This window comes from Macaca thibetana, chromosome 1, assembly GCF_024542745.1.
Source record: "Macaca thibetana thibetana isolate TM-01 chromosome 1, ASM2454274v1, whole genome shotgun sequence".
NCBI classification, from domain to species: Eukaryota; Metazoa; Chordata; class Mammalia; order Primates; family Cercopithecidae; genus Macaca; species Macaca thibetana.
In genome coordinates this window covers 124,439,449-124,583,627 of record NC_065578.1, presented here as the reverse complement: position 1 = coordinate 124,583,627, position 144,179 = coordinate 124,439,449, and the positions used below count along the sequence as shown (strand labels likewise).

At 43.0% G+C, this 144,179-nt stretch overlaps 5 protein-coding genes and 1 long non-coding RNA gene across 10 annotated transcripts in view; 4 read left to right on the top strand and 2 right to left on the bottom strand.

Moving 5' to 3' along the window:
- LOC126935387 (uncharacterized) overlaps positions 1-2,660 on the bottom strand; it is a 3,606-nt gene extending 946 nt beyond the window's left edge. Inside the window, exon 1 of the long non-coding RNA XR_007719239.1 lies at positions 2,364-2,660. This is a non-coding gene — a long non-coding RNA (uncharacterized LOC126935387). The remainder of the gene's footprint in view (positions 1-2,363) is intronic.
- A 2,514-nt stretch (positions 2,661-5,174) lies between these two features.
- Positions 5,175-10,082, top strand: TCHHL1 (trichohyalin like 1). Its single transcript, XM_050752933.1, has 3 exons — positions 5,175-5,219; positions 6,070-6,227; positions 6,692-10,082. The coding sequence occupies exons 2-3, from the start codon at positions 6,090-6,092 to the stop codon at positions 9,257-9,259; spliced, it is 2,706 nt and encodes a 901-aa protein (XP_050608890.1). The 5' UTR covers positions 5,175-5,219; positions 6,070-6,089; the 3' UTR covers positions 9,260-10,082.
- A 6,191-nt stretch (positions 10,083-16,273) lies between these two features.
- On the top strand, positions 16,274-17,838 carry LOC126934650 (high mobility group protein B3-like). Its single transcript, XM_050755400.1, is given in 2 exon segments — positions 16,274-16,770; positions 16,773-17,838. Coding segments are annotated over 2 exon segments (636 nt in total). The 5' UTR covers positions 16,274-16,347; the 3' UTR covers positions 16,986-17,838.
- A 36,745-nt stretch (positions 17,839-54,583) lies between these two features.
- S100A10 (S100 calcium binding protein A10) lies at positions 54,584-142,318 on the top strand. 4 transcript variants are annotated; one of them, XM_050756220.1, is made up of 4 exons: positions 54,584-54,587; positions 131,567-131,648; positions 138,864-139,016; positions 141,912-142,318. In XM_050756220.1, the coding sequence occupies exons 3-4, from the start codon at positions 138,885-138,887 to the stop codon at positions 142,071-142,073; spliced, it is 294 nt and encodes a 97-aa protein (XP_050612177.1). In that variant the 5' UTR covers positions 54,584-54,587; positions 131,567-131,648; positions 138,864-138,884; the 3' UTR covers positions 142,074-142,318. The 4 variants fall into 4 exon arrangements, with proteins under 4 accessions (XP_050612177.1, XP_050612185.1, XP_050612202.1 ...); XM_050756228.1 differs by lacking the exons at positions 54,584-54,587; positions 131,567-131,648 and adding an exon at positions 131,153-131,173; XM_050756245.1 differs by lacking the exon at positions 54,584-54,587 and having other exon boundaries at positions 131,455-131,648.
- Positions 54,722-59,311, top strand: S100A11 (S100 calcium binding protein A11). Its single transcript, XM_050755858.1, has 3 exons — positions 54,722-54,881; positions 58,013-58,165; positions 58,990-59,311. The coding sequence occupies exons 1-3, from the start codon at positions 54,879-54,881 to the stop codon at positions 59,149-59,151; spliced, it is 318 nt and encodes a 105-aa protein (XP_050611815.1). The 5' UTR covers positions 54,722-54,878; the 3' UTR covers positions 59,152-59,311.
- Positions 88,534-107,346, bottom strand: LOC126933992 (putative neuroblastoma breakpoint family member 7). Of its 2 annotated transcripts, XM_050754343.1 has the most exons (11): positions 106,981-107,346; positions 106,669-106,878; positions 105,176-105,278; positions 104,135-104,349; positions 102,376-102,448; positions 100,732-100,943; positions 99,444-99,495; positions 98,512-98,684; positions 93,608-93,844; positions 91,442-91,656; positions 88,534-90,219 (listed from the first exon to the last, which is right to left on the bottom strand). In XM_050754343.1, the coding sequence occupies exons 2-10, from the start codon at positions 106,841-106,843 to the stop codon at positions 91,451-91,453; spliced, it is 1,446 nt and encodes a 481-aa protein (XP_050610300.1). In that variant the 5' UTR covers positions 106,844-106,878; positions 106,981-107,346; the 3' UTR covers positions 88,534-90,219; positions 91,442-91,450. The 2 variants fall into 2 exon arrangements, with proteins under 2 accessions (XP_050610300.1, XP_050610290.1); XM_050754333.1 differs by lacking the exon at positions 106,981-107,346 and having other exon boundaries at positions 106,669-106,962.
- Positions 142,319-144,179: the final 1,861 nt, after the last annotated feature.

Below are 144,179 nucleotides of genomic sequence, written 5' to 3'. Positions count from 1 at the left end.
CTTTGATAAATGTATTTCCTTTTTTTTCCCATTTTATCTTTCCAAGTTTCTTATTACTTGAAAGTGGGATCTCTTAAGTTAATTATATATGTTTCTTCTTTTCTCCCACCTCTTACATTTCTTTCTCTTTTTGTTGTACATTCTAAACTGTATTGTCCAATAAGGTAGTCACTAGCCACATGTGGCTGCTTATATTTAACTTTTAATTAATAAATATTAACTAATATTAAAAATTTAGTTCCTCAGTCACACTAGTATCATTTCAAGTGCTTCGTAGCCATATATAGCTAGTGGCTACCATACTGGAAAGTGCAAATATATAAAGTTCTATTGGATAACACTATTGCAAAAGATTTTGTCAACTGTTTTTTTTTATTTTAGAAGTTACTTTGAATCTAAAAATATTTTTTTGTTCTCCAGTTGCCTCTTTTGCTTTTTGGTCTTGTCTCATTTTAAACTCTTTGGAATACATTAATTAGAATTGTTTTTATTTGTTTTTAAATTGATAAACCAAAGTGGTACAAAAAAGTATTGTACTTGGATGATGGACACCCTAAATACCCTAACTTGATCACTATATGAATTTTGTTATATGCATGTAACAAAATTTCACATGTACCCCATAAATCTGTACAAATGTTTTACAAAGAAGAAAAGAACTGTTTAAATGAAAATAATAAGAAAAGTTGCATATATTTATGATGTACAGTGTAATGTTTTTGTTTTGATACATGTATAGATTGTGAAATGATTGAATCAAGCTAATTAACACATCCATCACCTCACATGCTTATCTCATTTAAAATCTACTCTCTATGCAATATTCAAGTATACAATACATTATTATTAACTATAGTCATCATACTGTAAAATAGATCTCCAGACATAATTCTCCTGTCTAACAGAAACTTTGTATCTTTTGGCCAACATCTCCTTATTTGCCCTTTCCACACAGTCCCTGGTCACCACCATTTTACTCTCTGCATCTATGAGTTCAACTTATGAGATATGCAGTATTTATCTTTCTGTGCCTAGGTTATTTCACCAGGCATAATGTCCTTTAAGTTCATCAGTATTGTCATAAATGACAGTATTTCCTTCCTTTTAAAGGCTGAATAGTTATTCTATTGTGTGTGTGTGTGTGTGTGTGTATATATATATATATATCTCACATTTTCTTTATCTATTCATGCACTGATGGACACTTAGGTTGAGTCCATATCTTGGCTATTGTGAATAGTGTGCCACAGTGAACATGGGAGTGTGGATATCTCTTTGACATACTTATTACATTTCCTTAGGATATATAGCCAGAAGTAGAATGCTAGGGGTTAATATACAAAATATATAAGGAACTCAAATAACTCAATAGCAAGTAAACAATCCAATTTAAAAATGGGCAAAGGACCTGAATAGACATTTCTCAAAAGAAGATATACAAATAGCTAACAGGTTATTTGAAAAAAATGCTCAACATCACTAATCAGGTAATTGCAAATTAAAACCACAATAAGATATCACCTCACACCTTTTTAAATGGCTAGTATCAAAAAGACAAAAGACAACAAGTTTTGGCAAGGGCATGAAGAAAAGGGAACCCTCATACACGTTGGTAAAAATGTAAAGTGGTACCATCATTGTGGAAAACAGTATGGAAGCTCCTCAAAGAATTAAAAATATTAATTAGAGTTTTTTAATTTTTCTTTTGTTATCTGAATTACTTCTATTTCCTCTAGGGTCAGTTTTCTTAAGCATAATATTGTTCTTTCTCTTTCCAGCTGTTGACTTATTCATATGCTTAAATAGTCTTAGTTGCCCATTTATATCAATAAAAAGATCTGGTTTTTCCTGATTTGCATAAATAGGACCATTTTTACACTTAGTGGGAATTTTGTGGCAGGTTTGGGGAAAAAGTCTTTCAATTTGCAAGTAAGTGGCTATCAGGCTGCAAACTTCCCCTACCTCTAAATGTTATCATAAAGCAGGTTTTCCTGTAGCAACAATATTAATACTAGATGTCTTTCAGACAGTCTATTAGTTGGTCAACAAATACTGACAGAGCACCTACCACAGTCCAGGTACTCTCCTAACTTCTGAAGATAAAGTGGAAAATAAAGCACAGAGAGTCCTGCCCTCAAGGAACTTACACTTAGTATTTGTAAGAAGTTTGTCCAATTTCTTTAGGAAAGAGTCATGTGGAATTTTGCTAGAGAGATTAGAAAGTAGATGCCCATATATCTATGCTCTACACTATAAAGTGAGAGAGGGAGATGGGAATGACCACTAAGACAGAATCCCTTATACAAACCTTCAACTACTGTGCCTGTTTACAGCCCCACTTCTCATTCATACTTCCATCATACCTGCTAATTCTGAGTCCAGTGCTTTTCCAGGTTCAGATTTGCCTTCACCTCTGCCATGCCCTCATAATACATTCTGGGATGAGGCTTTCTCCACTTATTTCAGTCATGAACATTCTACCATCCACTTTCCATTTTCCATAAATTTATTGAAATCTCTTACTCAGTTATGATTCTCCTTTATTTCTGTTCATAATTTCGGTTTATTTTTTTCTTTTTGTATATTGATCCTTTTAGAAGATTTAGGGACTTTAGAATATACATTTTTTAGTTCATCATCATCTTGAACAAACTTCTGTTACTTCTATAAGTAAAAAAGATAATGAAAATATAAGTATAAGCTGCAGCCCTCTTTTTTTGCTTGCCAAATTTTCCAGTATTATAATCATTAAAAATTGTTTTATTAGCCATTTATTTTCAAAGTAGCCATCATAGGTTTTATCTAAAGCCCTCATTCAAGACTTCAGTTGTGACCTTTGAAGAATAATTGGCTCTTAAAGATAGTTCTATATTAATCAACATATTTTTGTTGTGTTCTTCTCCCTCAGCCTCTGATCCCGCCTCGCCACTTCCTTTCTATACTATCCCCATATAAAATTAGACAGGGCTGTTAGAGGGATCTGTTTTGAAGGAGAAGAAAGGGCAAACAAGATCTTCTCTTTGGTAATTGTTGAGTTGTTTGTGGCTTTTTGTACAGCAATCCAAATACTTTTTTTTAAGCACTGGACAGAAAGCAATCTCTTTCCTCCTGTGGCCATCCCTCTTAGTTACCATGCACCCAGAGTATGGGTATTAATTAAATGGTCTTGAGTAAGGACTAAAAAAGCAGGAATGCCTATAAAACAGTTACAGAGCCACTGTTTAGAGGCAAGGCAAGATCCAACTCTAACTTCCTAAATAGAAACTATAATATAAAACCATAGACATTTAAAATTGAAAGAGTTCTATACCCTTCACAGTAAGCCACTCCTGTCTTACGTCTTCCCATGGCAAGACTTCTCCCAAAACCTAGCCAACAGATCATGATTCAGCCTCTGTAGGAACACTTTATTGCTCTAGTAGTGGCCCAAGTCATTGTCAGACAACTCTGCTCCCTAGAAAGTTCTTAAGAGATAGAGTCTGCTTTTCAGAAAGTTTTAAGCATTGATTCCAGCTGTATTACCTGGCATTACACAAATAAGAAACTCAAGGTAATGAAAAAAACTATGGGTTCCGAGACATACTTTCTTGAGACATTTCATTTCTGAATCCTGGATCTGCCATTACCTAGTAAAGGTACACGTCCGTAGGTAAACTGCTTAACAGCTAAAAGCCTTAACTTTCTTATCTGTTAAAAGAGGATAATAACTACCTAAAAGGGTTGTGAGGATTAAGATAGCCCATGTAAAGCTCCTGACATGTCATAAGTGTTCAATAAACATTAATTCTTTTCTCTTCCACACCCATAAAAATCCTTCAAGTGTTTGAAGACAGTTATTATGTCTCCCATAAGTGTTTCTTTCCAATCCAGCCTTGAATATACCCAGTTCTTCATGAGACTGGCCCATGAGCTCCAGGGCAGGAAGATATAACTTACTCAACTCTAAACACTTCAGTTCCTGGCATAGTGTTGAGAAATAGTTGGTACTCAGGGGATATTAACCAATCAGAACTAAGATGACCTTCACATGCCAATTCCAATTCCCCGAAGTCTTCTCCCTTTGGTGGGATGCTGAGAAATTGTTTATAGGTGTAAATTATCAGTATGGATGTTTTTCTCCAAAATTTAGTTCCCTTGTATGTTCCTTGATAATCAGGAAATTCAGAATAAGGTTTTTGCTCAATAGTAATGCTTCCCTTAGCTTCAGCTTTCTCATATAATTACCCCCATTCCCACCCCATCTTTAACTTGGTCTGTGTCTTTTATATTTGTTTGCATTGATCTGTCTATTTCTTTCATCCCTGACAGGGAGGCAAGGGTGTTTTAAAACATACTCTATTTTTAAAAAATATTTAAGAAAACCATTGAATCTAATTCTTATTTTTATTAAATATTCTCTACCAAGAAGGATGCAGATTAGGAGACAAAATGTTTGCCAGTTCAGCATCTCAGACTTACTTCTGTTCTCAGCTTGATGATTTCAACATCTCCCTTTCCCCTTTACAGGGAGAACACAGTAATGTAGATTATTGGTTCCAAGTTCCTTGGATAGTAAAAGTGTCTTTAAAAAGCAAATATCAATCACATTTTTAAAATAGCACATCTTAGGTAAGCAAGGTTTTGCACATCAAGCAAGAGATTTTTTTTTTCTAACTCTGCCTCTGGGCAAGGAGAGCAGAGCATTGAAACCTCTGAATCAACTGTTGTCTCCACTTTTGTCACATGGCTAAATGGGGGCCTTTATTTTTAAACACATGATTGACACCCCTCTCTCAGGGTTGGGTCAAATACAGGCCATCCTGCAGGCAGACAGAGGAATCAGATGACTTATGAGGTCCCTGCCAGCACTATGATTTGTCAGACAGAAATATAATTATGTCCTTAGGTTAAAAAATGGGGGAGGGAAGCCAACACTACCTTGAAGAGCCTTCAAAACTATAATCTGCAAAAGTCAGTTAATGATTCAAGAAACCCCTTCCCCTTTCTTTTGATGCATCTGAAGCTAAGATTTAATTGAAACTGCCTAAAGAAGGAAATAAAATTAAGACAACTGACAACAGAGGAGGGGAGACTGAATTTGGTGGTGATGTCAGGTCATCAGACCCAGAGGGTGTCTCCTTCTTAACTGTGCAATTAGGACCTCAATAAAAGGTTCCAGCTACTGCTGTCAGATCACAGCCCGCTGCCCCACGTTCTACCTGCTCTTGTTTGTGAACTAGGTAAGTCCATCTGCTTGAGCGTACTTGGGATTTCATCTGCTGTTTTGCTTATATGTGAGATTGCAAGAGGATTTCAGAGGAAACACACTTTAAGTCTATGTCAACCCTTATTAATAATAATAAACTGGGAGTGCCAGCCACCTAAATGCATTCCTTGCTTATGGAACTTCTTTGATCATTTTCTTTTTCAAAAAAAATATAAATTGTTTGGACATCATAGGCATGAATATTATTCAACAAGGCACAGGATCAGATCTCTATTGCAATGAAAATGTAGAAGCATTTAAAGGATGGGAAATGAAGGGGTTGGGACATGAAATCCTGTCTTCTTGGTTAAAGCATGTTGTTACCACCTGCAAACATAGGGGTTAATTTTCTTGGTGTGACTTCTCTTTCCACTAGAAACTTTACTAACTTTCAAGGTTATACCCTCCTAACCAGAGGAGGCTAGACTGAGCCAAAGAGAGAGGAAAGCAGATAGACACTCTTGGATGAGGCTGGAAGAATGGGTCCAACTCTATTGGCTTCATTTCTGCATTTCAATCCTTATGCTTGAGTTCCCTTATCACCTTCCTTTTGCAATGAAGCTTTCTCTGAGCACATGAATGTTGCTGTTTACTGAAGGTTGGGGTGAATTGTCTCTTATAATACCTACCTATGCTGGATCTGATCTCACCACAATGTCTGGTACAAAACTAAATCACCCCTGGAGTTCAGATATAATATTTTAAGATACAGAATAGAGCAGGGGTTGCAGTGGAGATGGGGGAGGAACAAAAAGGATGATTTTGGTATCTCCTCCCTGAAGGACCCATCCTGGAAAATGAGCTTTGTTTATTCTTTCTCACAGCCTCTCCTGAGTTTGTAAAGATGCCTCGGCTCCTGAGAGATGTCCTCTGTGTAATTGAGACATTCCACAAATACGCCAGTGAGGACAGTAACGGGGCCACACTGACTGGCAGAGAGCTGAAACAACTCCTCCAGGGCGAGTTTGGGGACTTTTTTCAGGTGAGCTGCTCACAGAGCTGTGGAAATTCTTTCCCACTCACCCTTTCTTTATAATCCAAGCAAGATAAGCATATGTGATCCCCAACCATTTTACATCTAGCTAACAGTTCTCAGCACTCACTGTCTCTTGAACAACTATTTTCAGTCTCAATTCCCTACTCTGTTCAATTGCTTAGAGAAAAAAGAGGTTTTCATTACTGGGATTATTGCTTCTGCAAAGCCGACTTCTGAAAGGAGTCACAAACCATTATGCATCAAAATGCAACTCACAAGTGTTTTAAATGCTCTTTCCCGGGCATAGCTCTCTGATGAAAAATGGCATGCAGAATCAATAAATTCTTGCTATTCTGGGAAAGTTAACCAGTTACTGAGGAATGGGGTCAGAAAAACAGGATTCTTGGGAGACTCATAGGACACTGGACCACATACAGATAAGCTGACTTCTCACTGTGTTTTTCATGCAGCCATGTGTCCTTCATGCTGTGGAAAAAAATTCGAATCTTCTGAATATTGACAATAATGGCATCATCAGTTTTGATGAATTTGTTCTTGCAATCTTCAACTTGTTGAACCTCTGTTATCTTGACATACAATTGTTACTAAGTTCAGAACTAAGACAGGTGACTAAACCAGAGAAGGAGAAGCCAGATGATGTGGATCTTCAGGCAACCACCGGAGATGGTCAGTGGACAGCAGGAACTTCCCCAACTCAAGAAGAGAGGATGCTTCCTTCAGGAATGGCATCATTATCTCAGCTCATCCCTGAAGAAAGTGGAGCAGTTGGAAACAACAGAGTGGACCCATGGAGAGAAGCCAAGACTCACAACTTTCCAGGAGAAGCATCTGAATACAATGACCCTAAGAACCAACACCTGGAAGGAGATGAACAGATTCAGGAAGTGGCCCAAGATGTACAAACAACAGAAGACAATGAAGGCCAACTTAAGGCAAATAAGCCAATGGCAAGATCAAAACAGACCAGTAGTCCCACAAAGAGGAAGGGACAAGATAAGAAGATCTCCCAGGAGGGAGACGAACCAGTCAGAGAGCAAAGTGTCTCCAAGATAAGAGACCATTTTGGAGAACAAGAAGGAAACTTGGAACCCCAAAATTCGCCACCAGAAGAAGAAACACAAAGACCATCTGAAGATCAGGAAGTTAGAACAGAAAAGGAGAAATACTCTAATACACAAGAACCACCCCTGCAAGGAGAAGATGAACCCAGTTCAGAGCGTGCTGACCTGCCAGAACAAGCTGCTGCCAGGACACTATCTCAGACACAGAAATCAACTGATCCCGAGGATGTCTGTAGAACATTTGACACTCAAGATCCAGGAAAGGATGCTGACCAGACACCAGCTGAGACAACGAATTCGGGTGAACCTGAGGATTATGGCAGAACATCTGAGACCCAAGAAAAAGAAAGTGAAACAAAGGACCTGCCAGTCCAAGGTGGTAGCAGAAATGGTTCAGAAACACCTGACATGAGAGATGAAAGGAAAGAGAGGAGAGGCCCTGAGACCCATGAAACAGCAGGGCAGAAAGAACGTGACAGAAAAACTCAGCCACTAGTCCTGGAAACCCAAACACAGGATGGGCAGTATCAGGAATTCCAAGGATTATCAAAATCAAAAGATGCTAAAAAGGATTCTGAGACACAATATCTAAGCTCAGAAGGAGGAGATCAGACTCACCCTGAACTTGAAGGAACGGCAGTCTCAGGAGGAGAGGCAGAACACACAAAAGAAGGCACAACAGAAGCATTTGTGAACAGAAAAAACGCACCTGCAGCAGCAAGGACACTGGGGGCAAGAGAAAGCACACAAGACTTAGCACCACTTGAGAAGCAGTCTGCAGGAGAAAATAGTAGGGCCACCAAGACTCATGACAAACCAGTTGAGGAGGAGGATGGTTACCAGGGGGAGGACTCTGAGTCACCATTCACACAGAATGATGAGGGGTCTTCTGAAACTCCCAGTAGCCTGGCTTCAGAGGAAGATAACAGCAGCTCAGAGACAGGTGAACTGCCTATGCAAGGGGACTCCAAGAGTCAAGGGGACCCACATGGAGAGTCTGTGCAAGGAGGTCACAATAATAACCCAGATACCCAGAGGCAGGGAACACCTGGTGAGAAAAACAGAGCTCAGGAGGCAGTGGTGCCGGCAGTCAGAGGAGAGGATGTACAGCTCACAGACGACCAGGAACAGCCTTCCAGAGGAGAACACAAGTATCAAGGCCCAGGGACCAAAGGCCCAGGTGCAGCTGTGGAGCCCAGTGGACACCCAGAAGCACAGGAATCCACAGCAGGAGATAAAAACAGAAAGTCCCTGGAAATAGAGATCACAGGTGCCCTGGATGAAGACTTCACTGACCAGCTTTCCCTAATGCAGCTCCCTGGAAAGGAAGATAGCAGAAATGAATTAAAGGTCCAAGGCCCAAGTAGCAAAGAAGAGAAAGGTAGAGCAACAGAGGCCCAGAATACTATGTTAAAAAGTCTGGATGAGGACAATTCAGCCTCCCACAAGATACAACTTGAAACAAAGGAAACTGTAACATCTGAGGAGGAAGATGAAAGTCCCCAAGAGCTGGCAGGAGAAGGTGGTGACCAAACAAGTCCAGCCAAGAAAGAGGACAATTCTTCAGTCCCCTGGCCAAGTCTTGAAAAGCAGGTGCAGAGATACCAAGAGCCCTGTTCTGTGGAGAGGGGTGCCATCCATTCCAGTCCACTATACCAGTACCTACAGGAGAAGATACTGCAGCAAACAAACATAACCCAAGAGGACCATCAAAAGCAAGTTCAGATAGCCCAGGCATCAGGCCCAGAGCTTTGTAGTGTATCCCTCACCAGTGAGACCTCAGATTTTTCTGTCTTTTTCAACTACAGCCAAGCATCACAACCATATACCAGGGGACTTCCATTTGATGAGAGTCCTGCTGGTGCACCATCTCCCCAGGCCTTGGAAGATAAGCAAGATTACCCTCAGAGAGAGAGGCTGGTACCACAAAGGGAGGCAAGCACCACAAAGCAATGAATCATTATCATCTCAACATGCACCCGATTTCTCTCCCAATCACCCTCACTATTCATGTGTACACATTCAGATGCAGATTAACAATATTTTAAATTTTCTTCCTAAATTTCTACAAGAGCAAATAATAAAGTATTCAGCAGTGGGAGCCACCACTAAAGAAACATCTGAACAAATACAGTCAGTAAAACTCCTACCAAACGATGCTACTTCCAAGTGTCAAAATGGACTTTGTCATGAGACAATTTACCTCAATGTACCTGTCATTAAAAATAGAAAAATTCCTTCCATATCTTTAGCAGGTCCCAGTTTTTCCAACTGATTCATTGAATTTAAAATGGAGCAGTAGGAAATTATGAGACTCTGCAATGCTATCTCATAATCATAAAATATTAATTCATAGATATAGATTACTCTGCTTCATGACATTTCCTAGAAGTATTTCAAGTTCATCCTAAAATTTTATCCTTCAAAATAATTTTAGACAACACCATAACTTAATTATGATTTTGCAGCACTTGATTAAAGTAAATTTATGATTCTTTGCTCATGTTCAGGTGCAGCTGAATCTATTACCATGGATTCATTCATTCAACTACTCATCCAACAAATTTTTATTAAATCCCACTCCTTATGCAAACTTATCATAGCTTTTGGCTCAAATAAACAATCAGAATAATTATGAGAGAGAACACAAATCTAAAGTATGTTTGATTTTATAAGAAGCTCTTGTAACCAACCATCCAGTGAGTCTACTAAGTGTTTACCTATATGGTTTGATGAGGGCATTAAATTAAAATTGATAATTAAACAACCTGATGATCAATTTCTTTTGTTGGTTCATTTTTTTTTCCCCTTCATTCTCCATCTTGCCTTGGAGACACTGATCAAAAACAAAAACAATCTTATTTATTTGTGTTTTTTCAAAATACTATAATTAAAGTATGATGCTCTTCCAGCTTAGTCATAACCCAAGAAAGGAACAAAATTGTTATCATACAGTGTTTCCTGAAGCCGAAAAGCAGTCCAATACTCCATCTCCCATTGCATTCTGCCTTCTAGGTTCAGTATTCTTACACTTCAACCTTCACATTTTCCAGAGCCCAAAATCCAAGTATATACCCTCTCCCTCCAATATTTTCAGCTCTTTTCATTCTACACTCAAACATGAATTATATCCCTACCTGAAAATAATATTGTTTTAAATGAGCAAGAGACATGAGACAATTCATAAAAAAGAAAAATATATATATTTTTTCTTTTAGCTTGTCTATGCTCTAGTATATATACACACAAATACACATATACACTATACTAGAGCATAGACTTACTAAAGAAAAAAATTATATATATAATTTTTTAGCTTATAAAATTATATATATAATTTTTAGTTTATAAAATTATATACATAATTTTTTAGTTTATAATACTATATATAACTTTTTAGTTTATAAAACTATGTATATTTTTTAGTTTATGAAACTATATAATTTTTTAGTTTATAAAACTATACATAATTTTTTAGTTTATAAAATTATATATTTTCAGTTTATAAAATTATATAATTTTTATTTATATATAATTATATATAATTTTAGTATAAATATATATATACATACTAGAGCATAAACTCATCATCCCTTTTGGCAAGCAATGTGGCAATAGGTATCTGAGTCCATAAAAATGAAAAACTTCCTTATTAATAAATTCACAAAAGAAGCTATACAGATAGCCAATAAACATTTGAAATCCTCACTAGAATTGAAGAAAATGTGAATGACAAAACAGCTCCAGTGGCAATGGTGCTGGCAGTCAGAGGAAAGGATACACAACTCAGAGAAACAAGAACAGTCAAAAAGCAGAAACATTTACCTATATGGTTTGCTGAGGGCATTAAATAAATGGGCAGTAATCCCAGCAGTTTGGGAAGCCAAGGCAGGAGGATCACTTGAGCTCAGGAGTTTGAGACTAGCCTGGACAACATAGTGAGATCTAATCTCTACTAAAACAGAAAAAGAAATCAAAATTTTCTGTACAATAAGCATATTTTATTTTCTTAACTGAAAAAATTAAAAACTTAATAGCAATAATTTTTAAACATTCTCTTAGTATTCTAGCAATCAGCCCTAATAGAATGGTGGGCAGAAAGAATAACAGTTAGCTGAATATATATATATGTTTTTGCCATCATCCTTCAAGAAGTATTCCTTTGAAGGTGATGTTGCCCTCCATCCAATAAGCCTAAAGATTTCCAACTTCCACAGTTCTGGACAGTGGGCACTGATGACCGTCTTTCATGAAATACTCCCTTCAATGGTCTTTCCCCATCTCCCCAGGTAATTCCTCTCATCCAGTTCTCAAGACTGTGCAGCCTTTCCAAGGACTCTTCTTTTTATGAACTTTCTCCTCGTGAGAACCCATGCTTGGTCCAACTTACTATTATCTTTTTCACACTGAGTCTCAATTCACCTTGTTCAGACCTGATTGTGCACTTCAATCCAGTCTCTACAAATGCTCACAGATATGATGCCTTCTATTGTCAACGACTTCCAGACAAACTGGCTTGTCTTCTCAATTTCTTTCCTACTGCCATTCGCTCAATCTTCATTCTATCATGCTTCAAAGGCACAAACTTTGGAATCATCATTGGCCTTGTCTTATTCTTCACATCTCATCCACTCTGTTATCTCAATAGTTGTTCTTAAGTCTGTATTATAGATCCATCTTTCATTCTCCATTCCCTGTAGGACTTCATGTACCCTCCACCTAAAATAATATCTTTCCCCGCAACTTTTCCTGAATGACCAAATTCCATTTGTCTTATGGGATCTGATGCTGATGATACTTTATTCATTCATTCCAAATTTTCTTTAAAAAAAAAAAAAAATCCATGTTAGTGCCAGATATTAGGCGAAGTATTAGGGATACAGCAGTGTCCAAAACAAGTTAGCTCGTCATCTTGGAGCTTGTATTCTACTGAAGAAAGGGAGAGACAAACAACAACAAATAAACAAGACAATTCAAGGTAATAATGGAAGATAATGTGACAGAGAGGAGGCAGGGGAGTAGGGAGGCAGAGGCAGGCAGGACGCAGCTCCAGAGTACTGCTTGAACCCTTCCTGATGCTTCGGCCAGAGCAGATCTTATCCTTTTCTGAACTCCATAGTCTTTATTTGTGCTATTAAAAAAATCATTGTTTACTGAGTTATAATTATTTGTGTGCTTGTCTAAGCTCTCCTTTTAGACTATAAACTCCTTGATGGCAAGGCTCACAACTTACACATCTTGCTATTCTTCAGCAGCATGAAGTTTGGCGCCAGATGTAGTCTTTTTTTTTTTTTTTTTTTTTTTTTTTTTTTTTTTTTTGAGGTGGAGTTTCAGTCTTTTTCCCTAGGCTGGAGTACAATGGCACTATCTCAGCTCACTACAACCTCCGCCTCCTGGATTCAAGCGATTCTCCTGCCTCAGCCTCCCAAGTAGCTGGGATTACAGGTGCCTGCCACCACAGTTGGCTAATTTTTTTGTATTTTTAGTAGAGATGGGGTTTCACCGTGTTGGCCAGGATGGTCTCGATCTCTTGACCTCATGATCCACCCGCCTCAGCCTCCAAAAGTGCTGGGATTACAGGCGTGAGCCACCGCGCCCGGCCATGCCAGATGTATTCTACAGTTTCAATAAATGTTTGTTGAATACATAAGTGAGTGCCTATATCATTGCAACAGCCTCTTCTTAGCTGTCCCCCTGCTTCTTGTCCAGTCCCCATTCAATCACTTATGAATTTTGCAAAACACTGTTTGCACTTTTTCACCTCCCTCTGTTCAAGACCTCTCAGTGACACTTTATGCTTTCCTACATGCCACATCAAGTTTTAACTGATCAGAATCTCTATAATCTCTCTCTCTAATTACAATTTACCACTAGTTCCTGTAGAAATCTTTCAGAAGCCATAAATTGGTCATCTAATTGTCTTTTAACTTTTAACCCTCACCTTAATCATTTAAATTCTATCCTATTAAGTCTACAGGGACATTGTTGGGATTGAATTCACTCATTCATTCATTTTATTTGAACATATTTATTAAGCACTGGTCATGTGCCAGGCACCATGGGGTACACTGGACATGCCTGAGTGAATGGAACAGTCATGGTCCCTGCACTCATGTCCCTGCATAAGAGAGGTGGTCTTAAGACAGAAAAAAGTTCTGCAAAGGGCTATTCAAAGGCAAGTTGTTAGTAGTATTATTACTTCCAGCTCCGTGCCTCTGCTCTTGTGGTCACCCTCCCTGAAATGTTTTTTTAATTTCCTCTCTACTTCCTCAATTATACCTATCCTTCAAGCCTTAGACTAAATCTGACCACTAGAAATCTCACACTGATCTTTTAACTATTACATCATTCATAGCCTGCACCATACAGATTAATTCTTTAATATTACTAGCTAATATTACTCATAATTGTTCTCAGCATTATTTCCCCAAACAAGTAGATAAAAAGCCACTGAAGAGAAGGAATAATTTTTATACCCTAATACTCCAAGTGTCCTTGAGTAAATTACTTAACTTCTGTGACCTCAGTATCTGCCTGTATAAAATGTTATTATAATTCACAGTTATTGTAAAGAATTAAAAAGAAATAGAGCTAGTGTGCAGAAGTTACAAAGTATGCCTATAAGTCAATGAGTAAAAGGCAATCTCTTTTCTTAAAAAATAAAAAGGAAAAGACATAAAAGAAGATATTTTCAAAGCCAGTAAAAAAGATATTGGCTCAACCTCATCAGGTATCAGATAATTGCAAATTAAATCATGTTGAGAACCACTCATACCTATCAAATGTCTGAAATTTGCAAGTAATAATGTCAAGTGTGTGCAAAGATGTAGAGCAACTAGAACTCTCACACTAGTAGTAGGAAAATAATTGATATAGTAATCATTTAGGAGAACTGTAGGACAATCTCTCTAAAGCTAAACATATGCAAACTCCATAGCTAAGTAACTCCAGCCTAGGCAGATAACCCAACAGAAATGCACCAAAAGGCATATTGAAAAATATTCATTGCAGCATGGTTTGTTACACCCCAAAGGAGAAGACAATCCAAAGATCTATTAACTGAAAATGGACAACAACAAATTGTGCTATAATCATACAATGCACTATTATACAGCAATGAGACTGAAAGAATTAAAGCCATATGCCACAACATAGAAGAACTTCACAAACATAATGTTGACAAAATTAAGCCAGACACAAAGACCTTCATACTAAGTGGCTGCATTTACATAAAGCTCAAAAACAACAACCAAAAACAACACTAATCTATGGCATTAGAAGTCAGGATAATGGTACCACAAGGGAGGAGGGAGCGGGTAGAACATGGGGACTTTCAGGGTCTTGATTAATGTTCTATTTCTTGATTTGGGCAGTGGTTACATGGAGGTGTTTACTTTGTAATAATTCATCATTATACACTTATGACCTGAATATTCTTCAATAAGAAAATGTGTTTAAAAGGGGATAAGTGGAACAATATATATGAAAGTGCCCAGCAAACCACCTGGCATTAGTAGGTGCTCAATATGTATCTATTTACTATTTAACATTGAACCTGGAATAGTACCAAATATGAGAGACACTTTATTCATCTATTAACTTAACAATTGACCACCTACTAAACTATGTATACAGGGTATATGGTGAGTAACAAAACAGACAATTCATAATAGCTTTCACCAAGTCACATATTGAAGTCAGATCCTTAATTTTGTTATGTACATTGAATAAAACCCCCTCATTCATGTGCTCAATTTTTGCCAAAACTATAAGAAATACACATGTGAAACTCACCACTTCTTCGGCTGTCAAAATGCTGTTGAGAACTTTGTCCATTTTATCATGTGGTACCCACCTTTATAAAGTCCCCCATGAGATATTCTTTTTAGAATTCAGTTCTGAGAAATGCTCTCTTTTGCCACAAAAAAACTTAGTTATCTTACTTTCTGATTGTGAAGGCCATGTAACTGATGGTGTTTTCCTTTGAGAATTGCTGTCAGAAATCCCTGAACCAAGATTGAAGAGCAATAACAGCAATTGTGTTGACCCTCATGGTCAACAAATTTGAATTTTCCTTTTTCTTAGTTTTAATTTTCTACTTTTTTTATGTAACCACTTTACTGTGTATGATAAGCTGCTTCAAATCCATATGAAGAGGCTGTAAATAAATATACTGAAAAGGGAAAAATTAAGTCTCTCTCAAAGACTACTTCATAAGTAGTGGATAAAGACATACTTTGGTTTATATACAGTGATCTATGTTTCTAGTTGTACAACCACTTTTAATGCCAGGAATACGTTTGTCAGAATCTAGGTTAGGAAGGTGGAAGAAAGAGCCGCAGACATTCAGACAATGGTCAGAGATATCACATACTGCAAGGAGAACCCAGGATTTTACATAAGGACCCAAATGCAGCTTCCAATAGCCACACCCACTCTGTCCTTAGGGTCAATTTGACCTCATCAGGATTTGCTATCACTAATCAATCAGTCAATAAGCAGTTAATGACCACATTGGAACAATAAACAGATAAGCACTAATGGAATCCAGACCCATTTCAAGTGTTAAGTAGTTAAGAAGAAGAACAAAATTTGATCTCTACCCCCAAGTAGTTCACAACATAATTAAGACAAGACCTGCACGTGAAACAACTGGAGAGCGCACAGCTCAGGGCATGAATAAAGCTTCATCATCCAACTCCTGCCAAATGCCTCAGTGCAGGCCTGGCTGGTCATGGCACCTATAATCAGTGTAGAAACTTTTTTTAAGGGGGGTAAAATATGGTAGTTAGAGTTGTTTATTTGTTTTTCAACAAATATTTACTACATGACTACCACCTGGTAAGCAATTTCTAGGTGTTGGGAATAAAGCGGTGAACAAAGCAGAACAAGTCTCCACCCTCGTGTTTCTACATTCTAATGGGGAAAGTAGAAAATAAACAGAGAGAAGGCGGCTCTCGTGGAGGCAGCTAGTGCGAGGCTGGGGAGCGCTGAGCCGCGCATCGTGCCCTGCGCTGCCCAGACTAGCGAACAATACAGTCAGGATGGCTAAAGGTGACCCGAAGAAACCAAAGGGCAAGATGTCTGCTTATGCCTTCTTTGTGCAGACGTGCAGAGAAGAACATAAGAAGAAAAACCCAGAGGTCCCTGTCAATTTTGCAGAATTTTCCAAGAAGTGCTCTGAGAGGTGGAAGACGATGTCCGGGAAAGAGAAATCTAAATTTGATGAAATGGCAAAGGCAGATAAAGTGCGCTATGATCGGGAAATGAAGGATTATGGACCAGCTAAGGGAGGCAAGAAGAAGAAGGATCCTAATGCTCCCAAAAGGCCACCGTCTGGATTCTTCCTGTTCTGTTCAGAATTCCGTCCCAAGATCAAATCCACAAACCCCGGCATCTCTATTGGAGATGTGGCAAAAAAGCTGGGTGAGATGTGGAATAATTTAAATGACAGTGAAAAGCAGCCTTATACATCACTAAGGCAGCAAAGCTGAAGGAGAAGTATGAGAAGGATGTTGCTGACTATAAGTCAAAAGGAAAGTTTGATGGTGCAAAGGGTCCTGCTAAAGTTGCCCGGAAAAAGGTGGAAGAGGAAGATGAAGAAGAGGAGGAGGAAGAAGAGGAGGAGGAGGAGGAGGAGGAGGAGGAGGAGGAGGAGGAGGAGGAGGAGGAGGATGAATAAAGAAACTGTTTATCTGTCTCCTTGTGAATACTTAGAGTAGGGGAGCGCCGTAATTGACTCATCTCTTACTTGAGAAGTGTCTGTTGCCCTCATTAGGTTTAATTACAAAATTTGATCACGATCATATTGTAGTCTCTCAAAGTGCTCTAGAAATTGTCATTGGTTTACATGAAGTGGCCATGGGTGTCCGGAGCACCCTGAAACTGTATCAAAGTTGTACATATTTCCAAACATTTTTAAAATGAAAAGGCCCTCTTCGTGTTCTCCTCACTCTGTGCACTTTGCTGTGGGTGTGACAAGGCATTTAAAGATGCTTCTGGCTTTTGTTTTTTAATTTGTAAGGTGGTGTCAACTATGGTTATTGGCTAGAAATTCTGAGTTTTCAACTGTATATATCTATAGTTTGTAAAAAGAACAAAACAACCGAGACAAACTCTTGATGCTCCTTGCTCGGCGTTGAGGCTGTGGGGAAGATGCCTTTTGGAGGGGCTGTAGCTCAGGGCGTGCACTGTGAGGCTGGACCTGTTGACTCTGCAGGGGCATCCATTTAGCTTCAGGTTGTCTTGTTTCTGTATATAGTGACATAGCATTCTGCTGCCATCTTAGCTGTGGACAGAGAGGTCAGCTGGCATGAGAATTTTTTTTTTAAGTGCGGTAGTTTTTAAACTGTTTGTTTTTAAACAAACTGTAGAACTCTTCATTGTCAGCAAAGCAAAGAGCCACTGCATCAATGAAAGTTCAAGAACCTCCTGTACTTAAACATGATTTGCAACGTTCTGTTATTTTTTTTTGTATGTTTAGAATGCTGAAATGTTTTTGAAGTTAAATAAACAGTATTACATTTAAAAAAAAAAAGAAAATAAACAGAGAGACAAACAACTGTATACTAACTCATGTGGGATAAATGTTAGGGAGAGTAAAAAGCAGAGTAGGAAGGTAGGGAGGGAGTCGGGGAAGTGAGAGTGTTACTGTTTAAGAGAGGATGGTCAAATGACACCTGAACAGAGACCTGCAGAAGGTGAGGAAGGAAACCATGCACTTCAGAAAAGAGCACTTCAACAGAGGAAACAGCACGTACTAAGGCCCGGAAATGGGCATGCCTGGCACATTCAAGGAACAACAAGGAGGATGGTATGGTCGGAATGTTGTGAGCAATGATGATGACAGTGGGAGAAGAGGACGTCAGCGAAATGTGGACCCAACCAAGTCACCAGGGAAGGCTCCCAGGAGAAGGTGGAGTTTGGCTAGCAGGGATGGGCCTGGTTCCCCTCAGGCCAAAAGGAACAACATTAACAAAGGCATTGAGGCAGGCAAGAGGGTGTGGTGCCCAGAGAGCCAGGAGTACAGTCAATCCTATTCCAGATATGGGCAAACAGGAGAGAAGCCTGGATGGTGAGGAGGGCCTGTGATGGAGTCTCCTAAAAACAGCCATAAACCTTATTTCTTGAGAACTTGTCAAACCACTGAGATAGCAGTTGCAACCCCAGCACTGTCCTTTCCACAGGAACCCATCCTAGGCAACATTTTAAGGAAAGAAAGTAAAAATAGAAAGAAAAGAGAATTTGAAGAAAAGACGGAATTCTTCCATCACTATCGATATATGTCTGGGTGTATATGTCATCTGAAGGGGCCAGCAGGGTTCCTGACAACATTAGGATTGTCCAGAACCTCCACAAAATATCACATGTGTTTCTTCCTGACCTTCATAAACCACTGAAGGAGAAACCAGGGAATGTTTCAGAGCCAACTCTGAGGGTGGCTGATGACACACAACTGCCCCTGAAGGGACCCCCACGAATATGGACAGGAGTTTCTTTTAGGCCTATGTCTGGGCAAGTGGAGCATGAGGATAGGGATACCTGGAGGCTGAGACAGGGAGCCTGAGGCAGACAGGAAGACTCTCAGCAGCCGTGCTTCTTTGCTGAGCCCTTTAGATCAAGCTTAAAGCTCAGGCGTTTTTGTAAAGCCATGAGAATATTCTGGTTTCCACTGGGTGAGTTGAGGCGGTTTTGAAACACAGAATCTGAAACTTGCCCAGCTGAGTTACTAGCTCTACTTGAGTAAACTGCGGGACAATAATTTTTCTCAAACAAGGGTTTAGTTAACTGTTCCTCACCATTCCCCTCACTTCTCTATGATTCTATGCCAGGCCTGGGAGTGGTGTGGAATCAGATCAAGGAGCTCCTGTGGTTTCTGGTCTCAAGAAGCATACAATCTGGCCCAGGATATGAGGTTAAACTACAGGGGAAAACCATGTGGAGACTTGTGTGCCATGTCCACCTTGGTTTTCTCTACCTCTAAAGATGGAAAAGCTTGGAAAGAAAAACACCAAACTGATAATGGTCATTGCCTCTGAGAAAAGTAAAAGGGAATCAGGAGAGACGGTAGTAGTCAAAGAAGTCTTAGATGTCATCAAGTAATGTTTCAATTTTTTCAAGGATCAGGAATGTATATATTATTTTTGTGTAAATAAAAATTACTTTGAGATCTATAATTACTTCCATGTTTTAATCATAAACAAGAAAATCATACCCTATACTGATTTGGGTCTTAAAATCCTTAACAATCATAGTTTCAGAAAAAGGTCTTGATACATAAGGAAAGTCAGTTAAATGTTAACATTCTTTGGCCACTGGGTTTATTATCTTCTTCTAAGAAAGACACAAGGGATGAGAACTTTCTGCTTTTTTCCATTTTTTGATCAAGAAAAGTTTGACTGAGCTAACCAAGAACATGTCAAGGACCTGAGAGTCCCCTGCCATGCCCCAGTTCATTCAGTTACATCCCTTCCTAATTGCGAACATGTTTAGGGGAGCCTACATTCCTGTAATTACTGGCCCCAGTGTATTTTTAAAAGCCTCATTCAGATGGAACAAATTGTTTGCATTTGGTCATGCTGAACCTCATAATAAACACAATAACTGGGATTTGCACGGTGCTTTTCTTCAGATAAGCTTAAAACACATTACAATCCAGTGTTTCCCTGAGCCACATCATATCCTTGTGACACATCCAAGAAATGGTGACCACTAGATCCCACTGCTGAGGCTCAGAGAGATTTAGTAAGATGCCTGAGGTTGCCGAGCAGGCAAAGTCCAAATGTGCACTCAGGATAGCCACCCCCAGCAGCAACTCCTCCGATCACCACGCTTCTCCTACAGACAACTTGATGCCTTCAAATGACTCTGGCAGTCTCCTCTTATATGTAATCATGGCTGTGGACACTTTCCAGGAAACTCCTCTCAGGCAGTGTCAAGACAAACCTTGACACTGAGGCGCAAAGACTATGTCACCAGAAGAGTGTCACCACAGAAGTCATTCTGTCACCATTGGGCATGGACTCTGGGTCAGAAAATGTCCTGCTCGTACAGGCAGTGTGGGTGGTAAAGCATGGGCCCCGGCACCAAGCAGGCCTCTCCACTGTGTGACTGTGGCAGGCTATCTCCTGGTGTGGACACACAGTAAGCGTCGCTTTCCCTTCTCGTAGCAAGAACTGGATGTATTCATTTTCAGTCTACTTGGCTTTTATTTTCCCTGATAGAAACTAATAAATTTTTAGGTAAAAGAATGAAAGAAAAGATCAAACTGAATGGAGACTTCAAGTCTGGAACGAATGGGGTGGGAGTAGAGAGGGGGAAGAGACAGAGGTAAGAAAAGGCACATGAAGAAAGGGACAATGAGAAACAGAAAGAGATTGAAACGTTGAAAGGGGGGAAGACAAAAGGAAGACAGAAAAGAGAACAGAGACCACCAGAAAATGAGAAAGAGCGGAGAAAAGCAAGAAGGCCCGGGAATCAGATAAGCCAAACTCAGGAGAGAAGGGCAGCAGACCAGGTGTGTCAGCAATAGCAGCCCGGAGACCACAGGCAAAACCCAGAAGCTGCAGGTCTGGCTGCCAAAGACGATTTACCAAGAGGGTGGGGAGACATTTGCACAAGGATAATTCCTCTCAAAAGCAAGGCTTTTCAAAGCAAGAATTATAATTATCTCTATTACTCTTATTAATCACCCTGACGGCAACTAATGACCACAGGGAGCCCGTTCATCAGGCTCCTGCCCTTTAGACACACAGGGCAGTCAACTCCTCCAGGGTCACCCAGGGTGGGTGGCGTGCAAGCTGGGGAGAAAGACCTCCCTCCTCCTCCTGCAGTAGTCAGCCATGCCTGGGGCTGTCTGAATACGGGCATGAAAGGGTTTCCTACACAAATTCAAAAATAATGAAATATTATTGAGTCAAGTATCCGGAATACTTCCTCACAGAAACTATTTTGTTTTGTTTTGTTTTGTTTTGAATAAATAATACACTTTAGACACTCTAGAAAAAATAAACTCCCCAGGGCCATGGGGATGTTTAGGACAGAAACTGAAGAGATTTTATATTTTTATTACAGACATCAGGAAAAGCTAAAAATGTCTTTATTACATACAATTTTAGAAGTCATGGAGGAGACTTAAAAACAAACAAACCAAATTAGATGTAAACAGATTTAGAATCCAGGCTTGTGTTGCTTTGGGAAACAGCAGTAGCCTACGGCCTCAGTATCCCCACGCAGGAAAGGTGTCTCCTTGTGGAGCTCTTCTCAAAATCAGGGTGAGCAACAAAAAAAAAGGGGTTCCATGCTCCTCAGGAAATACATTTGCCTGTATTCACTTATCTGATTTGACAGCTCTTCAATCTGTTTGTCATATCCACAGGCTATTAAAGATGTCTCCAATACTGCTTACTTCATAGCCATTAACAAGATTATAGAACTAGCTATCTCAGAGAATCCTACAGAATGCCTGCAGTAAAGGTGGGTGGAGGGGGAGCGGTGGGAGGGAGAGCATCAGGAAGAGTAGCTAACGGGTGCTGGGCTTATTATCTTGGTGGTGGGTTGCTCTGTGCAACCAACCACCATGGCAGACGTTTACCTATGTAACAAACCTGCACATCCTGCACATGTACCTCAGAACTTAAAATAAAAATTGATAAATTTTTTAAAAGGTGAGTGGGAATTATTTTTAGTATCATAAAGGATTATGTTAGAGTGCATCCACCTATACATAATTTCTTCAGAAACAAAGAAACTATTTATAAGCTGGTGAAATTGAAAATGGTTTTTAATTTTCAAGAAGTGACGTTTCAACAGACCACCAACTCTGCAGCCCACAGATCCTCTCCTGTGTCCAACATTTGCTGCTATCACCACTGAATAAGAAAAGTTGTTATCTCTCGGCCGGGCACAGTGGCTCACGCCTGTAATCCCAGCACTTTGGGAGGCCGAGGTGGGCAGATCACGAGGTCAGGAGATCGAGACCATCCTGGCTAACACGTTGAAACCCCGTCTCTACTAAAAATACAAAAAAAGTAGCCAGGTGTGTGCCTGTAGTCCCAGCTACTGGGGAGGCTGAGTCAGGAGAATGGCGTGAACCCAGGAGGCGGAGCTTGCAGGGAGCCAAGATCGCGCCACTGCACTCCAGCCTGGGCAACAGAGCGAGACTCCGTCTCAAAAAAAAAAAAAAAGAAAAAAGTTGTTATCGCTCACACAGGGCAAACATCTTATGCTTTGACAGCTTTGACAGCAGATAGACACAGGGAGACGGGTCATGAGGCACAGAACCACCCGCCAAAGGAACAGGCCAGGTGAGGATTAAGACAGACCCACATTTGTGTTTTACATCACAGTATAGCAAGCATCTAATGCAACTGGGCACTTCAGCCTCAACATATCCAAATAAAATGTGCAATTGCAGACAGTGAAAGCGATCTTGTTCATGACTAAAATGGCTCAGGTTAAGAACTCACTTATTTTACTTGCAGGAGATGAGGCCACTCTTGGTTCACAAGGTTTTTCTTGAGAGTACTTCAGCACACTGTCAAGACATCCTGGTGGTACTGTGGCCCCACAGGGATGTGAGAAGTAGCTGTCCCTCAGGACCCAGGCTGTAGACACAGAACAAATGCAAAATAGGGGTGGCATTCAAGGAAATGCTGAGTTTAAAAGCCCCGCTGAGAGGGGAAACAGGTGGAAGGGGGTTTGGTTGGCAATCAGTCAGTCCATTATACACCAAGGGTGTTGTCTGCAAAAGATGGCAGGTTAAAAGCTGTTATTAAAATCCCTGTATAAGCACCAGGATCCCCAAGCCCAGTATTCCATAAGCTCTCAGGCCTGAGTCCTCCGTTTCTCTTGGCAATCTAGGTAAGTTCTTCAAAAAAATTCTATTTGTGTTTTTATAAATGTTTTCCTTTCTTAGTATTCTTATGTAGACAATCAGATTGCACAGGTATAGCTTTGGCTTTCTGGAAAATTCTATGAAATTTCTAACACTGACAAGTTGTAATCAGAATGACAGGAGCAATATCCTAGTGGACTTTGCCCATGTTTTAAAAATACTGCTCTATCATCTTCAAAAATGGCATCATCTAAGAGGAGCTCCTGTCTTAGTCCCTAGCCACTGCTATGTGTAAATTATGAGACTGTACTGAGATAACTGCATCTCCTCCTCCAAGCTTTGAATTCCTTGAGGAAATATTTCTTATTCATCTCCCAGAACACAACACAGCATTGGCACAAAGGAAATTAAGAAATACTTGCTGAGTCAGTTAATGCATTATTATTGCCATTGCAAAACTTTCTAGCTGCAAAGGATCCCAGAGATCAGGTGGCCAGTAGTTCTTGCGGCTGCAAAGGAATCAGTGGGGAGCTTTTTAAATGCAGAGTCTAGGACTCTACCCCAGACCTATTGGGCCACTCTCGCTGGAGGTGGGGCCTGGAGTCTTTATTTCTTTAAAGTTCCCCCTGATAACTCTACAGTACAGCGAAGTTTGGGAACCACAGACCTAATCCAACACCACTCAAATCAGGGTTCACTCATTTGTTTCTGCACCCATTCACCAGGTGTTTATTGAACTTCTACTATATTTGAAGCACTAGCATAAACAAAAAATAGATAAGACACGGTCCTGGCCCTCAAAAAACAATCTCTAAAGGAGTCAGATAAGAAACAATCCAATAAATCAGATCTTTACACTGTAATTTACCTCCAAGAGATGAAGAAAGAAGGGATGATAGAGATTCAGGAAAATTAAACAAGGTAGGTATTCCTTGGTGCATTCCAGGTGCACTCCAGTTGGCAAAACAAGATGCCTCCCTATCTTCTGAGGAGCAGCATCAGTATCATCGATGTTTTCCACAAGCACGCAGAGAGTGATGGAGACTGCTAGAGGCTGAACAAGACAAAACTCAAGACACTTCTCAGGCAAGAGTTTGGAATGGCCTTGGAGGTAAGAAGGACAGGGACTCACTCCTTGCACATTTACTCTGTTACTTGGAACTGTCTTCTTGGCTCCAGTGACACTACCCTCTCCTAGGTTTCCTCTTATGTCTCCAGCTGTCTCCTCTCAGTCATTTCAAGTTCCTCTTCCTCTGCCCATCACTTAAGGGTTGATATGTTCTGGAATTCTCTTCTCACTCTATGCATGTCTCCTGGGGATTTCATAGACTCTCACTGCCTCAACCACTGTATGCTGAAACCACTCTCTGTATGCTGAAACTTTCAGTCACCTCATCAACCATCTCTCTCTCCTGTGCTTCAGACCCGTGGAGAATCTCCATTAGATATGGCACAAGCATTTCAAATTCAACTTGTGCAAACCTCGTCTTCCTTTTACGTCCTATATCTAAACAAATACAGCAGCACTACCCATTCATTTGTCCAAGTCAAGAACTTGGGTGCTAGCCTTGACAGCTCCATCTATTTTACCTCTCACATCTAATTGCATCAGCCAGCCCTCCTGATTCTGACTTCTAAATAAATATCTCTCAGACCTGGCCACTTCTCTCCTCAACCACTGCCCCTGAAGTTTTCTAGGCCACCAGTATCTCTGACTTGAATTATTGCAATAACCTCCTAATTGGTCTCTTCCCCCTCTATTCTTGTCCTTCCCTATCAACATTATCCACAATCTATTACTTACATGCAGCCAAAGTGACCCTATTTAGGTGTTTGTCATACAGGCTCCCATTTCACCCCTGTGGCACTTATCACAGTGTGTTATAATTACTTGTTTACTTGTCTGTGAAGGCAGAGACCATGTCCTTTTGTGCTTTTATTTGTTTCTTTGGCATCTGGAATCATTCCTGTTATATATTTATTAATTCATTTATTCAACTGATATTTACTTAGCATCACATACATGCCAGATATCTCTGTAGGCTCTGGGAAGAGTAGCCCACAAAATAGACATGGTTCCTGCCTTCAAAAAACTTATAGACAATAAACCAAATAAACATAACAATGTATAGTTAAAAACACTATGGCTGGGCATGGTGGCTCATGCCTGTAATCCCAGCACTTTGGGACGCCAAAGCGGGCAGATCACTTGAGGTCAGGATTTGGAGACCAGCCTGGCCAACATGGTGAAACCCCATCTCTACTAAAAATACAAAAATCAGCCAGGCGTGGTGACACGTGCCTGTAGTCCCAGTTACTCTGGAGGCTGAGGTAGGAGAATCGCCTGAACCTGGGAGATGGAGGTTGCAGTGAGCCAAGATTGCACCACTGCATTCCAGCCTGGGCAACAGAGCGAGACTCCATCTGAAAAAATTAAAAAACAGAAAAAAAAACAAAACCAATAATAAGAGTTATGTTCTGTTGGGAAGTCAGAGGAGATTCTTTAAGGACATTACATTTAAGTCAAGACTTGAAAGATGTGTAGGAGTTGACTAGATGAAGAATAGGAAGTGTTCCAGGAAAAAAAGGAATACAAATAAAGTCCTTGAGTAAGGAAATAGCTTTTGTGCTCAAGGAACTAGAAGTTCAGTGTGGCTGGGCAGAAAGAATGTCAGGAGATGAAAGTGGAGAGCCAGGCAGGGACTAAATCAGACAGAGCTTTTTCAACCATGTTAAGTAATTTAGATACTTTCCCCAAATGCAATAGGAAGGCATTAAAGAGTTCTGAGCAGAGGAATAACTAAATCTAAATCACAAATTTTTAAATTCACTTAGTGTTTGGATGGGCAAATTTTTAAATTCACTTTGTATTTGGATGGGCAAAAGAAGAAGCAAAGAAACCACTTAGAACACTACTGCAGAGCCAGGCACAGTGGCTTGCACCTGTAATTCCAGCTACTTGGGAAGCTAGGGCAAAAGGATCACTTGAGCCCAGGAGTTTGAGACTATAGTGGGCTGTGATCATGCCACTGCACTCCAGTCTGGGTGACAGAGTAAGACCCTGACTCAAAAAAAAAAAAAAAAAAAAGGGCTACTGCAACAGTATTGGCAAAAGATGATGGTAGCTTGGATTGAGGGAGTCCAAACAATGGAGAAGGAAAGAAGTAGATGGGTTGATAATATATTCTGGAGGTAGAAACAAAAGGCTTTATTATGGACTGGACTGTAGGGGTAAATGAGAGGAAAGAATCAAATACAGCTATCAAGCTTCTGGCTTGACAAACTGGAAGGATGGTGGTGCCATTTACTGAGATGGGGTGGACTTGATGAGAAATAGACATAAGAAGAAAATCAAGAGTTGGACATGTTGCATTTATTCTACCTGTGATATATCACAGAAAAGATGTCACCAAAGCAGTTAGACATACATGTCTGGAACTCAGAAGAGAGATCTGGCTTGCACAAAGACAAAAATCTGATTATCATCTGCTAATTAATGGTATGAAGCTATGGGAATAGATGAGAATGTAAAAACATAGGATAGGAAAAGTGTCCTATACTAAACCCTGAGTAACTCCAACATTTAGAGGCTAAGTAGAAAAGGAGAAACAGCCGGGCGCGGTGGCTCAAGCCTGTAATCCCAGCACTTTGGGAGGCCGAGACGGGCGGATCACTAGGTCAGGAAATCGAGACAATCCTGGCTAACACGGTGAAACCCCGTCTCTACTAAAAAATACAAAAAACTAGCCGGGAGAAGTGGCGGGTGCCTCTAGTCCCAGCTACTCGGGAAGCTGACGCAGGAGAATGGCTAAACCCGGGAGGCGGAGTTTGCAGTGAGCTGAGATCCGGTCACTGCACTCCAGCCTGGGCGACAGAGCGAGACTCCGTCTCAAAAAAAAAAAAGAAAAGAAAAGAAAAGGAGAAACAAGGATAGAAAATGGAAACATGGGGCCAAAGATATAGAATGAAAACCAGGAGAGTGGGATGTCACGAAATACAAGATAAGAAAATGTTTCCAAAGGAAGGATTAGTCAGTTGTGTCAACTGAGGCTTAGAAGTCAAGTAAAGAAAAGATTGTGTCCACTGTATTTGGTAAAACGGAAACCACTTGGTATGGTGGTGAATATGGATGCCAGAATAGCACATAAAGAGTAAAGAATAAAGAGTAAAAAGTAATAAAGAGTAAAGAAGAGAATAAAGAGTAAAGAAGTGGAGAATAAAGAGTAAAGAAGTGGAGAATAAAGAGTAAAGAAGTGGAGAATAAAGAGTAAAGAAGTGGAGACATTTACAGATAACTCTTTCAAGAAGCTTGGCAATAAATGGTGAGAAGAGATATTGGGTGGTAGAAAGAAAGAGACATGAGATGTGAGAATGTGGTGCACAGGAAATTTTTTTCTTTTTTTTTTTTTTTTTTTTTTTTTTTTTGAGATGGAGTCTTGCTCTGTCACCCAGGCTGGAGTGTAGTGGCATGATCTCCGTTCACTGCAACTTCTGCCTCCCGGGTTCAAGCAATTCTCCTGCCTCAGCCTCCTGAGTAGCTGGAATTACAGGCACCTGCGGCCATGCCTGGTTAATTTTTTAGGAGATATGGGGTTTCACCATGTCGGCCAGGCTAGTCTTGAACTCCTGACCTCAGGTGATCTGCCCGCCTCCACAGCCTCCCAAAGTGCTAGGATTACAGGCCTGAATTGCTGCTCCCGGCCCACAGGAAATTCTTTAAAGTATGATAGCTAATAAAGCATACTCCTTCTCTGTCCAGAATGATCCAGTGGAGACTAAAGCATCAAAAAGTCAAGAGAAAGAGAAATTATCAGAAGTAACTCAGTCTTTTATAAAGTAAATGGCATGAACTCCAGGGCACAAACAGATGGATTTGCTTTGGATAGAAAGAGAAAAATTTCCTCTACTGCTTCAGGAAAGAGTACGCATTAAAGAAAGTTTGTTCCTTTGCTTGGATAAATGAGAGAGTTCTAGTTTGATGACTTAGATTTCATTATAAACCAGAGTCATCATTGAGAGTTGAGGGGAAAAAGGATGTGTTAGTGGTTAATAAATATGTAATAAAACAATGCTATATTTTATTCATACTAGGAATATACATTTCAGTTACTCTGATCTCAAAATATAAAAATATATATAATATTGCCATAGAAAATAATATCCAGTAAAATAGCTATAAAAAGAACTAGAAAACAGAACTCTTAAATGTCCCCTAAGGAATTTTCTTGGTAACAAAGAAAACATAAGAGAAGGAAAAAATAACAAATGATTCATAAACTACTTTCTTGATTTTTTTCCCACAGAAAACAAATAAGTCTGAGACAACAGAAAAAGTCCTCCAACAGCTGGATCAAGATGGTCACGAAACAGTTGATTTCAGTGAATTCATTTTGCTGGTGTTTACAGTGACAAAAGCCTATTATGCATGCATTAAAAATAAATAAATAAATAAATAAATAAATAACCCTTCTCTGTCCTGAATCAAAGGAAATGGAGAGAAGATCTGAAATGCAAGGACAACAAGCAAAAGGACTCAAAGGCAGACAACTAAATAATGAAAAATGTCAAGGGACAGATCAGAGCCCAGAGTCCCAGGATGTTTGGAGACACAAAGTGAGAGACCAAATCCTAACACCCAGTGATGATAAGAGTCATGGAGTCAGAGCTCATAACCAAGAATCACAGCATGTTAGAAGACATCAAGTGACAGACCTGAGCCCTGAACCACAAAATATTGGAAGACACGAGGTGACAGGCCAAGCCCAAATACCAAGCAATGATAGGAGGGGGCCGAGGGAGAAACCAGAGCCTAAGATACCAGGATGTTGGGAGATACCCAGTGAGAGACCAGATGCCAGCACCAAGGCATGACAGAAGGCATCAAATGAGAGACTGGAACCCAGCATCCCAGGACGTTCAAAGGCACCACATGAGAAACCAGATCCCAACACTGAGGGATAATGGGACTCACGGAATGAGAAATCAGACCTTAGAATCTCAGAATGTTGGAAGACACCAAGTCAGAGAGAAGATTACAACACTGGGACCTGAGGGGAGTCACAGACCTGAGTGGAACATTGCAGGATGTTCCACAATGTGAGGCAAAACACCTGGGCCCTGAAACCCAGGATGGTGAAAGGCTCCAAATGAGAGATTTGGTCCCAATAGCAAGGCATGACAGACGGCGTCAAGTGAGAGACCAGAGTGCAGAACCCCAGAATGTTGACAGACTTCAAATAAGACACATAAGCCCTAAACCTCAGGATTTGGGGCAACACCAAGTGAGAGACCTAAATTCTAAGATCTGTGATGTTAGAAGAAATCAAGTAAAAAACCAGGTCCCACCACTAAGGAATGATGGCAGTCTTCAAGTGAGAGATCAGAGGCAAGATTCCCAGGATGTACAGAGACACCAAGTGAGAAACCAAATCCCAACAGCAAATAGTGATGGGCAACGACAAGTGAGGGACCCAAGCCTAGAATCCCAGGACTCTGGGAGATACCAAGAGAGAGGTCATAAGTCAACACAAAGTGATTACAGAAGTGTTGAAGTGAGAGATAGGAGGCTAGAACTCCAAGGTTATCTAAGACAATCTGGTAGGGAGCAGATCTTAGAACCAAGAGTTGATAGCATCGCCAAGTAAGAATCCAGAACACAACACTAAGGGATACTGGGATGCATCAAGTGAGAGAAGACAAGATTCTAGTATCTCAGGATGTTGACAGCAAACAAGTGAGAAACCAGGATCCAGTTCCAAGCAATTATGGAAAACATCCAGTACAAGACCACAGACCGGAACCACAAGATCAGTCAGGGCAACAAGAGCAAGCTCTAAAGCCAAGAAATAATGAGATACAGCAAGTTTGTTATTAGACCACAGCACCAAGAAATGAAAAAAGAAGATACCCAATGAGAGAACTGAGTCCACAACAAGGTAATGAAGCACAACAAATTAGAAAACGAAGACCGGAGGTGAAAGATAGTGAGAGACAAGAGATGAGTGCTCAGACCTCAGCACCAATGGATGAAGAGAGACATCTAGTGAGAGAACTGAACTCATATACTCAAAATAGTGGAAGACAGCAAATTAGAGAGCAGAGACTATCTCCAAGAGAAGATGAAAGACTGGGAGTCAGTGATCAGACACCAATGCTACAGGAAAATGGGAAACACGAGATAAGGACTCAGACCGTAGTGACAAAGAATAATGAGAAATGCCAAGTGAGAGACCTGAGCCCAGAGCCCATGAATTATGAGAGACATCAAGTTAGGAAGCAGACACCAGAACCCAGAAATGATGGGAGACACCAAGTCAGAGATCTGAGCCCAGAACCCAGGAATGAAGGGAGATTTTATTTTAGGCAACAAAGATTAGCTCTAACTGAAAGTGAAAGACATCAAGTGACTGATGAAAGCCTAGAATCAAGGGATAACGAGAAAAGTCAAGTTAGAGAGCAGAGACCAGTTCCAAGGCCATATGAAAGATTCCAACATACAGACCAGATCTCCAGATCAAGGGATGAAAGAAGACAAATGAGAGACCTGAGCCCTGAGCCCAGAAATAATGGGGAACACCAAATTAGGGAGGAGAGACCAGAACCCAGGTATGATAGGAGGAGTAAAGGTAGAAAGCAGAGACCAGATCCAAGATGTGATGAGAGAAGTTAAGTTAGAGAGCAGAAACCAACTCCAAGGCAATATGAAAGGTTCCACCACAGAGACAAGATCTCCACACAAAGGGGTGATGAGAGAAGTCAAGAGGGAGACCTAAACCCTGAACCTGAGAATGATGGGAGATGTCATGTGAGAGACCTGGGCCAATAACTCAATAATGATGGGGAATACTACGTTCAACAGAAACAAGGTCCAACACAAAACCAGAGACACCAAGTGAGAGATAGAACCCCAGCACCAAGGAATGATGGGAGAAGTCAGATGAGAGACCTGAGCCCTGAACCCAGGAATGATGGAAACAGACCCAGGTTAGGGAACAGAGACCAGCTGCAGGAGAATATCGAGGATTCCAGCACAGGGACCTCATCCCCTCACCAAGGGAAAAGGAGAGATGCCAAATGAGAGACCTAAGTCCTGATCCCAGGAATGGTGTGAGATACCAGCTGAGAGACATGAGACCAGAACCCAGAAGTGATGACAGAAGTCCTGTTAGGGAGCAGAGACCAGCTGCAAGACAATATGAGAGATCCCAACATAGGATCCAGCAGCTCACACCAAGGGATGATGAGAGAAGCCAAGTGAGAGACCTGAATCCTGATCCCAGCAATGATGGGAAGCACCAAATTAAAGTGCAGAGACTAAATCCCAGGTATGATGGGAGAAGTCGGGTTAGAGAACAGAGATCAGCTCAAAGGCAAAATGAAAGATTCCAACACAGAGACCAGATCTCCACACCAAGGGATGATAAGACAAGCCAAGTGAGAGACCTGAGTCCTGAACCTGAGATTGATAGGAGATGCCATATGATAGACCTGAGCCTAGAACTTGGTGATGATGGGAAACACCACATTCAAAATCAAATACCAGCTCCAACAGAAAATCAGCAATGCCAAGTGAGATCTCAGATCTCAGCACCAAAGAATGATGGGAGAAAACAAGTGAGAGATCTGAGCCCTGGACTCAGGAATGATGGAGGACACCAAGTTAGAGAGCAGAGAACAACTACAGGAGAATATGAAGGATTCCAACATAGAGACCAGATCTTTGCACTAAGAGATGATGAGAGAAGACAAGTGGGAGATCTGAGCGTTGAGTCCAGGAATGATAGGAGATATCAAGTGAGAGACATGAGACCAGAACCCAGGCATGATTAAAGAAACCAAGAGAGAGATCTGAGTCTAGGCTCTAGGAATTATGGAAGACACCAGGTAACAGACATGAGACCAGAACCCAAGAATGATGAAAAGACAAGAGGTTAGAGAGCAAAAACCACCTTCTAAAAAGGATGAGGGTCATCTTAGGGGCAAAAATGAGAGAAACTCTGGAAAAGGCATATCTGTGAGAGAATTTGACCATGAAACAAAAGAGCAGCTAGGGAGAGAACAAGATCAAAAGTATTTTCCCAAGCAGGAGGAAGCTGAGCTTAGAGATTTAGATCCTTAAGAATTAGCATCCCCCAGAAAAAATTGGGCCAATAACTTGTGAGGTATACTTATTTCCCAAGAAGAAAGGTAACTGATTATGCTATTGTCTTCATGACCCATCTGAAACAACAAATACAGGAAATAGGCTCAATTATACAGGTTTGGAGATGTGTAAGAATCACAAGAATGGGGCAAGTTATTGCTGCTACCTAATTTGGGATCCAGAAGCAGAATATATATACCAGGATGAGGAAGGAAGATGGGAAGATTATGCTGATGACCAGCAGGATGATGTCTATCATATTTGGAAATCTGAAAAGCACACTAGATCCTCTGAGGATGAGTTCTAAAGTCACATCCAGATGCTGCAAAAAAATTTCACCTCCCCAGTTGGCTGAGCAGATTGTCTTAGGCATTCTTGGGTTTTCTTCCTCCATAAACCTTAGACTCTATCTATCATAGGTCCAATTCTTCAACTTTTGGTTTCTGGGACTCTAACAGTTTTTAGGAATGGCTTATGGTAAAAAGAAAAATTAAATGTTGTATAATATTCTTCAGTAATCTGTGAGTTTAATATCAATAAATTATAACTCTCTCCAGGCTCTTTTGAAAGACATTTCAGATTGTAAAGCCAAATTATAAACCTTATAAAAAGTACAAGAAATAGTTACTAAGCATTCATTTCCCCTTGGTCTTCTTCTAGTCTCAGATTGAAAACAGAGATAAAGCATCATTGTCATGGCCTCTAGAACAGGGCTTATCTTTCACTCATCAAACATATTTTTATCCATTCTTCAATAATATTCATACTCACGTTTACCTATTGGAGCCCACAAAAAGCAAAAACAGGTCCTGCTTTGTGCTTCTGTGAAAGATACCTCTAAAACAAAATCTCTGCAGTTAAAAGTCAAAGGAGGGACAAAATAGATTGCACAAATGCAAGCAAACAAATACAGCAGAGGTTGCAATATTAAGATCTAACCAATAAAATTCAACATAAAAGCAATAAGTGAATCCATTCTTATTGTCAAACAGTAAAATCCACCAGAAAGATAAAACTGTCATTCAATCATTCTACAGCTATTTATTGAGCAATTATTATGTGTCGGGCACTATCCTAGGTGTTGAGGATAAGCTACAAACAGGACGAAGCCTTCCCGCCATGGAGTTTACAGTTAGGGGAACAGTAATATGTCAAACATGCCCAACAATACGGGATCCAAATGAAAAGAAAATCAAGCTAGAAATACAAGGAGAGACTCACAGAAAAAATAAAAACAATAGAAGAGGGGACATATGTCTCCATCTTTAGCAGGAACATAGAAAATAAATAAGTTCATAGAAAATTTGTTGAAAATTGTTGTGAAGAACATGGGCTTTGTGGGCAAACCAACCCAGCTTGCATTTGTGGCTCCATCACACTCCTTTTATTTAGGTTGGGCATGAAATCATTTTAAATGCTAGTTTTCTCATCTGGAAAATGGAAGTGATAAAAATAATATTACCTACTGAGATAATGCATTAAATGCTTCATGCAATGCCTGCCATAAGATTACTATCAATATATGTTAGTATCTTTTTAAATATTTTTATGTAATATATATGAACTCTACCCACTTTACAAAACACACATTTTTAAGTAGCATGAAAGATTCTAAAAACTGATCATAACACAATTAAAACTTCAACAAATTCCAAAAAGCGTGCCGGGCATGGTGGCACATGCCTGCAATCCCAGCACTTTGGGAGGCTGAGGCAGGCAGATCACTTGAGGCCAGGAGTTTGAGACCAGCCTGGCCAACATGGTGAAACCCTGTACCTATTAGAAATACAAAAATTAGCCAAGATCACACGACTGCACTCCAGCCTAAGTGATGGAGCAAGACTTCATCTCAAAACAAACAACAACATTTTTTTAAATTCCAAAAGCACACATAACGCAATTAACATGCTTGATAATAATACAATAAAACTAGAAATTAATAATAGATGAATATATCAAAAATACTTGAAATTTTTAAAAGACTCCTAAATAACTCAAGTTAAAAAAGAAAGCAAAACTGCAAAAAAGACTACATTTTTAAAATAACAATTAAAAGTCACTAAATATTAAAGTCTATAGCTGCAGCCTTAAACACTTTATTTACTAAACAAGAGGGAGTAAATAAGGAATAAACTAAGTATTCAATTCAATAAGTTAGAAAACTAATACACAAAACAGACCTAAGAAAAGCAGGAAATTAGTCAGCTTTTTAAAAGAAGAAAATCTGGCTGAGCTCAGTGGCTCACACCTGTAATCCCAGCACTTTTGGAGGCTGAGGCAGGAGGATCACTTGAGGGCAAGAGTCTGAGACCAGCCTGGGCAACATGGCAAGACCCTGTCTCCATATAAATAAATAAGAAAAGAAGGAAACCTTGCCATTTGTGACAACATGGATAAAGTTAGAGAACATTACAAATACTGTATGATTCCACCTATCTGAAGTATCTAAAATAATCAAACTCATAGAGGCAGAGAATAGAATGATGGTTGCCAAGGGCTGGGAAGAGGAAACAATGAGGAATTATTTTCAATAGTTATAAAGTCTCTGTTATGCAAGATGAATAAATTATAGGGATCTAGGTACAATATAATACTTATAGTGAACAATACGGTATTGTACACTTTAAAATACATTAAAAGAACGTATCTCATGTTAAGTGTTTTTGCCAAAAATAAACCACAAAAGAACACAAAGAAATTTTTGGAGGTGATGGATATGTTCAGTGTGGTTGTGGTGATGGTAATCACGGTGTATGTATAGGTCCAAATTTATCAAGATGTATACATTAAATATGTGTGTTTTTTAATATACCAACTATACTTCAATAAAATTTGTTTAAAAGAAAAGCAGGAAAAAGAAGATTTTTTTTTAAGTAGAAATTCAAGAACTAGAAAGCAAGATATTGTGGCCAAGTGGTTAAGGCAATGGACTAAAAAATAGCCATGGAATCGATGAACAGGCCAAAGAACTCAAGACATTTAATAAACAATTAAAATAATTAACAAAGAAGAAAAGACTAGCTAGTTAGATAAGATTAGATAGATAGATAGATAGATAGATAGATAGATAGATAGATAGATAGATGATAGAAAGATACATAGATACATAGATGTCTATATATCTACAGATAGACACATAGATACCAAAAACATCTAGCTACAAGTACAGAAGAATAGACTTGTAACAATTATTCTTAGAAAGATAGAACACAAGGAAAGGAAAAAGTCTGGGGGGAAATGGATGATTTTTTTAGAAAAATTAATTCAAAAGAAGTGTAATCATAACCAATTTTAAAAAGTTGTCAAATAACTACCCTCTTACCCTTTAGGCAAGACAGTTTCACAGGTGAATGTTTTCAAATATTCACGGAACAAATCATTCCTACACTACTATTTAAACCATATCAAAGAATACAAATATCAGGAAAGATTTACGGTTTTTTTCCAAAGATAGCACAGCCCTTAACATCAAAATTCCAAAGCTCCCCAAAACTATAGATGAGTCCTACATGTAAGTATAGATGAAAACCCCCGAAAGAAATACCCAAGAGCAGTTTTTCTTTTCACTTGGATTCTATGAGGAAACACTCCGTGCTACCACATATGGTTCAATTCAGAAGATCCCAGTTCTCTAAGAGAAACCCATTCATGCAACTCATTCTGAACTCAGCAGAGGAGAAAGCCTGTACAATTAGCTCTATGGAGACATGGAATTTTAAAAATACATGTTATATGTTTTAATTTAAAATTATGAAAGCACCAGGTGTGGCTGCTCACACCTGTAATCCTAACACTTTGGGAGGCCAAAGCAGGCAGATGGCTTGAGCCCAGGAGTTCGAGAACAACCTGGGCAATATGGTGAAAACCCATCTCTACAAAAACTACAAAATTTAGCTGGGCATGGTGGCGCGAACCTGTAGTTCTAGCTACTCAGGAGGCTGAGGTGGGAAGATCACCCGAGCCTGGGAAGGTCAAGGCTGCAGTGAGCCATGGTTGCACCACTGCACTCTAGCCTGGGCAACAGAGTGAGACCCTGTCTCAAAAATAAATAAATAAAATTGTGAAAGGAGAACTCTATTTAAAATCAACAATGATAAAACATAGCACTAATTTTAAAATTAAGAAATTTCCTTCATTCCACAAATATCTATGCAGCACCTACCATGTGACAGACAATGGCAGGGCACAGGATACACAATGATGAAAGAAACAGCTTTGCAGCGACAGGCTAGTGAGGATTGCAATTAAGATTATAAACTATAAGAGTTATGCAGGAAAAGAGTGGGCACTATAAAACAGAAAAACAAGGAGAACAAAATTCAGACTGGAAAAGGGGATAAGAGAAAGCCTGCCTGAGGATGTAACATAAGAACAAGGATATGTTCTGTGTCCACAGGATTTTTCACTAATGCTGAAAAAACAGAAAAGAAAGAAATTAGGTACACAAATTAGAAAGGAAGAGGCAAAATGGTCATTGTTTAAGACACCGGTATTTCTACTGAGGACATCTAAGAGAATTGACTGAAAAGGTATGAGATCCAAAAAGTTTAGTAACATGCAGTTATAGAACAAACTTCCCTCAAAAAAGTAACTTTCTTATATACCCATAAAAACCTAATAATTAATATCAGGAAAAGATTCTGTTTATCACAATAGTAACAACAACAATATAATATGCACTTAGGAGTAATTAATGTGAAATATGCCTCTGATACAAACTGGTTTAAAGAACATAAAGGAAACTCCGATTATATGTTTCCTTGTTCTGTTCACAGAGCCATCTTCTTCTTGGATGGGAGAATTCACCGTTATAAGGATGTCAGTTATCCCCTTATTAGTCAATACCTTGAACAGGAACTGTATAGTAATGAAGTGTTTGGAACTGTATAAAAATGATTCTAAAATTTATCAGGAAGAATATACAGGCAAGAGTAGTCAGGACAATTTGGGGAAAGGTGTCAATAAAACGGCTCATCCTATTGTATATTAAAAGTATCCTAAGCTAAAGTCATTAACATACTGTGATAGCCGTGGTAATAGGAATGAGAGGAAAAGTCAGTGGAACAATTAAAAGGCCAGAAACATATCCAAGTCCAGCTGTGAGAATTTAGCATTTAATGAAGGAAATATTTCCAAATCTGGAGGCTCACTCTTTGCAGAAGCTTGGCTGGAAAAGAAGCGGGAGACCCGACATAGCTAAATAGAGTCAGGATAGGGGAAGTATGGCAGGCTGGCTTAGGGCCGTTTATTTGGTGAGAAAAATGCAATACAGAGCAGAAAGCGGAAGATAAGCAAAGGGGATCATTGATGAATGAAGACTGAGGAGCTAGGTGGGAGGGCGTGGGGTCCAGGGCCCTGGGGAGGAGCAGGTCCCCTCTGCAGTGGGAAAGGGAGTGCAAACGGCGAAGGTGCAGACAAGACTGCATAAATGTGCTGCACAGGGGCAGGGAAGAGCTGGAGGAGTCGGCGCCTAACAGCTCTGTCTTCCCTGTGGTAGAGCAAACAAGGCCATCTGCCGAGAGAGACGGAGCCGCGAGGAACATGCTGAATCCTGAGGAGAAAAACACCCGAGTAGCCCTGAGACTTGAAACCACACTGGGTGGCAGCTTTATTCCCTCCTCACCCAGCCCTCTCATGCCTCCACCTGAGGCCGAGCCCAGCTTCAGACTTTTTGAGTCCCCTCCAAGTTACATGTGTGACAACGGCGTAAAAGATATCAACCTGCATTGAACAAAACCCAACAATACGAATCTATTCTATGTCCGTCATTGCAATAAATAATCTTCTGTAGAAGCCGAGGGAATGACATTAAACCTCAACTCGTTGAAGGAGTTTCTGGGGGTTTGGGGTTGGTTTAGTTTGGTTTTTGAGACAGGGTCTTGCTATGTCGCCCAGGCTGGAGTGTAGTGATGCTATCTAGGCTCACTGCAGCCTCCACCAGGGCTCAAGCGTTTCTCACACCTCAGCCTCTCGAGTAGGTGGGACCACAGTCACCCACCACCACCCCTGGCCAGGAGTTTCTAAAACACCCTTCAGGTGCGATCTTGTTCTCTCCTGTATTCCAGAAGAGTTGCAAGCATTCGTTCTGTAGATATCGTTACTCTAGTGAATGAATCCTAACTTCTGTCCTTGTCCGTGCTATGCAAACATTTTCCCAGCCGCTCCACGAAATCTATCTTCACCAGGCCCAGCCAGCTCACCTGCAATGTAAAGTAGCCACTCAATTCCCCATTAGCGGCCATCCAGAAAGAACCCGGTCTTGGAGATGTGTGGCCCTCCGAACTTCTTGTCCATGGCTTGTGCGCCACCTGGTGGTGACTGCCTGCAATGTCTCATGTAGACCCAGCTTTAGGCAATAGCGAGTGAAGGAGACACCTCACTTCACTGCCCTGGCCTGGGCGGATAGTAAGGGGTTAAACCTTGTGTTCCTTCTTGGAATTTATTTTTTTTAATTGAGGCAGGGTCCCACTGCATTGGCCAGGCTGGTCTTGAGCTCCTAGGCTCAGGCGATCCTCTTGCCTTGGCCTCCTAAATTGTTGGGATTACAGATGTGAGCCACCACACCTAGCCCCTTCTTGGAATTTCAAATAGACAGCAGATTCTCTCCTTCTCATGCTCATCTGTAACTTAGATTTTAAGGCAAAGAGTGCTGCACAAGCCCTAAACTCAGTTCCTTTGGGGATACGGGGTGGTGTTCCTACTGCATTGTTAGATTGTAAAATTGTAAGAGGCATCATCAATTAAAAAGGAGCAATTGAGGGCAGGGGGTGACTATTACATTAAATGAGCACTTCAATTTTAAGACACGCCTGGATTTCAGAAATGTCAAAACATATGAATAAATGGGTATTAGAATATGGCTTTCGTCTGTGAAATCTGGATAGGAGTGCAGTGTCTAGTACACGTTTATTTCAGCATCAATTATTCTATATTATAGCTAGCTCTGGTAAGCAACTATTTCAAAAATCCCTACCCAGAGGAGTCCTCCTGCCAGCCATCCTGCTGAAAAAAACAAAAAGACCAAGATAGAAACTGTAAAAACAGGCTGGGCATAGTGCCTCACATTTGTAATCCCAACACTCTGAGAGGTTGAAGTGGGAGGATTACTTGAGCCCAGGAATTCAAGACCAGCTTGGGCAACATAGCAAGACCTCGTCTCTACAAATAATAATAATAATAAATTAGCTGGGCATGGTGGTGCACACCTGTAGTCTCAGCTAGTCAGGAGGCAGTGGAATCACTTGAGTCCAGGAGGTCAAGTTTTCAGTGAGCCATTATCGTGCCACTGCACTTCAGGCTGAGAAACAAAGTGAGACCCCCATCTCAAAAAAGCTATAAAAATAACTTGACCTTCCATTAATGGAGTTGTGCAGAGCTGACAGCTGGCAGTTCATTTGCTAGGGACCAGGATTGCAGACTGAGAATGGGCTACCATCTCCAGCCTGCAGTTTGCTGAGCGGGAACCCACGAGCCAAGAATGAATGCCCCTCCCCACCCCATCCCTGCCACAGGCACAGACTCAGGCATGTGCTTAAGAAAGGAGAAAATGTTATTAAAATAACAAACTGTCTCTTCTTACAGAGTAGGACTGCCCAGAAAAATGTCTTGACATGAGTTCAGGGTGGAGGGTGACACCTGGAGGACTCACACAAGCAGTGAAATATGACTGAGAAACTGCTAGTCATGGGAAGAGAGGAATCTGGGTTGGTGGACAGGGGAGGAAAAAAAATAAGGAGGAGTCCACAGCTGGCGGAAGGCTGTGTGAGGTGTGATATGACCCCACCCAAGACTCCCAAGTCTTTAACACACACACATACACACATATTTGCATGGTTTTTTTTTTTTTTTTTTTTTTTTTTTTTTTTGGCGGAAATCTAAGAGAAGAGGCTTAATTATCCATGTCAAGCAGGGAGATAGCCCACACTGGGAGGAGACAGCCATGAGAATGTGAACCCTGGGGACCCACTGAGCTCACCCAGAAGGACTTGGAACTTCTACTGGCATGGATTTAGTGTGGGGATGATTCATATTAATTTTATTTACTCTCGAGAATCAGAGAATCTCTGGATCACACTTGGGTAATATACAGCATGGGCTTTTGCAAACTCTTTGACTTGACGCCTTTAAGCCAAACTGACCGGCCCATTGATCAAGCACTCAACAGCACTGCTGACACTAATTGACAGATATGGGTGGGACCTTCCTCCCCGCTTCGATCCTATTCCAGTTCCTCCTGTCTGTTGGCCTTCAGTTTGATCTCCTTGTTCTAAACACATTCCCGCCTCTTCGATTTGGTATGGTATTTTCCCCAGCTCTGACTCCAGCAGTCCCCTATACCAACTTAAGCTCAACCCTCTGATCCATTCTCTAAAGGTCTAGTGTAGCTGAAACCACCTTACCCTGAGGGGGCTGCAACTCCCAAAACCCCCACAAAGTGGAGCAGGGAGTTGTGACCCTATAAAGTGCTATTCTATCAGTCATACCAAAGAGCCTCACCATGGGCTCTGGTGACCACCTCCCTCATAATCCCCTGTTGGTGAGTGAGAATTATTAACCTGCAGACTCTTGACCTCCTGAATCAGAATCTCTGAGTGTGGTGTCCAAGGACCTGAATTGTTAACAAGCTCTCAAGGTGACACTTGTGCACACTGAAGTTTGACAACCACTACCCTAAACAAGCATGATATTTTTCAGTGTTGACACTTGCACAGTGAGGTATGGGATGCTCTTGGTCAATTTAACACTCTGATAAAATAGATTCCAATTACACCATGAAACCATTAAAAATGACAAGGTAGAAGAATATTTAATGACAAGAAAAGGTATTTATAACAAATAGTTACGTTAAAATAATCAAGTCTTATCCCACTTTAGAGTAAAATATGAATGTTTATATGCACATAGAACACAAGTCAGGAAGAACATACCCTGGAAAATTAACCTGCATAATAAAATTGTGGGTGCTTTATTTTTTTTCTACCTACATTTTCTACATTTTGCAAAATGTACACAAGTACATGTGCATATTGTAATGTCCGTGGGAGCGAGACTTTGTACTGCTGTTGTTGTTGTTGTACTGCACTGTTGTTGTTGTTTTCAGTTTACTCACTTCATTTTTCCTTATATTACAATGTGTTGCTAAGGCTTCATGATCTCACCTAACAGTAAAAACCAAAATCTGTTCTCATGTTTGTGCAACAGGAAGAACTGCATCACATAATATTTTGCAAGAACCTGAATCATCCCATTTGGCTAAAAAGGTATGACATTATTCTTTATCTCTTATAATGTTTATTCACCAAAATTTACTTGATACAGTTTATAAGTTGATTAATGCTAAAGACAGGTGTGTGTTACAGGGTGATTAGAAAAAAATAGATGGCACAGACATAAAAGCATTCACTGGATTGGCCACTGTAATTAATGTTTGTAAATCCACAAATGAAATATTTTGCAATTATGGAACAAAGAAGGTGGTCATCATCTCTTTAACAAAATTATAAGCCATCAAAATTTTTTAAAGTATTGCATTTTAACAATGAAGATGCAAGAAGAACCAGAAGCAATGCTAAACTAGAACCTATTACAGATGTATTTGAAATCTGGAGTCAGCTATTTACAAAATGGATATGTGCCAGGTTCATGCATGACAGGTGATGAGCAGTTAACTGCATCAAAATACACACACACATACACACACACACACACACAAAAATAAGCAAATATGTGTGTAGCTTCAAATCTAGGAAATATGGAGTAAAAATTGGGGTTTGCTATAGCTAAATTCTTATTTCTTTTCCTTTTTTTTTTTTTTTTTTTTTTTTTGAGACAGAGTCTTACTCTGTCTCCCAGGCTGGAATGCAGTGGCGCGACTTCAGCTCACTGCAACCTCCTCCTTCCAAGTTCAAGCGATTCTCCTGCCTCTGCCTCCCGAGTAGCTGGGATTACGGACATGCACCACCATGCCTAACTAATTTTTGTATTTTTAGTAAGATGGGGTTTCACCACGTTAACCACCAGGCTGGTCTTGAACTCCTGACCTCAAGTGATATACCCGCTTCAGCCTCCCAAAGTGCTGGGATTACAGGCGTGAGCCACTGCACCCGGCCTATTATTTCTAACACAGTTTTGTTTGTTTGGTTTTTTACTATTCTTACAAGTTATTTATAAGATGAATCAAAAGATAGATGATAGATAAATAGACAGATAACAGATAGATAATTAAAAGCGTCCATTAGACCTAAATGGTAAAAGGTGATTATTTTTCCTGGTATTCTGAGGGTTAAGGCCTCACATGATTCCTGTAACTCTACAAGTTACTTGTTAGTTGAGTAAACCTGAAAGAGATTAAGAATTCGGTGGCCTTTGTGAGGCACTGCCCCACCCTGCCCACCAGGCTCTGCCGCTCCAAGGCAACTCCAGACACCTCCTCCCTCTCCCTGCCCCTAGCTGGTGAAGTCACCAGAACTGCCACCCTCTGGCATTGTGGGGCAATGAAAGTGGGTGGAGGGAATGAGGCACCACAACAGTATTTCCCTCTAGCAGCTTCTGGGACTGGGTTTTCTGGCATTTCTATCGCCCCCAAATATCTGTAACAGGCGGTGTTCATATCCCTAAATCAGAGTTCTGGCTGCTGATGTAGCAGGACTCAGACCCTGAAGCCAGCAGCCTCTAGGCACTCCACTCGCAGGCACAGCCCAGGGACCCACCCCCCGCCCTCCTGCATGATAAAGGAAGCAGCAACTCAGACATCAGGGTGGATGAGTCACTTCCTGGGCTGTGGCTCAGGGCCTCCACTCTGCTCCAGGCCTAAAACCCCCTTTCCGCACAGATCACAAAAACCACTCGTTTCCTGTCCACAGTTAGATTTCTTTACTGGCCAGCCTGGCTTGGAGGGAGGTGCAGAGCAGCCAGCCTTAGAGAGCTAAGGACTGAAGTCTCTACTTCAGGACTCCTCCCTACTCCCCGCACAGGCGACCAGATCCCGAGGCTGCAGGCAGAGTGTGCCTTTCTGCTGCCCAGCGCCCCCTCAGGCCCAGCAGCACATACTGTGATCCTCAACCTGCTTTGTTTCAAGCTTGCCGTTTAAAACGCAACTTGCTCTAGAAGGGCATTTATTTGCCTCTCTTCCTCTAGACAGCGCCCACCAAACCACAAGGAGAGGCCCTGAAAAGTAACTGGAAAGTCACAGACCGTTCTGGCAAGCGGAGTTGATGAGAAACAGGTAATTCCTGCTCATGGGGCTGACTGCTTTTGTGCTTTGGCTCCCAATCAAGAGGTGACTAAACACAGAGGGGAATTTTACCAGGCCCCAGAGACTCGGATTGGAGCGAGAGATCTCCATGGGCTCAGCTGGGAAATGAGGCACAAGGAGCCAGCCCCGGAACAGAGACCCCTCCAGAGGTGACGGCTCCAGAACCGCCTCTTGACACAACATTCGATGCCCTGGCTTTGATGTTTTGTGTCTCAGCCGACTTGCTGACTCACCAACTTGGGAGGTAACTTGCTTTCCCTATCAAAAAGTACTAACCCTGTGTCCAAGTGTTCTCATTAATAAAAAGAAAAATAAATAAATAAATAAATAAAATTTATTCTTTTTAAAAAAAAAAAAAGTACAAACCTTGAGGGGCAATTTCGCAACAGCTATCAACATTTTCAGTGTTCATAATCTGGACATCATTGATTCTGCCTACTTTCAGGGGTTTTTCCTCAGATATGCCCAGACATACACATGATTTCTGGAACATTAATTAGAGAAAAAAATTGATACCATCTGATTGTCTTTCATCAAGAACCCACTATTTGGCTGGGTGCAATGGCTCACACCTGTAATCCCAGCACTTTAAGAGGCCAAGGCGGGCAGATCACTTGAGCTCAGGAATTTGAGACCAGCCTGGGCAACATGGGGAAATCCTGTCTCTACTAAAAATACAAAAAATTAGCCAGGTATTGTGGCACACACCTGTGGTCTCAGCTACTCCTAGGCTGAGATGGGAGGATCACGTGAGCCTAGGAGGCAGAGGTTGCAGTGAGCCAAGATTGTGCCACTGCACTCCAGCCTAGGTGACAGAGTGAGACTCTACCTCAAAAAAAAAAAGAACCCACTGTTAGATATTTGATAGTCCATCTGTATTATAGAATATTATGTAGTCATTAAGAAGGGAGAGGCCGGGCACGGTGGCTCAGGCCTGTAATTCCAGCACTTTGGGAGGCTGAGGTGGACAAATCACAAGGCCAGGAGATCGAGACCATCCTGGCCAACATGGTGAAACCTTGTCTCTATTAAAAATGCAAAGAAAATAAGCTGGGCATGGTGGCACACGCCTGTAGTCCAAGCTACTCAGGAGGCTGAGGCAGGAGAATCACTTGAACCCAGGAGGTGAAGGTTGCAGTGAGCCAAGATCACGCCACTACACTCCAGCGTGATACTCCAGAGGGATACTCCGTCTCAGAAGGAGAAAGAGGTGCAGGAGGAGGAAAGATATTCACTGGTGTACAGATCATTCCGTGAAAACAAAGCAAGTGGCAGATGAATGTATACAGTGTGACTCCATACATGTAAATCAAACAAAACAACAATCTCTTAACAACAGAGACACTTTCTGAGAAATTTTGTCATCGTGCAAACATCATAGAGTGTACTTATACAAACTTAAATGGTATAGCCTACTACACACCCAGGCTATATAGTATAGTCTGTGGCTCCTAGGCTCCAAACCTGTGCAGCAAGTAACTGTACTGAATACTGCAGGCAATTATAACACAATGGTAGGTATTTGTGTATCTAAACATAGAAAGGCACAGTAAAAATATGGTATAAAATATTTAAAATGCTACACCTGGCATCACATGGCATCAACTGGACTAGCTCTAGTGAGGCTAGAGGATCCACTTCCAAGACAGCTCTCTCATGTGGCTGTCACTTTGGTACTGGCTCTTGATTCCCCTCTACTTGAGCTTCCTCGCAGCATGGCGGATGGGTTCCATGAGTGAGTGTCCGAAGGGAGAACCAGGGAGACATCATCTCACCTTTTAACATCAAGTCTGAGAAATCATGTAGCATTCTATCTGAAACAGTCACAAGCCTACCTAGGTTCAAGGGAAAAAAACATAGAACCTACCTCTTGATGGAAAGAGTGTGAAGGTCACTTTGTAAGAGCATGTGGGAGGCAGATATTGTTTTGCCCATTTCGGGAAAATACAATCTACCAAGCTCCTCAATATCAATTCCACCCCCAAACAATTCATCTTAGCTAATTAAGGTAATTTCATCCCTTTGGCCAACAATTGGTTCAGGGCTAGGCAGGACTGAACAGTTTTGGACAGTGAGACTCAAGAGAAACTTGCTTAGGGTTTTTGAGAAAAAGAAGTAAGTTTCTCCCACTTGAACAAGGAAATACATGCTCCTTATGTGCCGCCTGCTTCTGGTAGCCATCCTATGATTACGAGGGAAATGTGGATCACAGGATAAAAAGACTGAAGAGCCTCGTCCCTGATGACATCACTAAGATGCTGAATCAATCAGCCCTGGTGACTGCTCTGCCCTGGGACCTACTTTTACGGAGAAAATAAATAATAATTTTATGAATACTTAACCCTATTTGAGTCAAGTTTCTATCCCTTTTATCCAAAATCTCCTTAACTTACCCAGTTTCTTCCTAACATTCTGAACATTGCTGAGCTAACCTGCCCATCCCCAGGCCTTCCAAGAGCAGGAGGTGAGATATGGGAGCTAGGGAAAGGTGAAACTAGAGGAAGTCTTATCGCACAAAAATGATAAACCATCTAAAAAGACCACAAGAACCTTTAAATTCTTCGTTTGTCACATAAAAGTCCTCATGCCTGGTACTAACCGATCATGTCCTTGCCCTATACCCGAAGTATGAATAAGAAGAAGGTCTTTGAATGCCCTCTAGAAGGTGGGTGGTGCCACTAACAAAAGGTAGGATGGAGATGCTGGAGCCTGTCGTTAAGGAGCTGACAGTTTAACAGAAAAAAAAAAAAAGGCTATAATTCAAGATTCACTATATAATTCAAGATTCACATCACAAGAAAAGTGCAGATACAGTGCTACATATCAATGAAAGATACCAATGAAGAGACAGATTTTTTTAGTTGGAAAAGATGAAAGCCCCAAGATAAGGTGCTTTTTGAGTTGAGTCTTCATATGGCTAGAATTTGGATATAAGAAGATGGGGAGAACATTCCAGATGGAAGGAAGGAATCACAAGAATAAAAATCAATATATGGGAAACAGATTCCTAAAGGATGGAAGATATTCAAAATGTGACCCAGCACTGGCCAATTAGAACAGTGACCAGTCTGCAGGGCTGAAGAAAGTCCTAGAGACCCTCTGTCAAACCATGCATTAACCCTTAATGTTACTTGGTTATGGGAATTGGGTGGACCAGGAGAGGGACTGGGGTAGCTGGGGCTTCAGGCGGGTGGCACTCAGGGGTCCAAGCAAGAGGCTATTTAGCAAGTGATAGAGAAGAATTTCAATATTTTAACAACCAGTGTGTGGCACCAGTTCTTCCTAGTGAGAACCGGCTAGAAAATCAACCCTGCCTACAGGAAACAGTGAAAAGTTCCACTTCACTAGAGTTCACACTGAATGAAGGGAAATCATGAAAAAATAGCTGGAATTAGGCCACAAAGGAGTTTGAATTCCAAGATGAAGAATTTGGACAAAAAAATTAAGCAATACAGATCCACTGAGAATATTTTGATGACACATTCAGATCAGAATGGATTGAACGTGGATCTGACATGGTGTGGCTTCCTCAGAGTAGAAATTTAGCGTATATGTGACAATTTGCTGTGGGTCGTTGTGAAAGAGAAAATTCCTCAGGTCTCCCTAACTACAGTGAAGGCCTAAAAAAACTGTAAGGGAATACTTTAATGACTTCCAACCATCAGCATGAAAGATATCTAGAAGAAAATGAAGAGAAATGTAAATGTGTGCAGACAGTGGCAGAAAGCAAATGGTTAACTCCCACCAGCAATCACAGGGACTCGGCTGTTCCAAGATGCCATCCCACAGAACACCTGAGAGAGCAGAGGGCCAGGAATTAGAGCAGAGGCAGCAGGAAGTGAGAGGCACTTGAAGGGACAACAGTAATGACCCTCCACATTTGCAAAGTGCAGTTTACAAGGACACTTTCTTTTAACGCACAGGGCAATACTCTGAGTAGTAATTAACATTTGTATAACACTAAACCATTGAAAGAGCCCTTTTATATTCATTATTTCCTTCATTCTCCCCATCTTACACCTGAGAAAACTGAAGCCATTAGAAAACTGGAACTCAAACTCATGTCTTTAGATTCCTTGTCCAGCATTTCCATTTACGCTAGTGTGGCCTCAAGGACTCTGGGGACTTAATCTTACAAATGTGGCCTCAGTGCTTCAGGCAGCAGCTGTAGGTTGTAAGAGAAACCTAAGTATCTACCCTTACAGTTCTCCAAGGGGTAAACCTTCTATCCCAGGACCTAAATAGAAAGAGCCTCACCCTAGAGACTGGGTGCACACCTCCTGGTGCAGAGGGCTCAAGCAGTTTCTGGAAGGATCCCATCCCATCCCTATTTTGTTCATCAAATTAGATCTGGGAATCCTTAAAGGCAAGAATCACGACTTTTTGAAATCTTCATATCCTCAGACCAGTTTATGGTACTTAACAAATATTTGTTGAATAAAAATGAATATATAAGTGAATATACATACAATACCCTTGGAAATATCTTGAGATTCCCCCTCTGCCCAGAAAAACAATACAAAGAGCCAAACAATTCTTGAAGCAACAAGTTATTTAATATTAAGTCATAAGTTTTTATTTTGTTTTGTTTTTCCAGACAGGGTTTCCCTCTGTTGCCCGGGTGCGGTGGCACAATCAAAGCTCACTGCAGCATCGACCTCCACTGCTCAAGTGATCCTCCCACCTCAGCCTCCCGAGGAGCTGGGACTGCAGGCACACTCCACCACATCTGGCTAATTTTTTAATTTTTGTAGAGATGAGGCCTTGCCATGTTGCCCAGGCTAGTCTTGAACTACGGGGCTTAAGCGATGTGTCCACCTCAGCCTCCCAAAGTGCTGGGATTACAGGCATGAGCCACCGCACCCAGCTCCTCACAGTTTGTTAACCTCCTTCATGTCCACTCCACTTAAACTGGAGTCAGTTTAGCACTCATCATGCTTAGATTTTGTCATCATTTATAAGGGCTCTGCCTACAACATGTTAAACTCACTGAAAAAGTAGATTATACCAATAACTTCTCACACCCCAGCTCTCTCCATCCCTCTTTTCCACTTACCTTGCTCCTTGATTTTGTGGAGACTTCCCACCACCCACCTTCTGTGTCCTTGCTCCTTCCTTCTTTGTCCTGCATGCAGTGCCAATCAAGTGAATTCCTTTCTCACCCATGCCCTCACCTCCTTCACCCCTTTATCCTTTGTTTACACCCATACGCACACCCCTAATCCTAAATTCATTCCATAGCCCATTCTCTTGAATCTGATGACTAAACTTCGAAGCACACCTGGAAGAAGCCATACAGCCACACAATCACACAACCATGTGGATTGAAGTCACCACAAAATGATGGCTCCCTAAGCTTTCACACCACTCAGCCATTTTGGGTCAGCTCCTCTTTCCATTTCCTCTGAGACCACAGGACCTCCTCCAGTCCCCTACTCAATGCCTATGCCTTCCGTGCCCTCTACCCAATGCCTATGTTCACAGATGCCTTACTTCCTGCCTCATAGCATCAAAAAGGGCATGGGAAAGGACACCCCTGTGCAGCCCAAACCTACAAGCTATCTACAGCCTCCCTCCCACTCTTCTCCTTCTCCACCTCTGTGCAGTAATTCCAGTCACCCACGGCTCCTCTGGGGTCTTGCTTTATTGTTCACATTCTTTCAATCTGGAATCTTTGACTTCTCATTCTGATAACTTCTTCTCCACAGCTTGTAAACCTATATACTTTTAAATCTACCCTTAATCCTAGATCCCCTCTGGCTGCCACTTTCTCCTTTTCTTCATATTCAATTTGATCAAATGAGTAATCCATACCCCCATGTCTACTCTTTATCTCTCTTCCTCAGTCCACTGCTATCTGTCTTTCTTCCTACCACCTCTCTAAAACTGCTCCGGCAAAAGTCTCCAAGGATATGATTGCCAATCAGGTGAACATATCTCAGCCTCCACCATACTCTGCCTCGCTGAAGTCTTTCACCTTATTGACCACTCCCTGTATATTGGAAGTCTCTCTTTATGGACTTTGATGACACCAGAGAAGCCTCCTCCTGCTTCCCTGATCATCTCTCCTCTTTCTTCTATGTTGGATCATTTTCCTCCACTTGCTCTATAAATATTGTTTATTCACCTAGGTTGAGCTTGTCAAGCAGCATCTGAACAGAGACTTCATCTGTCTTGTTAACCACTACAGCCTCCATGCTTAGATAGCTCTGCACGCATGAAGATTCTTCTTATATATCTGCTCAATGAATGAGGGAATGTTGGAATTACTGGAGTGAACAGGGCACCACCTCTGCCCTCAAGCAGCTTGGAGTCCAGTGAGGAAGATGATTAAGTAAACATAAAATAACAGTAGAGTATGATACGAATTATGATACAACGAGCTATGGGAGAACATAAGATAGACACTGGACATGCTTAATTCCTCTAGAATCGAATTGTCCCACTTACCTCAGACTCAATTTGATCAATATCAAACCATCATCTTCCCTTAAGCCCCTCAAAATGTTATTCAGTTTATGTTCTCTATCTTGGGGATGGTACCACTACCACAGGGCTATCAAGCTAGAGTCCTAGGATTCACCCTTGATGCCTCCTTCTCTCTAATGCTCCATAGCTCAACAGTGGCCAAGTTAGGTTGGTTTTGCCTTTTCAGTATTTGGCAATTCCTTCTCCCCATCTCCATGGCCATCTCACCTTGGTTATTGCAACTGTTATGCCCAGACCGTTTGTTCCCCAAAGAAGACCACCAGAGTCCAGTGTCAAAGCCAAGCGGCAAGGATCTTTACTACAAGTTCGAACTTGGTCCCTCCATTCCACAGTATACAAGAGGGCCCTGAACAATGTGAGCGTTTGCTTTTTATAGCCCGAAAGTTGCAGGGGAACAAAGAAATTCTTTTGGCTCCCGCGCTTTCAGTAACCTTGAACGGCTGTCCCCTTATCGGAGACTTTCCAGGTGGTGTTTGTACTGGGCTCAGGGAGTTGGAGAGATATATGGTGGTATGTGGTGGGATGGGAGGATGGGATGTGTTTGTACTAGGCTCAGGGAGTTTTGAGCCCGGGGCTGAGGAATGTGCCCAGCTCCTTTCACAACAATATTCTAATATTCTTTGCCTCTAGTCTTTCTTCTTTCTAGAACATGTTTTCTACACTTCCAAAAGTGAAGGGGGATCACATCACTGTCCTGCTTAAAAATCTTCAGTGTTCCCTGATACATAACCCTCAGGTTACAATCCAAACTTCCAAGTATATCTCCTAATGAGCTGACCCTTATCTCTCCCATCTCACATCCCACAGCTTCTGCCTCACATTTAGCATCACCCCACACCCTAAAGTCTGGTTCTACTGAACCACCTGCAAGTACTAAGAACATGAACAATGTTTCATCCCAAACCTTAATTCTACACAAGCCACTATGTAAAACTTCCTCTGAAGACAGTGCTGTAAGTCCTAAGCATTTTACATGAATTAACTCTTAATCCTCACAACAACTACTATTCTCTCCATTTTACAGATGAGGAAACTGAGACACAGAGCCAACATATAACTTGCTAGATTTCATATCACTAATATGTTGTGACAGCAACATATTAGTGACTGGAATTTAAACCCCAGTCTCGTGGCAGTCTGTGGCTGTAAATACTGTGCTATGCTGCCTGAGTTCACCTATTTTCACTACCATGTTCATCCACCTGGTGAATCCTTATTTACCCTTCAATACCCACCTCAAGCAGCACTTTTCTAGGACACTTTCCTTGTACTCCCGGAGTTAACCTGTCATTTCTTTCCTGGCATTGTCATTGAATCTTTGTCACACCCTTGCTATTGGGTTTGTCACATTTTACTGTGTCCATTTCAGAATGAACCCAATGCTACACAGAGATCAAATTGCACATAAGAATTACCTTGAGGCATGGAAGTTCCTACCTTTATTTCCTGAGCAGCCCTTTTACTCATCTGTATATCATTTTTGTCTCTTGCTGTCAGTTTACCAGCTCTCACTCATCCTCAGCTCCTTGCCGGCTCCAGCCCTTCAGTTCGATTCATTGTTTGCCTACTTTGTCAAATCTACCTTGCCTGCTACCTTTCCTGAACTCTCCCTCCTTTGACTGGTAACCTAGAAATGAATCCCTTTCAGCATGACCCTGGGGAGCAGCTGTCAGGCAGGCAGCCCTAACTCGGTGGGGCTGATCCCCCAACCTGGCTCTGGACAAGTCATACTTATTTGGTTTAGCATTTTTTCTTTTCTTTTCTTTTTCTTTTCTTTTTTTTTTTTTTTTTTTGAAACGGAGTCTCTCTCTGTCGCCCAGGCGCTGGAGTGCAGTGGTGCTATCTCAGCTCACTGCAAGTTCTGCCTCCCGGGTTCACGCCATTCTCCTGCCTCAGCCTCCCGATTAGCTGGGACTACAGGCGCCCGCCACCACGCCCGGCTAATTTTTTGTATTTTTTAGTAGAGACGGGTTTTCACCCTGTTAGCCAGAATGGTCTCAATCTCCTGACCTCGTGATCCTCCCGCCTCAGCCTCCCAAAGTGCTGGGATTACAGGCGTGAGCCACCGCACCTGACCTAGCTTTTTTCTTTGGTTTCATTTAAGCTACTTCATGGGGCTGAAGAGTTATTGAAAGAACAAATGTCATAGAGAAAATAAGAAGAACTAACAACTAGGTTTAGGAAGAACAAAAACGCTAATGAAGTCAGACTGCAGGCTCTTCACTCCCAGTGGTTCACCGTTTTCACAACTCAGCGAACACCCAAGTAGCTTTTTCTTTAATTTACAGTTAGCAATTGGCTTACATTCCCCTCTGTGTATTTCTTCCAAATTTCATAGCTTCCACTTACTCATGATGTCTTCTCCATAATTTTTATTTGCCATGACTTCATGTTCTGTCTATGCAAATATTCAGCTTCGGCTCTTCTAAATGCCTAATTCTCTATGTGCTTCTAATTTCAGCTTCCCAAGAACAAGAAGCTTTTCGGCCTTAGTTCATCTTTCCGTGTTATGTCATGAAACATCTACTACTGGCCATCCTATAGATGGGCAGTGCTGGTGTCCAGAGCTAACCTCAACCCAATCCACTCTAACAGGGTCACAGTGTGTCAAATCATGCAAAACTTGGCCACCTGGGCTGCCCCTTGAGCAGAGGCTGTAAGTGAGGCATTTTCTCTTAAAAAGAACTGTAGTGGCTGGGCATGGTGGCTCTCACCTGTAATCCAAGCACTTTGGGAGGCCAAGGCAGGCAGATCACGAGGTCAGGAGTTCCAGACCAGCATGACCAACATGATAAAACCCGTCTCTACTAAAAATACACAAAAAATTAGCAGGGTGTGGTGGCACACACCTGTAATTCCAGCCACTCAGGAGGCTGAGGCAGGAGAATTGCTTGAACCCGGGAGGCAGAGGCTGCATTGAGCTGAGATCACACCATTGCACTCCAGCCACCCACCTGGGCAACAAGAGCGAAACAACATCTCAAAAAAGAAAAAAAAGAAAAGAACTGTGGTGTGAAAGGCCCCATGATTGAGTGATGGAGTAATTTAGACAAATGATTCCTTAATATTTTGGGATCATAAATGTTTCTGAGAATCAGATGAAAGATATGGATTCTTCACCAGAAAAATTTCTCTTATGCAGAAAATTTACGTATAACTTTAAGGTATTAAGGAACCCCAGCAGCCACTCACGTAACACCCACCACCACCAAAGGTTTGAAGTCTATTACCTGGCACTTGAAAAAAATTGTGAGTCAAAAAGGCATTTAGACTCAGTGGCTCCAATGCTCTCAAGCAGGGAAAATGGTAGAGTGATAGTACCCTTAGCAAAGAAGAAGAGAAAAACAGGTTTGGGGAAAATTAGTTATTCTTGAACCGTTGAGTCTGAAGTGCAAGTGGGACTCTCAAGTGGATTCATAAACAAGTAACTGAAAATGTGGGTCTGGAGTAGCTGAGAACTGAGATGGAGATTTGTCTCATGTGCTCAGGGCACCTGTGAGAGCAGGTGCGGGGAAGCAGTTCACACAACGCCTACAGCCCATTATCTTTCATTCGAATCTACTCTGCAGTTTTTGGAGACCTTTCTAAGCCCTCACTTTACTTGACAGTCCTAACAATCTTATGAAACAGGAAAGGCCTATCTCAAGACCTATTACACATAAGGAAATAGAAGCTCAAAGGAGTGACAAGTCTTGTCAAAAGTATTGCAATGAAGTAACAGACACAAGACTGGAACGCAGGGCTTTTGATTATTAATACAACTCCCAATTTAGTTGCAAACTGCACACAGATAAATGCCTTACTAGCACGGATCAATTTTTAAGTGCAGTAGTTTGGTTTTTGGATTTTGTCTTTGCGGCTGTCCTCAGTTTACAGAAAAGTTTGAGAGAGAGGGGTGGCAGTCGTCCCTTGACAATAATCCCATGGCAATTGATTTGGCAATACTCACCACTGTTTACTGTTAAATATCTTCTTAAATATCTTCCCTGTGGAGCAATAGACAGCCCCAACTCCTACAAACTTGTCTACAATTCTGACCCACACTCTGTCCTAATGCTCTTGCTTTTGTTTTTTGTTGTTTGTTGTTTGTTTGTTGAGACGGAGTCTCGCTCTGCCGCCCAGGCTGGAGTGCAGAGGCGCTATCTCGGCTCACTGCAAGCTCCAGCTCACTGCAAGCTCCGCCTCCCGGGTTCACGCCATTCTCTTGCCTCAGCCTCCCGAATAGCTGGGACTACAGGCGCCCGCCACCACGCCTGGCTAATTTTTTGTATTTTTAGTAGAGACGGGGTTTCAACGTGTTAGCCAGGATGGTCTCCATCTCCTGACCTCGTGATCCGCCCGCCTCGGCCTCCCAAAGTGCTGGGATTACAGGCCTGAGCCACCGCGCCCGGCCCACTATTGTTTTTAAGAGACCTTTCTGCCTATCTAACCTAAATGCCCAGAATGAGCTCATGAAAGACCCACGGACATGGACAGACTTCCTGAAGACTACTGTGCAAAACTTGTAAATCTACAAAGTCAAAAATCTTCAAGATTCACAGGACGGGGTGGAGAGGGCCGGGGGGAAAGAGGAGGGAAAAGAGGGAAAGGAGGGAGAGTGAGACTGCTTAAATCTCTGGAGAGGACGGTGGGTTTGATTCTTAAAGCGCAGTTCTGTGGTTAGCGGAGGCCGCCGTCCCAGGCCCAGCCGGGGAGGCGGGGCGGGGCGGGCGCGGAGGCTGTCTGACTAAGGCCTGGGCAAGGCTGGGCCGGGAAGGGCGTGGGTCGGGGAGAGGTTGCAGACCCGCACGCCGCGCGCACAGAGCTCTCAGCGCCGCTCCCAGCCACAGCCTCCCGCGCCTCGCTCAGCTCCAACATGGTAAGCCTCGCTTTTCTTCTTCTTCGTCTTCTTCGTACATGAAAAGAAAAAGAATTTTAAAAAACACACACATACTTCCCAGCCGACTTTATCTTTGACTTATGTGTGGACGTGGCAGGAAACTGCAGGAAAAATCAGCCTCGTGGGATGGAACTAAGGGAAGAAGGGATGGAAGGAAGAAGCCCTAAAATCATCCCTGTGGTGACAGCCTAGGGTAGCAGCGGAGGTTCTTTAGCCTTCCCAGTCACGACAAGGCCCGGGGCTGGGAAAGAGGAAGTGCTGGCAGCTCACCGCGCGGGGGCGGGGACCAGTCCTGGGTCCGTGCCTGCAGCCCCTCGCCCGTGCTCTCCCGGGAGCCCAGGGACGCCTAGGAGCAAGTTGAAGGCAAGGGGCTGGAAAGCTGCGAAGGGTCACTAGTTATTTCTGTAGACCAGAAAAGGGACATTTTAGAACTTGGTCGTCTAGTCCCAGGAAAAATCAAAGTTTCAGTAAGCAGCCGGCCGACGGCCAAGACCCAACGGGACTGAAACTTTAGCCCGTCGCCGCCGGCAGCACTGCGGCCAAGAATGTGGGAGGAACCCGGTCCCAGCTGAGCCCTCTCCTTCCTCTTCCTTTTACCCCACCATCTTTTTAGGGACTCACTCCGTAACTTATTTTTCTCTTCTTATCTCCTTTCATCTCCCGGTTGAACTCGTATTTTCCATAATTACACCTCCAAAATCTCTTTCTTTACCTCTCCTTAGTGAAGAGAGCCAGCAAACTTTGGCCTGCGGGCCAAGTCGGGTTTTCTGTTCTACCCACAAGCTAAGAATAAAATTTACGTTTGTAAATGGTTGAAAGAAATCAAAAGAAGAAAAATACTTTCTGACATGTGAAAATTATGTGGAAATCAAACTTCAGCGTCTATAAATGAAGTACTGGAACACAGCCACGCCCATTCCCTTCCATACTGTCTGGGGTTGCAGTCCTGCTACAGCAGGGACAGAAAGCTCCGGAGGGTGTTGGTTAAGAATGAGAAGACAATAGTTGAGGTTTTTAAAATTGCTACTTCCTTTTCATTGTATTTTTTTATTCTTTCCTCAAATGTTGAGCGCTTAGCATGCATTTTAAAAATTATTTCACAGTATCCGTTTATCATAATGTTTGCTCCTTGCTATCGCCATCCCCACCAAATAAGACTCCAAGAGTGCCATGAGGTGTGGCGAGCACCTGTTCTCTCCTTCAGCCACGGCTCCACCCTGGGCAGAGCTTTTCGGTCTCTGGGCGTCCTCAGGACCCATCTCCAAAGTGCCCTGGAGCTCTAAAGATTATGCCATTACATTTTAGTAATTTGATAATTGTATTTCTTTCTTTCACTTTGGAGAATTACCTCTGGGAGGAAATGCAAAGAGGTTTTAATTTTCTTGTGGCTGATAGCAACAGCAACAGTTTTCAAAAGAAGGTAATCTCTAAATTACATCAAGACTGATGTTAAGGAGAGAAAAATGTGTAACAGAAAGGCACTGTGAAACTGGAAAAGCAAAACTGTCTGCATTCTGGAAGGAAAAGGGGCAGGGGGAGAATCTGTAGTTCCAGAGAAAGGTGACAAAGCCCACGCTCCTCAGCCTGGTGTGGCCTGCCAGCCAGCCTCCTTCCTGTCATCTGATACCTTAGTAAGACAGGGAGATTTTAGGCCTGATATAAAGGGCATGTTGTAACAGAACAAACACATCTGTTTCTAGGCTGTGGTATTTTGTTTCTCCCCTAAAGGCCCCTGAACCTACCAACACTTTTCTTTTTTCTTCAGGAAAAGTTCAATTTAGGGCAAAACAAAAATAGTCATCCTCCAACCATGTGATTCTTGGGTAAAAGTCCACCACTGTTAGGGTTCAGGGGTTCTAATGCTGTAAGATGCAATGGGAGGCAGGATCTCAGCTAGGATCTCTGTAGCATAAAGGCTGTACAGGAAGGAGGGATCAATCTGCAGCTGTGTAGCTAAGGGCTCAGATCAGTTCTTAGCTCGTGTGAATTACGGAGTGAGAAACCCTGTAGCTCTGAGCTCCAGGAAGTCCATCCTAAGAACAAACGAAAGGCTAAATGCTAAATTGCAAATGTCACCATCCAAACATAAATCATTGTTAATGCTGGGAGGTGAAGTCTCAGAGGAAGGGTGTGGTCAGGCCGGTTTCCCAGGAAGTCTGTAATTGCGGCTTCTATCCACCAGAGGGAGCCCAACAGCTCCTCACTTTTGGGACCCCAAGTCCCTGCTGGAATAACCGGATGACTGGGCCCTGTAGAATTTCCCTGAAAAATTCTGCTGTGAGGAAAGATGAGCCCAGTACAAGATTTAAATATCTTACATTGTAGATGCTGTGTAAGCAACAACCTGAGAGCTTCCTGGTTTGGAGTGACCTCCAGAGAAGCTCCACCTTCTCTGTCACTATTTCTCACCAGGAAGTGGAAGCCTGCAAGGCTAAGGACTGCAGAACCGGACTGAGAGGCCCAGATTCCAGGGCTGGCTCTGTCATATCCATTCCCTTCTCCTGTCCGTTTTCTTACATCTAAGATTAATGATTCCTAACTCTTAAATATGAAAGCCATTTTCAAACATCTAAAAAGTTCTCTCTCCCACTGCATACACAATGATAGCTATGCTTTTAGTTTTCTCTAAGGAAATGTGTGAGTCCCAGGAATTTGGTATTTCTTTAAAAAGAACTGACATTTCATTAATCACAAAAGCCTCCATACACTCTTGGAAAGTTGGAAATTATTAACCTATAGACAGTGCTTGGTGTGCATATGGATTTGTGGATATAGAGTTACACATGTATTTATCCACACATTCTAAAAGTATGAGTAAACCTTGTCACCCTCACTCTCATCTAGGCAGTCTACTGCTTTTAAACATGCCGACAATGCCCCACATTTACCCTCCATATATTTCACCTGGAATAAACATGTGGAGGGGGTAGGACGGAAGGTCACAGAGTGTGACTTTTTGTGGTTGTCTTGAACCCCTCAGCCCCCTGAAAAAAATGACTCACTCTTTTGGGAAACTGCTTTGACCTGAAATAAGATTCCGTGGAGTTTTCTGCAGTATCCAGCCCTTGACATCTTCCCTTGTCTGAGCCCTACTTTTTTTTTCTCCAAAGGCAAAAGTCTCTAGCCCTACAGAAACTGAGCGGTGCATCGAGTCCCTGATTGCTGTTTTCCAGAAGTATGCCGGAAAGGATGGTTATAACTACACTCTCTCCAAGACGGAGTTCCTAAGCTTCATGAATACAGAACTGGCTGCCTTCACAAAGGTACTGGTCCCTGTCTCCCCCACTTCCCCAAAATACCCACAACATGAAACGAGACCCTGACAGAATGGCCAGGAATGAAAGACCAGCAACTGACGCCCCACACTCTTGCTTCATTTTAACTCACTCTAAGCCAGGAGTTTTTCCATTTAGGAAGAGAGATATATGAAATGGTATATGACATAATGGAATTGTTTTCAAATTTTATTCTTACACCCCAAAGGTTCTAGGGCAGCCCTGTCCAATAGAACTTTCTGCAGTGGTGGAAATACATTCTATATCTGCTCTATCCAGTATGGTAGCCACCAGCCACATGTGCCCACTGAGCACTTGAAATGTGGCTAGTGTGACTAACAGACTGACTTTCTAAATTAGTTAATTTAAATGTAAATGTAAATAGCCATATGTAACCAGTGGCTCTAAGTGTGTATCTGCGTTGGCAGCTTGGGCAAGTGGAGGATGAGAGTGATTAGGCAGGGCCTGTGGCCTTTTTCCACCTGGACCCGTTGCACTTTTATGCAGTTTATCTATTGGAGTTGCATGCAACACTTGAAAGAAGTGTTCCGCTGGCTTTACAAAACTGAATAGCCCCTAATGTCATAGAAAGAGCCCTGGACAAGGAGTGGGAAAACCTTTGGTCCAAGCCCCAGGTCTGCCCCTTAGGCAGGTCACTTCACCTCTTTTAGTCTGTTTCTGCATCTGGAAAATGGGAATATTAATAATCCCTATCCTGTACCTTATACTCCTGTGAGAATAAAATGTGGCAGCATATTTGAAAGCACCTTAGAAGATGCAATATAAAGGTATAATTATTATCATCTCTGCAGAACCAGAAGGACCCCGGCGTCCTTGACCGCATGATGAAGAGACTGGATACCAACAGTGATGGACAGCTAGATTTCTCAGAATTTCTGAATCTGATTGGTGGCCTAGCTATGGCTTGCCATGACTCCTTCCTCAAGGCTGTCCCTTCCCAGAAGCGGATCTGAGGACCCCCTGGGCCTGGCCTTCAAACGCATCCCCTTCCTTCCAGCCTTTCTGTCATCATCTCCATAGCCCACACATCCTCTGAGCCCAGCATACCAACCACCTCATGCAGGCCCCACCTGCCAATAGTAATAAAACAATGTCACTTTTTTAAAACATGAACTGGAGAGTTGGTGAATTTGTGCATGGGAGGGTGGAAAGTGGGAGGAATATAAATTAGATTGATAGAAGCTGCATAGTAAATAAGAAAAATGCATCTTGGGTGTATACATAATCATGACTAATAGTACAGCCAGATTCATTTCTAAATTGTTGACTGATGGAGAGATGTCACTTATTGTCATTGTTTACTCACTGCTACCCCTGTTGGCACTGTCAGATCCTGAGAATACAACCAGCAAGACAGACAAGGTCCTGCCTTCACTGAGTGTAACTTCTAGTTACAGGAGGAGAGAACAATGACTAAATAAACAAAGGACTATCAGAGTATAATAAATCCTAGGAAGGGCAGATTACAATTATGTTACAGATTCATGGGGACAATGAGAGGGCACTATTCTGAGGACATGCTATTTGTGCTGAGATAAGAAGAACTAGAAAGAGCAAACATTTGAAAAGAAGGAGAAGGCATTTAAAGAGAAGGAATGGGAAGGGCAGAGGTCCTCCAAAGATGAGAAGGATCTGGGTTGTTTGTGGAATAGAAAGGAGGCTCGTGTTGCCAAGGTCTTCATGTTTGGCTTAAGCTAGTGTTAACACTAGTTTTAATTTTCTAAACCCTCTGATAAAGCAGCAGGGAAAGAGAGCCCAGAAAGAAGGTAAGAAGACTGACCCAGGGTTAAACATGACAGATTAGAGGAGAGAGAAAGGGGCAGGTTTGTGCAATGTGCAATTATTCCTAAGAAGCACAGGGAAGAACTGATGTGTTTCCCGAAAACTTCTGATTCCTTATCCATTTATATGAGTTTTAACTAATTGGCAAAAATTTCTCTAGATCATGGTTTATTCCTTCATAAATTCAGTGAAATGGATTAGACCACATCTGAGGTCATTTTTGGCTCTGACATTCCAAAATGAAGGCCAGCGCCTTAGGGTGAGCCACTGCCTCAGCCGTTTACAGTTGTCTCAGCTATACCTGCAGCAACTGCAATTATCTTCAGCACATTTGAATCATCAAGTCTTTGAAAAGAATTCAATTTGACTTTCATAAAGATAAAAACTATCTCTTCACACCCATATTTTACTGGTTTATGGGATAATTAATTAAATTATACCTTACAAGAAAAACGGACCGGGTGCGATGGCTCACGCCTGTAATCCCAGCTACTTGGGAGGCTGAGGCAGGAGAGTCACTTGAACCCAGGAGGCGGAGGTTGCAGTGAGCCAAGATCGCACCACTGCACTCCAGCCTGGGCATCACAATGAGACTGTCTCAAATAAATAAATAAATAAACAAACCATGTTGTATTTGAGATGTGTTCCTTGTGTGTGCCTGCTCCTTGTTTTTGCAGCATCCATCTCCCCTTCTTCCTGAATCAAGCCCTGCTCTGCACTCCCCATCTCTTGGTGTTCTTAGTTTGGGTAGGGTTCTTCCCCAGTTCTAAGAGTCAAGGACACACCTATGCCGAAACTAATGAGTGCCCTGCATTCCTTTGGACACAGCAATTGGCCGAGGGTGGTCTTGTGATCTAAGCTGGTCAAAATAAAAGGAATCTCAGTACCTTCGCTGAAAATTCTGGGATAAAGGCAATTGCTTATTCCTCCTTCTCGGTGGATTGTAATCTGAGAGTTTGTAGCCTTAGACATGCCAATAGCCATCTCAAGACAACAGGGAAGGGATCTAAGAGTGGAGCCAACATTGGAGAAACGGAGCCAAGAAATTTTAAAAAGATACCAACTCCTAGTGCTACGCTAAGACCCTTGACCCACAGAAACTGTGAGACAGTGAAATTGTGTTGAGTAATTAAGTTTGTTGTAATTTGTTACACAATAACAGATAGCTAACACACAGTTGTAATTCTTAAGCTGTGCTAAAGCTAAAGCTGTGCCTTGACTGTGCAGCTATATGAGTCAATATGTCCCTGCTTTTGCTTAAAATAATTTAAATTGAATTTTCTATCACTTGCAACAATAAAAATCCTAGCTATGGGATATTAGGTTAAACAGATGAACTGGGAATTTGAGAAAGAGAGAGCCGAGCTGGAGATATAGAATAGTATGTCATCTGCACATAGACCAAAGTCATGAGTTTGGAGGTTACCCAGGGAAAATGAGCAGAGAAGAACTTCCCAAAACATGGTCTCTAATCCACCTGCATCAAAATCGTTTGGGGGGAGGGTGTTTTAAAGGGCAAATTAGGAAGTAAAGGCAGTACAAAGTAGTCTACTCCTTTGAAAAGGTTGTGAAGTGATGAGAAGGAAGAAGGTAGGATGTAGGGGTGGGACGGTATCTTCATAAATTTCTTCCGGTTCCCATTATGTCAGTGTTCCCATTCTAAGAGCTATCTTTACTCTTAAATTCTTGCAATACAGCTTGTGGTGAGCAAATGCTAAGATAACCCCCAATAATCCCCCATTCTCATATTTACATTCTTGTGCAATCTCCTCCCCCTGAGTGTGAGCAGGACCTATGACACGCTTCTAACCATTAGAATACAGCAAAAGTGATGGTATGTCACTTCCACAATTTGGTTACATAGGACTGTCTTCCATCTTGCCAGCAGGGTCTCTATTCCCTTCTCAGCTTGTACGTTTTAATGAAGCAAGTCTGGAGAGGCTGACATGGCAAAGAACTGAGGATGCCCCTGAGCAACAGCCAATTACAAGCTAATGTTCCCAGGCTAACAGCCCTCGAGGAACTGAATCCTGCCAACAACTATGTGAGTTTGGGAGCGATTCTTTCCCAGTTGAGCATCAGGTGAGACCCCAAGCCCTGGGCAACACCTTGACTGCAGCTTTCTAAGATACCCTGGGCTGTAAGCCCAGTTAAGGCATGCCCAGACCCTTGACCCACAGAAACTGTGAGACAGCGAAATTGTGTTGAGTGATTAAGTTTGTAGTAATTTGTTACACAATAATAGATAGCTAACACACACTTGTAATTCTTAAAATACATTCCCGATGATCCCCTAATAATTCCTGTAATGAATGTTATATTCCTTTACATTTTAAATCATCTTAAATTTATACTCTTCCTTAAAGGATTATCTGCTCTCTGCAACCAAAAAAGTAAAACAAAAGACTCCTCAACACTTCCACACCCTCAATTTGCTGCCTTAAATATTTCCCTTTCGTCAAAATTACTGCGCTTTTGTATGTGTCTACACCAAAGGCTTCTATTTGCTTTATTACCACTCAGTCCTGAACCCCTTGAGTTCTAACACTTGCCCTCAGCATTCTACTGAAACGTTTCCCCTACTAGTCACTGGCCCAGCAGCCTTTGTTCATCCTTCCTGACCATTGCATCATGCAATGGATATTTGAATCTATGTAATGTTTCAGACACTGTGCCAGGGCAAAGCAAAAAGAGTATGAGCGTTAGGAAGCTGCTGCAGTATCCAGATCAGAGGTGGTGGTGGCCAGGAGAGTGGGTGGCTGGGGATGGATTCAAAGGATATTTGGGTGAAGCGTCACATGGGCTTGGGGATTTGGTTGGATGTGAGGCATGAGAGAAAAGAGTCTGATGTCCAAGGGCAGGAGGAAAGGAAGGAAGCATCTAGCATGGGAAAAAGATGAAAGCCACAAGACTCAGCAAGCCAGTTTCTTCGTCCCGCTTTGTTCTAGCCACGCTGGCAGCCGAATGGATGATGCCAACCCACATTGAGGGTGGGTCTTCCTCTCCCAGTCGACTGACTCAAATGTGAATGTCCTCTGGCAACACCCTCATGGTAACACCCGGAAGCAATACTTTACCAGCTATCTAGGCATCCTTCAATCCAATCAAGTTGACACCTAATATTAACCATCACACTACCTGGTCTCTCTAATATGGGCACATTCCCAGGCCCTCATCTCTCTCTTTCTCTCTCTCTCTCCCTCTGCTTCTCAAGCTAGATCTTCTCTCCAAACTCAAACTGTGAATGCCCACTGGGCATTACTAACAGGACCAACACAATGTGCCCTCACTGGGCTCATTATCTCCTCCCCAAACCAACCCTTCCTGCTGGTGTCTCTCTCTACTACTCACTTTGCTTATAGGAGGTACTCCACAGGGGGTTGTTGATCTGAATCTTGAATTAGAAGCTTAGTACCATTAGATCTTACTTACCAAAACTTGAGGGCCCAAGTAAAGGATTTCTGGTTAGTTCCCTTTAGCCTGGTGTCTTAAAGCCATGGCCAGTGATTTCTTTTTTTTTTTTTTTTTTTTCCCGAGATGGAGTCTTGCTCTATCACCCAGCCTGGAGTGCAGTGGTGTGATTTCGGCTCACTGCAACCTCTGCCTCCCAGGTTCAAGCGATTCTCCTGCCTCAGCCTCCCGAGTAGCTGGGATTACAGGCATGTGCCACCATGCCCAACTAATTTTTGTATTCTCAGAGACAGGGTTTCACCATGTTGGCCAGGCTGGTCTCAAACTCTTGACCTCGTGATCCACCCCCCTCGGCCTCCCAGAGTGCTGGAATTACAGGCATGAGCCACCGTGCATGGCCCAATTTTTTGTTAAAGTAGCAAACAGACCAGTAGGGTGCCTGATATTTTTCCATCTCTTCCCTAGCTCGCTGTTTTTTGGGGATAGTGATACTTCTTTTTTTAATACAGGGTGCACCTGCTAAAGGAATAACATGGAGACTTAACGACTCCTGATTTTTTCCTTCTTGCGCTGCTAATGAATTAAGGAACACATCCAAACCGTAGCAATAATTGTACTAAAATCCACTGTGAGTGTGATTTATGCAAGAAAGATAATATAGCAAAATTTTGATAAATATACATGTTTTAAGTTAAAGTAAATATTTTAAATATCCCTTTTATAAATATCCATTTTCACCAATATTTTTAACTTAACCAAACCAACTACAGGTCCCTACCCTTTAGAAAAGAGGACCGCTACCATTTTGCAATAAACTATCTTAAGCTTCTCCCTGTCCAGTTCAACCTCTTCCACTCCTTTCTCCACCCTGTGATCAAAGAAAGTTTTTAAAGGCAAATGTTCTGGTATCGCTCCCATGTGTAAAACCAGGCATTGGATCTTCTGAATATACAGGATCCCCTAGAGCCCTCAAGAGCCTTTGTGGTCTGCTCCCTGCCCACCTTGCCAACCAAGGCTAGAACTGATGTCACAGTGATGTGCCTCTGTGCTTTGACACACGCTCTTCTTGCTGCCCTGAAAGCCCTTGGCCCCCTTTCCACCTGTTTCTACTTGTCCTGTAGAGCAGTGTAACTATCATCTCCCCAAGAAGGCCTTTCCTAAGACCCCTATCCAAAGCTGATTTTAATGCTCTTATTCTATGCTCCAGAGCACTCCATTCTTGCCTCTATCATAGCACTTGCCACTCTACTTATAGTGGTTTTACTTGTCTGTCTTTTCTGTCTTGACTTTGCGTTCAAGAACAGAGACCTAATTAAAGGCATCTTTGTATTGCTAGTACTTAATGTGTACTACAATTACAGCCATCCTACAATAATAGCCATCCTAATGAATGTGAAATAGTATCTCATTTTGGTTTCCTTTCACATTGTCCTAATGATTGGTGATGTTAAGCATTTTTCAATGTGCTTATTGGCCATTTGTATATCTTCTTTGGAGAAATGTCTATTTGAGTCTTTTGCCCATTTTGTATTGGGTTGTTTGTTTTTTGTTGAGTTGTAGGAGTTCTTTTTATATTCTGGGTATTAAGCCCTTATTAGATATGTGATTGCAAATATTTTCTACCACTCTGTGGGTTGCCTTTTCACTCTATTCATAGTGTCCTTTGATGCACAAAAGTTTTTAGTTTTGACGAAGTCCAATTTACATGTTTTTTCTTACATTGCCTGTGCCTTTGGTGTCATATCCAAGAAATCATAGCCAAATCCAACATACATTTTTTAATGAAGAAAAACAAGAAGAAAAAAATCAAGCAAATATCTATCTCTTTTGATGGAGATTTGGGCCACAGTGGTAGGACTTCTGCCAAGATTTAGCAGGGAGCAGCTATAGAAAGCCCCTTTCCTACCACAAATAATGCTGGATAACATAGAATCTTCCCCTTCCCCTCAAAAAGTTAAAATACTTGGTCAATCAAAAGGCAGAAAGAGAATTATTCAGGTGCCAGAAGCACAAAGGGAACTGATAGCTGTCACAGTGCCCCAGAGTGGAGGCCACGTGGCCCAGGCCGTGGTGGAGAACTAGAACTGAACTCTCAGTGAAAGGAGAGAGCTACTAAAGAGCTGCCCTATCACTGATGGAGACTGGAAAGCTCAATCCATCACCTCTTAAGACACAGAATGAGCCCTGGGGCGAGGCAAAGTCATCTGAGAGAAATCAGAGCACTGCACCTGTGTTCCCAGAAGGCATGGGGTACAAATACACACTATTAAAGAAATTAACCAAAAACTACCCCAGCGTTGTAAGGGCCATAAAACCCTAGACAAATGCAAAGCCACCTCATGGAGATGCCTCCAGACATTTGGAGATGTCCACAGGAGATAAATACACTTAGAATGGGCTCACAGGCACACGAGGGATGACAAGTACATACAACAGACTAGAGATTTCGCACCGGGTAACAAAAGGGAGAGCAATCTGGAAGGATGTCAGCATAAGTGTGTTTAAAATGGTCAAATAAATAAAGCAATAGATCGAACGCATAAAACAAGAACAAAAGTATATGAAAAAAAAAAAGAACCTAGTAGAGACTCTATAATTGAAATATACAGCCATGCAAATGGACCCCGAAGCTGGGCATTCCACCACCAGTTTGTGGCCCAGCTCCAGCGATAGGGAAGAGATCTCTCCCTGCCCCACTGCACCTCAGGAAGACCTCGGTGACTCACTGCACACACCCACCTTACAATGACCCTATTGTACCATCCAGCAACCTGGTGAGAGGTGTGTTGGGAATTCAGGCAGAGAGACTGAGAGGACCACACCTGTGCAGCAACCGTGATAATTCATGCTTTGTTTCTTGGCCCTCATTAATCTCCTAAATCTCTCCCAGTCACCACCAAGAAAGAAGACTGGGAGGGAGAGGCAAGTCTGCACTGGCTGCAAACTGGATTCTGAGTGATTCGAGCTGCCGGTAAGGTTAGACAGTGAGGGCGGAGAGAAGCTGCAGTAGTCCTAGTTCCTGGCCCCACCTCTCTCCACCGAGAGAAACATTTCTGTTAGCAGATTCATATTTTATCCTCACAATGACTTAGTGTCAACATTATCATTAAACATGATCTGCAGAGTCACTAGGGATTCTGGTAGGAATGCAAACAAAGACAATGACTCAGGAACGTTACAAGTCCAGTCCATAAAGAGACTAACTTCTGGCAAGGGAAGAAACACAAATGTGAAAGTTGGGGAAAGTATAAATATCATGTAGGAAGCGAAGGTTGCTTCATAAATGCTAGCTCACCGTTCTCCTCATTTCCTCACTACTAAGCATCCTCAGCTGCCTGCAGCAACGCTTTCTCCTCCCCATTGCTAAAATTGCTTTCCCCAGAATCAAACAAGTCCTTACCTACCTTATAGCCAAATCCAGCAGGCTGTTCTCAGCCGTCATCGTCCTTGATGCTCAGCACTGGTAGATGTGGTTCACAGCCCCACCCTCTTGATGCCTGCAGAGGTAGGCTCCGTGCGGCAGTTAACTGAGGATTGCTCACAATGGGGACCCTAGCCCAGAGCAGGGCCTGGCACCTAATAGCCAGCCTATGAATGCTCAGTGAAAGAAGGCGTGCACCACAAGGTCCTGGGGAACCAAGAATTCCACTGTGGCCCATACATTTTAAGTCCTAGAGGATCCTAGAATGGGAGATGTAAAAAGCCTTCAAAAAGGCCACTCTTTTAAACCATTATACTGGCAGCTGAGCCATGTTTCCCCATCATGGACACGTCTAGAGGGCAACGCCTAAAATCATACACATCTCCTCACCCAGGACAGGGCAGGGGCCTTAGCCTGGGGCATATGGGTGGGCAGAGGGGGATGAACGATGAAAGCTGAAGAAGAGAAAGCAGGTGGAAGGGGGCAGCAGGGTGGGAACAGAGAGAGAAAACAAAGGGGGCCAGGGAACAGGAGGGCAGAGGGGAGAAAGAGAGAGAGAGAGAGATACAGATCTAGCCACTGAGGAAAAGGCCAGAAGAGAACACTGTCCTCTACTGAAGTAAAATAACTTCCACTTGACCACGGCACTGCAGGTCCTGGGCAGCACACGCTGGCCATGCTGCAATGTTTAGGACCTATGACATCTTCCCTTCACATCCAAATCATAATAGAGAGAGGACTCTCTGTCCTCATTGAGCCAGCAATGCCTTGCAATTTTTACCTTTTGTATCTGGTAACTTTCTACCTCTGCCCACTTTGTGGGAGGTGGCCCTTGGTGCACCAAACCAGGAGGAATCAGTGTTAGAGCTATGGAGACTCCACTGAAAGCCCTGGAATCTGGGTGTGAGCAGCGCCCCCACGGTGTAGGCCAAGAACTTGCAGCACTGAGGCTCCAGACACTCAGGTAAGAGTCAATCTCTTGGTGAGCAGCTAGGTCCCTGCAACCTTCATCTAGGTCTAAATGGGCATAGGGGTAGCTTTTCTATGGACAGGCCCTAGCCAGGTGTCCCAGGTACCAGCTGCATCCTAGGTAATCCATTGCAGACCATAGGATTGCACCAATACTAATGCTAGTCTCTTTAGTGTTTTTAGGTGTGGCTTTTACTTCCCAATAGGCTGACTTCTGGTTGCAGAAATCTCACAGGAAGCAAAGACCACATGGTAAGGAGGGAAAGGCAGCAGCAGAGTGGATGCACCTGGGGTCCCACAAACCTTTGGCTCTGAACCTTCAGCTAAATGGGGGAATTGAGTGCTTTTCTTTGGATCTGGCCTGGCCTGGCCTCGCTGCTGCTCCCAGCTTCTGGGACCATGGGAATCCTTGTGCACCGCCCTTAGGGGCCACAAGAAAACAGCATGGTCCTTCCCCATGGAACTCCCCTGTAGAGAAGTGGGGCACCTGGAATATTCAAGTTCCCAGGAGACTGGGGGCCAGTTGTTAGCCAGGGGAGACTGGTGGTTCCTGACTTTTGGTCACCCCATATCCGAGCTTGGCCTAAGGCTCGTGCTGCCCTGGCCTCCAGGATTGGCTGTGGAGGTTCCATCCTACAGCTGGAGCCATCTTACTTGGTCTCCTCAAAAACAGATCCTAATCACATAGAAATACAATTATGCTTCTCCTACTGGTGTAAAGTCTCTCTGAGCAGACTGGACTGCTGATTTATGTAGAATTTGTGGAAAGTGTGGGATTCAGAGACTGGTGAAGGGCTCAGACATAAGTGAGCTGGTGTTGATTGGTTGGCACTCAAAGCTGCTCATTGGACTGAGTTGCTTTCAACTCACTGACTTTCAGAAGTGAGGGGCTAGCACCGACTGAGGGGCTTGCAGAAATTTGTTCACCGAAGTGAGTGGCTGCATTAGGAAAAATAAACTCCACTACAGGTGTCCAATCCTATTCCCTGGAACCTGTGAATGTGTTACTTTACATGTCAAAGAGACTTTGGAGAGGTGATTAAGTTAAGGATGTTGTAACAGGCAGATTACCCTGGAAAGCCCAGTGCCATCACAAGGGTGCATAGAAATGAGAGAGGGAGGAAGGACAGTCCATGTCAGAAGGATGCCATGTGACAATAACTTGAGTGTCCATGGCTGCTGTTGAAGGTGGGAGGGCTACCAGTCAAGGAATGTGGACAAACCCCACATGCTGGAAAATGCAATGACACGGGCCGGGTGCGGTGGCTCAAGCCTGTAATCCCAGCACTTTGGGAGGCCGAGACGGGCGGATCACGAGGTCGGGAGATCGAGACCATCCTGGCTAACACGGTGAAACCCCGTCTCTACTAAAAAATACAAAAAACTAGCCGGGCGAGGTGGCGGGCGCCTGTAGTCCCAGCTACTCGGGAGGCTGAGGCAGGAGAATGGCGTAAACCCGGGAGGCGGAGCTTGCAGTGAGCTGAGATCTGGCCACTGCACTCTAGCCTGGGCGGCAGAGCGAGACTCCGTCTCAAAAAAATAAAAATAAAAAAAAATAAATAAATAAAAAATAAAATAAAATAAAATAAAATAAAATGCAATGACACAGTCTCCTCACAGCCTCCAGCAAGGAACGCAAACCTGTCAACAACACATTCACTGTAGTGCAGTGAGACTTCTTTTGGACTTCAGATCGTCAGAACCCTAAGATCATAAATATGGGTTATTTGAAGAAGTTGTTTGTGGTCATTTATTACAGCAGCAATAAGAAATTCATGCAGGGCGGGCTTGGCAATTCATGCCTGTAATCCCCAGCACTTTGGGAGGCTGAGGCAGGCGGATCACCTGAGGTCAGGAGTTCAAGACCAGCCTGACCAATATGGAGAAACCCCATCTCTACTAAAAATACAAAAAAAATTAGCCGGACATGGTGGCACATGCTTGTAATCTCAGCTACTCGGGAGGCTGAGGCAGGAGAATTGCTTGAACATGGGAGGCAGAGGTTGCAGTGAGCAAGATTGCGCCATTGCACTCCAGCCTAGGCAACAAGAGCAAAACTCCATCTCAAAACTCCATCTCAAAAAAAAAAAAGAAAAGAAAAGAAAAGAAACTCATGCAGTGGACACAGATGAATTAAGATGATATAAAGATTTAAAGCCAGTTCTGGTGGCTATTTGTAACCGTGGCTTCAGAATAATTACCCTTTTTTCCAGGCATGTAAACTTTAAAATTTTTTAACTGTCATAATAAGTAATTAAGATGACACTGGAGATTGTCCCAACTGTCCCTGTACAAGGAGTCTAAGCCCTTACCCTCTGCTCAAGGCATCACAATGTCTGGTAGTGTCTGAGGATAGGTTTTGCATGGGTGATGTTTGGGGGCAGGGTTAGGGGAGCTCAGTCACTGGATTTCTCATGTTCCCCACAAGGATGGCTGCACAGTGTTAGGAAGATGAGTGTTCTTTGTCATCTAGGCCATCTTGTTTCTGATGTCTCTTTCCATGCATGAGGAATTTCCCATATTCCAAAACTATTAGGATCACATACTTGCTTTCTCAGCTTCCCTGGGGCCTGAGATGTGGGTAGATTACTAAGGTAAATTGAAAGAGCTACTCCAACTTTTGATGTGAATTGAGAGATTAAAGGAATCAGCACTGGGGAAATTCATTTGGGCCCCTGCAACCTAATAATCTCCACATCCCAAGATCTTTAATAACAGTGTCCAGGGCTGCAGACGCAGAGAGAAAGGCAGTGAGAAGGAAGGAGAGAGGTGAGAGATGAAAGGGAAGGAGGAATGAGGGGATGGAGAAATGGAGGCGGGAAGGGAGGTATGTAGATACTCTCCCTAAAGTCACCTGGCGCTGAGTTCACCTCCAGGCACCCGCTTGATTCTTTTGAAGAGAATCACCTTCCACTTCTACCCAGTCTCTTCAAGGATCAAGTTACTCCACTCTCCATTCTGAAAATATAAGTTGGCTTTCTCATCCAGCCTCCATCCTCCCAGCCCCCCGTTCTAACCCAGTCCTGAGGTTAGAGAGAGAGAAAAAAAAAACCCAAAATCTCAGTCTTAAATCAAACACCTCATCTTCTGTTGTACTTTAGCCAGCAACTTCTTCTCCTGAATTTTCTTCTCTTGTATTCTGTGTGGCAAGGAAAATTAAAAAATGGCCCTTTAGATACTATGAGAATGTAGAAGGAATGATGTACACAGAGTACACAGCAACTGGTACTACAAGCAGCAGCCCTGAGAAGCAGCCCCGAAGCTATGTATCTATATGCATCACACATGCTTATACTTTTATTTTGTCCATATAAATGGTATACTTTGCATACATTGTTTTACATCTTTTTTCTTTAAAGTTTTGCATTGGTGCAACAGACAATCCTAGAATCCCTCTCCATGGTGAGTAACCTGGGAGAAAGGTTAGGAACACAAGAAGAAGAGAAAGACGCGTCATTATCCTGCCTAAGATACCTGGGCACAAGTGGAAAAGGATCATGACATCACCGGCTGCGGGTTGGCCATGTGGGCTGAGTGAGACTGAGAGGCGGGTGGGGGCGGAGGATGGGTTCGAGGGAAAGCAGAAGCCCTCGACGTCATCAAAGGGGTTTGTGTTATGTTGATGAGGCAGCGCAGGGGTTATCATTTAGCTGGCCACCTAAAGGCAATGTAATCCCCAGTGTTGTTAAGAAGAATTGTGTGGAATAGGATTTGGGGTGACGCTTGGAAAGAGGGAGACCTCTGCGGAGAGTCAGGCAAAGTGACCAAGTGTGTACCACGACAGGAGTTTGAAGATGTGCTGTGGCAAAAAGTAACCCCACATTTTCCTGGTGGGGGAGATACTATGGTCAGTGAAATGATTTTTCCAGTTTAAGATTTATCTATTACAAATCCGCTTTCTTAACACCTTGGGTTTCCACAACGTAGGAAATGCAACTGAAGGACTTATATTTGGGGTTTGGGGGGTTGAATTCTTTCTCTCCTCTAGCAATCACTTTTTTCACATGGCACGCATTTCTTTCAATCCACCTTGAAACATCTCGTGGATATGATCTGCTCAACTTTTGTTTGTTGTGGTTGCTTTCAAGGTTTCTATAACCACTCTCCGCACCCTACTCTAACACACATACGCATCTGTGCTACCCTCCTGTGAACACTTCAGCTGTGAATACTTTAGCGCCTGCAGATTCTGTCTCGCTGACTGGTGGCTTGCAAAACTTTGCTAACTGCAGCCAGGTTTTTCACATATCTCTCTTGCCCTCTTCTTCCTCCTGTTCCTCTTCCTTCTCATCTTCTATCCTGGGCACAGCAGTACGACTAACTTACAGGCAGTACCTAGTGCTGTTTCTGCTGCTTTATACTCACATTTTTTTTTTCTGACAACAGAGAAAGAAAGATCCTCTGAATGGAACACTTTCCCTTTCTGAGGCTTCTTGTGGAGCAAGAAGGACCTAGGAGAGGCTCTGGAAATCTTTGGCCCTGCTTCAGGGCCTGGGTTGCAGCCACAGATCTAGCAAAGGTGGTATCACTCTCTTGCTACCCAGGGAGAAGTCAACTTGGGCCCGGTGTTACCCCTTAGGTCCCACTAGAGCTAACAGAAAGCTGAGACTTCCCACCTGGCTACTTTGATGTCATTGCCCGTCCTTACTGCGGAGGACCTTTGGAAGAGTAACCAAGATTAAGGCTAACATCTCATAGAGAGACACATCTCCCGAAGGACAGGTTTTCACCACAGACCTCACAGGAGCATCTGCTCAGCTCCTGGGGCAAAGGGTGATGGGCCTCCTGCACTCCTGCACATAGGGTCAAGCAGAAACTGTTTTTATAACCAGTAAAGTGCCTTTTAAATGCAAGAATTAAGGGTTTTCTTAGTTCATGGTTTCACACAGTACAGAATATATTCTGAATTCTCTAAAAGTTCCTATTCGGCATCTAGACTGACTTTTTCGTACTTTGATTTTTAGAAACAGGGGTGCTGCAACCTCTATGAAGTAACAGGAATTAGATTTTACTCTCCTACCAGGAATAATAAAGAAAAAAATAAAACAGACAAAATACACAAAAAGAATACGTTCAAGATCCTGGACATAAACCCTGAGACATGGGCACCTATCAGGTGAGCCCTAAATTGTTCTAACTTACTGCCTTGAGAGGGTTTCCAAGTTAGGCACAGGAAGGGGAAAGTGAAGAGAAGCTCAGTGAACCTTTTGAGTTGAGGACCCTGAGCTGAGAGTCCAGGGAAGTTACGGTATCATAGAGTTCACAGGAAGAGCACTAGGGAGGAGAGAGCTGCAGAGAGTAAATGGGGGTAACTGCAGAACATGACCCAGCACGCAGCACAGTGCGGGTCCGTATGAGGGAGGGAGTCAGGTTCAGAGGAAAACACGTTTGAAAAGATTAGAGGGAATGGTGCCTGGAGCTCATGCAGAGCTAGAATCATGCCTGTTTCCAAAAGGCAGACTGAAGAAAAAAAAAAGGGCCTCAAAATTCACAAGGCATAGGGTAGAGAATTCAGGAAGGTTTTGTCTCTAGTAAGAACAGATTACCCCAGGACAGAGCACTGCTGTAGCCCTCTTAACAAATCATAAAAGCAAGACCGGAAATGATCAAGCTGTTTGCCAGCAACTTGACTGCATCTCTGAAGAAACCTCAAAATTTATAGGGACACAAAAATATGCAGCAACCAACAAGGTAAAATTCACAATGTCTGGCATTCTACCAAAATGTTTAGCCATATTAAAACAGGGAAATGACAATAATGAGGAGACAAATCAATCATGTTAAACTGACTCAGAGCTGACACAGGTGTTAAAATTACCAGAGAAGAACATTAAACCAGGTATTATAACTGTATATCATAAGTCCCAAAAATTAAGGAGACAAAAGGAAGATACAAAAAGATCCAAGCTAGCATTAAGAAATAAAAACGCCGGGCGCGGTGGCTCAAGCCTGTAATCCCAGCACTTTGGGAGGCTGAGACGGGCGGATCACGAGGTCAGGAGATCGAGATCATCCTGGCTAACACGGTGAAACCCCGTCTCTACTAAAAAATACAAAAAACTAGCCGGGCGAGGTGGCGGGCGCCTGTAGTCCCAGCTACTCCGGGAGGCTGAGGCAGGAGAATGGCGTAAACCCGGGAGGCGGAGCTTGCAGTGAGCCGAGATCATGCCACTGCACTCCAGCCTGGGCGACAGAGCCAGACTCAGTCTCAAAAAAAAAAAAAAAAAAAAAAAAAAAAAAAAAGAAAGAAATAAAAACTAGGGCTGGGTACAGTGGCTCATGCCTGTAATTCCAGCATTTATGGAGGCCAAGACAGGAGGATTGCTGGAACCCAGGAGTTAAGACCAATCTGGGAACATAGTAAGACACCATATCTACAAAAAATAGAAAGAAGTAAAAACTGTGATATCTGAGAAGAAATGAACTGCAAGGGATTAACAGCAAACCAGAAAATATAGAAGAAAAAAATTGGAAATATTAAGGCATAGCAAAGAAAAGTAGCCAAAAAGGAATGCTGAGAAAAACATAATAAAGGAATAAGCATCAATGAGCTGTGGAACAATTCAGCTGACCTCAGACATGGGTGACTAGAGTTCATCAAAGGCAAACACAGTGGCAGCAGAAAAACTCTTGGAAGAAATACTAATCTAATACTTATCAAGCCAGGTGTGGTGGTACGTTCCTGTGATCCCAGTTATTCAAAGGCTGAAGCAGGAGGATCATTTAAGCCCAGGAGTTTGAGACCAGCTTGGGCAACATAGCAAGACCTTGTCTCAAGGGGGAAAAAAAAGCTACCTCCAAAGAACAAAAAACTAATCTTGTCAAATGTAATAAAACTATAAATCCACAGATCCAGAAAGCTCACCATAATCAAGCACTAAAAATATGAAGAAATGACACCAAGGCATATCATAAATTGCTCAATGATAATAAAGAAAATCTTAAAAGCAGTCAGAGAAAAAACACATGTGATTACATTGAAACAAAGATAATATAAGGATGACATCAGATTTTTCACCAGCCACAATGCACACAAGAATACAGTGGAGCCACATCTTTAAACACTCAGAGACTGAAATTGTCCACATAGAAATCTATACCCTGCAAAATTAGCTTTCAAAAAACAAAGGTGAAATAAAGACACATTCAAACATATAAAATGTGAAAGAATTTGGCTGGGCAGGGAGGCTCACACCTGTAATCCCAGCACTTTGGGAGGCCAAGGCGAGGGGATCACTTGAGGTCAGGAGTTCAAGACCAGCCTGGCCAACATGGTGAAACCCCATCTCTACTAAAAATACAAAAATTAACCGAGTGTGGTGGTGTGCACCTATAATCCCAGCTATTCGGGAGGCTGAGGCAGGAGAATGGCTTGAACCCCGGAGGCAGAGGATGCAGTGAGCCAAGATCGCACTATTGCACTCCAACCTGAGCAACAGAGAGAGACTCTGTCTCAAAAAAAAAAAAAAACAAAAAACAAAACAAAACAAAAAAAAGGGAAAGAATTTATTACCAGCAGACCTGTGCTCCAAAAAATGTTAAAAGACATCCTTCCTACAGAAGGAAACAGGTATGAGATGGAAATCTGGGTGTCCACAAAGGAATGTCAAGCACTAGAAATGGTAACACATGAACAAATATATACATTTCTTTTCCTTATTAGTTAAAACTCTTTAAAAGGAAATTGAGGCCATGCCTGGTGGCTCACACCTGTAATCTCAGTACTTTGAAAGACTGGGGCAGGTGGATTTCTTGAGGCCAGGAGTTAGAGACCAGCCTGGGCTACATGATGAAACCCTGTCTCTTCTAAAAATACAAAAATTACATGGACATGGTGGTGCACTCCTGCAATCCCAGCTACTCAGAAGGCTGAGGCACGAGAACCACTTGAACCCAGGAGGTGGAGGATGCCGTGGGCCAAGATTGTGCCACTGCACTCCAGCCCAGGCAGCAGAGCAAGTAGATTCCTAAAATTCATGTGGAACCAAAACAGAGCCCACATTCCAAAGCAAGACTAAGCAAAAAGATCAAATTTGGAGGCATCACATTATCTCACTTCAAAATACACTGTAAGGCCATAGTGGCCAAAACAGCATGGTACTGGCATAAATATAGGCACATAAACCAATGAAACAGAATACAGAACCCAGAAATAAAGCCAAGTACTTACAGCAACTGATCTTTGACAAAGCAAACAAAAACATAAAGTGGGGGAAAGACACCCTATTCAACAAATGGTGCTGAGAAAATTGGCAAGTCACATGTAGAAGAATGAAACTGGATCTTCATCTCTTACTTTATATAAAAATCAACTCAAAATGGATCAAAGACTTAAGTCTAAAACCTGAAACCATAAAAATTCTAGAAGATAACATTGAAAAACCCTACTAGACATTTGCTTAGGCAAAGACTTCATGACCAAGAACCCCAAGGCAAATGCAACAAAAACAAAGATAAATAGATGAGTCTTAATTACATTAAAAAGCTTCCACACAGTAAAAGAAATAATCAGCAGAGTAAACAGACAACCCACAGGATGGCAGAAAATCTTCGCAAACTATGCATCCAACGAAGGACTGTGGAATTTATGACATAAAAATAAAATTGTTGGCCCAGTGCAGTGGCTCATGCCTGTAATCCCAGCAAATTGAGAGGCCAAGGCAGGTGGATCACTTGAGGCCAGAAGTTCAAGACAAGCCTGGCCAACATGGTGAAACCCTGTCTCTGCAAAAAATATAAAAATTAGCCAGGCATGGTGACACACACCTCTAATCCCAGCTACTCAGGAGACTGAGGAACAAGAACTCCTTAAACCCAGGGGGCAGAGGTTGCAGTAAGCCAAGATCACTCCACTGCACTCCAGCCTAGGTGGCAGAGTGAGACTCTGTCTCAAAAAAATAAAAAAAGAAAAGAAAAGAAAATTCTTGTAACAATAGCACAATGGCAAAGAAGGGACATATGGAGATATAATATTCTAAGGCCCTTACTCCATACTTGTTTCTTTGTTTTTTTAAAACAAGGTCTTGCTCGGTTTCCCAGGCTGGAATGCAGTGACATGAAAGTGGCTCACTGCAGCTGTCACCTCTTGGGCTCAAATGATCCTCCCAGCTCAGCCTCCCAAGTATCTGGGATTGCAGGCATGCACTACCACACCTGGGTAATTTTTAAGCTTTTTGTAGCAATAGGGTCTCACCATGTTGCCCAGGCTGCTCTTGAACTCTTAGGTTCCAACAATCCTCCTGCCTCAACTCCCGAAGTGGTGGGATTACAGGTGTGAGCCACTGTGCCCAGCCCTACTCTATATTTGAAGTGGCATAATATCACTGCATGTTAGACAGTGTTAACTAAAAAATATATCATATAATCCCTAAAGCAATCACTACAATGACAAAACAGTGACGGGTAATGGAAATAATAAAAAAATGGAATAATAAAAAATACTAGTTTAAAGCAAAAGATGGCAGAAAAAGAAGGAAGAGAAGGAACAACTTGAAAATTGAGAGCAAGCTAAAACTGAAACCTAGCCGTTTCAATAATTATACTAAACGTAGAGGATCTAAACACACCAATTAAAAAACTGAGATTGTCACACTGGATAAAAACAAGATTAACTATATGCTGCTTACCAGAAATGCACTGTAAAAATGAAGCTACAAATACATAAAAGTAAAAAGATGGGAAAAAATATTCTATGCTAAGCATAGTCAAAAGGAAAGAGAAGCAGCTATATAATACCAGGTGAAGTAGATTTCAGGGCAAACCATATTTCCAGGGATAAAGAGGGTGATTTCATAATAATAAAGGAGTTAATTCTCAAGAAGATATAATTACCACCCCCCATGACAGAACTTGAAAACATATAATGCAAAAACTGATAGAACTGAAGGAGAAATAGATAATTCACCATATTGTCAGAGATTCCAAAGCCCCTCTCTTATTAATTGATACAACAGGTGGACAGAAAATTAACAAGGTTATAGCAGACATCAACAACACCATTAACCAACTTGTCCTGAATAATGTCTGTAGAACACAGCACCCAAAAATAGTATAAGACATATGTTACTCAAGTACACATGCACCACTGATCAAGACAGACTATATTTTGGGCCACAGAACAAGCCTCAAAAGATTTAAAAGAATTCAAGTCATAAAGATGCGTTCTATGATACCAATGCAATTTAGTTAGAAATCAGTGGAAGAAAGACTTTTGGAAAATTCCTCCAAATATTTGGAAAATGGGTAAAATACTTATAAATTACCCATTGATCAAAGAATAAATCAATAGGGAAATTAGAATTTTTTTGAAAAGAATAAAAGTGAAAACACAACAAATCAAAATGAGGAAGGAGGATTCATAGCATTAAAGGTCTATATCAAAAATGAAAAAAAAAAAATGCTTTCAAGTCAGTGACCTCAGGAGGATTCATAGCATTAAAGGGGAGGCTGATATCAAATCGAGAATCCCTGGCTGACAAAAAAAAAAAATGCCGGGCGAGGTGGCGGGCGCCTATAGTCCCAGCTACTCGGGAGGCTGAGGCAGGAGAATGGCGTTTCAAGTCAGTGACCTCACTGCTTCTCGGCACTTTCTCAAGAAACAAGAAAAAAAGCAAAAGAGCAAATTAATTTTCAACTCAGAAGAAGGTAAAACAAAGGTAAAAATGAAAATCAATGATACAGTTTTGGGGGTAGGGACTATGTTGTCATTCCATACTGTTAGCATACAGGTTCACAGTAGTTCTTCTCTGTGGTGCCTTCTGTTAATCAAAAGGTTGCCGGTTTGAGCTCACCTAGGAGCAGAACCTACTCATAACCTATCAAAGAGTTTTGAGCAGCTTTTATGTTTCAAGCAGCCACTTCATCCTGCAACCCTTACTTCCTCCTCATGATTTCCTCCTTTCATCACCCAGGGTGTTCATGAAGCTTCTCCCTGCAAACTCGTTTCCCCAGATCTTTACATAGTGCCACTGCTCTCCTTGCACTCCCTAGAAGGCAAAGGCTACCTTCACTCACCCCATCTACCCTCCAGATTCCAGGGGAACTGCCAGGGTCAGAGGCTGAAGGCACAGGCACTGAATCCCTTCCTCAAGCATGTGACATCAGAAGTCACCTTCTAAGTCACCATTTGCTCTCACTCCAGGTTGTTGCATCTCAATACGCAGTGTTCATCACAGGATCACAGGACACCACAACCCTTTGATTTAGGGCTGTCTTGTCCTTACCTTCTTCTTTTCAATTAAATTTACATACAATAAAATTGACCCATTGTAAATATATGATTCAATTATATGGAGTTTCTCAACCTGTACTACAGTCCACTTTTAGAACATGTCCTTTACCTTCCCAAATTTTTCCACTGCCACTGTAGCAAATCCCACTCCCTCCACTAGGCTCAGCCAACAATTTTTCTATTTTGTCTGTAAATGTATCTTTTTCTAGATATTTCATATAAATGGCATCAAACAATATGCAGTCTTCTGTGACTAACTTGTTTTACTTAGCACAATGTTTTAAGATTCATCCATACTGTAGCAGGTGTCAGATTTTTGTGCTTCTTATTGCTAAATAGAATTCCATTGTATAGATAATACCACATTTTATTTATCCATCTACCAGTGATGGACATTTGAGTTGGAGCTAATTTTTGCTATCATGAATAATACTGCCATGAACATTTTCGAAGAAGTTTTCTGTGGACCTGTGTTTTCATTTCTCTTGGATAGAAATGAATTCTTTTAAATCTGAACACACCAATTAAAACGATTTGAATTCTTTTAAATCTTTTGAGGCTTGTTTTGTGGCCCAAAATATAGTCTGTCTTGATCAGTGGTGCATGTGCACTTGAGTAACATATGTCTTCTGCTATTTTTGGGTGCTGTGTTCTACAGACATTATTCAGGACAAGTTGGTTCATGGTGTTGTTCATGTCTGCTATATCCCATTCTAGGGATGGAATAGCTGAGTTTTATGGCAAGCTAAGGTTTAACTTTTTAAGATACTGTTGAACTAGGTTCCAAAGTGGTTTTATCATTTTACATTCTTCCCAGAAATATATGAGGGTTCCATTTTCTCCACATTCTCAGTAACATTTGGTGTTCCCTGTATTTTTTTTAACATAGCCACATTAGTGGGTATAAAGTGGTATCTTATTGTTGTTTTAATTTGCATTTCCCATGCAAATCAAAACCACAATGTGATACCACCTTACTTCTGCAAGAATGGTCATAATAAAAAAAATAATAGACATTGGTGTGGATGCAGTGAAAAGAGAACACTTCTACACTGCTGGTGGGAATGTAAACTAGTACAACCACTATGGAAAAGAGTGTGGAGATTCCTTATAGAACTAAAAGTGGAACTACCATTTGATCCAGCAATTCCACTACTGGGTATTTACCCAGAGGAAAAGAAGTCATTCTATGAAAAAGATGCTTGCTCACTCATGTTTATAGCAGCAAAATTCACAATTGCAAAAATGTGGAACCAATCCAAATGCCCATCAATCAACGAGTAGATAAACTGTGAGAGTGTGAGAAAGAGAGAGAGAGATCTCACAGTTTTATGTGTATATAAATATCATATATAAATATGATATATAATCACAGTTTTATATATATAACTTATATATAACATATAAATTATATATATATCCTATATATATATGAATGATGGAATACTACTCAGCCATAAAAAAATGAATTAACGGCATTCGCAGCAACCTGGAGGGGACTGGAGATTATTATTCTAAGTGAAGTAACTCAGGAATGGAAAACCAAACATCACATGTTCTCACTTATAAGTGGGAGCTAAGCTATGAGGATGCAAAGATGTAAGAATGACACAATGAACTTGGGGGACTCAGGGGAAAAGATTGTAAAGGGAGTGAGGGGAAAAAAATCTAAAATTTGCATTCAGTGTATACTACTCAAGAGATAGGTGCATCAAAAACTCACAAATCAGCTGGGGGCAATGGCTCATACCTGTAATCTCAGCACTTTGGGAGGCCAAGGCGGGCGGATCACGTGAGGTCAGGAGTTCAAGACCAGCCTGGTCAACATGGTGAAACCCTGTCTCTACTAAAAATTCAAAAATTAGCCAGGCGTAGTGACGAGTGCCTGTAATCCCAGCTACTTGGGAGGCTGAGGCAGGAGAATCTCTTGAACCTGGGAGGCGCAGGTTACAATCAGCCAAGATCATGCCACTGCATTCCAGCCTGGGAAACAGAGCAAGACTCTGTCTCAAAATATAATAATAATAATAAAGTTTGCATTTTCCTATTAACTAATGACATTGAACACCTTTTCATATGGTAATCAACCATTTATTTGTCTCTTTTGTAACAGGCCAATTCAAGTCTTTTGCTGACTTTTAAAATTGTGGGTTTTCTATTTTTTTTTTTTTTTTTTGAGACAGGGTCTCACATGGACTGCAGTGGCACAGTCTCAGTTCACCCCAACCTCCGCCTCCCAGGCTCAAGTGATCCTCCCACCTCAGCTTCCCTAGTAGCTGAGAGAGACGCCTGCCACCATGCCCATCTAATTTTTTGTATTTTTGGAAGAGACGGGGTTTTGCCAGGTTGCCCAGGGTGGTCTTCAACTCCTGAGCTCAGATGATCCACCAGCTACAGCCTCTCAAAGTGCTGGCATTACAGGCATGAGCCACCACACCTAGTCAGTTGTGTTGCTTTATATCTTTAGGTATTGTGATAGAAGTCATTTTATTAAACATTTAATTGCAAATATTTCCTCCTAGTCTTTGGCTTATCTATTTTTTTCTTAATAGTATCTTTTGAAGCACAAAATTTTTAAATTGTAATAAAATCCAACTAATTTTTTTCTCTTATGGCTTATGTTTTTTGTGTAGCGTCTTAGGATACTTCGCTTAACCCAAAGATTTTCTTCTTTGGATTCCTCTTGAAATTTTATATTTTACGTCTATCATTTAGGTCTGTGATCCATTTTGAGTTGATTGCTGTGTATGTGTGAATTTAATCCCCAAAGTCCCCTTGGGGAGTTTTGTCCAGATGTTGGCAGGGGAACTTGGTGGTAAGTGAAGTTTAAGAGTTATACTCCCCTAGCCCAGGGAAACAGATTTCATACCCCTGCACCTGTTAGTGATTGGCTAAGTGCCTTGGGAGAGGAGAGATGAATGGGACGTGTGGGTCCCTTACTCCAAGGTATGTCTCATTCTTTGGGAACTGGGTAAGGGGTTAATATCCAAAATATATATGAAACTCACACAATTCAATAGCCAAAACAACAAATAACCTGATTAAAATATGGGCAAGGGATCTGAATAGACATTTTTCCAAGGAACACATACAAAATAGCCAACGGGTATAAGAAAAGGTGGTCAACATCAGTAATCCTCAGGGAAATGCAGATCAAAATCACCCTGATGATATAACCATCAGGGTGGTTATTATCAGAAAAACAAGTAAATGTTAGCAAGGGCCTGGAGAATCGGGAACTCTTGTATGTTGTTGGTGGGAATGTAAATTGGTGCAGCCATTACGGAAAACACTGTGGAGGCTCCTCAAAACATTCCAAACAGAATCACCAAACAACCCAGCAATCCAGCTTCTGGGTATATAATCAAAGGAAATTAAGTCAGTATCTCAAAGAGGTATTTGCACCCCCATGTTTATCACAGCATTCTTCACAGTAGCCAGGACATGAAAACAGCCTAAGTGTCTGCCGATGGTGACTGAAGGGTCACCTCAGAACTTACACCCACTAGGAGGGCATGTTGAAAGCATGCCCACTTGGCCACTTTTACAACTTTCTTCTGATCAGAAAGGCACCACCTCAACTGTCCAGTGAATAACTGCCTGGGAGCAGGGCGACCCCTGTGCTTGCTCACTTCCCCATTTACCTAATAAAAATATCCACTTTTTGCGCCAATAGTGAATTGACACATTTAAAGCGGGATGTTTTGTGCTTCTTCCCCCAAGCTACCTTTGGAAATAAATTGACTTTTTTGTAGCAGGCCTCATGCTTAATTGGACTCTACATGCGGTGAGCGACTAACCTGCTTTTGGTTACAGAATGAGTTTTAGAGATCTGATGTACAGCATGAGGACTATTGTTAATGCTGTATTATATACTTGAGGTTTGCTAAAAGAGATCATTGGTGTTCTCACTACACTGAAAAAGGCACTATGTGAGAAGGTGAGTATGCTAATTAGCCTGATTGTAAACACCCTACTATAGGGGTAAATGGAAGCCCTGAAGGGAGCAGAGCCATTAGTTCATTATATATATGTATATCAAAGCATTATGTTGTAGACTTTAACAATATACCATTTTAATAAAAGATTTCTTTCTACAAACATTAACAATACCATTAAAAAATATGAACTACATAGCAAAAGATGTGAACACCTGTACACTGAAGACTACAAAATATTGCTGAGAGCAATATAAGATCTTTGGAGGCCAGGTGTGGTGGCTCATGCCTATAATCCCGTCTAGGAGGCCAGGGCAGGTGGATCACTTGAGGTCAGGAGTTTGAGACCAGACTGGCAAATGTGGTGAAACCCCATCTCCACTAAAAATGCGAAGAATTAGCTGGGAGTGGTGGTGGGTGCCTGTAATACCAGCAACTCAGGAGTCTGAAGCAAGGGAATCATTTGAACCCGGGAGATGGAGGTTACAGTGAGCAGAGATCATGCCATTCCACTGCACTCCAGCCTGGGTAACAGAGTAAGACTCCGTTTCAAATACAAATTTTAAAAATTAAAATAAAAAAGATCTTTGGAATAGGAGTTATTTATTCTTATTATTCAAGACTCTTTTTGCTATTTGGGGATACTTGCAATTTCTTCTGAATAAAAAGTTCTGGGTTTTTTTTATTTCTGAAAAAACAGGCCACTGGAATTTGAATAAGATTGCACTGAATCTGTAGGTTGTTTTGAGCTGTATTTCCATCTTAACTATATTAAATCTTCCAACCATGGACACAGGATGTCTTTCCATTTATTTAGTTCTTCTTAACTCTCTTTAAGCAATGTTAGGTAGCTTTCAGTGTACAAGTATTTCACCTTCTTAAATTTATTCCTAGGTATGTTATTCTTATGGGTGCTATTGTAAATGAAATGTATTAATTTTCCTTTAAGATTTTTTCATTGCTGAGGAAACTGGTTTTTGTTGGCTTATTTTGTATACTCCAAGTTTGCCAAATTAGTTTATTAACTCCAGTGGTGTGTGTGTGTGTGTGCGCGCACGTGTGTGTGTTATTTGGTATTTTCTCTATATAGGATCATGTCATCGTCAAATTGAGATAATTGTTTTTTCTTTCCAAACCATTTTTGCTCACCTTCATTTCTGAAAGATATTTTTAGTGGGTACAGAAATTCTAGGTTGACTTTTGTTCAGTACTTTAAAGCTATTGCAAACTTCTTGTTTGTAATGTTTCTGATGAGAAGTCGGATGCCATCCTTACATTTAGTCCTCAGGATTTAACATGTTTGTTCCCCTTTTACTCCTCTTAGGATTTTCTCTTCACCACTGGCTTTGATAAATTTGAGTGTAGTGTTCCTTGGTGTAGTTTTCTTCATGTTTCTTGTCCTTAGGATATATTATGTTTCTGGGATATTTGTGGCTTACGGTCTTTATGAAGCTTAGAAAGCTTCCATCCAGAATGCTTTAAATATTTTTCTAGCCATCTTACCCACTCCATTCCCCTCAGGGATACCATTTACCCCTACAGTAGGGTGCTTAAAGTTTTCCCACTGATGGGCTTTTTATGTTTTCAATTCATTTTTCTCTGTGTGTTTCATTTGTGTTAGTTTCTACTACTACTCCTTCTAGTTCATTAATCTTTTCTTCTGCAATGTTTAATCAAGTGTATTTTTTTTAACTTCAGACTGTAAATTGTAGTTTTCACTTATGGAATTTGATATTAAAAATATCTCCCACATCTTCAATTAATCAAAGTTATAAAAACTGCCCTATTATCCTTGTCTGCTATTTCTAATACGTGAGTCATTTTCAACTGAATTATTTTATTCTTCATTATGTCTCATGTTTTCCTGCCACTTTGCCTGTTTGAGATTCTGAGATTTGATGCCAGACATTTGATGTCACTGCCCAAATGGGTCTAGTGACACAACTCAGCCTCAGTGTCTGTGCACACCAAAGCTTGTGCAGCAGGCCGGGCGCGGTGGCTCAAGCCTGTAATCCCAGCACTTTGGGAGGCCGAGACGGGCGGATCATGAGGTCAGGAGATCGAGACCATCTGGCTGACACGGTGAAACCCCGTCTCTACTGAAAAATACAAAAAACTACCCGGGCGAGGTGGCGGGCGCCTGTAGTCCCAGATACTCGGGAGGCTGAGGCAGGAGAAGAATGGCATGAACGCGGGATGTGGAGCTTGCAGTGAGCCGAATCCGGCCACTGCACTCCAGCCTGGGCGGCAGCAGCTTGTGCAGCAGGAGAGGCAGAGAAAGCAGAGACGAGTGTGCCACACATGGGGGTAGGGAGTACCCCACTTGTGCTTGGGGCTTTCTTCTTCCTCATTGAAAAAATATGTGTTCCTTTTCTTTTCCATATTTCAAGCCCTATCCCTCCAATGATAGGACAGTCCTCTCTCCAGTCTCATCCCCTCCAACGGATGGACAATGGTTCAAAACAATTCAGGGGAGAAAGCATTGTCTTGTTAACAAATTCTGCTAAAAAAAAAAAACAAAACTGGACATCCATAGGCAAAAATAGAAAAAAATCCACAACAGATGCTGGCAAGGCTGCATAGAAAAAGGAATGCTTTTACACTGTTGGTGGGAGTGTAAGTTAGTCCAACCATTGGGAAAGACAGTGTGGCTATTCCTCAAAGACCTACAGGCAGAAATACAATTTGACCGGTAATCCCACTACCAGATATATACCCAAAGGAATATAAGTCATTTTGTCATAAAGATACATGCTGGCATGTGTCCATTGCAGCACTATTCAAAATAGCAAAGACATGGAATGATCCTAAATGCCCATCAATGATAGCCTGAATAAAGAAAACGTGGTACATATGCACTATAGAATACTATGCAGCCATAAAAAGGAACGAGATCATGTTCTTTGCAGGAGCATGGATGGAGTTGGAAGCCATTATCCTCAGCAAACTAACACAGGAACAGAAAAAGAACACCACATGTTCTCACTTACAAGTGGGAGCTGAATGATGAGAACACATGGACACATAGTGGGGAACAACACATAATGGAGCCTGTTGGGAGTCAGAGTTGGGGGGAAAGAGAGCATCAGGAAGACTAGCTAGTGGATGCTGGGCTTAAAAACTAGGCGATTGGATGATTTGCGCAGCAAACCACCATGGCACACGTTTACGTGTACATCCTGAACATGTACCTCTGAAATTAAAAGTTGAAGAAAAAAACAACAAAAAATTTAAAAATCCACTTAAACCTCCATACTTGCACTAAAAGTAACTCAAAGTTGATTACAGAACTAAATGTAAACTGCAAAACAAGAAAACTTACAGTAGAAAACATGAGAGAAAATCTTCATAATGTAGATTTAAGGCAAAGTATTCTTAGTTATCACATCAACACAAACTATTAAAGAAAACATTGATAAATTCAGCTTCATCCAAATTAAAAATTCAAGGTCAGCACTAGACACTGTTAATAGAATAAAAAGATAAGCTACAGATTGGGAGAAAAATGTGAAAAGCACACACATCACAAAAAGTTGTGTGACGGTTAAAAATTGTGTGGATCACTGTGACTGAGCCCCAGGGTGCCAGGACATTTGGTTCATCATTATTCTGGGTGTGTGCTGGAGGGTGTTTCTGGATGCCATTAACACCAGAATAGGCAGACTAAGTGAAGCAGATTGCCCTCCCTATGGTGGGTGGGCCTCATTCAATCAACCAAAGGCCAGAGAAGGAAAAGGCCTAATAAGAACGAAATGTTTTCCTGGGTATCCACCTTTCCATCTTAGGAATTTCCGCCTCCATAATCTCATGTCCAAATTTATATATACACACACACATACATGCCATATACATATACACACATGTATATTAACATATATGTACATACACATTACATAGGTTAAGTAGGAAGTTTTGTAGTTTTAAAAGTTCAGCTATTCAATGATCATTGTTGAAGCTGGCCAGTGATTACAGGGGTGCTCTATTATATAATTCTGTCTCTTTTTTTATACTATTGAAGTTCTGCCTTCGAAGAATTAGGATAGGATAATAGCTGAATTTCTCCACATACATTTCAAAGCCCTAGGGATTAACACAGAGTCAGAAATCCCACCCATAACCCTGTCCCCCAACAACCAGGGCTAGGGAACACTGTGGCCCTCAGATGATTTTAGTTAGCCAGGTCTGGGAGCCACACAACAGCAGAGGGAGCAGGAAATACTATTCAAATAGAGGCCAGGACAGCGGGGAGGGCCTGTTCATGACAGAACACAGGAAAAGTCATCCATAGAAAGAGAGTGTGGAGAAACACAGACCATGCCTGAGACCTGGTAGATTAGAGACCTGCTGCTGAGGAATTGAAAGGAAGGGAAAAGGAAGGGGAAATGTCAACCAATTAGGGGTGTAGTTTTAAAAGTTCAGCTATTCAATGAAAATTGTTGAAGCTGGCCAGTGATTATGGGGGTGCTCTATTACGTAATTCTGTCTCCTTTTTTATACTATTGAAGTTCTGCCTTTGAAGAATTAGGATAGGTTAATAGCTGAATTTCAAACTAACTCTTAAAACTTAACCAATTAGGGGTTTCCTAATTGAAAGTAACAAGTGCAGAGGACCACAGGTGCCAACCTCAGAAAGGCAGAATTGCAGGGAGAGGGAGGGAGAGGCCTGGACAAAGGAATCACCCTCTGGAGACTCATAGTGAAGAAAGTGAATGAAGTAACTGGCAGAAATTAGAGGTCCTGGTAGAACAAAGTAGAATCCCAGAATGAGAACACACCTCATGCCTGTACCCAAAGCAAGACAATATTTCCTAAAACCTCAAGAAAAATCATTTTTGACAAGTACCTTAAATCCAGTGATGCGATCCATGTACCAAGGTAGTGGGAAAAGGTGATTAAGCAAAACTCAGCGAGACCTGATTCCCTGATGAGGACTCTGTTAAGGATGAATTCCTCTCAACAAGTGATGCCTAGGACATGCGCTTTTGCATAGCTCGTGAGCATCTATTTCGTTGTGGATCTAAACCAAAAGCCAAGGTGGAGACAAGGTGGGAAACACAGGCTGTCACTGGTATATGCTTGGGTTGAGCTAACACTATAAGAAATGGCAGGTAAAGAGGTCAGAGAAGAGGAAAATAATGTCTTTGATTGTCATAGTGACAAAGATTTGAAGATGAAAGATATAATTTAACATTTATAAACCATATATTAGTAGTGTGTCAAGTTAAAAGGGGACTAGTGATGTTAAAATGTTTTTAGTGCACTGTTAAGCATGCGCTATACAACCCTTCCTAAATAAACAAAAGGCACACAGACACACAAACACACACACAAAGAAAACAAATCACATCAACAAGGAAATACAGTAAATACACTCTACAACATATGGTAAATATAGACAAAAATATGAAAGAGTTTAGATATAAACAGGGAAATAAGAATGTTTTTATTAATCCATATTTTTATCCACCAAAACCAGACATTATAGTAAAAGCTTAAAATATTATATGTAAAAAATCCACCAGGCCAGAGTGATAGGCAAAAACCTTTTAATTAAACAGATTTAAAACTTAAACATTCTTTTTTTTTTAACAGCTGGTAATCAATTTATTAAAATAGTTGACTTAAGCATCTGCAATGGTGACTTCCGCCTCAACTTCTGGCTCAATACTGATGGAAGTAATCTGCTTAACAATCTCAGAAGGACTCTGCAAGTCAATGAGTTGATTGTGGATTTTCATCTGGAAATGATCCCATGTCTTAGAACCTTTACCACAAGTAGTTTTTCTTGTAATGATTCTCAAAGTCTTGGGAGGCATTCGAACTGGTCATTTCACTTCGAGATTCTTTGCCTTTGCTCCTCTCATCAAGTCAGCACACACCTTCTCCAGGGATTTTACATTGCAGCTGATTAGAGTAATTCGAATTTGGTGAATTCCACCTCCAGCTCCACGGGTGTTTTTCCGGTCTTTAAAAGCCATGGCTGCTGCGCGGCTTCCTTACCGACTTGTTCCTGGGTGACAGCAAACAGCGGTGAGCCAGGAGCAGGAGCATGCAGATCAGGGATCCGCAACACCTATGACCGCGTCTTCCTCAAAGAGCAAAACTTAAACATTCTAACATTAACAGACTAAAATTAATTTGGGATGAAAGTTAAAATTTGTGCAGGGAATATTCTTTTTATGACAGAATGCCAGCAAAAACAAGTATATACTAATCATTGAGATAGAAAATTTCCAATGTACAAACATAAATATAATAGCTGACACAGGCAGGGATGATTGATGATAAACTGTTCAGAGGAAGATCATTAGAATACACAATATTTATACTTTTTCATGCCACTTTCCAAATTAATTATAAATAAGGTGCCTTTACAAGCGAAAGATCTCCTAGACCCCTCCTTAACCAAGTGACCAGTCCTAGTATCACGATAATGGCGATGGACATACTGGATCTTCTCTGCCCGCAGATGGGCTGAGGTAGGAAACTCACAGTAGTGACTCTGCAGTGTTCCCAGCAAAACATTTAGGCTGAATTTAATCATGAGGACATTTTCAGATCTCAGAATGTAGAACATTGAGCCAGACAGCTGACCTGTCCTCTACAAACAAGTCCATGTCACCACAATCAATGACAACAACAAAAAGATGAGGAGATACTTTGGGTTCAAAATAACTACAGAAGTGTAGCTACATTATCTTTCTATTCTTTTTAAACCCAAAATGCCTCTTCTCCTTTTTGTTGTGTGATTAGTGGTGACATGGACTGTGTGAAGGAGACAGGTCAGTTGTCCTGCTCAGTGTTCTACATTCTGCAGTTGTCTGGTGATTACTCCTAAGAAACTCAGGCTAAGCATTTTCAGCAAGAACACGGCATTGTTCATACTCTGCACTGGCAGAGTCCTAGGTGACACACTGTCTCCTGCCAGGAGCTCCTGAGTCCTGTTCTCTACAGGATAGGAATTGAGAGAAGCAGGGTTACGGCCTCTCAATGCTGTTTGTCCATCTGGGCATTGGTCTCCTTAGATACTGATCACAATTGATCACAATTGGAGGGGGAAGGGCTGTGGCTTCTCAAATCAAAGGGGCCCAGTGGGTTAAAATCATCAATAGCATTTCATGGTCTTAAGTTCACTTCTCAGCAAAGGATCCCTGCAGTGTTGTGTTTGATCTTCAACTTGCTTTGCTGTTTTAGTCTTTTTCAGCAAGTGAAAAAACTACTTTGATGACATCTTTTCATCCTTTTCATCCTTTCAAGTAGTATTTGGTACCTGTAGGGGAGAGGGAGAAAAAAATCAAATGAGCATCTTTGTCTCATCCTGTCTGGTTGAGTCTGGAGGGACTGCTAAGTGGTGATAACCCAGGGGCAAACTGAGCTCCTGCTGGGAGGACCAGCTGAAGGCCAAGCCTCAGGCTGGCTGAAGTGGCAGGTGCCATCCACAAGTGAGAAGAAACACCCCAGAACTTGCAGTCAGCCTGGGGTGCAGAATGTAGGGACCCCACCAGCAACTGGTAACATCAGTACCTTCCTTCCTGATTAGCTCTGTTTGGAGCAAAGTGATTGCTTTTCACACTTCCCAGTGAGGATGTGCTCAGCATCAACCATGCATGCTCAGAAACAGAGCACTGCAGAGGGAGAGGACCCTTTGCAGAGAAACCTACCCCCTTACAACACCATGTCCCAGTCTTTTAAGGGAGGAGTGGGAGGGGCCCGGAAAGAATCCTGGATGTGAGAATTAGCAGGGACCTCAGACCACATCTACGTCCAGTTCTGCTTTTCACAACACAGGAGCAGTGATGCCACAGGGCTAAGATTAAACTAAGGCCACATGGGTTGCTATTAACCACCTGGGAACTACAGCCCAGCCTCAGGCCCTTTCAATAGCGTTTGGAAGGAGGGAGGAAAAAAGCTCCAGTCTGGAGGTCTCAACAGTCATGAGAGGCTGTTGGGTCACCTTGGCTAGGACAGGAATAAAGTTTTACAAAGAAATATTATTTCATTGCTGCTTGTTTGGTTGGTTACAAATAAAACATGAAAAAAGAGAAATATAATCATAAGTATTCTTTCCAAGGGGCTCAGGAAAGAGGAAAAACAAGAGAGTCTACATGAAGTTAGCAAAGAGAGAGTGAGGATTGTAACCTTGGCCCAACTTATTTTCCCAATTCCCTGAAGTTGATTCCACACCTGGTTACACCTTAAGGCATTTTAGCAATATTCTCAATATCTAGACCAACAAAACTCTGAAGCGAGAGGGACTCCCAAGACAGTAGCAGTGGGAACAGAGCAGAGTTCAGAGAGCAAAGAGCAGATGGAGATGGGAATGGAAGGTCTTGGCAGGGTGGCAGCCCATGAGACACAGAGGTAAGACCAGTCAGACGTGATAGCAGTTGCTGGAGAGAACAAATAGGGAAGAGAAAAGCAACAGGAGAATGAGCTGTCATCATAGACAGAAATAAGGAGCGAGTGCAGCTAACAGCCATAGATGTGATTACCTTCGTACCCTAAGCTTGCAGGCCAGGGAATCTGCATGCCAGTCTCCACTTGCTGAACAGCAGTTTTCTTTTGATCATCTTTGGTTTTAGGACACTTGCAGCATGAATGTGGCCAATGACTTGATGCTCATGTGTGTTGTCAGCTGAGCCTTCAAGAGCATCACCTTCTAGCTGGGGAGGGTTCTTCATTCCAAGGGAAAGCTCTAAACCCAGCTCTGAAAATGAAACCACACCCAACAGCGTTCACTGTCATCCATGATCTTACTGTGACTTTCTCTTCCACCCAAGAGGATCATCAGAGAAGGAAAGTGGCCTTGGGCAAGAAAGTCCAAGGGGTAAAGGGAAGCCAAGGAATACATTTTTGTATTTTCTGTATTGTTGATTTTTCATGCATCACCCAGTAATGACAAGATTGCCAGGAGGAAAAGGTGATCCCAATTGACAAACATATTCAAGAAACTTAGGATTAATAAACACAATAGCTTCCAGGTAGATACGGCAAAGGCAAGGAAATCACACTGGAAACAGGCTGTGTTTTGGGAGGGAGGAGATTCGAAAAATCAAGCAAAATCAACGTTAAATGAATATATGAGAGAAAAGAATTGGGAAGGCTAAACGTGGGATATTGATGAAATGATCATATGTATATTGCATATATATACATTTTATTAAAAACACATGCCAAATATGCATAATGTATATGACAAATGACATAAATGCATATATTTATATATAAAAATCTATTGGAAGAAATTACACAGGGATGTGGAAGATGTTGAATTAACATTATAATCACTAACATTATAATCTGGTCCATTGAAATTCAAAAAACTTTTAGAAAAATAAGACGAATGAGAGAGGGAAGACGTGGTGAGAAACAAATGCCCTATTAGACAGCAGGGAGAAGTCACCAGGTAAAGGAGAATGAAACAAAAGGCATTCACTCTGTCCTCTTGCCTGGAGCCTGGTTAGTGCTCTGGACTCCTGGGGAAGCCAGCAGGTGAGAGTGTTGGAGCCAGAGGGGTGAGTCCTGACTGGGAATCCATGGAGAAGCAAAAGAGACATCAGTGGGAAGAAATCAGTTTAAATACTAGAAGTTATCAGGGCATGTCAGGGACTATGCATCCCCCGACACTCACTGAGCATCTTCCGTGTGTCCTCTGCAGGGACCCAGATGGTGCTCATTACCTCACGTGACCCTCCCTCCTCCTGAGGACTTGGGTCTCCTTATTCCTCAGTTGAGGGCATTGCCTGACAGATGAGCACAAGGCAGCCTCGGGGGCTCCAGGAGGAGATATTGAGTAGGACAGAGAGTAAGATGAACGCGACCCGGGTTTTAAGGAAATCTGAGCAGAAGTGGATCCCTGTGAGAATGAAACTGAGGATATTACTGTGGACGTGAGTGGAGATGATGAACTAAATGGAGTTTCAGAAAAGACACAGATTTGTACACTTTCCATGAGAAGATTGCCCTTTTATTCCTTTATTTCAAAATGCGGGGAAGAAACAGAGCAAGAAGCTGGATATGCCAGGCAACTAACTTGCGGGCCTAGGGTTTGCGCTTTTACTGAATGTGCCTAATATGTTGTTATTGAAAGTGCTCGATAGCGGAAAATTGACTTAAAAAGGGATGCTGACGAAGAGGAAGAAAACTGGCAAAAGAGAGTTTCTAAGAAAACACAGGAAGGGGGTCCCTAGAAAGTAGAGATCCTAACAGTTACTCCTCCTCAGATGAAACTGCATGTGAAGTCATGTCCTAAATGCTAATTTATCAGAAAGATAACAGAATTAGATAACATGTATTCATAGATTTATTGAGTAATTTTTATTGAATTAGCCCTTTGGAAATTATCATAATTAATGCTATCAACAATGATTGAATGTAGATGTTATTTTTCAGGCCTCTCAGATGACAGAACTGAGATGTAAATGCCAACACCACAAATGACTTGGCCGAGGTGAATAATGAGTAAGGGTTAAACCCAGGACCTGAGAGCAGATTTGATCCTAAACCCCCAGGCTCTTGCTCACCTCACTAGGTTGGAACATTGTGGATTTCTACCTGACTCTGAGGGAGCACGAAGAGACCCCATTGCCTCCTCCCCTCACAGCACCATGATCACCAACACCCAGATTAGAGCTTACTGGTCCCCTTTCCTTCCCTACCTTGGAAGGGCCATTGCTTCCCAGCATCAGCGTTGGCTGTGAAGCTGCAGGTGGCGGAGGAAACGCCCCGCCTGGCTAAGCCATAGCCACAGTCAAACCCTTGATCCAGCTGTGGTCGCAGACAATTGGGCACCAGGGTTCTCGGCTCCAGCTGTGCCTGTGAAGCCTGCACTTCTGACAGGTGGTGGCTCAAGTCTCCACTCCAAGGTCCGTAAGGACAGTCTGCCTGGGTGGGAGCTGAAAGGAGAAGGGGCTTCAGTAGGAACGCTCTCAGTTTTTCCTTTCTTAATCATGCCCAGAACACCTATCTCTTGTGTCCCTGCCTCTGAGGTGAGCCACCCAGTGGCCCAGGCCACAAAGACAGACATCATGTAAATGGGTGATGTCACTTCCTGTCTGTGCCTGGGGATGCTGAGATGGAAGGTACCCAGGCTGGATGTCCCTGAAGTGAAAAACCCCCACTTCAGCCCAGAGGGCTTTGGATTGGCTAACAAGACCATGCCGATTATTCTGTTATTATTAATCTCCATCCTGCAGCCTGGAAAGAATGTTCTGGAGAGCCTTCAGAGCATAGGAAATGCTGTTTTTCTCAAAACACAGGAGTATAAGAACAGGGGAGGACTCAGAGCCTCCAGGCTTTGGGAAGGAACCATAGAAAAGGGTTTTGGGACACTGTAGACCACAGTCTCCAAGCTTCTTTGCCCCAGGGACTGGTTTCGTGGAAGACGATTTTTCCACAGACCAGGGGTGGTGGACGTGAAAAGAGGGGGATCATTTTGGGATGAAACTGTTCCACCTCAGATCATCAGGCATTAATTAAATTCTCATAAGGAGCGCACAACCTAGATCCCTTTCATGCACAGTTCACAATAGGGTTTGTGTTTCTATGAGAATCTAATGCCACCACTGATCTGATAGGAGGCGGGGCTCAGGCTGGAATGCTCGCTTGCCGGCTGCTCATATCCTGCTGTGTGGCCTGGTGCCTAACAGGCCCAGGACAGGTAGCTGACCACAGCTCCAGGGGCTTGGGGCCCCCTGCAACAGACCAAATACTACATGAGGCAAACTTTTTAGAGTTCTGAAACATTTTGAATTTCCATTGCCTATAATTACTTTACCACCTGCCCACACATATACATCTTGTTGCCATATAGTGGGTGTCCGCAGCCATAAGCAATGTTGTAGAGGGACCAGTCCCCTCACGGACACTTAGGAGCCACAGGTATTACCGATCAGCGTGTGTGGTTCTGTAGGGAGATAACACCGAGCACAGTCCTCATCTTACCTGCTCCTCCAGTGGGGTCCGGGCAGCACCCCTCATAAAAATTATCGCTATTTCCACAGGAAGGGGAGATCACACTCTCAGAAAGTGGACTAAGGAAAGACTTCCGGTGGCCTCACGCCAGTCCAGATCTGCCTCAGCAGAGGGACGGGGCCTGCAGGGCTTGATCCACGTTGCTGCAGGGCTCCTCTCTCTCCTCCCCTCTGCACATCCTCATTCTCATCAAGGTTTCTCTAGGCTTTCTTAAAAATGCCTTCCGTGTATCTGTTCTCCTTCATCTTCCTGAGAGCACAGTGTATCAGACTCATTACTGATGCCTGGCTTCATACATGCCCCCAACTGCTATCTCTGATTCTGCCATCTTCACACTAGCAATTGTCTCAGTGATTTTATTGCCCAGAAGTCCCATTCTTTCCACGTCCCTACTCTGCTTCTGAAAACTCTCCACTGCACACCGTGCAACTCTCCCCCCTTGCCCTGCCTTTGTGCTCCTTCTAACTTCTGTCCCATGTTCCTATCCAGCATCACCTCTCACCACTCCCTCATACAGACTCTTCCCTGGAGTCAGGCTGGCTCCTCCCCGGCACAGCCCTGCACGGTGTCCCTTCCAGCATCTGGGACTTGGTGCCCCTGAGCCCTTCACTCCGCCTCATGTGGCTTCCTTAGCTGCTCAGGGCACAGTTTACTGATCATTAACCATCACTCAGGACACTCAATGCGACTTCATGGTAGTTCATATTGGGCAGTCGGGGAAACATCTCAAAAGGACAAATCTGGTTGGGGAAGGCTGGTCAAACCCAGGCTTCCCATTCTTGTCCTCTGCATGTGTGATTTAAAATCAATGTCTAGGAATGTTTTTAATTCTAACTACTTAATTTCGTTAGGTCCTCTTATCTCTCTTTTTCAGAATACTAAGTCTTCTTAAAATTATACTTTGAATATTGTTTGCATTTTCAGGAGAAAATGAAAAACATGTTCTCAAACTTCTGAAGTACTCTACATATTATTAGCTGAGCAGGTGGGGAAAAGTCCTAATAAGTGATCAAGTTATGATTTAGGTTGTATTCTCGCTGATTCTACTGTGACTTTCCCTGAAGCGAGAGGATGGGTGGAGCACATCAACTCCAGCACCACTGCTGGAGTCACAGCTGTGAACAGTACAGACTCTTCACAGGTTATCATCGGAACCCACACACAGATGCCTCCTGGTATAATTGAGACAGTGCATTCATGCATCTCAGCCTGTCTGCATGGATGAATGTGGCCTCTCCTGGCCCATGTTTCATGATGCCCTGGCAGAGCTGGCCCATATCACAGGCATCTCACTTCTGAGACATGTGTCTGAGCATTTCTCTTCCTCCTCATGGGAGCCTGGTCCTGGCTGGGGTCTGAGACAGAGCCCAGTAACTTTACAAGGGCTCCAAGACTGCCATGTTAAGAGCAGAAACCCACATGATACAGGGTAGGAAGAGACCAGCACCTTTCATTCCCTGAGAGCCTTCTGGAGCTGTAGGTCCCCCTGGAGGGACTGGAGGAGCCACCAGTTCTGCTCACAGACAAAGTGCACCAAGGTATTTATCACTGGGTTACACACGTGAGGGGCTACAGAAGTTCTTTGTACCAGACCAGCAAATTTTGTGTTTCAGCTTGAAATTATTTCCAACAAATTTGCTACAAAGGGAAAATGCTTGAGCAATCATCCTAGCTGAGTCTCTGAGAGATCCCACTGTAGAGAAATGACAGCAATTGCACCATGCAGTCACGCAGACATGGGGCCCATGTTCTCCCTGTGACTAGTCGGGGCATCCTGGGTGAGCAAAGAGAACTTGCTGAGCCTTAGCATCCTCAGCTCTAACATGGAGATGCCACCACCCACTTGCGAGTGCCCCATGAGCACTGAATGGTTTATAGCAAGGACAGAGCTTGCTTGGCCAGGGACAAGGCATATAACAGGTGCAAGGGCGATGTGTATTTTATTTCATTTTATGAATTGCTGTGGGCCAGCTGCGGTGGCTCACACCTGTAATCCCAGCACTTTGGGAGGCCGAGGTGGGTGGATCACATGAGGTCAAGAGTTCAAGATCAGCCTGGCCAACATGATGAAAACCCATCTGTACTAAAAAAATACAAAAAAAATTAGCCTGGCATGCTGGCAGGTGCCTGTAATCCCAGCTACTTGGGGGCTGAGGCAGAAGAATCACTTGAACCCAGGAGGCGAAGGTTGCAGCTAGCCGAGATTGTGCCACTGCACTCCAGCCTGGGCAACAAGAGTGAAACCCCGCTGTCGTGGGGTGGGGAGAAGGGGGAGGGATAGCATTAGGAGATATTGTAAATGTAATGTAATGTAAATGATGAATTTACATTACTAATGTAATGATGTAAATGATGAATTAACAGGTACAGCACACCAACACGGCACATGTATACATATGTAACAAACCCGCACGTTGTGCACATGTACCCTAAAACTTAAAGTGTAATAAAAAAAAAAGAGTGAAACCCCATCTCAAATAAATAAATAAATTGCTGTGATCCTACAAAAGCCTTTGCTTATTTGAAACTCAAGGGGAAATGAAAAACACGAAAGAGGATGGTTCCAGCAGGAAAGGTGTTTACTGACCAAAATAGAATGGAGGACAAAAGTTTCGGTCACTACTCTCATGACAAAATATTCAGATGGGGGACACTACAGAGTTACTTGCTCTTTCTACAAGAGTTTTGATGGGTAAAACTAACAATCCACATGAAATTCCCAGAATAATGGTACAAAAAAAAACAGAATGAATGAGAAGAAAAGAAAATTGTTTTTTTTCTTACACACCCTATGAAACAGCGACCTCAAGGGGCACTTGCTCACAGGAAGGGTTTGCCGGAGATCATGGGGATGAGAACCACTGTGCTTTGCTCATCAGTTAAGCCAGCACCTGACCAGGGACACTAGCTGTTGATGGTTTACATGAGAACATAGCACTGAGACAACACATGATTGAAACCACAAACCCACACATGAAAGAAACCACGGGGCTCTACAGAGGATGCAAGCCATGGCCATGCACGGAGGAAGGGACGCTAACTGCTTCAGTGGAGGGAAGCCACCTCAGAGGAGGTAGTAGAGAATCTGGCTTGAAACATAGGAATCACGAAACAGCCCTCCAAAATAATGGGGGAAAACTGCTGGCACAAGTGGATGGCCAGAGAGAAGGGCGCTGTTCAGGATATGTGATGAGAAGGGCACTGTTCAACATAATGTCTGAAAAGAGAGATGCCCTATCTTAAGGAATGAAGTCTGTTATATAAAATTCTCCAGGTGAGCTGTTGTGGCTGAGAGTATGCAGTGATCCCTCATCATTCCCCTCTCTGGCCTGTTTTGATACCTACCGCCTGCTCTTGTGAGAAGGGGTCGGGTGACAGAGGAATCACCTGCCACAAGAGAAAGGGGTTCCACCCATTGAATGTCTAAGCTTAAAACTGGATCCAAGAACCAGATTCAAAACACTCTGAATTTACAGGGCCTGGTTGCAGAGATGATCCATCTCACCTGCACAAGTTACAGGAAACAGAATATATAGAGGCTGCCTGGGAGAACAGTGGAGCTTTGTGACCTTCAGGCTGGAGTACTCACAGGCTACATCGAGAGCAGAGCAGGCGAGCTGATCCTCCAATGAGCACAACGTGCTGCTGTAAGGCTGCTGGCAGTCAGAGAGGTCATGGGGAAGGGAAGGAGTCAAGTAAATTTCATCCAGAGAGTCCTGCGGGACGTCCTGCTCCTCCACCTCTGGCAGCTCTGGGCTCAGCCTGGTGGGTGAAGAACACAGAAGATAAACATCAAAGGGAAGAGAAACCACAGTGCCCAGCTAGTTCTACAGAGAGGCCAAAGGAGGGGCCAGAGGAAGCAAAGGATAGTCCCCTCAGAGAGAGAACAATCCTTCTCTATCTCCAGCAGGAGAGAGAGCAGCAGGTGCTCAGTGTCCTGGGTAGACAGTGAGCTGGAAAGGAAGGAGACGGAATGATCCCAGTACCAAAGAGCTGTGACATGGCACACGCAACAGGCCCCTGTGTCTTCATAGACTGATAGAGTTACTGTGACCTCAACATCTCTTGTTCTCAAAATTTTAGCATGATATAAATTGTTCGTATTTACATTCCTGCTCCCAAATATTTGCAAATATAAAGGGAAAGAGGCAGATATCAGATGAGCATCTCGAGTTCACTTTAAGCCAAAAAGACTTAAAGTGAAAAGGAAACTGCAGAAAATGTGATTGAGCGGTTCAACCAAGTCAACTGAATAAAGATTAGTATAATTTTGAAGGAATTAACAAGAGAAACAAATACAGGTGTAAAATGAAAAGAGGTCACTTCATTAATATTCACCAGTAATATTAATTTTAACTAATAATCCTGCTTAATAATTATTCCACATTGACAATCTTAACATTGCTAATATGGCTATTTCATGGTTGGCTGAATGAATGAACAGGTATGTTCTGTTTTCCCTGGATCTGGCATCTCCAGATGTCAACAGTAAGTTAAATGTCCACAATTACTCAAAGTTACCTGGGGCATGGTGAGTCTTGATCTTCTTCCTCTTCTTGATCCTTTTCAATTTCTGCAATTAGTCAGACAGGGATAGACACTTTAAGATGATTCCCCTATTCATGTAACAATCCACTGTCCAATCCTAAAACAGGAATATCAGTCTCCTTGGCATGAGAACAGGACACTGTGACAGATATACTTTATGAGGCCTGAGGGTCTGTCCTGACAGAGATTCCTTTGTTTTCATCCCTGAGCCTATGGGTGAAGTATTCCTATTCTGGTACATCGTTATCCCAATATCATGTGTCCCAAATTTGTGCAAAGGGTTATGCAATATTTTTCCAATCAATTTAAAGCAAATGCCCCAAACAATTTCTAGGAGAAAAACTGCAGTATTCAGCCCTGTCTCATCAAATACCCAGCTTGTTCCTGGTTGCAAGGATTTTAGACACTGAAACTAGAATGAAGGAGGAAATCTACAAATCCATGAGTCAAAATCACAATTGTGTGAATTTGTCACATCTGCCTGGGTCCAATGTCTTGAGAGTGGGCACAGGTGTGGTGGTGAACACTTGTGGTCCCAGCTACTCAGGAGGCTGAGGCAGGAGAATCACTTGAATGCAGCAGGCTGAGGTTGCAGTAAGCCAAGATCATGCCACTCCGCTCCAGCCTGGGCGACACAGTGAGACTCCGTCTCAAAGAAAAAAAAAAAGAAAAAGAATCTGCGATGCTACAAAGAAACATCACATCAGCCATTGATGGGGTGGAGAACCAGGGCCCAGCCTTACTTTATGGAAACATATCAGCAAGGTAAAGAAGAAATGTTTCCGTCCAGGTTTCAAGGTGACTGTGCAGCTAAGCAAGTTAACTTAAAGGAAATCAAGACTGAAGCTGAGAACACTGAAACCTGGGGAACAATCTCTCCAAATACAAAGGAAAGGCTGCCAGTTTCCTTAAAAAGGAATAGAAACTCCATGGACATTGTTTAGGGACAGATGAATAATTACACGTGATGAGAGATACTGAATCAAAACTGGGAAGCCTGACAGGTACTTCCTTCACACCTCCTGCACTCAGGTGAGTATGAGTTTGTCACACTTGCCTGGGGTCCAGTAACTTGATACTGGGCCCAGGGAGACAGAGGCATGACATGGGTGGAGCAGGAGAGGAAAATTCCCTGATAAATGTATTTAGTATCCCATCCTAGTTTTTGATTCAAACCAATTTGTGTGTATAGAGCCTATCTTCAGAGTTGATCTTCCTCAGCCTAGACAGAGGTACCAGGGACAAAGAATACAGAGGCTACCTGGGAGAATGTTTAGAGCTTCCTCCGCTTCATCATGAGAAGGTTCACTGTCTACAACCAGCGCAGAGTCAACTTGGTCTTCCTCAAATGTGATTTTGGTTTTCCTGTGAGGCTGGCTGGAGTCAGAAGGGCCGTGGCTATTTGAACAAATGAGAGCACATTCCTCCAGTAAGTCCTCTGGGAATTCCTTCTCTTCAGCCTTCTGTACCTTCCTGATGAGCCAGGTGACACAGACATGACAGAAGATTAAATAGAGAGGGATTGGACTCCAGGGAGTCCTAGCTAGTTTTGACAGGAGGCATAAGAGAGTGGTCCCAGAAAGCAAACAGGAGGTTCCCTTTAAGAGGGAACAGGCACTCCTCCACTCTCTGCAACAGAGCATGGCTGCTATGGGAGCCAAAGAGGAAGACAGTAGTTGGTGTTCATTGTACTGGGCAGATAGGAGCTGAGGAGGATGGAGACTCAATTATCCCTGTATGGTACAGGCATGACACTCAGCACATACAGAGAACCATAACAGCTGCCACATCCTGTGTCTAAGCTGGGTTGAATTTAACATACTGTGGCCAGGGGAATGCAGGCTTTTGGCCCATTGTAGTTGCCAGAGAGGGTGTGCCTCCTAGACCTTTTTCATATTTTACCATCCATTATTTACCGGGGGAACCCACCCCCGATAGTCAACGTGGGTTCTTTTCTATTTCCCTAAGCATAGGCTGGTCTGAGAAATAAAGGGAAAGAGTACAAAAGAGAGAAATTTTAAAGCTGGGTGTCGGGGGGAGACATCAGATGTTGGCAGGTTCCGTGATGCCCCATGAGCTGTAAAACCAGCAAGTTTTTATTAGCAATTTTCAAAAGGAAGGGAGTGTATGAATAGGGTGTGGGTCACAGAGATCACATGCTTCAAGGGTGACAAAAGATCACAAGGCAGGAGGTCAGGGCGAGATCACAAGGTCAGGGTGAAACCAGAATCACTAATGAACTTCCATGTCCAGCTGTGCACGCATTGTCATTGATAAACAAGGTTCAAGAGCAGAGAACCGGTCTGACTAGAATTTGCCAGGCTGGAATTTCCTAATCCTAGCAAGCCTGAGGGCGCTGCAGGAGACTAGGGCGTGTTTCATCCCTATCTACATCTGCATAAAAGCAGACACTCGCAGAGCAGCCATTCAGAGGCCTCCTCTGGGAATGCATTCTTTTCCCAGGGCTGTTAATTATTGATATTCCTTACTGGGGAAAGAATTCAGCAATATTTATCTTACCTGTTTTTGGTAATAAGAGAAATATGGCTCTGTTCCACCTGGCCCACAGACAGTCAAACTTTGAAGTTATCTCCCTTGTTGCCTAAAAATCGCTGTTATCCTATTCTTAAGGTGTCCAGATTTCATATTGTTCAAATACACATGCTCTACAAACAATCTGTGCAGTTAATGCAATCATCACAGGGTCCTGAGCTTACGAAGATGATGGGATTAAGAGATTAAAGTAAAGACAGGCATAGGAAATCACAAGAGTATTGACTGGGGAAGGGATAATGTCCATGAAATCTTCACAATTTATGTTCTTCTGCCGCGGCTTCAGCCAGTCCCTCCGTCCAGGGACCCTGACTTCCCGCAACAATTATTGCTCGTGATTATTCAGTGTTACCTGGGGGCGCATGATTCCCGTACTTTCTCAGCCTCCTCAACGTAAACATCGTCATCCACATCTTCATCATTTTCTGTGAATACAGAAGTGTTCGTTCAGATATTTCCTACTTCACACTCTGCAAGCACAGTCAGCCCAATGTGCACAGAGACATGAACATCTAGGCATGGGTCACCATTCAACTGAAAGCTCTCATGTTTTATCTTTAACAAAATGCCCTGGCGTCGTTTCCTGATCCATCAGGCAATGCATTTCTGATCTGGAGGGCCACCATCAAGATGTGGCCAAATATTGAAAAGACCTTTTGGTCCCCATATCACTGGAGGCTTGTGCAGCCTGTCTCTGGACTTTGGCAGCTGTCTCCCCCATCCCGCCACAGATCTGATTCCCAGGCACGGGCTTGGTGTCCTGTCACAATTCACATTTAGAACCTAATTCTTTCTCTTAGGAGAGGACAAACAAACTTGTCCCACAATCTTCTATACATCAGGGGACTTTACCGGCCCTCCAAGTGGCTTCTGCTGTGTTATTCAGGGACATTCTCTGCATGGGGAGTGCTCCAGTCTGAAGCCCTTCCTACCACCAAATGCCCCCACATCAAGTGCCTTCTCCAACACCACATGGCGAGGGGCTTCACCTCATTTTGAAAAGCAGTTGTGGCCGGGCGCGGTGGCTCAAGCCTATAATCCCAGCACTTTGGGAGGCCGAGACGGGCGAATCACGAGTTCAGGAGATCGAGACCATCCTGGCTAACATGGTGAAACCCCGTCTCTACTAAAATACAAAAAAAATTAGCCGGGCGAGGTGGCGGGCGCCTGTACTCCCAGCTGCTCGGGAGGCTGAGGCAGGAGAATGGCGTGAACCCGGGAGGCGGGGCTTGCAGTGAGCTGAGATCCGGCCACTGCACTCCAGCCTGGGCAACAGAGCCAGACTCCGTCTCAAAAAAAAAAAAAAAAAAAAAAAAAAAAAAGCAAGGCCGGGCGCGGTGGCTCAAGCCTGTAATCCCAGCACTTTGGGAGGCCGAGACGGGTGGATCACGAGGTCAGGAGATCGAGACCATCCTGGCTAACACGGTGAAACCCCGTCTCTACTAAAAAATACAAAAAACTAGCCGGGCAAGGTGGCGGGCGCCTGTAGTCCCAGCTACTCGGGAGGCTGAGGCAGGAGAATGGCCGGAACCCGGGAGGCGGAGCTTGCAGTGAGCTGAGATCCGGCCACTGCACTCCAGCCTGGGCGGCAGAGCGAGACTCCGTCTCAAAAAAAAAAAAAAAAAAAAAAAAAAAAGCAGTTGTAAGTGTTCCCACATTTGGATGCTTCAGGCCCTTGCAAGAGACAATTTGCCTGCTTTTGCAGATGGAGAGAAACCCAGGGAGGATAAATCAATCATTCACCAACAGTTACTAAGGACATTGCTGAAGATAGAGCCTGGGAACCTTCATTCTTAGTCCAGAGCTCTTTTCACTCTAACAAGTGCCTTCCCATCACAGCCTCCTTCCTGTCCTTTAAAACTAGACAGATACTGCCTCTTGTTCCAAAGACCACCTTCCATCAAGGAAGGAGGGATATTTGCAATACTGTGACCTCCAACCCCATGGGTTTCCCAGCTCTGTTCTTACCCAGGAAGTCCTGGTCATGTCATGGCCACATATGTTTAGTGGAAAAAAACACCACCAATACAACTGTCATTGTGGAGGTCTGGAGGTCTGGAGTCTCTCATAAGCCTGGGGTTTTGGGTCATCAGGGCCTGTGGCCACCTTACCTGCGCTGAGTTTGTGGATGAGGTTCTCTGTTAGCCTGCAGCCCTCAGCCAGCTGCTCTCGGAGATCCTGCCCCTGGGAGTTGTCAGGCTCATCCAGAGGGAGGAGGGCCTGGAGATGCTGATTCAATGAGCGGGAGGCATCTCTCCCTTCCCGTAACTTCTCCCTTAACCGGGCCAGCTCTCGTGACTGAGAGTGAACCAGGACTTTATATTGCCTAAGGTGACACAGTAGAGAAAATTTAGTAGTGGAAAGGGATGAGTGATCAGTTCTAATACTGCAACAGAGATTTCTGAGACAATGTCCTCAAGGAGACCTCCAAGCAGAAGGTCAACACATGTTTGGGGAAATGCCTGTGACCAAGAGAAAAAAATTTTTTTACAGGTTTCCTCTATATCAGAGAGTGCAACTGAAAGATCCTCGACAATGCTGCATTCATCTTTCTCTTTTGTAAACAAAAGTAGGTCTTTCTAAATCAGTTTCAAAAAGACATCCTTTCAGTTCCTCACCCTGGCCACGGACATTTATTTCCATGTGAAAATACACATAGTGCATCTTGCGGCGATTAGATACAAAGCCATGTACAGAAATGAGGCCGGGTGCAGATGGGGCAAATTGAAAAGACAAAAGAAGAAAAGAATGACAGGGTCAAGAAGGCAACATTGATTGAGTGAAAGAATGAGACGCCGCAGTCAGTCAGGAGGTAATTGTGACTAAGGGTAAGTGGGGTGGTGATGGCACACTATTTTGAGTATACTGAATGCTGCTGGGTTGTTCCACTCCTTTGGTTAATTTCGTGTTATGCAAGTTTCATCTCAACAGTTACTTGTTTGAAAAAGAGAAAACAAGGTTCTGAGAAAAAACTGCAACCCATAACTTATTATTATCCTGTTCTCTGATAAATATTTGTGTGTCGTGAGCATGCCATGGCAATTCCTGCCCTTCCTCTGGCCCAGCTTAGCTCTTACTTCTCCCCGCCGAGCTGCTGTACTTCAGAGATTTACACACCTGCCCACCTGCCTGCCCCCACGGGGCCCCCTCACCTGAGCTCCTCAGCTTGCCCAAGCTGCTCTACAAGCTTCTCCTCCTTGACCTGCAGCTCATCCCTCAGCATAGATTGTATGAGGTCTTTGCATTCTTCATACTCTGAGAAAAGACAGACACGCCTGCCTCAGTGGAAGGCTGGACATGCTGCTGTGGTCACTGCCTACAAGGCAGGAGGCAGGTCCATCCCAAGGACAAAACTGTCCCCAGTACCCGGCTCTAGGCAGGGATTTCCACATCTTTACTCTTCGGTCTCCCGACTTTCTGGCATCTGATCCTCCAAAATTTAGAGATGAAGAGAGAGAAACTCAAGGGCACACCAACTAAGTTGACAAGATGATTCAGCCACAATGAAGTGGAGTCAGAATTCACAGCCCCTGAGGTCTGACTGAATCCTGGGCCACTTTCCCAAGCCTTCAGCCTCTCCTGTAAACACTGCACTGGGCCATGAAGTGATTTTCCGTAGAGTCGGGAAGGCCCCTAGGACTATGGGACTGATGGTTTCCCTTTTACTGGGAATTTCAAGCACAACTATGTCAAAGATTTTAAAAATACTATCTGGATAAATTGCATAAAATATGAAGCATAAGACAATAAAGCCATGAAGGAAATATGCCCAAATACTAATCAAGTTTCTGTTAAGTTAGAAACAGTAGAATGAAGAACTAATAGTGCTTACTCTGTGCCAACAACTGTTCCAGGAGGTTTACAAGAAACAGGTCATAAATCATTGCAGCAACTTATAGAGGTAGGTATTATTATAGTACACTATGGATGGATGAAGCAGCTGAGGAACAGAGAAGACAAGCAACTTGGATGGAGCCCAGGACACTGGCCCAGGGTCCCTGCTCTACACACTGCTACCTTCACAGAGTCTTGGGTGCCATCTTTCTTCCTCTTTAGGAACAAGAGCCAGGGCCCCAGGAAGCAGGACTTCCCTCTCACCAGGGTACTCCCGCCTCTTGATGCTGTCACTTATAGATACCACAGGTTCCATTAGGAGCAGAGTTCTCTTTAAGCTCCTCAGCAGGGGTACTGTGTACTAACACCACGTTTTCCCCAGGGTCCCCAGAACAGAGCTTTGCCTATTGGGCCTCAACAGAGACTTGAACTGAATGGAAGTTCGTGAGTCCCAGACATTTAGACCAACAGACTAGATGCTACTTGTCTGCAGAATCTTTTATGGTACAGAGAGGATTCTAGTAACATGATTTAGCCTCTTGCTGAGAAAACAGGTGGTGCTGTACAGGTGTCAGAAATCAATAACTGGGATTTGAACTCTAGTCCCACCGCCACCTGACTGCAAACATGGAAAGTTGCTAAATAATTTGGTACCTCTGTCTTCCAACCTTAACAAAATGTTAAAATTCCCATTTCTGTTTTCCTAGAAGTACGGGAAGGAAGAAATTATTTTTGATAGAGCATTTAGTTTCTCAGAGAGAAGACAGGACGTCATTCATCACTTTCGTGATGGTGAGCCTATAGATCTTACTGTATTTGTTCTGCCGGCTGGCCAGGAAGCAGGCCACTTGAGTTACAAGAAATTTCTCTTTGATGTTTTTGAACTGCTGTTTCTTCTCTGCCAGCTGGGGTCGCAATTTCTCGTTGATTTCTAGAATGTTCATCTCTGCCTTCTCACTGGACCAAGGGCCAGCAGATACCACCATGCTGACGTTTGTGGCAGAAGAGGTGGAGCCAGGGACTGGGGAGAAGAAACGCAAACACATGATGGGTTAAAAACTGGTGAAATCAAATAGGTATAATCAGGACTGAGAGATGTCAGTAACTGAACTTCTTAACTTACTGTTGAGAAAAACGTGATCACTCCCCACAGCACTTTAGAGTCCTTAACTGCAAAAACAAGGTTTGATGAGCTCAGAGCTGAAGGCACTGCCTGTAGCTCAGACTCTGACAAGAGTGAGGGAGGTAGCAGCCAGCGTGCCAGGTAACGGTCTGCAGTTGCAATAACAGAATTAGAAGGTGGGGGTGTCATGGAATCTTAGGAGCCCTGTGTTCCAATTGCCCAGGCTTTGCTGAAACACAGGCGCCATGGTCTCACCTGAGGTCACCACCGATGGGGATCAATCCTTCAGCATTCACTCTCAGTATATGTGTACCCTTGTGACAATGCCACAGACCCATCTCTTTCCCAGTACATCTAAGCATATTCCTCATTGTTCATCTCTTGTGTGTATAAAATCATCAAGGCAGAAATAGTTTCCCAACAGATTATATTTTCTACATGGTAGTCATGAAGTCACTCACTCCACCTTCTCTTACGTTAAAATAGAATTTAAGGCTTTTCCACAGTGTAAGATATCAAACTTTTAGACTGCCATGATATCCTGTGGGTCTTCTGCAGTTTTTTCTGTATTCACTAGAAAGTGAATGAATAATTCACTTTTTAAAAATGTTTTATTTCCTGTCTCAGTATTCTTCTTGCTGCATCCCATTGTTGATTTCTTTTTTCTTACTGGGGCACCATCTTGGCTTTTCATTACATTTAAGACCAGTTTGACATTCCTATGTCCAAAGCTCTTCCTCTGTGTGGGATGATTTGTTTTTTAATGTGACTGAACACTACATTTCATACTTGTCACTTAAGGATGTCATTCTGGGCCCACGAGAGCTCTTTTCAAGGTATCAAGTGATCAAAATCATTTATACAGGGATCTCCTGAAAACACATGTGACCATCTATCTTGGGAAGTCTTGCAAACCTGATACTATTTTGTTGTTTTCATTCAGTTTGCCCATATATTGAAAAGAACAGGGCCATGAGCAGTTCTTATGGAATACTGCTTGATATATATTTTTCTGAGTTGGACTAACACCACTGATGTGTGGTTGCATTCCACTAACAGAACATGGCAACATCAAGGTCATGGTCTTGGTGATAGTAGTTGGTAGTTGATGATCCTCAGTGTTGCTGTGCAGTAGGTGAGTTTGAGGTGAGAGGAACGAGTAGGAAAGAGTGGTCCCTGAACCACTTTCTCAGCTTTCATCCCCACCTAGGTTTTGTGAGCCTGGAACTTGGGAGACTGTTCTGTAGCCCGGGTCTCCTCAGTTTGGCTGCTGGACTAGCCTGAGTTGAAGGTGCAGTGGGTGTGACCCTGGGCTGCCCAGCATTCATGTGGAAGTGAAGGAAGGAGGACTGGATCAATCCCATTTGAAAGCATCCCTCTCTGCAGCCCCCACCATCCTCCAACTACACTGTGTAAGGATACTGCTTTGAGATCTATCAAAGGCTTTAAGTCAATGTATTTTCTGGTGTCTGGGAGACCTGACATTCTGTGGCAGAATGAAAATCTGTCAAGTTTTTTCATTTAAAAAATAATGAAACTGCAGGTTCACAAAGTTACGTGGCTTACTTGAGGTCACACAGGGATGAATTTTGAGCACTGCCAATAAAAGCAATCACAACAATTATTCAGTAATTACTCATGGGATACATAAATTCAGTAAATATTCATATAATTATTCAGTAATTATTCATTGACCAATTCGTACCAGGCATTTTGCTCAAAACTGCACATATTTGGACATCGTATCTTCATCATAATCCTTAAGGTAATGCTATTATCCATAAGAATCAGCCAAGAAACCTGAAGAAGAGGGATAGCAAATCATGTATTTGGCCATATTTCCATTTTTTTGGTTTTTGTGATGCTGGAAGAATGACCAGAATGAGTCACGGGAAGAATATACATTCCCGTATTATTTTCCAAGTCAGAGATGTGCCCTCCTAGAGTACTGGGACCAAAATTCAGAAGTGTCTGCAACCTTTCTTTAACAGTATGGGAAATAACCTCTATCACCTGGAATTTCCCTGGAACTTTGGAATATACAATAGAAGTATGAGACCTGGGTCTTCCCTTGACTGTATTTAATTCACTCTTCTATGGAATACCAATGATTCTCACTAAGACTTTTGCCTTTTTATAATCACAATGTATGTTTTATGAAGAAGATTTTACTGTTTGCTCTATTTAGAAAGAATAAATATAAGCTATGGTTTAGGTTTTATGCCCTGGACTTAATATTTTTGTGATTTCTGTTTTGAGATTAAATTCTCATGTAAATAGAAAAATACTTGTTATTATTTATAAGAGCAAATTATTGGTTTGAGTTTTTGAAGTCGAAGCACAAACTTTTGATTTTATGTTTGTTTGTCCTCATCAGTGCCACTCATTGTCTCTTGGTATGACCTGGTTGTGCCCCTGCACTTACCTTTGTTCTGCTGAACCATTTCCACGAACTGTCCAATTCCATCAGTGATTCGGGCTCCTCCCAAGGCTGCCTGAAATGGGCACAGGGATCAGGACGTCAGACACAGTCCAGACACAAAGGCAACCCATACTGTAGAGCAGGCAGCTGTGTTCCCACTTCCTGGAGTTGGCAGCGATGTCCTAGGACAGGAAGGAATGCCTTCTCTTTTAATAGGCAGTCCGTTCTTCATGTCTCAGTGCCTCTCATCTAGTGAACACAACTGTCCTGAACATGAATGAACTTGCTAACTTTCTGGTTTCTTGCTAGGAGGCTAGAATAGATTTATAAGACTTCCTTATTTACCCATGTCTGCTGAAGTCTGAATTCTTAGCAGTATGATTCCTTTTCTTGTAAGGATCAGCTTAAGGAAGATTGGCCCCATTGCCATGCGAAAGAGGTAAAGTTAATTTCTACTCAAAGCGTACTTGAATTTGAAACTAGGTCTTCCACTGTTTCAAAGTCAGACTGTCACTGCTTCAGGCATGTGTCCTGAAGGGCTTGTGTCTCTGTTGTACTCAGGATAAAGTTATTTATCATCATGGCAAGTTATAATTAATTAGCCATAATATAATTAATTATCAAGATAAAGTTGTTTATCATAATGGCAAGGACAAATTTAGAAGACTTATTAAACTTACTTCTTTATTTCCCCAGCTGGCCAGGAAGTAGTCAGTAGCTACTGATATCATTAGTGTCCTCTGAATACCTTAGCTGTGTTAACTGCTTTGACTCCACATGGAGCTGAGGTGTTGGCATACTATACCTTGAGATGCTGAAATATGGCTGAAGTCCAGGATCACTGGCCCAGGACAGGTCATCCAGCTGTTGAAAACAACCAGAAGGGAAACCAGGCCATCCACTGAGGTCATCTCATGTGGCATGCATGGGCCACTGGTTCCAATGAACCCAACATCACTACACTTCTCATGACTCACTGGTCACTAGACTGAGAATTCTATGAAAGCTGGGATCCCATTTTACTCATCTCTCTGTTCACAGTTCTTAGCTAAGGGCCCAGCACGGAGGGGCCTCTCAGCAGTGTTCATCAATGATTGAATAAAAGTGATTGCAAACCTCCAATCCTCTCACCTACATTTTCTGTCCCAAATGTCTTGTAAGGGATGCTCTTTCTCTCAGGATGCTGCAAATCCCCTTCCCTGGAGAGGCACCTGCTTTACACCATCCATGCCCCAGGATCATCCCCTGTGGAAGCTTAGAGAAAGAATGGTCTGTCCTGAAAATTTTCTCTTATGGTTCCCCCTGTCATTAGGAGCAATGCCCTTTGGCATACCCTCCCATCCTCTGGGCTGCTACAACACCTCAGTTTGGTAGAACTACCATATTTTGTTGAAATGATCTGCTTGTGTTCTCCCACTCACTGGCTTGAGATCCTCTGGGGAGACATTAAATATCTGACTCCCAAGTACTTAGCACAGTATAAAGAAAATTAAATACCCAGTAAATATTTATAAGAAACCTCCCTCAACTGTAAGGACAGAAGAATATTATTAGTATCAGTGATTCATATACAAGCAAGGGACACTTACTCTGGCACCTGACCTAGGGCAGAGCTGTTTAATGTAAGAATGGATGTCTCCAACCCTTCTCCCAGCATGGTTATTCTCTCTAACCCACACTGACCTGAAGAGCATCCACTGCTACGGCAGCCCCAGGCTCAAGGCTCCTGGGTCTGGGGCGGGGGCTCATGGTGGCATCCTCCCCGTCTTGAAGTTGCTGCTGCCCTTCACTATAAACCAGCTCTGAGTCAAGAGAGTAAGTTTCTCTCTCAGTCCCACTGCTCAGCTCACACTGCTCCCTGACAGCATGGATGATGGTGGGCATTGACCATTTCCCCTGAAGCCTCTGACCCAATTTGTCCTTATTCTCCCCTTCTTTGGTTTTCATTTACCAATGGCTTGTGGTTATTCTCTTCCCTTAAACCTGCTGACTTTCTTTCTTCCATCTGTTCCCTCAATTCTGGGCTTCCAGGGTGTGGACTCAGCTCAGGCCCCTGCAGGAGACACACAGAATCAGGTCTCAGCTTCAGGTCCTGGGCAGCATTAAAAACCATCTCTGCTCCTCAGAAACTCAGAGAAAACACAGCAGGAAGGGACCTCAGAGAGGAACAATAAGCCCCTACTTTACTGACAAGGAAAGTGAAGTCAAGAAAGACTAAGACTCTCCCAGGCTCCGTCACCACATGGTGGCAGCAGATTGACCACACAAGCCTTGGCCTCAGCCTCCCTGTCCAAAGCACCTAACTCACCCTCCAGGAACTCACTGCTGCATTTCAGAAAACTTTGGATCAAAAATAGCAATTTCCACTGTGAAAACAAAAATAGTAAAAGGGCATTTCCTTGGACAAACCCTTTATCACTGTTCTGTAGTCCTAGTACTTATACTTGGTCAGTTGTCTTTCGCTGGCTGGTAGATTGGGGCAGGGAGCACATAAGGATTAAATAGTGCTTGACACAACCTGCTTTCCCGGCCTGGGATCTCAGCCCCTCCATTCTTTTTCAGAAACTTTCCTCTGCTGTAACTGCTGAAGAGTCCAGGCCCTCATGTGGGTCATTTCTCGATGAAGACCCCTGTTACTTTCTTCCTCTCTTGAAGGGCAGAGATTGGTTCTGGGACCCTACAGTCCTAGGTTTTCTTCTAAGCCAGCCAGATCAGCTGAAAGCAATCATGACTGAGAGAGGTCAGGTCAGCGAAGAGAGTCCCAGAGGAGCAGGGGGTCACAAGGACAGCCCCTCATGGAGATGGTCAGGACCATGACATGGGCAATATCTGACCAATTCTGCTAGGGAAGATGCGCCAGGGATTAAGGGGAGGATGCTGCCATAAGGAGAAAGGTGAAGAACCAAAGGAGTGCCAGAAGAAGGAAAATAAAATGATTTGAATAAAGATAGAAATGCAGAGCCCAGAGGCAAAGCCCCACGTCACACACAGAGGGTTAGTTCCAGGCTGTGGATCCTAATCAACAAATTCCTGCTGGATTTTGCTTAGCCCCATTTCAAAATGATTTTGGATCAGTGACTTTGTTCCTTCCACTTTCCCTCTTTTTGAACAAGAATCACTAGTGTTGTTATTCTATGACTGTCCCACCATTGCACGTTGAGGGCAGATAAGCTTTGTTCAGTTTCACAGGTCAGCAGAGGTAAGGGAATTATGTCAAGGATTTGTACTTGGGCCAGGTGCAGTGGCTCACACCTGTAATCCTAGCACTTTGGAAGGCCAAGGCGGACGGATCCCCTGAGCTCAGGAGTTCGAGACCATCCTGGCCAACAGGGCAAAACCGCATGTCTGCTAAAAATACAAAAAAAATTAGCTGGATGTGGTGGCACATGCCTGTAATCCGAGCTTCTCGGGAGGCGAAAGCAGGAGAATTGCTTGAACCCAGGAGGTGGAGGTTGCAGCGAGCCAAGGTTGTGCCGCTGCACAGCATGCTCAACAGAGCGAGACTCCCTCAAAAAAAAAAAAAAAAAAATCTGTACTTAATGGACAGAAGCCTCATTCACGCTTGGTGTAGATGATTTAGATGAGATTTTAAACTTTTGATCAGATTAGATCTACATGACACTTTGAACTAATGCATTAATGATATGAGACTTGGGAACCTTAGGTGAGAGGGTAAGCGTATTTTGCATCTGGGAGAAACGTGAATGTGTGGGGATGAAAAGTTGAACTGTGATAGGCAGAATTTCTAAAATGGTCTCCAAACATGCTGTACCCTTATCTCTGGAACCTGCTACGGTGATGAGACATCATTCCTGTGATTATGTTGTTACATGGCAGTTATATGACCTTAAAGAGTGATATGGTTTGGCTCTGTGTACCCACCCAAATCTCATGTTGAATTGTGATCCTGACTGTTAGAGGTGGGGCCTGGCAGGAGGTTATTGGGTCATGAAGGTGGTTTCTAATAGTTTAGCACCACCCCCCAAGTGGTGTTTCATGATAGAGTTTCCATGAGTTCTGGTTGTTTAAAAGTGTGTAGCACTTCCCCCTTCTCTCTCTCTCTCCTGCCAGCCATGTGAAGACCATGCCTGCTTCACCTTCCGCCATGATTGTAAGTTTCCTGAGGCCTCCCCAGAAGCAGAAGCCTGTACAGTCCACAGAACCATGAGCCAATTAAACCTCTTTTCTTTATAAATTACCCAGTCTCAGGTAGTTAATTATAGCATTGCAAGAACATACTAATACAAAGGCTGAGCTTTCCTGAGTAGGCCAGATCTAATCACATCACTCCGTAAGTGCCAGAGCTTTCTCTAGTGGGTAGGAGAAGATAAAGTCAGAGGACGGGAGCTTGAGAAGAATTCCACGAGCTGTTGTTGGTTGGAAGGTGGGAAAGACCAAGTGAGAAAGAATGCAGGTGGCCTCTGGAGTCAGGGTGTCTCCTGGCTGAGAGCCAGCACAGAAGAAGGGATCTCAGTCCTCCACCCACAAGAAGATGAATTCTACTAATACATCTGTAGTGAACTTGGAAGAGTAGCCTGAGCTCTAGATGACAGCACAATCAGCCCATAACTGGATTTCAGTCTCCTAAGACCCTGATCATAGAACCCAATCATTTCATTCCTGATTTCTGTGGTTTCAAACCACTAACTTGTTATAATGTGTTAATAGGCAGCAACAGAAAACTAGTTACAGATGCATATCTCCACTCTTTTTTTCTTTGAGACAGAGTCTCACTCTGTCGCCCAGGCTGGAGTGCAATGGCACAAACCCAGCTCACTGCAACCTCTGCCTCCCTGGCTCAAGCAATTCTCTGCCTCAGTCTCTCGAGTAGCTGAGATTACAGGCATCCACCACCACACCCATCTAATTTTTTGTATTTTTAGTAGAGATGGGGTTTTATCATCTTGGCCAGGCTGGTCTTGAACTCCTGACCTCGTGATCCACCTGCCTCAGCCTCCCAAAGTGCTGGGATTACAGGCATGAGTCACCGTGCCTGGCTTCTACTCTTGATTTTATATTTTCACATACTTATGCTAATCCTTGTAAGCACAAAAAAGTAAAAAAGTACAGGACTACAGTGAAATGTTATACTCACCTTTATGTGAGTACTGTAAGGGCTGTTCCAGAGCCCTTGCAACCTGAAAAGATAATGAAGGGCATTTCAGGCAGGTGAGTAGTGTCTCTTCAATGTTACCAACCAAATTTCTGAAAGAAAAAAGATGGTAAAATTAATTCCTGGCCGGGCATGGTGGCTTATGCCTGTAATCCCAGCACTTTGGAAGGCTGAGGTAGGTGGATCACCTGAGGTTGGGAGTTCAAGACCAGCCGGACCAACATGTAGAAACCCCATCTCTACTAAAAATACAAAATTAGCGGGTCTTGGTGGCGCATGCCTCTAATCCCAGCTATTCCGGAGGCTGAAGCAGGAGAATCGCTTGAATCCGGGAGGCAGAGGTTGCGGTGAGCCAAGATCGCGCCATTGCACTCCAGCCTGGGCAACAAGAGCAAAACTCTGTCTCAAAAAAAAAAAAAAAAACTTACCTCCACATAACATTATCTGTAAAGTCATCATCTACATTTCTAATAGAAGATTTTTTTTTAGCTCTTTCACTTGTGCTCACCAGATAAGGTATGAGAGCAACTATCAGTCACCAGCACGAATGAAACCATTCAAGGAGAGCAATAAACAGGACTACTATTAAGTTCCCCCAAAGAAAGTCCTTAGAATACAATATCTCTTCTAGTTGCCACAAAGTAAGACAATGGTCCATTATATAAAATTCCAATCTAATAAAAGTTTAAATTTAATGTTTTCTGTTTTCCAAATTTTTATTTCGTTCAGGCTCCGTCATGGTGACCAGGGATTAGAAAATGACTACAAGGAGGCTCTGGGGGAATTTGGGAAGGTAAGAAATGTATTCTAAGAGGGGATTGAGGTGATGGCTGCAAAATTCTATATATCTACTTAAATGATTAAATTCTACATTTACAATTAGTGACTTTTATTACAAGTGCTTTTTTAAATGAAATTTCCGGTTTCTACTCCAACATGTAAAAAGTTAGGAAGTAACCATTTGTCCTCACAATAAGAAAAAAGCTGAACAAACTGAAAATGATCAACCCTTCTTAGAGGGACTAGAGGAGAGGTCACAGGGCAAATTGCCACCCTGAAAACTAAAAAGACAGGCAAATACAAGGAATCAGAGGTTAGCAGGAAGAGAAGATGCTGAAGCCAGCAACTGGGAAGAGCACAGAAATGGTACTAACAGTTTACTAGAAGCTGAGGGTGACCTGGTTTGAGCATTAAAAACTCCTTGGGGCCCAGACTTAGGGGGATCTCACACTTTTCTAAATTTTACCACCAGGAGCCCAACCAGGTTCTCATAGTAAAGAGCAGAAAAATCCCCAGAGAACTGACACTGCCGACTTCAGTACTAATTATAAAGCTAGAGTAACCACAACTGTGTGGAATTGGTGAAGAAAGAAAAAACAGACAAATAGGTCACTGGAAAAGAATACAAAGTTCAGAAATAGACCTACATAAATAGTCAACTGATCTTTGAGAAAGGCACAAAGGCCATTTAACAGGGCAGGGATAGTCTTTTCAACAAATGGTGCTAGAATGACTAGACATCCACATGCGAAAAATAAATAAATCTAGGCACAGATTTTATACCTTTCACAAAATGGATCTTACACCTGAATGTAAGGTGCAAAACTGTAAGACTCGGGCCAGGCACGGTGGCTAATGCTTGTAATCCCAGCACTTTGGGAGTCCAAGGCGGGCAGATCACAAGATCAGGAGTTCAAGATTAGCCTGGCCAACATGGTGAAACCCCGTCTCTACTAAAAATACAAAAATTAGCTGGGCATGTTGGTGCACACCTGTAATCCTAGCTACTCAGGAGGCTGAGGCAGGAAAACTGCTTGAACCCAGGAGGCAGAGATTGCAGTGAGCCGAGATCTCACCACTGCACTCCAGCCTGGGTGACAAAGCAAGACTCTGTCTCAAAAAAAAAAAAAAAAAAAAAAAAAAAAAAACTGTAAAACTCCTAGACAATAACATAGGGGAAAATCTAGGTGACTTTGGGTTTGGTGATGACTTCTTAGATACAATGCCAAAAGCACAATCCAGGAAACAAAAAATTGATAAGTTGAACTTCATTAAAATTAAAAGCTTCTGCTTTGTGAAAGACACTGTTAGGAGAATGATAAACAATTTATAGTAAAAATATTTGTAAAATACATATTTGATGAAAGACTGGTGTCCAAAATAGATAAAGAACTCTTAAAACTCAATCATAAAAAAGCAAACAACCCAATTTAAAAATAGGCAAAAGATCTGGACACTTCACCGAAAAAGATATATGAATGGCAAATAAGCATATGAAAAAGATGCTCAAAATCATTTGTTACTAGGAAATTACGTATTAAAACAATGAGATACTACTATACACCTAATAGAATGGCTAAAATCCAAAGAAGGGACCATACCAAAGGCTGTCAAAGATGCAGAGCAACAGGAACTCTCATTCATTGCTAGTGGAAATGCAAAATGGTAGTCACTTTGGAAAACAGTTTGGCAGGTTTTTTTTACAAAGCTAAACATGGTCTTGCCATACAATCCAGCAATGGCAGTTTTAGGTATTTACCGAAGTCATGTGAAAACATGTTTGTTTACTCAAAAACTCACATCCAAGTATTTAAAACAGTTTTACTCATACTTGTCAAAAACTGGAAGTAACCAAAATGTCCTTCACTAAGCGAATGGCTAAACAAACTGTGGTATATCTATCTATACAATAGAATATTATTCAGTGATAAAAAGAAATGAGCTATCAAGCCATGAAAAAACATGGAGGAACTTTAAATACATAATGCTAGGAAGAAACTAGTCTAAAAACTCTATACACTGTATGATTCGAACACTAGGACATTCCAGGAAAGTCAAAATGGTAGAGATAGTGAAATGATTAGTGATTGCCCAGCGTGGAGGAGGGATGAATTGAGTTGAACACAAGGAGGTTTTCAGCAGTGAAACTATTCTGTGTGATACTGTACTGGGGATTCATGACATTAGGTGATTGTCAAAACCCATAGAACCGTAAAACTCAAAGAATGAACCCTAATATAAACTATGGAGTTTAGTTAATAATAATGTATCACTATTGATTAATCATTGTAAAAATGTATCACACTAATGCACAATACTGATGATAGAGGAAATTGTGTGCTAGGGGACAAGGGAGAAATTGAGCTATACTATCTGCTCAATTTATCTGTAAACCTAGAACTACTCTATAAAATAATATCTATTACATTTTATTAAAGTTAGGATGCAACAGCCCCAAATCAAAATTTTGGTGGCATCCTGTTATTGCGTGGTTAATACTGGGCGTTGAAGTGCACCAACCTGGAGTCAGAACAGTTGGAGATATCAACACCCGTGCCTTCAACCTCTGGCCCCGTGGGTGTCCCTGGAATCCAGAGAGCAGATCAGTTAGCTCGAGACAGCCTCAGTGCTCCAGACAGCACAGGCTTCTGGTAAGATCAGGGAGAAACCATCTCAGGGCAGAACTCGGTGAAGACTAGGAACCCCTGAGACTCAGCAGCTGCCCCAGGGATGCCCAGAGATCAAAGAAGAAGGAGGCTGGGAGGAGCTGAGGGCTATAGGATGAGCTCCCTGCCTGCCTAAAGACACAAGCAGTGTCCCTGCCTAAAGACTGGTAAATTTTGAGACAGAATCAGAAGCCAGAAAAAAAAAAAAAAAACCTTAGGTTTCATTACAGAGTGGGCAAGAAAGGAAAGGGGGAAGGGGAAGGAAAGAAAAGGAGGTAGGGAAGAAAGGAAGGGTTAGGGAAGGGAGGAAGGGACAGACGGAGGGAAAGAAAGGAAGGGAAGAAAGGGAAGAGAGAGAAGGAAAACAAACTTGAGTGAAGGCTAGAACATCGTGGGTGGGCTTAAACCACCAGAATTTTCCATAAATAACCACGTGCTAACCAATTATAGTACAGAGACACAATAATGTTAAACCATATACTGTTACCATAGGTTGAGAGGGGGCTCCCCAACCCCTCTATACTCCTCTGAAACACATTCAAAATCGGCTGGAGCCAGAGACATTGAGTTTTGCCTTTGGGCAAGTTTGGACATCCCCAGGAATGAGTTGGGGCACTGTGACAAGGAACACCAGGCCACGACTTTCCCTGCTGCTCCTCATCTGCCTCAGCAGCTGCCCCGCTGCAGGTGGGGGCCTCAGCCCTGGGTCTGGAGTCATCCAATTGCCTTTTTTTTTTTTTTTAAGACGAGGTCTCACCGTATCACCCATGCTGGAGTGCAGTGGCACTATCTTGGCTCACTGCAGCCTCAACTTCCCAAGCTCAGGTGATCCTCCCACCTCAGCCTCCCAAGGAGCTGGGGCCACAGGCACATGCCACCATGCCCAGCTAATGCCACGCTTCACAGCATTTCACTGCTTGCACTCGCTTCCAGTTCCCCAGGATGCAGTAGGCACGCACCTGGGAAGGACACAAACTGGCCGTGCCCCTATCTCTCTGCCCACTTTTGATCCCTACAGAGGTGGGCTCCATGGGGCAGTGACCTGAGATTTGCTTACAATGGGATCCCTATCACAGAGTAGGGCCTGGCACCTTATAGGCACCCCATGAATGCTCGGTGAAAGAAGGCATCCACCACAAGGTCCTGGGTAACCAAGAATTATTCAACTGTAGCCTATAAATTTTTAATCCTAGAAGATACAGGAATGAGAGACATGAGGGGCTTTCAAAAGTGGCCAGCCTTTTAAACCATTATACCGGCAGGTGAACCATGTCACTTCAGACTACGCCTTAAGTAGCCAGGATGTCTAGTTACATCTATATACAGATAGATAGATATTAGGTGATCTAGACATAGCCATATATATAGCTATGGAGTTACAGGGCTATAGATATGTCATCAAGTGTATTTACCAAAATATGCACAATGGTTGTCTCTGGATATCCTTTTTTTCTTTATATGTTTCTGTATTTTTCATTTTTCTCTCAGTGGACACTCATTAACTTCATAATCAGAAATATAAATATATAAGTGTTAAACTTTCGATGTCTCCTCACCATACTCAAAAAAAGGCTCAAATGTCTTTACTCGGCATCGGAGGCTCTTAGTGATCTGGCCCTCTGTGGTTTCCATGTCCTGATCTCCAGCAGCCTCCGAACACATACCCCACACACCTACAAACCTCCAAATCATCTGTATTGCTCCAGGGGCTTCTCCCTTACTTCATTTTCCTCACCTTCCTTGACTGGCTCTTACTTATCCATCAAGATTATCTTTAAGTACCTCCTCCTCCAGGAAGCCTCCCTAACACCCACTCAGGTCCAGATATCTCTGCTTTCTGTTCTGCACTCCAGCAACAATCAGAGTCATCCCGGCCATGATAATAAGTAAGTGTTGCTTTATTTGTCTGCCTGCCCTGTTAGACTGAGATTCCCAAAGGCAGGGACTGTATCTTTATTTCTGTATCCACAGTGTTTAGGTAGTGCCAGGCATACAGTTGGCACTCAGCAAGTACCTGAATAAATACAGACAATCCCTAACCTACAATGGTTCAACTTAATGAAGACTTTTTGACTTTCTGATGCTGCAAAAGCAATACACAACCACAAAGTTTCAGACTTTAAGTATTGGTGATTCTTTACCAAAAAGTCTCTGGGCTGAATTTTCAATTTACGATACTTTCAACTTATGATGAGTTTACCTGGACATAACCCCAAAATAAGCTGCGGAACATCTGTATACAAAAAAAATGGATTTGTAAAATATAATGGGTTTCTCAAATAGTTGTTATTATATATATATACATATATTAATATTCACTTTGAATATGAAGAAATAGGTGCAGTGAGGTTAGGTGACTTGCCTTAGGTCACAAAGCTAATGAATGGGAGAACCAGAGCTCAAATCAATTCTCTAATCTGCTTTCCACTTCACCATAGCTGCCACCATGAAATAGTAACAAGAAAAAATATGGACAGGTGTCTCATACCAGGAAGCTTTTCTATCAGGAATAGAACTTTACAATCGTCACAGATAATGTATTTACTGTTATGGTTTAAGAACAGATTAAGCCAAAAAGTTTGAATGTGTTTTAAAACATTTTAACTCATTTCTTTGCTGGAATAGATGATACATTTTAAGTCATGTTTTTCAAAAAAGAGAAACTGAGCATGCTCAAGCTGACGTGGGCTATAGGGATATTTCCATCGTTGCACTTTTCCCTTCCTCAGATGCCTCAGGACCACTCTTTTTTATCATCCTGTGTTGATTACTGATTTATGGTTCCTGCCAAAATCCACTGAGAGCATACTCTGCTCAGAACACACAACACACCAAGAGAAATCTCTCCCCAACAAGCATCAAGGGAGACAAATGAGCAGATAGGCAATTTCCCTACTCTATGATAAGAGCCATGAGAGGCCAAGGGAGCCACACCCAACCCTGGTGTAGGTGAGGTTGGGGAAGCTTCATGGTGGAAATCACATCTGGCCAAAACCTAGCAGCTGTCTGGTTCTCCAATCTGTCCCCAGCCGGTACGTCTACCTTCTGGCCTCCTTTCACTGCCTTCCATCACGACTTGTCTCCTCGCCTGGAGTGTGAATTCCTCAAACACAAGGACCGTGCTGCCTTCATCTGTGCGTTCCCCACAGCACCCAGCCCAGCAGCTACAGCCAAATGACAGACTCCCAGTCTAATGCCCCCATCACTAGATGGCTGAGCCTGGCTGGGGAAACTATGCTGAAGCCAGGCATCCTGCCAGAGTTCCAGCCTGACTGTAAGCTGTGCAGGGAGCCATAGAGTGTTGCTCAGGAAAGAGTTATCTATGAACTGACAACAGAGAGGACCAGTGTCTACACACTCTTCCTTGCACGTCACCATGTCAGGGGTGGGGCAAACAATTTAAGACTAATCACAAAGCAGGTTGTTTTCACCTAAGAAACCCCACCAGCAGCTTGGCAGCTTGGCAGCTTCGTCTGCACCTTCCTTCCCAAACCAGTGCTCCTCCCTGCATTTGGCAGGCATCAGAGCACAAGGTGTCCAGGTCTGGAAACTGCTAGGCAGTTCTGCTCCTTCCTCTCCCTGTGGAGCTCAGTAGCAGCAGCCTGCAGATTCTTCCTGTTCTTTCTCTCAAATCTATACCTTCTCATCCACCCTTGCCACCATCATTCCAGGGCGGGCCTCCCTCATCTCCTGGCCCTCATTTTCTCCCAACTCCACCCCATTCTCACATCACAGCTGCTCCCTCCTCCACAGCTGGCCATGGTTCCTCCCTCTATGATTTCACTGTGTCTACCATTTAAGTTTTTAGCCTGCAATTCAAAAGCATCAATAATCTAGCCCTCATCCCTCACCCAATCCCCCTTTCTAGCCACTCTTGCTGTTCCTCTAGTGTGTCCTGTGCATACTCCCTGCGGCATCTTCCCTCGTGTTACTCCTCCCTCAGGACTGCTCTTCTCTCAGCTCCTGTCCCATATGCTCAGTCAAGCCTATTAAATCTGACCCAACCTGCAAAGCTCACTTCAAATCCTATGTCACCCATGAAGTTATTCTTAAGGATCCAGCAAGCGGGAGCCTGCTGTTCTGAAGTCCCCCGTGCAGCACTGGCCACACACGCTACCTCCCCTCAGCGCTGGCTGTGAACACTTCTCATGTTCCTGCCCAGATTGTGGTTATGTTCCCAAGCAGCTGTCATCGCTGTGGTTCTACCAAGAGTAAGGCAGAGTGGGGTGGTGGCAAGAGGGGAGGCTTTGGGACTAAGCTTATCTGGGTTCCAATAGGACTATATCAACGCCCTTAGGGAAGTGATGTAGCCTCTCTGAGCTTCCTTTCCACATCTGAAAACAGACTGGGTATCTATTTCACAGGGCTTTTGTCAGCTTTACAGATAATATACGTCAACCACAATAAATTATTACTATAATCATAGCACTAATCCACCTAAAACATTTCTTGGAGTGATAATAAGAAACAAATAAGATAACATATGAGACAGAACTTTGTAAAATATAAAATTATTGTGTTAATTTTTAACTAGAAGACTTGGAGTACATTTGTTTTATTTGTTTTTTGTTTTTTGTTTTTGATGGAGTCTCGCTCTGTCACCCAGGTTGGAGTGCAGTGGTATGATGTTGGCTCATCGCAACCTCCACCTCCTGGGTTCAAGTGATTCTCCTGCCTCAGCCTCCCAAGTAGCTGGGACTATAGGCATGCGCCACGACACCAGGCTAATTTTGTATTTTTAGTAGAGACAGGGTTTCACTATGTTTGTCAGGCTGGTCTTGAACTCCTGACCTCAGGTGATCCGCCTGCCTTGGCCTCCAAAAGTGCTGGGATTACAGGCATGAGCCACCGCGTCCGGCCCATTTGTGTTCTTATATCATATGACCACATGTTGGTCATATGACCATACGTTGGTCACATGATATAAGACCTCACAGATGCCCCACTAATTACCAGCCAGTACAACCTCCAACAGCTAAGCACTTTGACTTTCAGAATATCTGTGCTCAAAGCTGTTAGAATGAATTCACTTAAAAGTCAACCAATAAAACTGGTGGAATCCCATGCCCAAACTGAGGTTTTGGTCCATATGGTACCAGACACTAGTTCAACTTAACATCTTATTTTCACCTTTTTTTTGTTGTTGTTATATTGTACAAAGAGCATTACTTTTCTCACTGCTGAAGCCCAGAGAAATGCTGCCAAAAGCAAGAGAAAATGGGGTAGGATATCAACCTAAATCACAGCCTCCATCTCAAGCCAACAGGGTAATCTTTCCAGTCCCATATTCAATCCTCTGGTTTCCAGCCAAGGCTTCCTGCCTGGGCCACTTAAGAGAAAGCAAAACCCCACTGCCAAGCTACTCCCACTGTGGCCACCAGAGGGTCCCACAGCATTAGCTACAAAGCAAGAACACACCCTTTCCCAGTAAATTGTCCATTTTAATATTTCCAGAAAGCCTCACAGCAGCCTCCCCAGCTTCTAGCCAATAGGACTGCCCAGAAACCCCAGAGCTAGCTGCTGCTAACATTGTTGAGGCATCAGTTCATACCAAGCAGCCAGCATTTCACAAGGGGTTTGAATCCCTGGGGCCCCACAGAGTCCAATTTCTGTGGGTCTGAGCCCTCCCCAGCCACATTCCAGTATCATCAATGAACAAAGAGTATATGTGGCTTCAGTAACTGTTTCCCTTTGACACAGCATCCGAATAGTTTCCTGGAACACCACTTGCTCTCAAGTTTTAATGAAGAAAGGAGAAACACACCTTATCAGTCTGGCAGACCACAGCAGGTCACGTCTTGCAGAGTTCTCCTCCAGTGCCAGATCACTTCACTGAAGGTGCAGAGTAAGTCATCTCCTCCTTGGAAAACGACATGTCCAAGATCACACAGCTAATGGGCAGAGAAAATGTGATTTCCTCCCAAGCCTGTCTGAAACTCCAGAGCCTGCACTTATAACCACTATATGGCATAGTTGTTTTATTTTTTCCATTACCAACAAAAAGTGTTGACCAGATCCCTGTAGCTCAGCTGTACTCCCTCTCGGCCTCATCCCATGTCACACCCGCCTTGCTTCAGACACACTGGTGGTTTTTCAATTCCTCTAACAGACCCAGCTTCTCCTCATCTCTGGGCCTTTGCATGGGCTTTTCCCTCCCCTTGGGACACTTCCTCCCATCCCTCCTTTATTTGCAATCCTAGTTTCTCTTCCATCTCTAAGTCTGGGTTTATGTATCCCCTGCTCAGAGAAGCCTTTCCTGATTTCCTACCTAAAATGGGTCCCTTCAATTCTCTCACTCAGATTCTTGATTTCCCATGTTGCCACTCATTACAAACTTACCAAATTTTTGTATTAGTTTCATTTCCCCCTCTTTCTATTTTATTTGCCTTCCTGAGGTAGGAGGTGGGACTCGATGCCAGAGGCAGAGCTCAGACACCAGACCAGACTGAGGACTCGCTAAAACAGGGCTTAGGCAAAAGCAGCTTTCAATCAGACACACCCATTAGTGTGCCATGGCAATACCCGGGCAGTTACCACCCCTTTCCATGGCAATGACCCAATGACCCAAAAGCTACTACCTCTTCCCTAGAAATTTCTGCATAAACCACCCCTTAATCTGCATGCAATTAAAAGTGGGTTATATAAATATGACTGCAAAACTGCCCTTAGCTGCTGCTCTCTGGCTACTGGGTAGCCCTGCTCTGTAGGAGTAGTCATGGAGCTGTAACACTGCCTCTTCACTAAAGCTGTTTTCTTCTACCTCTGGCTTGCCCTTGAATTTCCTGGCCAAAGCCAAGAACCCAGTGGGCTAAGCTCCCCTTTGGGGGTTGCCTGCATCATTTCCCACTATAATGTAAGGCCTGTGAGTGCAGAAATTTGTCTTCGTCATTGACATATCTCCAGGACCCATAACATGCCAGAAATTAGCAGGTATGCAGTAAATATTTGATAGATTATAATTGTGAGAATTTGCAGCTCACCTGTAGAAAAAGACAGGTGGTTTTCAACCCCAATCTAAGAGCTCTCCTATGTTTTTAAAAAAAAAATTAAAAATCTACACTCCTTCAGCTTTTGCAGCTCCAAGAGATATGTGAGCACAGCGAGCACAGCCTCGGTGGAGTCCTCCCTGTCCCCTAGATGGAAGTCTGCTCAAAGACGTTCACGAATCACACACACTAGAAACCCTGGGCGACAGAAGAGCCCTGTTTGGCTTCCTTACAACTGCCCCTCCACAGGGTGGGAGATCACACAGAGGAGGCGGGGATCAGCTTTCCAGAACCTGCTGCTTGCTGAGCTGGATGGCTTCATGTTCATTAGATGGTTCAGTCTTTTCCATCACCCCAGAAGATAGGTGGAGACCCAGGTTCATAGTGGTGAAATCAATTGCCCAGAGCCATGCCGCTAATAATGCCCTTTTTCACATTCTTCAGCGGCTCCTATTACCTTAGGAAACTCCTTAGCAGAATATCTCAGGCACCCCAGGAAAGACACCTTCTCTCAAGACTCATCCTCATCCAAGGCTCTAAAGGACGCTGCACTCTCCTCATGCAGAATTGTGGGCAGTTCCTGGCACAGACATAGTACCTCACAACTCCATCAGGCACATGCCTTTCCCTCCTGTCTGCCCCCACAGAATGGGGCTTATTCCTACTTGTCCCTTAAAATCCACATAAATAAATGAATAAAGATAGCTCCTGATAGAAACATATCATAAGGAAACAAACATGTGGGCAGATATATTTATTCAAAAGTAGTCTTTGACATATAGTTAGTTTTGACAGTAAAAAGTTAGTGTTCAAAAAATATGGGAGGGGCCGGGCGCGGTGGCTCAAGCCTGTAATCCCAGCACTTTGGGAGGCCGAGATGGGCGGATCACGAGGTCAGGAGATCGAGACCATCCTGGCTAACCCGGTGAAACCCCGTCTCTACTAAAAATACAAGAAAATTAGCCGGGTGAGGTGGCGGGCGCCTGTAGTCCCAGCTACTTGGGAGGCTGAGGCAGGAGAATGGCGTGAAACCGGCGGGGCGGAGCTTGCAGTGAGCCGAGATCGTGCGCCACTGCACTCCAGCCTGGGGCACAGCAAGACTCCGTCTCAAAAAAAAAAAAAAAAAAAAAAAAAAAAAAAAAATATGGGAAACGTTTAACAAATTATAGTATTTCCCTATTTGGGGGCTACTAATACAACCATACCTGGGTTGGTTGATTTGTCTTCCTTTTTGGATTGCCAGCAAAATGTCTTGACCAGATTACTGCAAATCAGTGATTCTCAACCGAGGAGGCAGGAAGAAGTGCTGAGACTCCTTCCCAAGGCATTGCAATTGGTAGGTAAAGTTTTTACAACTATGATTCATGCTGTTGACGTGGTATCTGGGCAGACAGAATGTTGAGCTGGGTTTTCACAGGCTTCCATGTGGTACAGGGCACAGCTTGATACACATCAAGAAACAACGACACTATGCATTTGCTAAGACCTGTGAGAACTTTGCTTCATGAGTATCTAAGAGAGTGACCAGGGCAGCAAGTAGTTCTACTCAAACAATGACACTATGCTGAGGTGTTGTCAGTTTAATAGTGTAATTACTACACATGCAAATTAATCCTTTCAAATGTGCTGCCAAAAATACTAGCACTCAATACTAGCACTTTGTTAAGGTTATGCTGTAGCAAATAAATACTCAAATTCCAAGGTTCTTTCTCACCCACATAGCTAGTCCAATGAGGATGTTGCTGCTCAGCAAGTGATTTTCCTCCATACGGTGATTCAGGTACCCAGGCTCTTTCCAACTACGACTCTTCCATCCTTAGAACCTTGGAGTTCTGGCAGGTGGAGAGAAAGAATATGGAAAAGTCACCTCTTTACTGCCTTGGCCTGCAAGTGACACATATCACTTCCAGTCCCATTGTGTTGGTGGCTAGTCACATAGTTCTACCTAGGGGCATGAGGTGGTAGGAATACAATCCCTAGCTGAGCGGCCAAAACTCTACACCATGAAAAGAGGAACACACATTTCTGGTAGATAGCCCACCTTCTGTGCCATAGCCACAAACCCAAAAAAGTTGAGAACCACAAGGTAACAGGATTTTGTGGCTGTGCCACATGGAGAAGTGGTAAAATACCTAGTACTGCCTAACTAGTGGATCAATCTCTCCAGCTCCCAGCATTTCGTACATTGGAACCTACCTCAGCCCTGGTAGAAGATTTGAACATTGCCTTCTCATCATTTCAGAGATCACATGGATGGGGCCTCTGCTCTCATTCCTCCAATGGCCATTCAGTTGGCTACCCTCCTGCTAGGACACTATCCTTGCTGGGCAGCTCGGGCTTAGGCACTGGTCCCTGGTGCCATCAGCTGTCACTAGGGAAGCAGAGCTGGCTTCGCTGTATGCATGTGGTTGACAAGGTATAACTACTTCCTGGAGAAAGAACTACCTAGGACCCCTTTTCCTAGAGAGACTATAAGCATGGCTGATACTTGAAGCTTTATGGACCTGCCAGTACATAGAGTCATTAAGAAACCACATGAGAACAGGAAGAGCAAGATGTGCTGACCATTTTCACCACTGTATTCCCAGTACTTAGCACAATGTCTTAGAAACCCTGCAGCATCCTCTTGGAGATGACTCAGGCCTCAGAGCCCTGCTGGCAGATTGGAGAAGAGAGAAGAGAGAAGCCACAGTACAGTACAGTTGAACAGTTACTTGTCAAATAAAAAGGTGAAAAGAATCAGTAAATGAATAAACACATGTTCTTGATAAATATTTAGTAACATAGGAAAGAGTAAGAACAAAAGGAAAGAGTATGGGATAAAAATAGAAACAGTCAGATGTCACTTAATGATGAAGATACATTCTGAGAAATGTGTCCTTACACGATTTCATCCTGCAATCATCATAGAAGGTACTTGTACAAACCTAGATGGTATAGTCTACTACACATCTAGGCTGTATGGTACAGTCGAGGGCTCCTACTACCGGTACAACCCTGAATAGCATACTGTAGGCAATTATAACACAATGGTAAGTATGTGTGTACCTAAACATGGAAAAAGTGCAGTAAAAATATGGTATAAAAGATTTAAAATGCTGTACAGATAGGACACTTACCATGAATGGAACTTGCAGGACTGGAAGTTGCTCTGGGTGAGTCAGTGAGTGAGTAGTGAGTGAATGTAAGGGCCTAGGACATTACTGTACATTACTGTAGACTTTAGAAACACTGTACACTTAAGGTTACACTATGTTTAAAACAGTTTTTCTTTTATCAATAATAAAATAACCTGGTCAGATGCAGTGGCTAATGCCTATAATCCCAGCACTTTGGGAGGACAAGATGAGTGAATCACATGAGGCCAAGAGTTTGAGACCAGCCCGGCCAACATGGTGAAACCCCATCTCTACTAAAAAAACAGAAATTAGCCAGGCGCTGTGGGATATGCCTGTAATCCCAGCTACTCCAGTGGCTGAGGGACAAGAAGCACTTGAACCCGGGAGGCGGAGGTTGCAGTGAACCGAGATTATACTGCTGCGCTCTAGCCTGGGTGACAGAGGAAGCCCCTGTCTCAAAAAACCAAAATAATAATAATAAATTAACCTTAGATTACTATAAATTTATGTTATAACCTTGGAAATTCTTTTTTCTGCTTTTTTTTTTTTTGAGATGGAGTCTCGCTGTGTCTCCAGGCTGGAGTGCACTGGTGCAACCTCGGCTCACTGCAACCTCCTCCTCCTGGGTTCAAGCGATTCTCCTGCCTCAGCCTCCCAAGTAGCTGGGACTACAGGCACGTGCCACCACGCCTGGCTAGTTCTTTCTCCGTAGAAACGGGGTTTCCCCATGTTGGCCAGGATGGTCTTGACCTCTTGACCTCGTGATCCGCCCGCCTGGGCCTCCCAAAGTGCTGAGATTACAGGTGTGAGCCACCGCACCCAGCCTAACTTGTAAATTCTTTAAATGTTTGACTCTTTTGTAATAGCACTTAGCTTAAAGCACACATTGTACAGCTGTAGAAAATGTTTTCTTTCTTTATATCCTTCTTCTGTAAGGTTTTTCTATCTTTAAAATTTTTGTTTTTTTATTTTTTAAGTTTTTTGTTAAAAACTAAGACACACACACACACAAAACTAAGACACAAACACATGTATTAGCCTATGCCTGCACAGGGTCAGGATCATCAATATCACTGTCTTTCACTTCCACATCTTGTCCACTGAAAGGTCTTTGGGGCAACACACATCTCCTATGATAACAATGCCTTCTTCTGGAATACCTCCTGAAAGACCTGCCTGAGGCTGTTTTTAAAACTTTTTTTTTAAGTTTTACTGTTTTTTTTAATAAGTAGAAGGAATACACTCTAATATAATGATGAAAAGTATAATGTAGTAAATACATAAAGCAGTAACATAGTCATTACCAAGTATTGCATACTACATATAATTGGTATGTGCTCTATTTTTATACAACTGGCAGCACAGTAGTTTGTTTACACCAGCATCACCACAACACATGAGTAAAGTACTGTGCTAGACAGCTACAAGGTCACTAGGCAAATGGAATTTTTTAGCTCTATTATGATCTTATGGGACCACTATTGAATGCATGATCCATCACTGGCTCAAACATTGTTATGCAGTGAATGACTGTACTTAATTTTATAATCAGTATGATCACAATTATGCAAATATTTGTTACGTATGCATAAAAAGACTAGAAAGAAATATGAAAATGTTTATCTTTGGCTCATGTATTTATAAATCATTTTTTATACATTATATATTTTCCAAGTCTTCTAAGAATGAAATCTTTGTACAGATTAAAAAGTTACAATAAGTGTTATTGTTGTTTTCAAATTTCTACCCAATGTTGCTTCCTGCAGAAATTATCCTGTGACCACTCCAAGAGGACTTGGAAGCCCCTCCTCAGTGTTCTCCTAGTATCCATAGTATCCTCTACCATTCACTGAGCACACTGGATTTTAATTGTTTGCTTATCTAACTCCCAATACTTGGAACTCTTCAAAGGAAGAGATCCCTCAATTCCCAGGCCTACCACACACACTAAAGCACTCCTAAGGTCTGTGGACCAGATGAAGAAATTAGATGAGTAGGGGTATGCAAACCCATGCATTCCCATTCTAAACCCAGTCGCACTGCAATCCCTGCAACAAAAGGGATTCAAGATTTCCTCCACTGGTGACTGTGACCTGGGGACTGTGAAGTACTGTATACAGGAAGATCTCGAAGAGCTGTCCCCTTGAATAGTCAGCACCAGGATCGCAGGGAAAGTAATAGCTGAAATCCAAGTTGGGTTTTCCTGGCAACAGCCAAGATTAGTCAGAGGTGGCACTTGGAGGATTCCCCAAGTCTGCTCATTCCTTTGGGATCACTCATTCCTCCCAAGGCCTCCCGTGGGAACAAAGGAAAACCCCAGAGTTTGGCATTGGGCTCTTTTCCACCAACAGCTGCTAGTAGTTTGTATTTAACCCTAAGTCACAATTAAAATAAAAGGGAGTGAGGGGGAGGGGCGAGGAGTTGGTAAGCATCCCCTAGGAAACACTTAGGTTTTCTCTTAATTTATTCCAGAAAATTATTCTAAAGGACTTTTAAGGACCACAGCATAATGCCTTGGAAACTTAGTTTTTAACTTTTTTTTTGAGACAGAGTCTCACTCTGTCGCCCAGGCTGGAGTGCGGTGGTGCGATCTCGGCTCACTGCAACCTCTGTCTCACGGGTTCAAGCGATTCTCATGCCTCAGTCTCCTGGTGGCGCGCACCACCACTCTCGGCTAATTTTTTTATCAGTAGAGACAAGGTTTCACCATGTTGGCCAGGCTGGTCTTGAACTCCTGACCTGAGGTGATCTGCCCGCCTCGGCCTCCCAAAGTGCTGGGATTACAGGCGTGAGCCACCGCGCCCGGCCAGTTTTTACCACTATTAGCCACACTGAAACTGAACTATTGATCAAGTGAAGCCACAAGAGGGGTAAATCCCCTGTTCAACAAAGGGTTTGTGACGCTCTGGGTGCTGACAAGCCAAACCGCACCCTCCCTGCGGCACCTCGCGGGCCGGCGGGGCCGGGAGCCCGGCTTCTGGGGAGGTGCCGCCCCGCCACGGGTGCAGGCCGCCGAGACCCCCGGACGGACCTCCTAGGGCTAATCTGATAGTGCCTCTGAGGTTGATAGGACTCCACGTGCAACTCCCTGCAGGGTCATCCAGCAAGTAAGTCCTAGACTCGTAGGTGCCCACAGAGCCGGTTACCTCTGGTTCTGCGCCAGCGTGCCCCACCCGCAGGACTGCCGGGTTCTTTGATTTCTACACTTCCTAAAACCAAACCCGAGAGGAAGGGCAGGCCCAGGGTGGGGATGCCCTGAAATATTCAAGAGCAGGACCGTTCCTACTGAAGAGAAGTTTACAAGAACGCTCTGTCTGGGGCGGGCGAGGCCTCAGCGAGGCTGGTCCGGTAGCGAGGGCAGGGCGTGGGCCGCGCGCCCGGGGTTGGGGGAGTAGGGGGCAGGAAGAAGGGGAGGAGACAGGGCTGGGGAGCGCCCTGCCGAGCGCCCGCCAGGCTCCACCCGCTCCCGCGCCACCTCCCTCTCCCCACCCGCCGCACGTACTAAGGAAGGCGCACAGCCAGCCGCGCTCGCCTCGCCGCCCCGCGTCCAGCTCGCCCAGCGTCCGCCGCGCCTCGGCCAAGGTGAGCTCCGCGCGGCCCACGCGCCCCTCCTGAGTAGTCCCCAGCCCCGGACCTGCTGCCCGGGGAAACCCCCGCACCCGGCTTCGCGGGGCGTCCCGGGCACCGCGGAGCTGGGTGGGGAGCGGCTGGTGGGGAATCCACTGCATAGTGCTCCAGGCCACACCCAGACGAGGCCAGCAGCGCCCCTTCCCGGCCCGGGCGCGGCCACCCCCAGACCCACGCGGACCAGAGGAGGGGACACTTGTTCTTTAGGAGGGGACCGTGGTGAGCCCCTGAACCTCTTCCCTCCTCACTTTATGTTTGCCTTGCTTTACTCCCACCTTTCCTGCTTTCCCACTCGTCTCTCGGGTTACCGAACCCCTCCTGCACGCCCCTGCCCTGGCTGGCGTGTTTCTTGGTGGGTTCCGCCCGCAGGCCGGGTCTGCATGTTCGTACGTCGTCCCGGCTGGACGGCCCAACCGGGCGCGGGTAGGACAAGTAGGCAGCTGGGGGCGTCCCTTCCGTACCCCTTAGTCCCTCGGCCAAACAGGCGTTTCAGGTTGGGGCTTCCTGTTGTCTGCTCGACGGGAAGGGTCTTCCTGCCGAGGGCGGGAGGTCCACTTGTTTCTTTCTAAAGCAGTTTGGCTGGGATGTGTGGGAGAGGGCCCTGTGTGAAGTGGTTTCTCTGCTGAAAGGGTTCCCCTGCTATCTTAATAAGTGGAACCAGAAAGAGATGGAGGAAGAGCAGTCTTGATGAAGGATCTTCCAATCATAGATTAATTTGGCCCGGCGCAGTGAGACAGACAGACGTGCCATTGGTACTTGGTTCACCACCTGTGCTTTGGCCGAAGGAATGGCGCTGCCCCTAGCCGTGGACACTGCTGCCCTGTCCAGCCTTGGTCCAGCTCTACCTAAGTGGAACCAGGAGTTCTGCCTTGTTGGCTGGGGGTGGAATGCAGAGCGCTCCAAGCCAGGCCAGCACAGGGGAGCCCTAAGCCAGATTCTGGGATGCATTAAGCCCACCCCGCCTTCCGCCCCCACCCGGTTCTGTCCCTGCGAGAGCTTCTGCAGGGCGTGGTTAGCACAAAGGGCTCCAGGATTCTCCTAGTGGTCTGAGGCCTGTGACTCAGCTGTGAGACCATGTGGGTGTGGCCGGTTGCAGATACTCTCGGTGGATGATTTGGACAGAACACTCCCTGAAGGAAAAGGAGAACTGTGCCATCTCAGAGGGCATTTTCCAAGAGGAAGTGAGTCACACCTGGACTGGCCGCCAGTCTGCAGGAGAGGTTTCTTGACTGAATTGCGGGTGAGGGCAGATAATTAGATCTGTAGGGCCTTGGCGAAACCGCTTTTCGTTATCGGCCAGTATGCACCTGGCAGCCTGCCTCAGCCTTACTTGGGAGGTAGCCTTTCCCGTTAAGAGGTTTGCTGTTGTTGCGGGTATTTTTCCCCAGAAGCTTGAGTTTCAGTCTCCAGGAGTGAAGTTTTATGTTGTGTGTTTTAGGTGAGGCCAGGCTCATGGAAACACCCAGGCAGTGATCTTTGCCTCCAACATGTTACAGCAAATTGCAAAAGATAATGCCAGGGGTTGGAGTGGGAATGAGTTCATATAACTTATTGGAAGTTTCTTAATCGGCCCTGCCCCCACAGATTCCTATCCAGTTTCTGTTTAATCATCCCTTGCAAATGGTGTATTTGTTCCTTCACAGCCAGAGGGTAGTTTCTTCACTGTGGCCCTTGATCCACCATTTGGAGTTTCTTATATCGGTTCTTCCAGTTTTTTGGTCTACTGGGCATGAAGCAATTTTTGGGTCTCACCCTGCTTTCTAGGTGATGCTCTTCCTAGCTTTTCTCAGGCATATCAGATAGGCCCCTTTCCTCTAGTGTGCTGGCCTCTGGCCAGCCTCCTAAGCAGCCACTCCAGTGAGGTCAGGCCTGAGCTGGGTGGAGCTGAGACTGTGTGCCTCCCTGCTTTCTACTGACAGTTCAAAAAATGTGACTTTTGTAGAGCACAACCCACTTGGTATACCCTTGGACACAGTCCAGTCTTTTAAAGCGTAAAGTTGAGAGAAACAATGGAATTCTTTCAGGGTTATAATGTATAAATTAGCACTCAAAGTGCTGAGAAAGCTGGACTAAAATTTTAACATCTTAAGTTTCTCATTTTTCTGGGGACTCAACAAATTTAGGAATCTCACATCAAAAGCAAAAAGAGAATTTACTTCTTTTAAACAATTTTCAGCACTTTCTATCCCTCTACTAAATATGTACCACCCATCCTACCAAAGGATTTAACAGCAGTTGTGACAATAGCTATGTTGGCTGATCAAGATGATGCCTGAGCATTCTTTAAGGAAAAATTGATGTACTCGGTTAGATTGGAGGAGGTTTCTTCCAAGATCTTTCTTCCTATTGAATTGCATCTGAAACTTTCCTTTGCTGCCCAGTTCTTTAGTGGGCAAGTTTTATTTGGTGAGAGGTGAGAGAGACAGACTGGATCCAGATCCATTGCTTCAACTCATTTTTTTCTGAATTTCCTTCAGAGATCAAATTCAGGAATGCCTTCTGGGTTCAATTTTTAAAAATCCAAAATTTCCAAAGCGAAAGGAAGGAAACCTCAAACATTTTAAATAACAGATGTTTGTTTTTACTGATGCTCTGCCGTTTATTTTCTGGGTGGGCTGTAAGAAAACTAGGGTATGGACAAGATACAGAGGAGCAAAGAGTGAGTCCGACTCACTCTTCAGAAGTGTCCTCTTTGAAACTGCAGCCAGGATCTGGGCATAGGTCCAAAGCAAACATTTGAGATTGTTCAGGAGCAGATACTTTTCTGAGGAGGACTCCTGCTTCCCTGCTACTCCCAGGAAAACCAAAATACATTATTATCAATTTCTTAACAATTCATTGAGCAGGCTCTATGAGGGCTGGGGCACTGGCTACTGGGACCCTGCTCAGAAAACCTGCAACCTAGTGAGGAAAGAAACAGAAACACAAATAACTAGAATTCAGGCCAAATGCTTTAATAATATTCCGTTAGCTGGTGAACGCCTCAAAGGCAAGCACCATGGAGAGCTTTGTGTGTGTGCGTGGGTGCATGTATGTGTGAACACCCTCATGCCTAACACCATGTCTGGGACATTCAAAGTAGGTGCTCAGGGTAGGAGAACCTAAAAATGGAAAATTGAATTCCTCCTATGGTAACTACATTTGTGGAGTCCAGAATTGTTTTCTGTAGAGAAAACTATGCAGAGAAAGATGTCTCAGCCTCCCTTCTTAAGACCTGTTGCTCAGGCAAACGTGTAGAGGGCGTGTATAGGCATCAGAATAGAATAATTCAATAAAAGGTGAGTGGACAGCAAGGCTGTTATATCCTGTGGAGCTCAGCAGTGAGACAGCAGCACTAGAAAAGCATAAAGTAGAAGACAGGATGAATGAAACATGAGAAAACAGCAAGTGTTAGAAGAGAAGGAGCACAGTCATGTCATTCTGACTAGACCTGTTTAGCAGGACACGTATTTTTCCTTTTGCATATGGAATGTGCACTCCTGTGTACTCTGCTGTTCCGTTCATAGTTGAACACTTTTGGGGCCCCTTTCCTGGCCCTTCCCAGCTCTCACATTGTCCTCCTGAGCTCTGAGCTACAAGGCTTTCAGCCTAGTCCTGGGTAATGACACCTGTACCTCAGCTACTGCCCAAGGGATCGTGTGGTTCATTTATGCACATAACAGTTATATAGTGCTCCATGAATAAAAGCAGAATAATTTGTAGTTCTTGATCAAGAGAAGCTTAAATCTCAGTCAGACGAGTAAACAATTAAATGAAATTGAATGTTTCAGGTACAAGAGTAAGTTATTGGGAATAGAAAGGACACTGCTGCCTCTCAACCCCAGCTCCGAGCCCTCCTGTCAAAGTGTGTCTAACCAGGATGCAGGAAGCCCACATCTGCCCAGGAATAGAGCTTGCAGGGTGGCTAGATGAGGGTGGAAATGCCAGATTGAAGTCCCTGAAGAGCTTCAGTTTTAGCGGCTAACAGTCAGTGTTGCAGACAGCCCTGCCCAGGCAAGCCCTACCCAAGAACGGAGGGCCAGGCAGGGCTGACTCAATCGGGTAACTGTTGGCTGCAGTCATGATTCATCCTCTAGCCAAGAGAACAGTTTTAATCACAACATTTCCCCCTTTACTTTGTCTTATTTTAAAGCCAGTGTGCAGCTCCTTCAAAACAGAGTTCCTTGCTGTGGCCCTGGTCAGTGCCCTTTGGGGCACTGGTTACTGAGGAGACAAAGGCTTCCCCCCTAGTTTTCAATGCTATTTTCACCTCCTGGCTAGCCCCTGCTCTGCATCCTTATTGCAGAAGGTCTACTGGACACATAGGGAGTCAGCTGGCTGCAGTATTAATAATCCATCCACTGAATAAAACCGCTGGGGGAGGAGGGGAGGGGAGGACACAGTGGGAGAAGGATGTAACTTCAGAGAGGGAAGCTCCATCACTTCGTAATGGCTGTGGGCAAGAGAGACATGGGACTGAGTGACTTCAGACCTGAGCACTCACTTGCTCTCTTGAAGAAGATACTCAAGGGTGGCCAGGATTTCCTCGACTGACAACTTGTATTTCTTAGGAGCTCCTAAATTCGCCTTTTTAAAATTTAGAGGTCCTTACCCTGCTGCATTCCCTTTCTTAATTCTGCACTTTCCTTCTGCCCTGTCATCTGAAAAAGGTAAACTAGGTACCCCACCCAATTCCAATTTCTGGGATCTTTGGGAATTGATCCTGAAGTGCTCTGCTGCTCTGAACTTGAGCACAGTTATTTTTAAACCTCTGTGGTGTCTGACTCCTTTCCTGAGTTATTTAAGAACTGGGGTGAGATCCCATGTCCTTCTCCCAGAGGTGACTCGCCCAGTTCAGTTCTCTTAAATTGCTGGACTTGGAGTACCAATCTAGGCAAGGCAGACTCTCTGTAAGCCCACTGCCATCTGAAGCCCATATGAGGGATGGGGGATGAGCCAGATCTGAGCTGTGTCAGAAGAGAAGGAAAAGGGTGTGGTTCCCCTGGAATTCATCTCACAGCAGACCCTGAAGCATTAATTTGCAGCTCTCTCCAAGATAACTAACTGCCTTTCAGATGACTCATGCCAGATTTTGATTTATAGCATTCTTTGGCCTGCTGGTTCCCATACTTTTCTGGAGATTAATGGGTAGAATTTACAATTCTTAAGTGTTAATTGCTCAATCCTCATGTTTACCAACTCCACCTTCTCCTCTGTAAAAGAAAGCATTTGAGAATCAGTGTTGAATAGGCATCTCTCAGAGACAGGAACCAGACCAAATTATGTCTCAGGTTCCTGTTAGAGTTCTTCAGCAGAGGAATTTGCCAGCCCTTCAATCTAAACTCAAAGCGTATTCTTGTGATTTATTTATTTTTATTTTTTAGTGCTATATTACAGTCTCCATTTGTGTTCACCTGTTTCCTATCCAGTAGTGATTTTAGATGATATTAGCCAAAGCTTATCTGTTCTGGCCAAATGATTCCTTCCAATTAAGCCAAAATTCACTGAGGTTCTATTAAGTACCACATACTGGGTCTTGATGAGACATATACCCCTAGTTCATTATGCCTGAATGTAATGATCTGACATGTTTCCTTTCCTTTCTTATAAATGCTTCATGATGAAAGCTCTTGCTCTCCCAGTGTACCCCAGACTGTGAGAGCAGCGCATCTGTCTAGTGTCACTAAAAACATAGAAGACCCTCAAATGAGTTAGGTTATAGTATTACTTGTTGCTTCTCAAGTGAAGTAGACAATGGACTTTGAGTAGTTTTTTTATTTGGGTAGATCAACTGCATTTTACTGCCAGAGATGCAGCTGTCTTTATTGCAATAAATAACAAGTTCAGAACTTTAGTAAAGAATACATATATACCCAGCAGATAAATTCATTTGTAAGCAGATTTCTAAACCCTAGAATCAGACTGAACCAAGTTACCACGTTAAGCTTAGAAGGTTGAAGTTTTCATATTCACCAGGCTTGACTGTGTGTATTGTTAGTATCAGCCATATCTAAGAATCCCATTTACTAGTGCCAAGAGAAATTATGAACTATCTGTTCTTTCAGTAGGTGCTTTGTCAGTAAAAAGAGGAACACTGGGCTGGGCGCAATGGCTCACGCCTGTAATCCCAGCACTTTGGGAGGCCGAGGTGGGCAGATCACCTGAGGTCAGAGTTTGAGACCAGCCTGCCCAACATGGCAAAACCCCATCTCTACTAAAAATACAAAAAATTAGCCAGGCGTAGTGGCGGGCGCCTGTAATCCCAGCTGAGAGATTACAGGAGATTACGGGAGGCTGAGGCAGAAGAATCGCTTGAACCTGGGAGGCGGAGGTTGCAGTGAGCCGAGATCACACCACTGCACTCCAGCCTGGGCAACAAGAGCGAAACTCCATCTCAAAAAAAAAAAAAAAAGAGGAACACTGATCTTGCTTTTCTAAATGATTAGAGTTTCTGTTCTTTATTAGGTTATTTACGCAAATTAGCTGGAGTTAGATAAACCCCTTTATTTACAGCACCAGTACCTGAGGTGTCTATTTCTACCAACAAGAGACCCAGACTAGGGTGGTCTGGCTCTTAGATTCATTCACTGAATTTTAAAGCTGGAGAGGATCAGATGAATGATCTCATCTCCATCATTCCAATTATCCTAAAAAGGTTGGCAATACATATGGCTTAAAAGTTAATGTAAACCCACCTAGATGAACCTGGAGGACATTATGCTTAGTGAAATAAGCCAAGCACAGAAAGACAATTACCAGATGATCTCATTCATGTGGAATCTTAAACACTGAATTTCATAGAACTGAAGAATAGAATGGGCTGGGGTGATTGCACTGGAGTGATGTTGAGGCAATGTTAGTCAAAAGATACAAAATTTCAGTTAGGAGGAATAAGTTTAAGAGATCTACTGTACAACAATGTGACTGTAGTTAATAACAATGTACTGTATTCTTGACAAATAGTTAAGAGTGGCTAGGTGTTCTCACCACAAAAGTGCTAACTATGTGAGGTAATGCATATGTTAATTAGCTAGATTCAGTCATCCCACAATGTATATATACCTCAAAACATCATGTTGTACACGTTAAATACATACAATATTATCTTTCAATTTAAAAAAAAATAAATTCATTCATAAAGTCTGCCAAAAGAAGTTAATGTAGACCCTGTTTCTTTACATCCTTTAATAGGCTTCAACAGACCACACCAAAATGCCGTCTCAAATGGAGCATGCCATGGAAACCATGATGTTTACATTTCACAAATTCGCGGGGGATAAAGGCTACTTAACAAAGGAGGACCTGAGAGTACTCATGGAAAAGGAGTTTCCTGGATTTTTGGAAGTAAGTGTTGAAAGGCTTACAAAGAACCAGACATAAAAGTCAGTGCTTCTAGGCCTTGGTTCCTTTTCCTTCTTGTTTCCATCCCTTCCCTGTGGAGGTCACCACTAGTGAATGAATGAATGTAGTCACCTGAAGGAAGTGATGAAGCCCTAGCATAATGAACTAGGGGTATATGTCTCATCAAGACCCAGTATGTGGTACTTAATAGAACCTCAGTGAATTTTGGCTTAATTGGAAGGAATCATTTGGCCAGAACAGATAAGGAATGAATGAGGTCATTCATTCATTTATTAAATAATATTGAGTACCTGCTATTTGTAAGATACTGTTGAGGAAATAGAAAGTAATGAAGACACGGCGCCAGCCTTCAAGGAGCTTACAGTCTGCAGGTGAAATAAGACTACATACAAATAACTACGATGTGAGCTGTTTGTTGGAAAATCCCATCTGGTTATCTGTGTCTGTTGTGATGATGTTGGGGACAGAGTTGGGAGAAAGAAAGCTTTTCACAAAAGAGTAGTCAACCAGAAAATGGCTATCTTCAGGTCCAAAAACCTGGTGGTGGAGATGCCACATCCTGGTCACATTCCATTTCGAGCAACTTGAATCTCACTTCTTAAATCTCTTCAGATAAAGGGATTGTTTTTACTTTTTCTAATACTGAAAGGAGCAGTGTCAGTCATCTACTGAATGAGAGGCACATGTCACTCCAGAAATAACTGCTTTTCACGTAATAATGCTCTGACAGCACAGGAGCAGTTTGAGTTTATGTCTCACCTTTGACAGACTGAGAGATGCATGAAGACCGAGAAGAGGACTCTGCCATTAGCTCAGATACATGACTCAGGACATGGGGCCACAAGGCACAGTTGTCCTTTTATGTTCCAGGTTCTTGAGAGATGGCTGTTGGATTCAACTGAAGGTGAAACACTGCATGACAAAATAGTAGGCTGAAATGCAAGCCCTTCTTTCCCTACCAAAATGGTAGTTACCTGAAAAGATTGTTTCTGTGCTTGGTGTTGAGTAATGCATTAACCTCTAAAGGGTGAGAGGAGATACGGTAAAAGGTTGGGTCCTGCCTCTTGTCATCTGCCTCGTAAATAGCACGTTAGTCAAGCCCCCCTGACTCCTGCAATCAATAAACACGAGGCTTTTTAGTATACTATAATTCACATAGCATCAATATCAGTTAAATAAGCAGATATAAATAGCCTAACTACTCTCTCAGAGAGTTATTACCTAATGCTATCCCAGAATGAGCTGGAATATGCAGGTCCTCTGCTTTTGTAGAGTCCTGTGATGTAGCCCCAGACCAGGAGTTAGAAGATCTGGCTCTGCCTTAACTAACAACGGGCAGGTTGCTTCAGCTCTCTAGTCTTCAGTTTCTCCCCTGTAAAATTGGAGAAGGCTGGACATAATTATCTGCAAGGTCACTTTCACTTTCTATGATCAGTCAAGACAAGCATTTAAGACGCAAGGACAAAATGTGCTCATTGTAAGCCTGCCCGTCCTATGGACAAAGGCATTCTCAGTATGCTAAACACTTGTTAAGAGTGTTGTTAGAAGCCCGAGTGAGTATCACATAAGACACAGACCCTTTCTTCCTAAAGGTTTTGTGGCATGAGACACATAAAGGGTATATGTAGTGTGGAGCACTAAACATGGCAGGGTGATTTATTCCAGGCACAGAGTCATAATTCCGGAAACACCTACACTCACTGCATTAACAGAGCGTTTTGTTTCTAAAGTAGACCCCTTATGTCATCCAGATTGCACTCATTCTGACCATAGCCAGGAAGCTGAGGGTGAAGCCAGAATTAGCCGAAACCCACCAAGAGCTGCATAGAGCGGGTTTAGCTAGAGTAGGAGTTTGCAGTGCTTATGTGGGAAATGCTGCTGCTATACTTTTAGGAATTTCCGAGTGCTATTTAGAAACATCTAGTGCACTCTTGAAACACTGTGTATCATTTCTCTCACTCATGAATATAGTCATCAGAATTCATAAATACTTTACCTGAGCCCTTTAACAACCTAAACAGGCCATATTTCTCTCTCTGGTTGATGGCATGGACCCTACAGGAAAAACCACAGCTTACCACTTCTGACCAGCATCACTACAAAAACGAGTGATGAAGCCAAAAGCCAATCACCATGGAAGCCAGATAAAATCAAAGGGGATCTTGCCTTCCCATCTCTGTCCCACACATTCTTACTAGGCACTGAGAGCCATGGGGAGTTTAAGACTCCATCACACATACTCCTTTTGAAACTGGTCCGATGTACAACGTCCGGTGAAGAGTATAGGATGGCATAGACTTACCAATTCAAAGAATGGAAGGATTCTAGAAACATTATAGTCCAACCTCCTCAATTCATCGTTGATACACAACGGCCCACTAAGTGGTTCACTCAGCATGACGTGGCTAATACAATATGAAGCCACACTAGCTTGGCCTCAGCTGTGCCAAGAAGAATGAGAGCTGTCTTCTCCAAACCTAAAACAATCCATGGCATCATTAGCACTTCTTTAAAATCCATAGGACAGTGATCGAAAACTTACTCCCTAAATCCAAAATAGCTTTTCATAAGGAGTTTCCTTTGCAAGGGATTTGACCATGCTATTGGGAATAAAATTTTAATAAGAGAATGTAAGTTTAAACCACAAAATGAGGAACTTAGGGGGATTCTTAGGCAGAATCTAACTATGAAATTTCTGAAATGCTCCCTCAAGGCAAAAAAAGAAAAATACATTTAGATGACCTCCAAAGGTTGCTTATGACCTAAAACAAGAGCTCAAGTAATTGGGAGGTATGTACACAGTTCTCAGCAGTACAAATCAAATAAGCTCATCATTGCAACCTTCGATATTTCTTGCCTTTGTTCTTTGTTTTTCAGAATCAAAAAGACCCTCTGGCCGTGGACAAAATAATGAAGGACCTGGACCAGTGCAGAGATGGCAAAGTGGGCTTCCAGAGCTTCTTTTCCCTAATTGCGGGCCTCACCATTGCATGCAATGACTATTTTGTAGTACACATGAAGCAGAAGGGAAAGAAGTAGGCAGAAACGAGCAATTCCCTCCTCCCTGATAAGAGTTGTCCCAAAGGGTCGCTTGAGGAATCTGCCCCACAGCTTCCCCCATAGAAGGATTTCATGAGCAGATGAGGACCCTTAGCAAATGTAAAAATAAAATCTAACTCCCATTTGACAAGCTGAGAAAGGAAAGTTAAATACCAGATAAGCTTTTGATTTTTGTATTGTTTGCATCCCCTTGCCCTCAATAAATAAAGTTCTTTTTTAGTTCCGAATTTGAGACAGAATGTTTGTTGCTCCCTCAGAAATGCTTGTTCCCCAAGAGGCAGCTTGCCAGCACACAGCAGAGCTCTTCTCACAGAACTGGCAAAATGAGAAAACACTCTTCATTCAGGCTTGGAGTCTGACTTCTCTAATTGTTCTACCCTTGTAGCTGTGTCTATTTGAAGGATTGGGAGAAGGCTCTACAGGAATATGTTCTAAGTTTATAATTACTGGGCACAGTTTTGCCCAGTTAAAACAGTGCTTTTCTAGCCAGGACTTCGCATGCCTGCAATGTCTGAATCGTTTTTCATAGCAAAGTGTCAGCAAACCTAAGGCAGAACTAGGAGAACCAATCGAGGAGAGGGTGTAACTTGACACCTTGGTAATAACATCACATTAGCATCTATTAAGTCAACTCTCAGATGTCAGGAAATGCGGTAGGCATGACTTACATACGGGGCAGTGCATTTTTTTTGAAAATGAAGTGTCAGTACTAATGTCTTGATAGACAATGCAAAATGTTTCTCCTAGCCCTTTTTTTGTGCCTGTTAGGCACAGGGTATATGTGCATCACATGCTGTATGCTTATGAATAACACAGTACTGTATGCTTTTATGGAGAAGTGATACATGACTTCCATGAATTGGCACATAGCATTGTTCCAAGTAAATTAAATAGGTCAAAGAAGATGGAATTTTTTTTTTTTTTTTTTTGGAGACGGAGTCCTGCTCTCTGTTTCCCAGGCTGGAGTGCAGTGGTGTGATCTCGGCTCACTGCAAACTCCGCCTTCCTGGGTTCACACCATTCTCCTGCCTCAGCCTCCCGAGTAGCTGGAAATACAGGCGCCCGCCACCATGCCCAGCTAATTTTTTGTATTTTTAGTAGAGACGTGGTTTCACCGTGTTAGCCAGGATGGTCTCGATCTCCTGACCTTGTGATCCACCCGCCTCAGCCTCCCAAAGTGCTGAGATTACAGGCGTGAGCCACCGCACCAGGCCTGGAATATTTACTTTTATGATTGGACACATCAATATAACTCTGGGAAAAACTTCCATCTCACTCTGGGAAAAAGTGCAATATAAGGTTATTGATAGTCACAAGGAAAAGCATGCAAAGAGAACAGGATAGTTCAAAACTAGCTTGGTAGAAAGAAATCCATAATAAAATCAAAGTCAAGGAAAACATTCCAACGATTTTATCTCCGTCAACAAATGAACAATGTAAAACAAATGATAGCTTTGCAGCTGAAGCATTGTATCAGCAAGTTTACAAAGGGGTTTATTACAAGAGTATTAATGAAGGAGGGGAGTTGATAAGTTAAAGGAAGTGACTCTGGATTGACTCCAGGAATGACTTCCAAACCCATGCTACAGAACTGGGCCGCCAAGGAGCTGCTGGCTCAGGAAGCTGCCTGCTGAATGAGGAGCCATCGCCATAGCTGGCTGCTCCAGAACCACACAACCATGGCACAGTCTGCACAAGCAAACGCACATCTCATCACCCTCCCTCTTTCCACATATGGCTGTCTCAACCAGGTGCAGATGCCTCAACCACAACAAATTCCTAACCGCAAGGGACTCGGGGAAATAAAGTGCTAACATTTTCCAACCTTTGCACACCAGCGACTGATTCTACCACAGTGACAATTCCAATCCTACGCGAAGTCTTCCAACCTGGAAGTTAAAGAAGCTGTGGCTCTAAGGAAAGGAGGATCTGGAAGATAACATCTGTAATAGATACAGAGACAAGAAAACAACAACCTGGCCCACCACAGTAAGGCAATCTCACATCCATGAGAATTTGTGTCAGTCCAGATTCACCCCTTTGGCTTACCTGCCTCCTGGGCAACTGTGTTTACTGGGTATTAGG

Bases quoted from the DNA above. Each gene is read 5' to 3' on its own strand.
- LOC126933992 (XM_050754333.1), bottom strand. From the start codon at position 106,903: ATGTGTTTGCGTTTCTTCTCCCCAGTCCCTGGCTCCACCTCTTCTGCC. The intron at 105,279-106,668 runs GTAAGATCTATA...GTCTTTTCTCAG, and splicing joins CAGCCGGCAGAACAAATACA to AGTATGAAGAATGCAAAGAC. The intron at 93,845-98,511 runs GTGAGTACTCCA...TTCTCCTTTCAG, and splicing joins CTCTGCTCTCGATGTAGCCT to CTCCCACCCAGGCAGACTGT.
- TCHHL1 (XM_050752933.1), top strand. From the start codon at position 6,090: ATGCCTCGGCTCCTGAGAGATGTCCTCTGTGTAATTGAGACATTCCAC. The intron at 6,228-6,691 runs GTGAGCTGCTCA...TTTTTCATGCAG, and splicing joins AGTTTGGGGACTTTTTTCAG to CCATGTGTCCTTCATGCTGT.
- S100A11 (XM_050755858.1), top strand. The intron at 58,166-58,989 runs GTACTGGTCCCT...TCATCTCTGCAG, and splicing joins AACTGGCTGCCTTCACAAAG to AACCAGAAGGACCCCGGCGT.
- S100A10 (XM_050756220.1), top strand. From the start codon at position 138,885: ATGCCGTCTCAAATGGAGCATGCCATGGAAACCATGATGTTTACATTT. The intron at 139,017-141,911 runs GTAAGTGTTGAA...TTTGTTTTTCAG, and splicing joins AGTTTCCTGGATTTTTGGAA to AATCAAAAAGACCCTCTGGC.